General features: G+C 40.0%; 2 protein-coding genes across 2 annotated transcripts in view; both read left to right on the forward strand.

Annotated features, from left to right (window-relative positions):
* Positions 1–17013, forward strand: part of LOC139463869 (uncharacterized) — a 41890-nt gene extending 24877 nt beyond the window's left edge. The window contains exons 25-50 of the mRNA XM_071245265.1: positions 81–197; positions 781–897; positions 1206–1457; positions 2166–2288; positions 2618–2746; positions 3408–3527; positions 3746–3877; positions 4520–4774; positions 5300–5422; positions 5720–5845; positions 6646–6777; positions 7120–7242; positions 7958–8215; positions 8708–8971; positions 9492–9758; positions 10726–10842; positions 11365–11480; positions 11777–11844; positions 12745–12911; positions 13290–13386; positions 13656–13672; positions 13893–14028; positions 14286–14512; positions 14923–15008; positions 15315–15365; positions 15982–17013. Coding sequence (XP_071101366.1) covers positions 81–197; positions 781–897; positions 1206–1457; positions 2166–2288; positions 2618–2746; positions 3408–3527; positions 3746–3877; positions 4520–4774; positions 5300–5422; positions 5720–5845; positions 6646–6777; positions 7120–7242; positions 7958–8215; positions 8708–8971; positions 9492–9758; positions 10726–10842; positions 11365–11480; positions 11777–11844; positions 12745–12911; positions 13290–13386; positions 13656–13672; positions 13893–14028; positions 14286–14512; positions 14923–15008; positions 15315–15365; positions 15982–16011 — 3650 coding nt within the window. The 3' untranslated portion in view covers positions 16012–17013. The remainder of the gene's footprint in view (positions 1–80; positions 198–780; positions 898–1205; positions 1458–2165; positions 2289–2617; positions 2747–3407; positions 3528–3745; positions 3878–4519; positions 4775–5299; positions 5423–5719; positions 5846–6645; positions 6778–7119; positions 7243–7957; positions 8216–8707; positions 8972–9491; positions 9759–10725; positions 10843–11364; positions 11481–11776; positions 11845–12744; positions 12912–13289; positions 13387–13655; positions 13673–13892; positions 14029–14285; positions 14513–14922; positions 15009–15314; positions 15366–15981) is intronic.
* A 20603-nt stretch (positions 17014–37616) lies between these two features.
* Positions 37617–105253, forward strand: LOC139463588 (uncharacterized). Its single transcript, XM_071244860.1, has 49 exons — positions 37617–37620; positions 38536–38814; positions 41116–41195; positions 42163–42221; positions 44074–44255; positions 45624–45722; positions 47411–47547; positions 49076–49250; positions 50840–50982; positions 51612–51825; positions 54941–55191; positions 56852–57071; positions 58499–58762; positions 60548–60682; positions 61607–61801; positions 63158–63409; positions 64035–64239; positions 64526–64698; positions 68188–68355; positions 69641–69763; positions 70676–70824; positions 71194–71313; positions 73320–73476; positions 73878–74129; positions 75574–75677; positions 79889–80039; positions 80753–81049; positions 81485–81733; positions 81941–82189; positions 83318–84073; positions 87245–87499; positions 89276–89398; positions 89571–89630; positions 91451–91576; positions 92309–92428; positions 93131–93253; positions 93787–94044; positions 95320–95583; positions 95894–96013; positions 96415–96530; positions 97634–97698; positions 98217–98383; positions 99141–99240; positions 99653–99669; positions 100336–100468; positions 103173–103402; positions 104057–104133; positions 104571–104621; positions 105212–105253. Exons 1-49 carry the CDS (start codon positions 37617–37619, stop codon positions 105251–105253), a joined length of 8289 nt encoding a protein of 2762 aa, XP_071100961.1.
* Positions 105254–121896: the final 16643 nt, after the last annotated feature.

Consider the following 121896-nt stretch of genomic DNA (forward strand, 5'->3'; position numbering starts at 1 on the left):
GGGCAACAGTTTAACAACAGTTTAACATCACCAGGCGTGACATAATTTGTTATCTGACTTACGACCGCATTTATTTTCAGCGCCACCAAGCTGTTCGGGTCATGGCTGTGCCCACATCTGCACTGAGGTGAACAGTGCCCCCACATGCTTCTGTAGGCCAGGCTACGAACTCGCCGTTGACAACAAGGCCTGTGAAGGTATAATTTGAACATTTCAATTCACAACTGTGTGAGCCGGATCAGCGTAACTTAGAAACTATTTCTCCTGAACACATATACAGAAATCGTAATTACAGCTATTCCCGTTAAGAAAAAAGGCATAATACTATTCTTATATACAACAATAACTAATAGCAGTATAATCATTTTGAAGTTAAACCTTGACAACGGACTTTCTCTTTATTTCTTGTAAGATATTTACAATGCGCTGTCAAGTGTAAATCACTTAAATTGTTAACTGTTTCCAATTTTGAATGGGACTGAAACAATCTCTAAATGTTGATCACAGAAAGAAAAAAACCCGTATATCATTGTTCTTCAACATTAACGTTCCTGTCTGCAAATGTTAGTCATGTGCTTGGCATACATACCTTCTGTTCACATCCGTGAAGATCTAACGGGATCAGGTCGTCAGACTGGCTGACTTGGTTGATGCATGCCATCGTATCCCATTACGAACATCGATGCTCATGATGTCAATCACTGGGTTGTCTAGTCCGCCTCGATAAAACAAACAAAAAACGAAAACTATTGTTCACTTTTATGTTGTGTTGTATTGCAGATATCAACGAGTGCAACCTTAACCTATGCTCTCAGACCTGCGTCAACAGTGATGGTTCCTTCACCTGCTCTTGTGTTGATGGCTTCAGCCTGGACGCCGATAACAGATCTTGCAGCAGTGAGTATACTCAGATCCTTACACAATATACCTTGTCTTACAACAGACATTTTAACAGAAAGGATCTTATGACATATCCTGCAGTAGTACATAGACTTATACCTTTGCACAAAACACCTTGTCTTTTGACAAATCTTGCAGCAGTGAATAGACTCACGCCCTTACGGAAAATAGCGGATCCTGCTACATTAATCGGTTCTTACGGCAAGCACTGGTTTCTGGTAGTCCCCACAGTGCTTGTCGCTTTCATTAACACGGAGAGTCGGACGCTAAAACAATGAGATTCGTTATGCAATGTTCTTTTTCAGAATGTATACCTCCCAAGTGGGGACCCGAGTGCGGAAACACATGCCAATGTCAAGGCCGGGCTTCAGGGTGTGACTCTGTCAAGGGCTGCCAATGTGTGTCCGGATGGAGCGGCGTCAACTGCGTCACCAACGTCAACGAATGTCAAGTAAACCCCAACATCTGTGGCAGCAAGCAAATATGCGTGGACAACCAAGGAAGTTATATGTGCAACTGCCCAACTGGTTATGCCAAGAATGGGACCGACTGCATCGGTACGTACTGTTGAAACGACGGCGTCGTTATGGCAACAGTAAAAGAAATATGTGTTTACTACACACTAAAAACTTAAAAAAGGTATCTTTAACTTCCTTTGAGTAGTATATACTGTGTCTCTTTGGAGTTCTATCGATACACAGTGAAAACTTATCGCTGAAATGAAATTGGATTGCGGATGTACAGTTAACTCTCTTTAACGTGAACATTTCGTTACTATCGAAAAAAAAAGAAGATTTTTCTGTAGTTTCATTTGTTTCGTTTATTATTTAACGCTACACTCAACAACATTTCAGCTATATATGAAGGAGGCTGTAAATAACCGCATCCGGACCAGACAATCTATGATTAACTTTATAAGCAACGATTTCCGCTTGTATATTAGACCATAGTGTGTCGGGACGATATACGTAAATTATTTTAAACGATCAATCCATTTAACAAACATTATTCATCAAGAGTATGATATAAAACATATGATGGTTTCGGGTGTGTTTTTCTTCAATACAGTGAATCCCAATTAACACAAAATCACGGGGACCATAAAAAAATAGAATTACCCACAGCCAGAGAAGCGGATTGTCAATATAAACCAGGAACGATACGGATTGCATCGAGACTATGAGTTGGAGTCGGTAGGGTACACTGTCCACGTTTACTGGCCTCTTTGCAAAGGGAGTAATGTGAAATCGTCTTTATTTATTCAGATATCAATGAGTGCGCGGCGACCGTCAATCCATGCCCCGACAACTCGCAGTGCGTCAATTTAGTGGGATCCTACGTCTGCAACTGTCTCCTGGGATACAATAAAGTTGCTGAAAAATGCGAAGGTAAAGTACACGATTTTATTTTTATGGATACCTACTGGCACGTTTCATTAATATTCATACCCATGTCAGATACCTGTGTTAATAAACATGGCAATGCGCTTGTTTCTCTAATATCCTCTCAGAATAAATATCTACCCTGAGATTAACTGATGTTTTGCGAGTCCACGCTGACAAAAACATCATTGTGATAAAGCAACGCTGCCAAAAACCTTATCTTGAGAAGACAAGCCTGACAAAAGCTTCATTTTGAGGAGATGAAAGTTGGTTAGTGCATACAATATGTCACAATATGTTACCCATGTTAGTGATTAGTATGTTTGATGTTTAAGATATTAACGAGTGCAGCACGGGTCAGGCAGGATGTGATCAGGTGTGCAACAACGCCCCCAGCAGCTACAACTGTGGGTGCAACGACGGATTCGTACTCAACGACGACAGAAAAACCTGCAGAAAATTCGGTAAGAGATACACACATACAACGTACGCCCGAATGACCTTCAAAAAGTAATATCAATAGGTTTGTTCTGATAACATTCAACTGATTGAGCTGAATTGCACGAGGTCGGAATGTTAATTCCCCCTGGGGCGTTTATAAAGCTACCCTACCTCTACGCCAAAATTATATAGGAAATACGATAGCCGAAGAGGAATGATCACTTTGTGGAACGAGGCCCACCATTGCAAGCTTTTAGGGTGGAGAGAATGGACGGTCTTGATTGTCTTGTCATACAGATGGTTACAAGACTCATCTGGTCTGGTCGAGACTCGATTGTTCCAAGCTGGTCATGCAGGACATTACCCAATTCGCGAACACCTGTTGTCATCACTGGTTTTCAGAGATCCATTCATATCATTTTCATCGCTGTTTTGCCTTTAACACGCAAAGAATTCATTTGCTGATAACCGAGACTGATTTTTCTCCGTTGTTGACGTTTCGTCGTGCTACAGAAGCTGAAGCTGGGAAAATTCTTTGTGCCCTCTACCTCCGATATTGTTTAAACTTGAAGGAAAACAAACAGCTCTTCAAATATCAGTGGCATATATCAGCTATATTGCTCTCTCAATCATTGTTGGAGTGTTCCGTCATCTAGAAAAAAACAAACCGTTTTGTTCTTTCAGGATCTGACCCTTGTCTTGGCCAAGGCGGATGCCAAGACTTCTGTGTCATGGAGAACGGCGCCCCATCATGCAGATGTAACCGAGGTTATATTCTAGCCTCTAACAATATGGCGTGTGACGGTAAGATAATTCAGGTGTATGGCGAAAGAATGCGTATTTCTTAAGGTATCTTCAAAATGTCCTCAATGAAGTAAAAAGAGAAGTGTAATTTATATAAACGTCATGCCCATGTTCTCCTCAATTAAAAATGTATTTGCTAAAAGTTATTTAAAATGTCTCAAATGACTTGTTATGTAATTGTCCAAGTTGTTCTATAGTGCTTTATGTCTTGTAACCAGATGTCAACGAATGCGAAATCAACTCAATGAACACGTGCACAGACAAAACCACGTGTAGAAACATTCCCGGAGGATTCAACTGCTCTTGTCCCGCGGGGCAGAAACTTCAAAACGACGAACGGTCATGTATAGGTATGTACAAGCTCCCCGAATCTCTGCTGAGTACAGGGGGCACGGGTGGGCCAGTCGTCTAAGGCGCCGTCATTCGCTGTGCAAAGCCTTGGGGCACGCCAGAAATCTATGATCGTGGGTTCGAATCCTGGTTCGCCCCGATTATGTTTCTAGGTTTGTCAGTACTATACCCGTGCTCGTGGGTTTCACCGAAGTGGTAAACGTCTAGGATCTGCATCACTTCGGACTTTCCCCCCACAGTAAGCTGACACGCCGTACTGTAACTGTGATACTGTTCAAGGCGCCGTAAAATCTTCTAACGTTTTCTAATGTGTCAGTTGAGGGTTCAATATAATTTCGCAGACCATTATGCAACCGACTTCATATAAGCCACCATCCATTGGCACCCATGGACCTGTTGATTCCCGGTTCTCAGTATGACATGATGCTCACAAGAGCAATTAATGAGGCAGCGATTTAGATGCAAACGAGAAGAGAAGGACTCATTACAAATACATAAATACTACCACATGATTCGATTGCTACCGCGTGTGGTCGTCGTACCCGCCAGCGTCGATCGTTGCACATGCCATTAGCGACATATTCTATGGTATGTTGAGGCTGTTGCAATAAACAACATTCACTCATTCGGGTTTTTTTCAGCCTGCGATGACAACCACTGGGGTTTGAACTGCGCCAACGAGTGCGGCTGCGCTCCTCTGGGAACCGCTAGTTGTGACAAGACGAGCGGCTGTGTGTGTCACAGCGGCTGGACCGGGGACAAGTGTGACCAGGACAAGAACGAGTGCTCCACCGTCACCTGCCAGGCCAACTCCGACTGCGAGAACCTTCCAGGATCTTACCAATGTCGGTGCCGATCTGGCTACTCCCTCTCTGCTGACAACACCACCTGCGACAGTGAGTTTATCCTTCAACTGCAGCGTTCTTATTCAGTAGCACATCGCTCCATATATTTCAATAGTAGCTTACTTCAATATCTAGTGATGCTGATTTAGGAATATGTTTAAATCATCTTACCAAAGCATCTTTCTTGAGTCAACAGAAATATTGTCCATAGGTTTGCAGCAGCATCTCTACATGATGTGACCCCGATCTAATTAAGAAAGAAGAAAAGACGACCTCTTTCAGAATGTTAAATGGTTCCATTAACGATTTTTAAACAACTGCTATGTTCTTTTGAAACATACAGTAAACTACAGTTATAACGAACTGACGGATATAACGAACTTACTTTTTGGTCCCTACTATTTGCTGTAGTTATGCTGTAAATATGCTTATAACGAACTACGGTTATAACGAACTAAAATTAGTAGTCCCTTTCAGTTCGTTATAATCGTACTTTACTGTACACCCAACGTGATCATAATGATTATTGTCTCAGCGATCTTTGTGAACTGATTGAACCATATTTGAATCCCCCAGACATCAACGAATGTGCAAACGCTGGTGATAACGTATGTACTCAAGGCTGTACGGATACTGACGGGGATTACACCTGCTCATGTAGAGCTGGCTTCGTGATTGAAGGGAAAGGAAACTGCAACGGTAAGACAAAATTTTAACAAAGTATTAAATTAAATTCAATGGAAAGGAAATTTTAATAAAGTATTACATGACATTGTCTGTGTTTTTTTTATGTTGGACTCCAAAACAACATGCAATATGCATCTCTTCATTAGCAAATTCGATATTATTCTAGGAGTATCTAGGCATCTGGGACTTTCAGAATAATAATTTATATTTCGTTGGTAAAAGAGTCTGATATAAATTGAAAATATTGTCAAATTTTGGTTTAAACAATTTTGAAACAACGTTGAAATGTTTTTCTGTTGTAAATCGCAGATATTGATGAATGTACCCTTGGAACAAGCGACTGCAGTCAGAATTGCAGGAACACAATCGGGAGTGTTTCGTGCGAATGTTTTGAAGGCTACACCATCGATCCAACCAACACGACCCTCTGCATTCGTAAGTACATTTAGTTCATATACTGATTACAAGCGACCATTGTGGACTTTCAGTACCATACAATGTTTTTGCTAAGATACATAACTCGTGTATACGATACATCGTGACGTCGCTATGAAAGCCGAGAGCCATGTTTCAACATTACGACAACAATCACGCGCAGGATAGTGATTGCCGAAGATCCTGGGAACCAAATATATATTTATATCGAGTAATCCGACACAATAGAATGAATGACATCGTCTTAAACTATATACCGAGTCATGCAGAGTCCACCCAAGGAGAATACAGATAAGGAGTTTATTGGGACCATAAGGTTACATTGTCTTAAACGATATATCGAGTTAAACGGAGTTCGACACAAGCAGAATACTGTTGAAGAGTAGGTCTGGACCATAGGGTGACATCGTCTTAAACTATATTCCGAGTCATGCGGAGTCCTCCCAAAGACAATGCAGATGAGGAGTTTGTCGGGACCATAGGGTGACATCGTCTTAAACGTTATATCGAGTTAAACGGAGTTCGACAGAAATAGAATACCTTTGAGGACCAAAGTTCTAGTTATTGTACTGAGAACAAGTGTATCAGTCTGTCTGTGAAGTCTTTTGGAGTTGATGATGATTAAGGAATCACAGCGAATTCGCCATGAAAATTGTTTCAATGTTATCCAACTGTTACAGCGCGTGTTTCGAGGAATGGTAAAGGGTGTATGTACGCTAGTTGATCAATATATACAGCGTGGATTATGCTGGAGTACAAGTTGTGGTGAATGCCTAACACCATTATATTATATTTTTCAGAGGGTGCAGGTGCTATTTGTTCCGCTCCTAAAAACACCACCTGTCAGCAAAACTGTCGCCGTCAGAATGGCACCGACACGTGCTTCTGCAACCCGGGCTATACCCTCAACGCAGACGGCCTGAACTGTGACGGTAGGTTTCTCTCGTCATGAGTAGGAAAAGCTGTATTTGTATTTTCCGGGGCATTTGTTGGAAGATGTTGTATGTATGCTTATAACGAACTATTGGTTCTTATATTTAAGTTATATGTTCCAGCCTTGTCACTCATTAAGCACCGGGGCGGTCGGGTAATCAAATGCCTGCAGTGTACGCTCGTCAGGTTAAGCCCATCTCTGTGTCCCCTATGTGAAATTACTTGAAGAGTGCTAAAAGCGGCATAAAACCATAATCACGCAATCTTTAAGCATCACAAGTAATATAAAATAATTTTTTGGATGAGAATATTTTGGTTTATGTAGTCTCTTTAACTCCCAGATATCAAGGAATGTGACGAAACCCCCCAACGCTGCAGCCAGAACTGTGCCGAACTTCAGGGATCATTCAGCTGCTCTTGTAACGATGGCTACACACTTGCTGCCGACAAATCATCGTGCACTGGTAAGAGGATCTGATTCTACTTGATACAAGGATGTATGGCACACTTGCAAACCAATTTCAAGTGAATGAATGAAGGACAACATACTTAATAACCCAAAGCCGTTCTTGTGACAAACCTGTTTCTATTCTACTGAGAGTTCATGTCACTTACTTAAGTAATACGAATCACTGTATAGAAGCCTACCAAAGTAAATCAATAAAGCAAAGCAGAGAGCAGCCCACATATGGAATATGTACACACTTTAAATAGAAATGGCTTTAAAAACGTTTGTGTCTTGTTTGTAATTTCTGATTATTTCTAATTAAAGTGTGTACATATTTCCATAATTGGGTTGCTCTCTGCTTTGCTTTGCTGGTTTACTTTGATAGGCCTCAAGATAGTGATTCATGTTAATTACTTTTTCTGCTAGTTTTCTTTGATAGACCGGTGTGTAGCACTTTAGCGTGTTTGTGATAACGAGGGGTAGTCAAGTGGTTAAAGCTTTCACACGTCACGCCGACGTGTTGACTATGTTTCTTGGTTGTCAGCACCATACCCTTACTCGTGGGTTTCACCAAAGTGGTATACGTCTGAGACCTGGATCACTCAGGGCTTTCCTCCCACATTAAGTTGATATAACTGAATTACTGTCCAAAGCCGCGTTAAACCCAACTCACTCACTCATAATATGACTAACATAACAGATCATGCTGACAATTGGTCCTTGTGTTTCAGCTTGTGTCGCGGGCACGTATGGCGCCAACTGTGCACAGAACTGCACCTGTGACACCGCCAACTCCATCAGCTGTAACGCAACTGACGGCAGCTGTACTTGTAGGACTGGATGGAAAGGAACGACGTGCACGGATGACGTAGCAGAATGTACCGACACCCCCGCCATTTGCGGCACCAACGGCGTGTGTAACGAGAGGAACGGTTCCTACGCTTGTACCTGCTCTGCTGGCTTCAGCAGGAGCGGTGATACCTGTATCGGTAAGTTTGCTATAGGATGCTATGGCTTGAGCATTACGGTTTCAGTTGGGTAATGTTTGTTCGCGTATGCATAAACCCGAATTAATTAAAATAATTTATCACGAAATGCATGGTGCATCATTGCACGACTACAAACAGAAGAAACTTTACTGCAGGGCAAAAGAAAGTACAATGTATATACTTGACACTTTGATTTGACCAAAACATTACAAACGTTATCAAAACGTTACTAAGCTGAAAGCAGTCGCCGAAAAATGCAAACGTCAGGTCCGAAACACACCCATGAAATCACCATTGACATCTTCCCGAGGCAAGGGAATTAACTGATAATAAAAGTCCAGTTGCATAATATAAATAATCGGGTTGATATTTTTTAAATATTTTAATTTAACACTATATGTTTACTTTAACATCATAATAAACATCTCGGGATAAATTTCACGAGAACAATGTTAAATATCCTCTTCAGTGGTGATCAATTTCTACTTTCAGGATGCGATTCGAAACATTTTGGGGCGGATTGTACCCAAAGTTGTGCATGTGACTTCACCAGGACGACATCATGCGATCCTCAAAATGGCACATGTACGTGCAACCCCGAATGGACAGGCTCCACCTGTACCGATAACGTCAACGAATGCAACAACAGTTCGCCTGTATGTACCGGAAGCAACGAGCAATGTCGAGATACCCAGGGGTCATTTGAGTGCGACTGTACAAGGGGTTACATCAAAGCTTCCAACAATACCTGCGTCCGTGAGTGTCATATTCTTGGAATTTCTACCATCATTAAATAAAATCTTTAATCCGTAAACTTCAGGCCATGTCTTGTGAGCGAGCGTCAGTGGAAAATTGTTTAGAAGCTGTTTGCAACGAAATGTGTGTCCAAGTGTCATCAATACCGAGAAAAAAGGGGGCATATTAATATGAATATATGAATATGTTGCCTGTGACTATATCAGGATCAAACTGTATTTGATTTATAAAAAAATCTTTCGACAAATTTTTTTTGAAATTAAACATGTCGATGTAATGAGATATGACGTATTGAGGCGTGATTGGGGGTATAAATATTACTGATACTGATTACTGATCGAGCTTTTGTATCAAATAAATACACTGTGTATATTTTCATAATAATGTATTGAGGATCAAACAAATTATTTCACACTTGATAAGTAAACAATATTGTAAGTGTTGAAGAAAGTATGAAAATTAAAATTGTCTCGTTCGATATATCAGAAACCTTGACCAAATGGTTGCGTCTTGTTTACAGCGTGTAACGTTGGTTTCTTTGGTGACGAGTGCTCCACCCAGTGTGATTGCGTCGCGGGCCATTTCTCATCGTGTAACAATCTGAATGGGGCGTGCACATGCAGTGCCGGTTGGAACGACACCAGATGCGACAACAACATCAACGAGTGCCTGAACACCGCCACTCCTGTCTGCACAGGTTGGAAGGAAGTGTGTCGAGACACTAACGGAACACATGCGTGCGACTGCGAGACTGGGTATTACAAAGCCCCAAATAGTACCTGTATAGGTGGGTGTTTGTCTTTATATTTCAAATTCAACATTTGTATTTACATGACATTATTTATGCGTAAATCACTACACAAAAACCATTCTTCATATTATTGTTGGTTGGTTGTTTAACGTCACACTCTGCAATAGTCCAGCCATATGACGGCGGTCTGTAAATAATCGAGACAGGACCAGACAATCCAGTGATTGATATCATGACCATCGATCTAAGCATTTGGGATACAATTTCATGCATCAACCAAGTTAGAGAGCCTGATCACCCGATCCCGTTAGTCACCTCTTACGACAAGCATGAGTTGTTGAGGACCAATTCTTACCTGGATCTTTACTGGTTCTTCTCTAAGGCAAAATACATGTAGAAAAGTATTGATAGCTCTCAGTTTAAAATAATAACGATTTATTTACTTAAACCTATTTGTATCTCCAGACAACAGTACACTTTAAATTATCAAAGAAAATGGTATTCGTTATCTGTTATGATGTCACAGTTTGATACAACACAAAGTCCACGACCATCGTTACTTTTGACCTTGTGTATACATCCTGAAGTTGTATTTACATTTACGGCCAAACTTTTCAGTTTGCGATTTGGGAAAATACGGTTACAACTGCTCACTGACCTGTGATTGCGTGGCCAACCTGGTTCGATTACCTGAATGAGTTCAATGTGTAAAACCATACCCACTCACTCGCTTGCATATATATAATACATTGAAATGTTTTATTTAAAATAATATCATTTAAAATATGTACATGTATATAAACCGATAACAATAAAAACAAATCTACTGGATATAAGAATCATTTCGGAACTGTTTACAATAGGTTTAATTATATTTCTACTGGAATGTGGGGTAGTTTAGTGGTTAAGGCGTTCGATCGTCACCCGAATGTCCGGGTTTGATTCCGAACTCACTCGCCACATACGAGAAGGAACGCTGTATATCCTGGGCTTGCATTTTCAGATGTCAACGAATGCAGCAGCAGCAATGGAAACTGTGACTATGAATGCAACAACACCCCCGGAAGTTACTTCTGCTCATGCCCATTGGGTTATAATGGAACCGGAAATGCATGCACAAGTAAGTGTTACAGCCTTTGTGATGGTAGCGGAATCTTTCGAGTAGGTCAAGGCCATATTGTCGATCTAATGAAAGTATTGTATGTGAAAGGATGTGTTAAAATTCCATCTTAACAAGTCAGCATGTATGTCAAATATATGGCATACCTTTCATCCGGATAAAGAATAAATTTATCTTTAATCATTCAACAATGTGTTGATGAAAATCAGAGTTTAAGTATCACTTAACCATTTTCAGTCTCTAGATTATGACACACATATACATTGAGGGTATCGTCTCTCGTCTCTCCTTGAGACCTGTAGACTCGACAGAAAAAAACATCGGTCATAATTACTGAATGGATGATCGTATATATCTACCCTGATTGTGCAAATCAATGGTTCCTCTGACACGTTTATCATCGTTTCGATATAGCTGTAATGTAGCTTAAAATAAAATAACTCTCATTAATTAGAGGAGATATACATTACAAGAAGGGCTTGATTGGTGCATTTATTAATGAACGTATTCTACATTATTTAGAGGTTTCCGAAGCCTTTGGTGCCTACGTACGATTCAATCTTGACCGAAGCGCCGCTATCAACCAGGGGCCAACATCCCAGGCATACAAGGATCTCGTCGTACAGATAGAAGCTGCGGTAGGTTCACTGATCCAGTTGTGTTGCAATACGCCTATCAATATTGATTATTCGTTTGTTTCTCAAAAAACACATGAAGGGTCGCACATGAGCATTATCAACATTGACAAAATATAGAATTTAAAGAGTTACGATGACGGTTACAAAAGCTTAGTATATTTTAGTTTGGCTTAATAAATGTAAATTTTGCATACAAATTCGGGGAATCATAAAGATGTAGGGGATTTTATTAAAGTAAAGACTACGTGTAGCATAATGTTGAGGCAAGTATCTATACCATTTTCTTTCTGTTTCAGATTAATAGCGTGGCCAATGCCACTATCCCTTCAGAGAACTACGTGCCCGCTAAAGTGTACAACTTGACGTGAGTGACATGTTCCTTGGGCCATATCAGTATTCATTCAAAAACTACATCGTCGCGACAATTTTGCTATCTATGGAATAAAAAATAAAAACATAAAAATATCAAGAAAGTAATTAAGGAATAAAAACATTTGCAAGAAGTACAATACATGCATGTGCTTGCCAAATCTTGTGCCACTGTTGGTTCACGCAACAAGCTTAGCGCTTTCAGCCTAAGGTCGGCGATCATATTCGGTTATAGTGCGCATGCGTATTACGAATGGAAATATACATGGAGACATGACTACAGTTTGACAGTTTGTTCATGGCGCTAAAGTTTATAACAAACTACTACGTTTGTGTTATTTTTGGCGAATACAATATTTTTCCCGAAAAGAATTCACGAAACCATTTCTCTCACCGAGGGATAACCTTGTGGGGGGATAGCCCAGTGATTAAAGCATTCGCTCGTCACGCCGAAGACCCGAGTTCGATTGCCCACATGGGTACAATGTGTGAAGCCCATTTCTGGTGTCCCCCGCCGTGATATTGCTGGAATATTGCTGAAAGCGGCGTAAAGTCGTACACACTCATTCTCACCAGTCACATGACTGTTGTTGTAGTTTGTGTGGTTTAGTGAGTGAGTATGGTTTTACGCCGCTTTTAGCAATATTCCAGCAATATCACGGCGGGGGACACCAGAAATGGGCTACACACATTGTACCCATGTCGGGAATCGAACCCGGGTCTTCGGCGTTACGAGCGAACGCTTTTACCACTAGGCTACCCGACCGAACGCTTTTACCACTAGGCTACCCGACCGCCCTTGTGTGGTTTAAATGCCAAGCACAGAGAAACGTGAATACAACTGTGATATCCGAATACGTTATCTATATTCTTGTCAATTTTGTTTTCTTTTCAGTATCGGCAGCGTCATCGCCTACTCCGATCTCAATATCAACCCAACTTCAACAGCCGACACCCAGAGTCTTGCGGCGGCCATTGTCGAAGCCTTGGCCGATGGCCCCACAGTGACAGTTGGATCGACCTCCTTTCCTGTTTCAGGCGTCACATACAAGGGACAAACCAGTAAGTTCTATTAATGTGTAGGTGTGACACATATACTCACATTGAATTTTGAAAAAATATTTTTTTTACATGAAATCATAATATCATTATTCTCTGTTAACTCAGTAGATCGGTAACGACTATGTATTTAACTTGAATCTGAAGAAACCTTACCGGCACTGTAACCCTACAGTAGTATCAACTTGTCTTGACCTATAATAGATCGGTGTATATTCATCGTCCTTAAGACTCTATTTACGCGGTTCAACTGTATTGCTGTTTTGAGATTGTTTATTATACATAAATATATAAATTTACATATCATTTCAATATCTTTGATATTTTTCTAATTTCTGTAACTGTATATTCAGGTATAAGATGATATATTGTCTGTTACAGTCCCCGCCGCTGGAAATGTATGTGATACACTGAAGATATTGAGAACGTTGGCAAGTGATGAATATTGTGAAGTTGAGAACGGATTGCCAGTTGTCAGGTACGACAGTCAGACATTATATCCACACTCAGACGTCCGGGTGGTCCACTCTTATAAGTTTTACAGATTTGCGTCCCTTGGGCGTGCCAGAAACCGGTAATCGTATGTACGAATCCCGGTTCGCAATGATTATGTTTCTTTCGCTCGTTAGATACGTTTTGAAACAACTCGTAAAATAAATTGTATTTTACTGACATCCATGCAGTAATCTCTATGTCATTAAATGAGAATTCTGTGTGTAACATTGTTTTCCCTCTCTCTTTTTCCAGAAAACTACCCGCAGAACGTAAGTAGCTATTTTTCGTTCTGTAATTTTCTTCATTCATTCAGCTTGTTTCGTAACCAGATGACTCGTGACACAATTGTGAAAAGTAGATGAATGTAACAAATCAATAAAACATCAGTTAGAGAGGCCTGAAAATTCTTTAAAATATTTCATTTCTCTATATAAATGAGGTTTTTTTGTGTGTATTGTATCTTTATACAATTAATTCCTTATATTACAGAGTTGAACGTTCCCCTTATTGTCGGTCTGACGGTTCCCATCACTCTCGTCGTCATCATCATCTTGATCATCCTCATATACGTCTGCTGTTGCAAAAACAAGCCCACGCCTGTTCGCCGCTTCCTTGTTGAAGAACGGTATGTTTCTTTGCATCCAGGATCACACCCATTCTACCATTCCTCATCCCATCCGATAATCCCCGAACCAATCCGATCATGTCCGATCTCAGTCGATATTCCCCGAATCAATCCGATCAACCCGATTTAACCCGATCAACACGAACATTTCCGATTCCTATATAACCTTCAAACAACATAAGCATCAAATGCCTCCAAGATAAAATGTTTTCGGTTATGTATACCAAATGTTCATGAGTGTTACATATCTATTCCAGTAACAACCAAGCCTTTAGAAGTGCCTTCACTGGTAATCTACCAACCAAGGGCAACTTCGGTGCTTCTCGTTACATGATGTACTCCCCACACACACTCTCCGAGACTGCGTCCCAGGACAGCGGGGACAACTTCAGATATGGCCGACCAAAGGTTCTGGAAGGACGCTCGGACTTCCAGGATATGCCGGGCCCCGATGACAGATCGTACCCTTACTCCAGCCCAAGAGGTAAGCTACGTAACCATGACAACCATCACACAAAAAGATCAAGGCATGACTTGTCCTTGACAATTTACAAAATGAGTAACTAATTAATTAGACAATAACGCTAAAAAAAATTAAAGGCAAAACAGGAGGAGACAAACGTGAATAATATTTTTACAATAAAAATACTTTATTAATTTAATTAATTAATCAGCTAGATAATCAATAACGCTGAAAGATGGTAATGCAAAATATCGGAGTAGACAAATTTGTATTTTTATCTTATATTTATTTTTTAATTTTATATTTATTGTAAACCTATAATGTTATTTATTATACAAGAAGGAAGACACAAGGATAGGTCCTAGTTTCTTGGTCATTGATTTAGACAGTTATCACAAGGTGAAATGTAAACGATGTATTTGCTGTTACAGACGGAGGCGCTTATCCAGACACAAGCAGATCCAACTTTTCATGGGAAAATATGTTCAATGTATTGGAGCCTACAAGAAATGGGCCGGTAAGTTTGTGTTTTGAATAACTTAAGTAACGAAAATCTCTTCCAACAGAATTCTCAATAAACCATTTTTTCTCAAATAATATAGTTGAATTATTCAATATGTAACCAAGGAGTAAATTCTTGACGTGGGTGTTATCGTTGACGAAACGCAAAAGGGAGTTGATAACACAAGTACTTTCAAGTGATGTGAAACAACATTCATTCAGTAAATAACACATACACAGCAACAGTTGTAACCTGAAAAATATATGTATCTGTAGAATTCAGGAAGGAGAGAGTATATTATGTGAGCGTCAATTGTTTCAGTTTGAGGTACCGAGGCCGAATGTGAACAGTTCACCAAACCGAGTATACAGGGTAAGTACGTAGGAATCATGTTAAAACAGAAGTTATAAAGACATATATTTAAGATATGAAAACGTTATTCCAACTGGTTTATATTCATCACTCATTATTACAATTTGAATGTCGTATAATACAGTTCATATATTTAATACATGAAAACGTAATTACAACTGGTTTATTTTCATCACTCATTATTACAATTTACATATCTTATTTCCAATTCATTTTTATGTTTGTCATCCTCATGTTGGACCCCTCGACTTGTTCCGCTTCATGCATGATAATACCTCGGGCGTAGTGATACATACTTTCACTTAAGCCAAGTGCCGACAGATCCCGCCGCATAAAGTTCAAATAACATGACGGCTGATTTTGAAACTAGATTTTGAATTTAAAAGCAAATTCAATTTGATTTGAAGAATCTGCATATAAAAACACTTTAGGGTCACGACTGTCGCCTTGTTGGGTTCTGAAAGTCACGTGACGAGAAGTAGTTCCAATATGGATTCCCCGCAATGTTGGCCGAGATTAACTTTGGGGGTCAAGGAAAGCCGTAGGGATAGTTATCACGGAAGTAGTGTAGAACGTTATGAAAAATATTCATTTGTGTATTTTGTTTCTGTTTCAGAATGGAGGACACCGCGATTCATTAGCATAGAAGACAGAAGCTTGCCTTATTTATTCCACGGTGGTTAATATATTTCGCATGTGTCCAAGACAACAGGAAAAGGGCATGGAAGCAATATATTTCTTCTTCGGAATACAATTCCAACATCGTTGTTCGACAATCAAAAGGATGATTTCCATGAGAAATCTATTTAAACCCTGTCTGCGGACTGGTGTCGTTTTTCAATTCTGGATGGCTCATTGTTTATCTGGCTACGGGATTGTGGTTTCAAGAGATTCCGGCTCTGGCTACCAGCTAAATGGGATGTGGATCTGGATACCTGCATTGTGGACTGTTGCTTTTGCTTCTGGTGTGATGGCCTCACTCTCAGCATCCGCACTGTGTACTGTTATTCATAGATATATTACACTGGATATATGTCTCTCGACATATATTGGTATCATATTGATCTAGTATGATAATTCGAAGGTTAATCCTGTCAGTGCTATACTTTTAACCATATATAATAGAACACAGAACACATCTTCACATTTTGTGCCAATCACAGTCAATATTTGACTTGTTTATTATCAGGAAAATAATTGAAATAGAACCTTGTTGACTTTGGCAACTTCAAATGTGAAGGTATGTTTTCATTTACCGGATTAGTTTTAATGATATTAACTATTTCTACCAATGATATGAAACAGTTAGTGAATGCCTGTTTTATTGAAAAAATATTGCTTCACGTGTAAACTATCCTATTACAATGTTAAATATAACCTTTATGAAGCAATATTTTAACATGAATGATATATCATATTCATTTCAAGCATAGGTGATCGTCGTTCCATATTTATGTAAAGTGTATATATTATATCATGTATATGATGATTTTGTGACATCTTGTGACGAGATGGCTAATGACTTTATAATCGCTGAAATCCTTATTTTTTGTTATTTACGTTACAATTGTACATATGTATTATAATACTGTGATGTTTATTTTTCTACTTTGAACACTATTTCAACAAAATTTGACATATAGTTCATATTGACACACTATCATGCGATTTTCTTCATTTGACAAATAAAAAAAATAATTTTGTTTTGATTTTGAAGAGAGTTCCATAGAAAGTGCAGATTTTGTTTTTATTGTTTAAATAAACTTTTTAAAAACTTAAAAAATATAAGTGTGTTATCATTTATAAGTTCCGATAGCAATACAAGGACATGAGCATATTACTCCCATTTCTTGAAAAATATCTACACATAATTTCTAAACAGACTGCTCGTCATTCAGAATGGGTTCATAATGTGATTCCTAAATACATGTACATGCTCATGATATAGTCTTTTGAGATAGTGACATTCTAAATTTCGGCGTCAATGTATAGATCCATTTAAAATAAGGAAAGGAAATTGATGAACAATACCCGATGGTATATAATATATTATTTACGTTGTTAATTTGAATGTGGAAAATCACAATGTCTTTTTTCTAATCATGTTCAATAGACATGCAGGTTTAAAACAAGTTACTATATTACTCTTATACCCCGTGAGATTATACTAACACTTATATTACACAACAGCATTGGCCTCAACACAGCACACTGTCGTCAGTTTTATTCACACGTCAACAGTAAAACAACTGATTTACACTTAAAGCAACAAAACAAATTTGTTTTCACTTGTTAAGCATTCTCATAAGGCATATGATCAAGAAAATGAGTTTTTCATCTAAATCATTGTGACATTCGACAACAAACATTTAACAGGGTGTTTGTTTCCTCGCAAAAAACAATAAACTGATGAGATTTCCAAATTGCATGATACTAAAGTGAAGAGTGTTGAGCAGTCCTGGGTAACTTTGTACAAAACAGGCTTAGCGCTACGACTGTCGTAAGTCTATGTTAAGTATGGGAGATACGGTCTCCTTAGAGGTAAGATCGCTTTGTACAACGGCACCCTGGTCGTACAAGGATCCGCAGGTTGTCGGTTCGAATCCAGTGTCTATTGTGATCGTGACTTTTAGCACTATAGTACTTGGTTATAACGAAAGTGGAAAACACCTGCCGCTGACGGAGCTGACACAACTTGATAACGCTTGATTAAATCACTCACTCACTCACTCACTCATAGTCTGTAGTTAATGTCGACGGGATTCCTAAATCGAATATTTTTATTCATTAACAACTGAAAATCAAGATTCTTTGAGGCAATGCAAACCCACCATGCACACACGAAACGCTGGATGCTTAATATGTATTTCTGGTTTGGGTGATGTAAATGCGAATGAAATAATCATTGAAATTATTGTTTTGGAATCGGAAAGTCAGGAACCTTTACCCAAAAATATTATCTTTGTTGTAGATCATTTACAATGACAGTTTGAAACATAATTTCGAAACAAATAAATCTACCATCCAAACTGTTATTGTTTGTTGAAAATGTTCGCCACGACAGAATGATGTATGTAGTTACCTGTGTCAGTGTACCGTCCTTGACAGGTCATCTTCGGTGGCAGCAGTGGAGGACTGGAGGCTTGGGTCTATGCAGGTTTGATTCAAGTCGTTCACAACTCCGTTGTTGGGGTTAGTGAGTGAGTGAGATTGGTTGACCTCGCTTGGAACCATATTTCAATTATATCACGGTCTGTCAGCTTCATGCTGGAGAACAGCCAGAATTGATTCGGGATTTAGACGTTTACTTCTTTGGTGAAACCCACGAGCACGGGTATGGTGCTGAAAAACCCAGAAACATTCTCAAGGTGAATCAGGGTGTTGAGCTCAGCATCACAAGAATTCAGCATGCCCAACTGGTACACAGTGACTTGTGGCGCCGGGGCCGGCTGTATCAGCCTTTGGTTCTCAACACACGATTGTTGAAACAGCTATTGACATCCACGTTATGTCACGTTTTATGCTGTGACGTAACGCCGAATCTGGTATGGTCTTTTTTATAGGGCTTGTGTCGAAGGTGAGGTTTAACGACACGTACAAAATTGCGCTCATACAGCGACATGCAGACAGACAGACAGACAGATTGTGTTTATTTGAGTCTCATCTCACAAACATATTTACATATATACATATAACAGGACATATAAGTGAGCCACCCGTGAGGGCTACGAGAGATTAAAGATATGTCATAGTATATATAAAATATATGTAAAAGGGTATATAAAATATACTACCAGTTACTAAACATATAAAATATTTTTTCTTCTTTGGAGAATTAAAAAGCAGGTTTGGGCTGTACAATATACATGATATTTAGAAGTAAAATAAGTTTATCAGTATTACATAACTCTAGGAATTTGGGATAGCTCAAACTGACCTTTTTTTATAAACTTTCTCGCAAATCATCGTACACAGGGCAATCCAGCAATACATGACATTCATCCTCAATACTTTCCTTACACTGAAAACACACTCTTTCATTCACATTCATATTCGTATATCTGCCTGTTCGCAACTTTAGAGGAACAGTACCTGATCTAAATTTGGAAAAGGCAGAGCGGTAAGAACGAGGCACATACATACTTACATAACTTTCACACCCATACACATCTTTAAACATTCTATACGTATGTTATTTATTACCACCTATTCTTCGCCAGGCTTGCATAACAGTTCATTCCAGTCAGACATTTTCACGCTAACATTCTCAGAAATATTCAGACCCCATTCGTTCAGCTTTGCTCTCACACGGAAATTCCAGTTTTTCACACGTCCACCAGCATACCGTTCAGACCACATAAAGATATACTTATTTAATCTAAGGGACATTTTAGTAAAACGACAATAATGTCTAACAATACACATCCACTGTCTAACTATCGGAGGACTCCATCCCATATTTCCATTAACAGCAACATTTGGAGCGTATTTCCCCAACCCTAAGAAAGCACGATGGTGAACGGCATTTACAGTAGAAATGCCATGATGACCCCAAATAGATGCCCCATAACTCAAGACTGGCCGAACCATCGTATCATACAATTTGGAATAAGTAGTGGATTGCATACCTCCGATTGCCTTATATTTACATATAAGAAGACCTAATACTCTGTTAGCCGATTTAGCTGCTGCTTTTGCCATAGCATTGTAGTCAAGATGTTCCGTGAGCAGGAGGCCTAGATAATTATCAACAATATCTAAAACAGAGTTACCAATGTTTAAAAACTGTACAATCTTGGATTTGTCATTATTAATAAGGATACACACCATGTATTCATAACATGTAATAGACTATTCAAATCATCTGCCGATTCTGCAAGTAAAATAAGATCATCAGCATATGCTTAGGCTGCAATAGTAATATCATCAACACAAATACAAATACCAGTTTCATTTAGCCTGTCAAGCAAATCATTAATAAAAATGTTAAAAAGAATTGTCGAGAGAAGACATCCTTGTTCTAAACCCCGATTAACATTAAACCAGGGTGTAAGCATACCATTTATACTTACACTGCATTTCACATTATCATATAAAGATTGAAGTGCTAGAAACATTTTTCTCTTTCACACCAATGTTAGATAATTTCTCCCACAGCACACCTCTGTTAATGCTATCATACGCTTTATGAAGGTCAATGAAAGCAGAAAAAGTGTCTTTTTGATACATTTTCTTGTGTCAATAAAAGAACAAACAGAGTGAATATGATCCGTAGTTGATCTACGCTTCCGGAACCTATTTATGGCATTATTTAGAGCTCCTGTGCTTTCAGCAGACGGTTATTTAGAATATTACGAATATAATGTGTACATGGAATTGGTGAGAGTCAAACCTTTATACGATAAAGGATCCAAAGGATCTAAAGTTGAAGGCTTTGGTATGGGGTTAATATGTCCTTTAAACACAATGCAGGGATTTTCCCTGAGCAAAAACAGATATTAAAAACATTGTGCATAGCGGAAATAACATTTTGTGATTTATGACTTTCCATCGGAATACCGACAACACCAGGAGCCTTGCCACAGTGGCTTCTATCAACAGCTCTAGTTACTTCAAAGAGAGTAATTTTAGCGTCGAACAACAAATGTGTCTCACCAGTCTCACTGTCACACTTAACTCCTAGTACATCACTCCATTTCTCAGATACATTTCCATCCTCTAAAACCACTCTCATGGGGATCTGTCTTTGTCTCTCCCCAATCTTACCAATCTTCTTCCAGAACTCTCTATCATTATCCTCACACATTTCATCCAACCGTTTACTCTCCTTTCTCGCATACATTCGTTTAGCAATTTTGCACTGCTTTGTCAAAAAAATCGAACAAAACTGTTTCAGAAACATTCTCTCATTACCAGGGCGTTTAAATTTACACCACTTTCTCTCTGCCTCGCACATGTCATTCCACAACACACGCAGATCACCATTCCACCATGGCTTTCTCACACGACACTTTTTTTTGCTCTTTTCACCCAAAACAACATGAGTACGTGGTTTTAACTTTTCATGCACCTCTCTCTGAACTAAGTCTGTGAGAAATCCGCACCTAGCTCTAGGTCATTCTGTGACTCGGTCGACATCTCGAGCTCAAATATGATGACATTCAAGTGTGCTATACATTTATCAGATGCTAAAAAGTCAGAAGGTATATCAGATGTTATAAAGCGTGTTGCATAAACCGTGTCTGCTACCTGACAGCCAATATTAATAGCCTCACATTACACTGACCACTGTAACAGCGAGTGATCAAGCTTACTATGTAAGTCTGTATTTACCTGTTCAACACCAGCGCCATCTATTAACGATGAAGGTCTTAGTACCTGAAAACAACTAAAAACACCGAGATTCCTATGGTATCATGCAATAGTCAACTACAGAGGCACCTCTCGTAGATACATATATGTAGGTAAAGTCATTGGATGCTGTATGTCTTCCATTCAGTATACAGAAATTTGCATCTATCGGAAATTCAATCAGTCTCCGCCCATTGGCGTTAGTCACATAATCTACGACCTGCCTTTCGGGTAGCATGTCCACACCGTCTATAAAATCATTCAGGTCTGAGACCCTGCTATTGAAGTCTCCACATGCATACAGTACTGTACCACATGACTGAAACACTAAAAGTTGCGTCTACATATGCTCCAATACCTCTTTCAGTTTTCTGTCAAAAGAATGCTCTTGATCATACCATCTTCAAAGCTGTCCATACGTGTTGTGAGTGCTCTGGTCAAAAGATTCATAGCTCTCAAGACGTCACTAAGTCGTGCATCGTCACGTAAAAGTAAATCATCACTATTCACTTCGTTCTCACCTTTGTTTTTCTTATTCATGTTGTCCGCCTTGTCATCGCTTTGTTCTTCATAGCGTCGTTTACGGCTATTATCACCATGGTCAATCTCAACACAGATCGCTTGGACCTGGGACGCCATGACCGTAGAGACGAACTCGTCGTCAGAGGTTTGAGCCATCGCTGTCAGAGACTATATACATGCTCAGATGTGCAAATGTTGTACAAACGGTGTAGCTATCTACATGTAACGATAATGCAATATTTACACGTTACGGGATTTACCGTGAGGCAGCTTTCTGCGGGTATATGTTGCACACAAGTGCAAGGCGTCAGCAACAATGACAGACCACATATGTGTGTTTGGCTGTGTGTACTGGTCCGGACTAATGCCGATTTTATAGTGCTAGCCCACTCAGACACCATGCCGCAGTTTAACATGAATACCCCTCTCAGACACAATATACTGACTCCGTGCCGACCAGTCCTTGTTTTAGCTCTTAATGCCGAGTGCCAGACAGGGTAACAACAAGTACCATCTTTTAACGACTTTGGTATGACGTACCCCGGACCTTCCGCTCTCCGGGCGGACGCTCTACCACTAGATCACGGAAGCTGTCGAATGTTAGAAGTCTTGGCCATGCATTATATGTGGAAATATAAGTGTCCAAACCGTTTCTATATTCATAAGCGATATCTGCTTAAAGCTGTGTCGATTGTACGATTTCCACCATGTCATGAGCACGTGTTCATACTTTGAAATAGTGATGATACCAGGTGTTCAAGAAAAGGTGAGCTTGTCCTTCTCCACCAGTTGCCCCCGTCACAAATACACGCTAAGGCAAGTCAGTTGCTCACCTGAAAAGACACGGGAACATATGGTATAAGTCAAAATAGGAAATTGCATCGGACATTGTGTCACTGATGCGTCACATTTGGAAATGTTCTCCACACTATAGACTATAGATTATCGCCGCCAGTAATTAGCTAATTCAAGCCTTTGGTGTCTTTGGACAACCCATAGTCACTGCACGTCCCTCAAGTTTGTCCATTTTCCAAAGAGTTGTCACAGAGACACACTTTGACAAAATGTAAGGACCACAACAAAGAATTTCACAATACGCAATTCCTTTTATGTGTTTGTTTCTTTGTTTATTTGTTGTTTAACGCCACACTCAGCTTTATTCCAGCTATTCCGGCGGTCTGTAAATAATAGTCTAGACCAGACAACCCAGTGATTGACATCATGAGCATCGATCCACGTAATTCAGCGAGCCTGACCACCCGATCCCGTTAGTCGCCTCTTACGACAAGCATATGTCCTTTTATGTGAGGCATAGAATCATACATAGCTCCCGTATTTCATCCGTGAATTTTTACAATCCTACTGCAAGTATCGCTTAGTGAAGATCGGTCCCTGGTACCCAAAACACTTCCACGCAGGCCTTGAAAGTTGACCTGATCTGGTGAATGACAAATGGACAACCTGGCCAGACTAGCTTCTTTGTACCCCATGCTTAAACGACGTGGATCGTTTGCTCATGACGTCAACCTCCGGTTTATGTACATGCCGCCATGATGCTGACATAAAACTACAGTAAACTACGATTATAATGAACACGCTGATAACGAACTGACCGATATAACGAACCTATTTTTTAGTCCCGGCCTTTGTTGTATATACATTGTATGCTGTATAGCTGCCTATAACGAACGACGTTTACAACGAACTAAAATTAGTGATCCCTTTGAGTTCTTTATAACCGTAGTTTATTGTATGTAAAATATCCCTCATTCTCTCAATACTGAACATGACATGATCTATTCGCCTTTTAGCAATCACAAGTTGTTTTAGTCAACCCTACCATTTGGGCTATCACAATAAAATGCAATACATCTAATTAAAATTGATCATGATCAAAACATAAAATAAATTAACATTAATGTAAAGATGAATATAAAAAAGAATTAAGGCAATGAAAAGCGAATATTATCAGGTTCAAATGTAAATTGTGTAATGAATCCTTATAATGTCCATCTTTATGGCCATATTTCGGCCATGCGATTTCCATCACCAAGTGTGCTGCTTGTTCCACGCCCGGCCCAGTAGGGGCTGATATAAGAGGTAGGCGTTATCCGCTGCAGGGGCCACAGACGGCATATATTTCATGTGTTGCTGTGTGAACATCGACAGTAGGGTTGTTCCTGCGTGATGTCCACCTGCCTGCCTCTAGAAGAATGACACTTCCCATGTGTGACCCATCAGTACTTTAAGGAGTCCCCCATGTTGTCTACAGGTCTATAGCCATCACCGTATTGTTCTCTGAGCAGATAAAACTACGGACGCTCGTGATAAAGCTCATGGCCACCAACATAACTCTAATCTCAAGGATCAGAGAAATTGTCTTCTGTTTTGTCTGAGAAAAGATCCGAAGCATGTTCCAAACATGTCCTGAAGTATAATCGGATAGGATGACATTTGAACAACCATTTCGAACAATACAAGATGTCTGTAATCGATAAACTGCAAGTTCTTGTCCTTCATGTTATTCCTTGTTTTAAACCGGAACCAATCATTTATTTGGTTTTTTGTGTGGTTTTCGAAGCGATACTGATTCAAAGTAAGAAAGTAAAAAACTAAATTGTTTCCAGATAAGATCGTCTTCTTTAGTTAGTGTCTATTTTCTCATCCAACAGTATAGGAACACGGGTTTTCTTTCAACAATCACCACAGGGTTTCTCCGCCATGTTAGACAATGAGCAGCTAAAGATTGTTAAATGACCTTCTTCAGAAAATAACCCTCCCCAAACTTATTTTGTTTTTGAAAGTATCATGGGGAGATTCCGAAAAAGTGAAAACGTCTATGTAACGGTCTTCATATCAAAACGATTTAAGGAAGTTATTGAAGCGGTACAATACTTCTAGCTGAACACCAATGACAATTATACTGATATGAACGTTGTTTTTTGTGAGTGAGTGAGTATAGCTATAGTATATATACTTATAGGAGAAAAAGATTATTACCTTAGTGTATTTCTGTATCATAAATATCACTGACTAGGAACATAAATTGTTTTATGTGAGCCTTGGGCCAGCATGATAAATATATTTTGTCCACGGAATCTTTGTCTACGGAATCACTCACAAATTTGGCAACCCCTATCTAAAGCTACGGAGAACACGAATCAATAGTTTAATGAGCAAACAGACACTGCATTGATGTACAGTAAACTACGTTTACAACGAACACGCTTATAACAAACTGACGGATATAACGAACCAAATTAAGTGGTCCCTTTGAGTTCGTTATAACTGTAGTTTACTGTATGTAGCTTGGAAGTAGTTCCTTCTAAACGGCCTCATTTGCATATTTATCGGATTGCGATGCCTAGTTTATCAGATTGCATTCCATCTATCCATGGTATGATATAAAATACATATCATACATATAAACTGGGGGTAAAAGTGGTCATGTCGTTGCGTAACTCAGGCGTGCAAGGATACTTTGATCGTTGGTACGAATTCCAGATTCGCCCTGATTATGTTTGTAAGATTGACAACATCGATGTTTGTGACTTTTACGAACTAATAAACACCTCAGACCTCATGGCGGTATGACTGAAACACTGTTTATGAAGGTATAAAAACCAATTCGACGGAAAAGAACATCAAGAGAAATGTACTTTTCTGACGACTGGGTGTGGCAAGACACACAAATACTTCATAGTTGCCCCCCACCTGGGAAGAAATGTATCTTGTCCAGTATTCCTCGGCATGGGTGACTTGTCCTGTCTTTGTTAGATTGGTTAATTTACAGCACCACATGTCGCGAGGAACTTAACGCTCGCTCACATGCACCCTGTCTTATAGCTTTGGTTGATTAGGAAAGGCTTTTGTTTATGAAGCATCAAAAGAACTCATGAACACGTCAGGACACTAGTGCGAGGTGTCACCGAGCTAATCAGAGCATCCAATGAGATTGCTGCTTCTGATCATTTTGTTTGACCAATGAAATGATAGTTGAGCAAATTCTATTGGGGACAGTTTCAAAATGAATTTTAATAATCATCATTTGCGATTAGATTAACGAAAGAGTGGTAGTCGTCACATGTATGTATTTTCCAGTATTGATTATTATATTTAGATAAAAAAACTTTGATGACAGAAAAAGAAAATAATCACCAAAAGAAGAAAATATCTTTGCGAGTTTATGACATGCTCCCCGATAAAATCCTTCGCCTTAAGGCGACGGCGGTGGTTTTCCAACAGACAGAACAAGGAACGAGGACGACAATTCACTTTTCTAGGTATCTGGACTACTTCGTCGCAGTCGACAGCGTCGTATAAACATGACAGGTACACCTTCATACAGTGAAACTCCGTTAATCCGGAAGATAAAATCGTTTGGGTTAAAGAAACCAAATATGTCGATATATGCGTTGCATATATGTCATTGAACAAAACCTGTTGCAAGATTTCCGTATTAACGGGAGTCTCGATTAACGGGGTTTCGCTGTACATAATATCCCAAACATATCGCTCAAAAAGGAGAAAAATGTAAAAAAGGTATTCCTGGCATAGTTGCTGTGGATGGGTTACCATATTTGCAGTTTTTCTGGACGTGGTTTGTACCCTTGAAAACTCCTTTCTAGATTGAGTCGGTTAACTATTTTTTTTAGAGTGAGTGGGTGAGTTTGGTTTTACATTAGCAATATTCGAGAATTAGGCTTCACACATTGTACCAGTGAGAGTGACGAACGAACGTTTTAACCACAAGGCCACACCACCGCAGTCATTCGTGGTAGAAGAAAGCGGAGTCCGAATTAACAAGTGTGTGACTTATATTAGTACTGAAGTAAAAACAACAAAGGATGTGGGTAGTCAGAGTTTACAAAGTCATTAAAACCATTGAGCATGGGTGCTGACCAGGAAATCAGTTTAGGTCAAGGAATCGAACCACTATGCTGAAAGCTAAGGAGAATACTTCTGCATCCGCAATACCATCGTGGCATCAAGTGACTGTATACGTTTTTTTACCAATTAATTTCAGCATCTTTAAAGGTGTTTTGCGCCGCCTTAATCAGTATTTCAGTTATATTATGGCGGCTTAGTTTAATGAGGAAGGAAAGCCCACAATTACATTTCGGTCTTTCGGTTTGTGTCGATGTCGCCTGCAATGATGAGTTTGAAGGTTAACGGTGCCTGGTAACGTTGAGTTGAGTATTTTAAAGTGGACGACTTGCACCTCACCTGCAGAGTGGTTTCGGGGACTTTATTTGGGACATGTTCAAAATATAGGAGTGTGAATTAATTGCCTGTTTAACAACATCAAAATGATGCGACGATGTGCCACCTTACTGAAGGTGGAACGTGATAAGATTCATTGTTGTTTGGTGAAACGGACTTACCAGGACGCATCTCTGCACACTGAGTTGCTGCGATTTAGACCAAAAGGTCATCTTCATCTCAAGGTCTGTGAGTATTGGGGCAATTTTAACTATTAAAACAGTTTTTCTGTGTATCGTATCGTAAATGGCTGACTTTAAAAAGATGTATTCCCAAGGGACAGGTTGCATTAACTCTGGTTTTAGTCTGATGTCAATTTTTTCTCATGTTCTGAATGCTAACGCAAGTCACATGGATATAAGAATTTTGGTATCGATTTTATATGATCCAATGAACTGATAGTTCAAGGATTCCCAAAACCCCAACTAATCCGTACATTTGCATTTGCATCCATTTCAGTTGTTTTTAGTACAAACTACGAAGTTGTGTTAAACGCCACATTGTATGCGTCAGAGTGTGATTATATTTGAGGGGTCTGGAAATCTGTATATACTCGCTTCTTTTTGTCTATTTTAGTATGAGGTTCATAATATAAGATAGCATAAGATAGCTTTGGATTGCTCCGCACTTGAAGAGGCTTAGATTTTTTTATTTATCTGGTTAGTGACATGCTCATTCGATATTCAAAGACGTTCTGTGGACATTAATTGTCTCTTAAAGTCGTGCATCTTTTGAAGGGTAATAAATGGGGTTGAAAAGATAGGGTTGATGTAGGGTTTGTTATTATAGAGTCGTGTTAATTATATAGATTGCCAAGTTGAACATATCTCTTTAACAGTTTCAGTAAATCCTTTTAAAATGATACAGTTTTCGTGATATTTTTGCGTTAAACTGTTTCTCGTTGCAACGTCAAATCCTTCTTTTCATATAGTGATAAGATCAGGGTCGTTTAGCGTTTGGACTTTCGTTATTCCCAAACAAGAAAGTTTATTCGATGGTGATGTACTGGTACTTGATACAGGTATCATAGTTGTGTTTTGGACGTTATCTTTGCAATGTTTCGGGGACTGTTTTCAACCTAGTAGCGTTTTGATAACGTTTCTAATTCTTTGTCCAATCCAATTTTCAATTGTGCACTTTCTTTTGCCCGACAGTTTAGACTTGGCGATGATCTTAGCGCTGTGATCGCCTCTGAGAATGAATAAGATCATAAATCATTCTTGATCAGACGAATAAGCCGTAATCAGAGTGCGATACGGCCGACTAAAATGGATTCCAGCATGACATTGATGAATACTTGATTATGATTGGTCAAAAAGAGGTTTCCTTTTAGCTACGGAAACCCCTTTCAAATATATTAATCCTTTTCACAAAAAACGTGCGTATGAATACATAGATATCGATTCATAACAAAATGGCTGCAGATCGATCACCCCCATATGAACTGTAAAACAATTCTCTATATTACAGTACGGGCTGGGCGACATCAGTTCTGTTGGAAACATTCCTTATATCCCCAACGTAAAACGACGCGGTTCTCTGGCAATGAGTATTCCGACAGGCTGCGAAAACCTGTTTAATAGTATAATTGTATTTGCGGATCAGCAAAGACCAATTTCAGCGTACATATTTGAACGTGAGATGAGAAGAAATGGGGTTTTACGTCGCGTTCAAGATTATTGCCCTTGTATAGTGCATGCGTGCGTGCGTGACTGCTTGTACCGGGCGCGAGCAGGGTAACCTCTTTTAACGCTTTTGGTGTGATGCTGCCAGGGATCGAACCACAGAACTTCCGCTCTCTGGATAGGTGCTCTAATCCACTAGACCACGGAGGTGGTCGTAAATTATTTGGATGCGCAGGCACATTTTTTAAGCATGACATTGTCTTTTACTCAGCTACAGTACATCCATTCAAGTTTTTTGACGGGATGCTCAACTTCAAGAGAGTAATTTATGTGAGGGTGGTGTGATCAACGCCTGCCCTAAAAAAAGAAAATATTTTCAGTTTCCTTGGCACTTTTTAATCTCAATGCATAATTTCATCAACTTTGTGAACATTGTTTTTCTACACTGAATAGAAATATGACAATGGGCTCGTCGTCGATCCGTTTGTTTGTTTGTTATTTCACGCCTAACTCAGCAATATTCCAGCGGCCTGTAAGTAATCGAGTGTGGGTCGGACAATCCAGTGATCGATATTGTGAGCAACGATATTGTGAGTACGAAAACATGCATTCAACCAAGCAATGAATCCTGAACACAAGATCCAGTTGGTCGACTCTTGCGACCAGCATTGGTTTCTGGGAATCAGTTCTTCCCTGGAATCCTCTCAGAGGCGTGGGAACGTCAGCTCCAGATAAGCCTGTTTTCTCCAAGAACAAATAATATGAACACAGTCATGAACCGTGTGTGGTCTTGGAGCTCGCACATCACAAATAAAGCTGTGTGTATCAAGTAACTGTCATAAATACGGTAATGTTAATTTGACAACGCGAAACTACGCACCTATCTTTCCTGAGACACGTCATTATTACGGTACAGCGACTACCAGTTAGCCACAGGCGTGTCCTGCTGTGGGCGAAGTATCTCGACCGCTGACAACGGGGACATTAATGTTCCGCGGCTGATTTGCTTTCATTTACTTGTTGTCGTGTATACTCGAGAGCTGAGCTTCCTGTGGTGTCCTCCTGTCCCTTTATTGACATTAGGTTATATAAAAATGTAGGTTAATAGTGTGTACAAAGTAAACATGATGGCATTGTGAGGAAGATATTAACTTGTAACAAGAAGGGTTTTGTAAAAAGTAAAATCTGAAAATGACTTTTTACTTGTTTATTTGATGCAAGGGATTTGGATTGATCTTTTAAGAGGGTATTTCTGACTGATATGTACAAAGAAATATAATCGCATTACGAAAAAGATGTTGGCGTCTAACAGGAACGCTTGAGTGAAAACTTAAATGCGACATTGAATTTTTAGTCAAACCTTTTTTAATTAATTTTGTATCATTGTTGCACGAGGTTTGGACTCATCGTTTTAATGGGGACTGCGAGGCGAAGTTCGTTGCCGTGTTTTCTGTATGACAACCATTGCACGATGGGCACACCATGGACACACCATGTTTGGAATAGAACTCGATTCCGTGGGGGGCAAGCTAATGTTAAACCTTTGTCCTCGTGAGGCAGAGGGGTAGCCTCGTGGTTAAAGCGTTAGCTCGTCACGCCGAGGGCTCAGATTCGATTTCCCACAGGGGTACAATGTGTGACGCCCATTTTTGGTGTCCCCCGCCGTGATATTGCTGGAATACTGATGATAGAAGCGTAAAACCCTACTCACTCACTCACTCACTCACTCGTGTTTAAATAGTTTAGCGTTTTGATTAGTGTAGAAATACTTTGTAAATTCTATATCGCTAAAGTGTCATGTCAATTTAATTACATGAATTTGGAGCCAAAATTCAAATTACAAACAACACAATTGCTTAATTTATCAATTAATTGACTGCATGCCTTCGTCTGGAAGCAAAGGTAAGGAAAAATAATCATCTAATGTTCATTGATTGTATTCTATAGATTGTCAATATTTATTAGATTCAATATTTTCGAAGATTATTTCGGGTACACAATTTGAGAGTTAAATGCGGACCATGCACCTAAAATCAAAATACGTCTTTAAAAACGTAATTTAACGTCATTTGCTCAATGATAGCACTTTTCTAAACCTTTCTTACACTCTCTGTGATCATCCTCCCGAGGCAAGGGAGTTAACTGACTTCAAACGTCCAGTTTCCTGCCCTGTCGAACTAGGTTAAAAATTCGGAGTTAAAGTTTGGCTGGACTAACGAGTCTATACATAGTCCAATCAAAATCGCGTAACGAAATCGACATCCGGTTCGCAAATAACTATCGTGCAGATTTCAGTTGATGTAGGATTTGCAAAGTATGTGTACCGTCAACCCGGCCTCGAAAGATATTTTTCAAATCTTTCCATTCGAGATGTAAGACCTGTGTTATTACAGTATAGATCTTGATTGTCGATCAGATCGTCTTGACTGGGCACAGCCATTTTGTTTTAAGTAAATGCAAGTGATATGAGAGGTGGAATATGATTGGTCAATAGGTGGGGATTCATAAGGGACATAATAGCCACTGGTGGCGCTACGATCGAGCCACGAAATTTCAGCCTCGTTCGACAAAGATGGAAACTGGACTTTTATAGTCAGTTTCCCTTGCCTCGGGAAGATGGCCTGTGATTCCAACAAACAAGCATCCCGCCACAACGCGCCAGATTGTCAAAGGTGGGGAGTTAGTCTGGTATTTTCGGTACATCGCCCAATCACGTAGTCTATATAGTTTATATTAGTTAGTTCAATTCTACCGGGTTATACCGAGGTAATGTTGAACTTACAGTACACTCGACTACATTTAAAGGTTTTTCATGAAATCCACCTGAACAAACTGTTTTTAGCTGCAGAATTTCTGCCGACCCATATATTCAAAATTAAAATTTGTAAAAAATGTTTAGCTTTTATTTTATCATTTTTTTAAAATTTGGTACGATTTAGCCCCCAGCTAGTCCACTTTTATTATCTGTAAACAGAGATTTGTGGTTGCTGCGCAAATAAAATATTTACATGTATGACATCATTGTGTACTATAGATTATTTAAAGCGGGCGTAAAATCATTCAACTCTACGCGGTGTTCGGACGTCGTCACTTATTTTTCTGTTTCTCACCTTCTGCCGCCTGCATATTCCCTCCCGCCGCCTGCATATTCCCTCCCACCGAAAGAATAGAATAATATTTTGTTCCTGAATCCATATGTTCTTGTATGCTGCTTCTTTAAAAAAATCTCAAGTTTCACAATGGTTTGAAATCTACGGTCCTACAAATAGATGACAGTATGCGTTCTTAAAGTGAACTATTGCGAAACTTGGAATGGAAGCATTTCTTTGCTACTTTTATTTCTATGTTGCGATATAAGATTCGCCTCCCCTGTAGTTCATATATATCAACAGAGGAGCAATGTTGATGCTTTAGAAAGTGCTTTGCTCAACTGTCTTATTTCAAGAATGTACAAGACATTCTGCTTCATATATTTTGGGGGCAGAAACTTCAGTTTAATCGATGCTTGTAATATTAAATAGTCCTGGAATTTGCTTGACATCTGTTTGATGTATTTTGTTATTAAGTAGACTAGATGTACATAAAAAAATGATAATATATCCATATAAATAGTGTAGGAATTAAAGGTACGAATAATTTTGAGAATAAGAAAAATATATTTTGCATTTATTTGCTATAAATACAAGATCAGGTCCATCTGTCATTCGAATTTAATGCATAAAAAAATATTTAAGAAACTATCTTGAGGTAAACCTATGTAGAAAGTTTTTCCCTTGTTCGTAGATTTACAATATTAAACTTAAAATTAAAGTAAGTTTAGAACTGATTCGAAAATGTGTCTAAAGTTTTATTACTTGAATAGGTTAATGGTAAGAATGTTTCATAATTACAATATGACTTTATGATAATGGTTTCTTTTTTATTTATATGTGATTTCCTCTTTGATAAATCTTTTTCCGCAATGTGTTTCAGTTTCGGTTTTCGAGTTCATCTTGGTCTCAAACGTCGACCAGACATATGTTTAAATTGTCAACTATTTCGTATAGGCCGCATAAGCCTCAATCTCATTAAAATCAGATCATAGTTCTCGCTTCGCCAAAGCCTTGAATAGGTATTCTGATTAAGGAACCTACACTGACGGCCAAAAGAAACTTTAACACTTTAAAAATGAAATTGCTGAAATTTAAAAACACAAGTCAAAACTAAACAAAACAGATCGATGCTCTTTGCAGAAAGTGATAATTGTCCACTGCACGTTTTTTTTATTTAGAAAATGCGCAAAAGTGAATTACTTGGTCAGCCGAAACAACGCGTGAAATAAGGGTACGGCATGTCAGACAACACCAGACATTCTTGACATCGTGCGTATGTCTTTTGCGGTTTTTAGACTAGAGTGATTTTTTTTTTAAACTATAGTAAAGTTTCTATTTGTCATCAGTTTATTTGTTCCCTTTTTTCCTTTTTTTCGGCCGCCCGGGAAAACTGGGAAAACTAAGGAGACGAGAAATACAAAAATAAGTAAAGACCCCCTAGCTGCATGTTTTTTATCAGTAAATCATAAAATATACCTCATGTACTTTGCACATTACTTGCCATTATAAACCATTCATTTTCATCAAAGTTTAAATCTAATGTGATATCTAATATGGGCTTGTTCCAAAAATATTTGTTTGATTGTTGTTTAACGCCGCACTCACCAATATTCAAGCTATATGACGGCGGTCTGTAAATAATCCAGTATGGACCAAACTATCCAGTGATTGACATCATGAGCATCAATCCATGCCTCAACCAAGTCAGCGAGTCTGACCACCCGATCCCGTCAATCTCCTCTTACTACAAGCATAGTCGCCTTTTACGGCAAGCATGGCTTGCTGAAGACCTATTCTACCTATTCACGGGTCTTGTGCAAAAATGTTTTGAGGTAAATCGGTAACTTTGATGAGGCTGCCAATCCCTTTTGGTACGCGGATTTCGGGGGTCTATTTAGAGGGTGTTCGGGACTCAGTAATGTGGTAAACGAGACGCAATTAAATAGTATTCGGTGAATATGATGGTGTTCGTAAATGTTTCCTTTATAACATGTTATTTTTTCGATATTTTGTCAGTAATCTCGTTTCAAATCGCACCCTTTTTTCAATGCTTTTGAGATTTGTGTTAAGTAGTATTCGGGATTCAGGGGAGGGGGTAGGCTCCCTCTATGCTATAAGTGTGCCACAATGCTATTCTGACAGATTGATCATATTTGCAACAAGGCATCAGGCGCTTTGGATAATTAGTGTAGATCTGTTTGTGTGACTTGAGATGCCATCGCATAATCCCCAAGCACACACAAGTAACAATCAAATAAACGAAATTAAAAATTAACACGGAACGGCAAGCCATGCCGCGCCATCGATGCAATGGTCTAAGGGAGATAATCGTGTTATGATATGCTAAAAATAAATATGAGTAAGGTCCTTTTTATGTGCTCCTTACCGTGTGTTAAATTAAACTCCCTACATCGTGTGGCATTTTGCGAGTTCTTTAAGAAAATTTAAGCTCCTTACAACGATAGTCCATTCACGCACTGAGAAAGAGCTTAGAAAAGACAGGTTATCTCCCTTGCTGCAAGGTTGAATGACATCATGGCGTAATTCGGACATGCGCATTGCACACAGATTATTTTCTTATCACAGTTACTTCCCTTTGATATAGTACAACGCAATGTCTGAAGTTTACATATAGACACTGCAACGAGCCTTAGAAGGGACGTACATCCGTTTGGAATTACTAAGTAAACTGGTTCTCCTGTCGGTACGTGCCACAAGTAGTAGACTGGTTTTCCTGCCCTAGAGCTCTTCGTCGGACTTTGTGAAGCCTCTTAGAAGCATAGGACAGGGTACCCGTGTACAAATTTGGCACTTTTAGCCAGACAGGGTCACAGTATGAGTTACTCCCCTTTGACCACAAACTTTACCACGTGGAATAAAAATCGACTGAATTGTCTCCCTTTGACCATGACTTACACTTCTAGCGTGGTTGATTACGTGTCAACGTATCCCAATTGCGTAGATCGATGCACCAGTCTTGAATAATTTACAGACAGCCGTCATATAGCTGGATTATTGCAGTGTTAAACAACAAACAAACAAATTATATTTGATGGACATAGATGCGAACATGCCTATGCCTAAGTTAAACAATAAACAAACAAAAACTTCAAGACAAATTACACATCACTGCTCCAAGTATCTGCGGTCATTGCATTGAAGTATGCTGAGAGTCAGTCAATCTTCATCACCAAATAAAGTTTTAAATGCCCCATGGCCCGACCTTCTTAAACACAAGTAAACGGAGGAGTGTTGCTTGTGTTCCGACCCGTGAAGATCCGGGGAAGAATAGATATTCAGCAACTCATGCTTGCCGCAAAAGGCGACTATGCTTGTAAGATGTGACTAATGGGATCGGGTGGTCAGGATTGCTGACTTGGTTGATGCATGTCATCGACCCCAAGTGCGTGGATCGATGCTCATGATATCAGTCACTGGATTGTCTGGTCCATACTCGATTATTTACAGACCGCCGTCATATAGCTGGAAAACTGCTGAGTGCGGCGTTAAACAACAAACCAAACAAGCTGAGTGTGGCGCAAAAGTTTGTGTTCACTGTGAAGTCTCAAACTCCTCCAGAGATCTGGCTCTCTTGTCCTAATTTGATGCATGTGCGCAATGTACTCTAAAATAACAGCACAAACAGCACATTGAAACTGGAGGCCACACTCATGTGCGTGCGTGTTTCGACTTAAACATATTTGTATAGTCAATGAATATGGATCGGTAAACAATTGATTGTCTGACTTATGTTAATACCGCTGCAGTACAAAGTAACAGAAACAAAATTATATTTATCAAGTAACATTGATACATGTTGGTTTTGTATATGTGTGTTAAAACAGAACAAAAACACGTGATCAACAGTTTGGTGCGGTTGATGGAAAGGCGTCATTAATAAAAGCAAGACTATTTAATACTAAATACGTGTCTTAAAGTATGACTTAAATCTTTAGTAATCACATTAGTGCAAATCTACCAGTACGTTCGATGTACACATGGACCGAATTCAATATATTTAAATTGACAGATTTCAAAAAGCACTTAATTTAAATTTTAACCTGTCAAATAGAAAAACGAATCGTTTTATAAAATATTGTATATAGGGCATGTGACAATATAATACAATTTATCCACTGATACACTCCATAATGGAGACCCGTGAAGATCCGGGGTAGAATTGGTCTTCAGCAACCTATGCTTGCCGTAAAAGGCGACTATGCATGCTTGTCGTAAGAGGCGACTAACGGGATCGGGTGGTCAGGCTCGCATGGGTCGATGCTCATGATATTAATCACTGGATTGTCTGGTCCAGACTCGATTATGCACAGACCGCCGTCATAGAGCTGGAATATTGAGTTCGGCTTTAAACAACAAACAAACAAAACCATAATGGGAATTTCATCATATTCCTGTAGCCTCTTCTCGAGGTTTAGGAATGTTTTCTGTGCCATCGGAACATCTTTCATCTTTCTTCCAGACATCAACCAGTTCCTAATTGCCAGCCTATTTCTGGTGTACCCCGCCGTGATATTGCTGGAATATTGCTAAAAGCGGCGTAAAACCATACTCACTCACTCACTCACTACTATTAGCCAGTTTTAAGCGAGTCGTGTACTGGAAGGCTTTCTCTTACGAACAGTGCTTGAAGAATTATTGATTTGAGTCACGGTGACGCTGCAGATCTATTCACTGTGCGTCACCAAGACCCTGTTTCTCGAGTCTTAGGAATGTTTTCGGTGCCATGGGAGCATCTTTGTCAGTTTTGCAGACATTGCGCAGTACCTGTTTGTCTGACTTAATGCAGACTTGTAGTGGAAGGCTTTACCCTAGGAACAATGCTTGAAGAATTACGGGGGTGGGATGGGGGTAGATAGCACCGCTATGATGATTCACATAACTGATGTGAGTCACGGTGACGCTGCTACATAGATCTTCTTCCTGCCGTGCGTCATCAAGACCCCTTCCTTCACTATTACGTAGGGTTTGATGTGCCCAATGGCGGAATACCTACTTGTTGTTGTAAACGGGACGGGGAGATCCTAATTTAACAGGGGCCACATGCATAAAGTGCTCTCAGCGCTACGACTATCATAAGTGTCTATGTTACTGTATGCTAGTGACGATCGTCGTAGGGCAACGGTCGCTTTGTGCAAGTACATGTCTAAGATCATGCCATGCCATGCCAACATGTCATGCGCTTTTGTTCCCTTGGTGACTGGAGTATAGTCACCCACCCTGCCTTTTCGACATCTCGGATCCGACTGCCTGAATTCCTGTTGTTCTATAATTTCCGTCGATCAGATGTACTTTTATTTGCAGGAACTTCCTGGTTACTGACCTATGTTGTGGTCACTGCTGTCGCGGTGCTGGTAACTACATCTCCTTCAGTGGTCAAGATGGGTCAGTATTATTTTAACGTATTTCCCTACATGTGAAGGTGAGGCGAAATGGGGTTTAATGTCGCGTCCAAGATTACTTGTATAGCGACGTGCATGCACATGTGTGTGGCTGCTTGTACAAGCCCGGACTGATGCCGATTTATAGTGCTAGCTCACTGAGATACCATGCCGCAGTTTAACATGAATACCCCACTCAGACACAGTATTCTGACTCCGAGTCGATCAGTCCTTGTTTTTAGCCCCTTAATTAATGCCGAGCGCCAGAGAGGGTACCATCTTTTAACGTCTTTTTGGTATGACGCAGCACGGGATCGAACCCGGGCGGACGCTCTACCACTAGACCACGGAGGTGGTCCTTCCTCTTAATATACATAGGGGTAAAACATAGAATACTATTTAAATCAAATTCAGTTTAAAACAAAATTCGGCAGTAAAAGGTTTGATAAGGAACCGGTCATTTGTTATACGGGTGAAAAATGACAGGTAAAGATGGGGGCGCGTGACAAAAATGTCAGATCTGTTTTTACGGAAGCCTTTCAGGGCCATCTGCTTTATTTTTCTCTTGAATTTCGCAATACTAAGTATTGTTCGGTCTTTTTCAAATCATATCTTTAAAAACTTGTCAAATTTGACATACATCTCTATAATATATTTCCAGTCCCTAGTCTGACCTTCGGAATACAGAATTTTGCCGTCATCATGTCTTTAATTTCAAGGCTATTTATTTTGGGCCAGTAGGTTGGGGAATACAGTTTCGGAAAACAAATTATAGCCCAGTTTAAGTAAGTCTATGTGACTGTGGTTCAACTATACCTATCTTTGAGGACATCGCGAGAGCTGGGAAAAGCAGATAATGGAATGACCATAAATAATTTAGTTTCCATGGTTTTTTCCAAATTACGTTCTTATTTTTCAGTCAGTGGCCCCCAAAATGAATCTATTGACGATTTACTGGAACAAGAACTTCTATTGCGAGTGTCATCTCCGTTTAACACCACGCGACATAGCCCAAAGGTGCATGCGACAAATAAGGCGCCACCTACTGGTCGTAGTGTTCGTCCAATGAGGAGAACGTTAAAGGAATTCAACTTTGAGGATGATTTGCTAATTCCTATTGGCCGAGAGAGCCTCTCCAGAGAGAGACGACAAGTTGTTGTCGACCCCGACGAAGGATCGGGGACGCCGGCAAATATAGGTTTGTTTCAACTTCACGTAACCTAAATTTTGAAGAGATTCACTAACACATGAAGAGGATATTTCCCCATTTGCTCCTCGATTTTGAAAAGTTGATAACTGCCATATGACGTCATTTCCGGTTCCAGAAGCGTTCCAAATCAGTGAAGCAAGAATACTTGTTTCAGATACCGTATTCGCCGTGATAAGCGCCCAGGGCGCTCTCAAAATTAGAAATAGGGGGCTGTTATCAGAATAGTATTTTGGTGAAAAAAAGAGAGTTGAAAGATAAATTTCGTGGTTTTTGCTGACAGCCTGAAATGTTTATATTGACAGCCTGAAATGTTTATATACGACAGATATATTTTTCCAGAATTTAATTGCACATAATTAAGGGTGCATATAACTCAAGAGTGCGTTTTATACCCGAATAAATAAGTCTTTTGTACATTGATCAATCGGAAGTGGTGCTAACTGGGATTGTTCACTAGCCAATATATTAGCAAATATCGCTGTGGGGGCTTATTAGAGCGGGCACTTATTACGTCGTATACGGTAATAGGATTTATTAATCCGATGTGGCAGCAGGTTATTGTACATGTCAATCATGGTCATTTCTAACAAATTGTAGAATGAGATCACATTAAAACCCCTGTAACGTCACGAACAGTCGATGGCGTCGTCCATGATTAATTAACACGGTGTGATGATATGAGGCCACAGTGCTATCGGTGGTTTTCAGACAATGAACAATGAGAATATTGACCTCAACATGAAAATCAGCACGAAGCAAAACTTTGCCCCTTTGATTGATAAGGTGTTAGAATTACCGAATTTAATCACAATTATAGGATGCTACTGGTGATGGAAAGAGAATGGTGTATATATATATATATATATATATATATATATATGTTTGTCAGTATGTAATTTCAGATTTTCATAATTCACAAATGGCATAGATAAAAATATTCTTTCAAGACGTTTGGGAATCCATTAATATCAATGATATGAGTGCTATATATGCAATATCACTTAAGTCGTTAGTCTTTTGTTATATTTGATGTGGGCTAAAATAAAAAAAGGGAAATTTCGGCATGGGTGTAGGCAATAATAGATTCATATGTGGTGACACATGGTCTTGTGTACAGTGCACAGGTCACAGCCAGGTGAGGCAAAGCAGAGAGTATGTGGGTAGGTGACTGAGGTTTCGGGGCTTCTGTTCTGCCCCACTCTGAAGCACATGTTACATATGGTATCGTCTTAGACAAGTGACTTTGTTCAAAAATATGCCTCTGTTCACCCAGCAGTGAATGGGTACCCGGTAGAATGAGATGGTAATGTGACTTAAAATTCTAGCCAAGCTTGGGTTGTTTAGGTAAAAACACAACAATAAACAGCAGGTTCACAGTTCCACCATTCCAGCAATATTCCAGCTGTATTCCACCTCTATTCGAGCAATATTCCAGCTGTATTAAAGCAATATTCCAGCTGTATTCCATATCTTTTCAAGCAATATTCCAGCTGTATTCAAGCAATATTTCAGCTGTATTCCAGTTATATTCCAGCAAATATTCGGGCTCTATTCCAGCAATATTCCAGCTGTATTCCAGCTCTATTCCAGCTGTATTCCAGCTGTATTCCATCTCTATTCCAGCTGTATTCCAGTAATATTCCAGCTGTATTCCAGCTCTATTCCAGCTATATTCTAGCTGTATTCCAGCTGTATTCCAGCTGTATTCCAGTAATATTCCAGCTGTATTCCAGCTGTATTCCAGTAATATTCCAGCTGTATTCCATCTCTATTCCAGCTGTATTCCAGCTGTATTCCATCTCTATTCCAGCTGTATTCCAGTAATATTCCAGCTCTTTTCCAGTAATTTTCCAGAAATGTTCATTCTATATTCCAGCAATATTTCAGTTATATTCCCGCTCTATTCCAGCAATATTCCAACAATACTCCAACAGTATTCCTGTTATATTCCAACAATATACCAGCAATATTCTAGCTCTATTCCAGCAATATTCCAACAATATTCCAGTTATGTTCCAGCTCTAATCCAGCAATATTCCAGCTCTATCACACCATAAACGTGGATGATCTAGACAAACCAGTTGTTGATAACTTGTTTGATATGTCCCATCAAGCCTCAGAAACCTTTTCTAATTTACTCATTTCTTTCAAGTATTATAGATTGCTGGGGATGTATTCTAACCAGGGTCATGGGAAGTAAATATGATCTTATTGACATGTCTATCTGATGCACCTTCTTTTATTTATCATGACTTAATACGTTGAAAGTGTTAATTGTGTTTATTTCAGTGATGGCGACTGTGACACTGGACCTGCCGTATGACCCTCTAGCCGACTACTCCGCCCTACAGTCAGCTGCTTCCGAAGCGGTGAGCAAACATTTGTGTCCACCCAGTCCTTCAAGGTTCAGACCCATGTCTTCCCCCACAGAATCGGGGAGACTGGGGATAGATGGAACATTGTTTTTACATTTTGAGTGAATAAGCAAAAAAAGACTAGCACTGTTAAGTATTCTGCATGACACAGTTATGGCAGGGACCTACTTTTGCAGTGAATACAAACAGAAACAACGCCTCTTAAATTTTCAATAGCCTAAAACAGTGTTGACATTAGACTGGTCCAGCATACCAATTGGGCAAATTAATGCTTGTCCTGAAAATATAACTACAATAAAAATGAAATGTTTCAAAGCAACAAAATATGAAATTCTAAGTAGCATTCACTGATTTGCTGAAGAGAGCCTATGTGTGTAACTCAATTGTTTCAGATACCGGGGAAGAATAGGTCTTCAGCAACCCATGCTTGCCGTAAAAGGCGACTATGCTTGTTATAAGAGACGACTAACGGGATCGGGTGGTCAGGCTCGCTGACTTGGTTGATGAATGTCATCATGTCCGAATTGCGTAGATTGCATTCCTGATGTCAATCACTTTGTGAAGCCTCTTGGAAGCGAAGGACAGGCTACCCATCTACAAATTTAGCCCTTTTAGCCAGACAGGGTCACAGTTACTCCCCTTTGACCACAAACTTTAACACCTGGAATAAAATTGATTGAATTGTCTACCTTTGAATATGACTTAAACTTTATAGCGTGATTGATTGCGTGTCACAAATTGCGTTGATCGATGCACCAGTCTTGATTATTTACAGACTGCCATCATATAGCTGGAATATTGCTGTGTACGGCTTTAAACAACAAACAAATTATATCTGATTGACATAGATGCGAACAACCTATCCAATATAGGTCATAAACATTAATATTAACAAACAGACACTGCAAGAGAGTCACTCTGATGGCATTATTTTCTTTACCAATCTCCATTTCAATTTCAGCTGTTCCAAAAGTACCTTCAAGCTGATTTGGCAATCAATGGCATATTAGAAACCATAATGTAAGTTTGTTGACTTGTAGAGATGGACAGACTGACTCTAACAAGTTGATTGTTGGGATGTCCAGTCCCTTGACTAAGGTGCACCATTTTGCTTTGCAGTGTTGTGTCCCTTAGTCATGCCAGAATCCGGTGATCGTGAGTTTGAATCCCAACTTTGCCCTGATTATGATTGTTGGTTTGTGCTCAGGGATTTCACTTGGATACTACTAAAAAACAATTAAGGACCATGGCATGTTAGATCAACTATAGTACATGTAATATTAAAGTACTATGAATTATGGGTCCCAAATGGGAATTAAAGCTTTTCCATCTGATGTTAATGTAGTTATAACTTCTGATGGTAATGTTGTTATAACTTCTGCTGTTATTGTAGTTATAACTTCTGATGTTAATGTTGTTATAACTTCTGATGTTAAGGAGTTATAACTTCTGATGTTAATGTTGTTATAACTTCTGATGTTAATGTTGTTATAACTTCTGATGTTAATGTTGTTATAACTTCTGATGTTTATGTTGTTATAACTTCTGATGTTTATGTTGTTATAACTTCTGATGATAATGTTGTGATAACTTCTGATGATAATGTTGTTATAACTTCTGATGTTTATGTTGTTATAACTTCTGATGTTTATGTTGTTATAACTTCTGATGATAATGTTGTGATAACTTCTGATGTTAATGTTGTTATAACTTCTAATGTTTATGTTGTTATAACTTCTGATGTTTATGTTGTTATAACTTCTGATGATAATGTTGTGATAACTTCTGATGTTAATGTTGTTATAACTTCTGATGTTTATGTTGTTATAACTTCTGATGTTTATGTTGTTATAACTTCTGATGATAATGTTGTGATAACGTCAGATGTTAATGTTGTTATAACTTCTGATGTTAATGTTGTTATAACTTCTGATGTTTATGTTGTTATAACTTCTGATGTTAATGTCCTTAAAACTTCTGATGTTAATGTTGTTATTACTTCTGATGTTAATGTAGTTATAACTTCTGATGTTAATGTTGTTATAACTTCTGATGTTAATGTAGTTATAACATCTGATGTTAATGTTATATCTTCTGATGTTAATGGAGTTATAACTTCTGATGTTAATGTAGTTATAACATCTGATGTTAATGTTATATCTTCTGATGTTAATGGAGTTATAACTTCTGATGTTAATGTTGTTATAACTTCTGCTGTTAATGTAGTTATAACTTCTGATGTTAATGTTGTTATAACTTCTGATGTTAATGTTATAACTTCTGATGTTAATGTCGTATAACTTCTGATGTTAATGTTGTTATAACTTCTGATGATAATGTAGTTATAACTTCTGATGTTAATGTTGTTATAACTTCTGATGTTAATGTTGTTATAACTTCTGATGTTAATGCAGCATAAACTTATGTGATGGCTTGGTCAAGATGGCTTATATTTTACAAATAAGGGACCAATAAAGAGAAAATGGTCTAAGTCTTTGAAAGGCATTTAGAAGTGATACACATAAGGAAGAGAATTTATTGATGTCAACTTCTTTATTATGAGGAACACAATGTTTGGAGTATATGCTTACTCCTTCATCATTCACCTGATGGTGTAAGCAAAAACTCTGAAACGTTGTGTCCCTCATAATAAAGAAGTTGACATCCATAAAATCCCTTCACAAAATGGTTTAGTTTTACACTTTTGCATTGAATACCATATGGTAAGATACCTCTGAAATTTAGAAAACAAGAAGTTAAAAAGGTATGCTTTGGAATACAACATTCCTCACACACTATGTGGGGAATCAAACCCAGGCTGTTGGTGTGACGAGTGAACACTTTAACCACTAGGCTATCCCTCTCACTGCAGGGACAACGGAGGCAAGGTGCAGGTGACCCACTCTGTCCTGTTCACTGACCGAGATGACCGGGTGCTGGTGGCCTATGCGTTGAAGAAGTACGTTCTTCAGGAGGGGATGTTGGCAGCGTCAGGACCGGCATCTGCACCAGTCACCACAGACCCCACCGTCTTCAACGCTGCAGGAACGGAAAGTGAGGCTGCAGAATACTAGTTACTTTAAATTTTTGACACATGAATTGTTTGTTGTATTATCAAAACTGCATTATCAATACGATCTACACTGACAGTTTATGAAGGTAATAAAATAAATCTTCTTTGAATCTTTAACATGGTAAATTGATAAATTGATATGTGGTACATGTATTGCATTTTAGGATAATGGTTATGTCTCCCCCCACCAAAGGGAGGGGAGACACATTGTGGTTGGCTTGGTTCCAATTGTCATTGACTTTGGCCCTGGCATAAGCGTCCCGTCCTATCCCGAGGCATAACTTGACAATTGTTAAATGTTTTTCAACACGATTTGGCATGTGCATTGCTCATCAGCTTAACTTGTGCCTTTTGCTATCCTGAATTTTTTCTAAATTTTATTTGTTTATGTTTCCATGGTAACAGTTTTGTTTCCAACCCATACCTTGAAAAACGCTCAACATAGACATGGTTTCAAGGAATGTTGTTGCTCGTAGATGTAGTCAATGCTAGCAACACATGGAACAGATTTATCATTACGTGTACACAAGGAGAGAGACATATTTGGTGAAATACCAATGAGTCTGTGTGATGACAGCTAATCTGCCTTACAACTTTGAGTATGGTTTTACTCCGCTTTTAGCAATATTCTAGCAATATCATGGCAGAGCACACGAGAAATGAGTGCCCATGTGGGGAATCAAACCCAGGCCTTCAGCGTGATGAGTGAATGCTTTAGCCACAAGGCTACCCGATTGCCGCTTCGGTATGGTAACTATGTAACCAGCATGCCATTGTACAAAACAACCTTAGCGCTATGACTGTCGTAAGTCATAATGAATGGGAGTTATTATCACCTTTGCGAGGGGCGGTCGGGTAGCCTAGTGGTTAAAGCGTTCGCTCGTCACGCCGAAGACCCGGGTTCGATTCCCGACATGGATACAATGTGTGAAGCCCATTTCTGGTGCCCCCCGCCGTTACATTGCTGGAATATTGCTAAAAGCGGCGTAAAATCATACTCACTCACTCACTATCACCTTAGCGCTAAGATCGCTTTATTCAATGGCACCCGGGGTTAATTATGTCATCAGAAGCAGATGATGCAGGATTTTAACGACACAGACTCCCAGTTTTGAAGTCAAGTAAAACCGTGTGACATCACATGGAACACAATGACATCATGATGTCTGTACAGGCAGGCTTAGCTGGTTCTCGGCTCCCTGTGTGAGTCGTCGACTTGTGATAGGAGAGACGGGGCCAGCTTACAGGCAAGTCAGCCAACTTCCATGGGTTTCTACAAGCTGGCTAACCAGATGGGTGGACTTATGGGTAATGATAATCTCATTCATGATCCATGAATCTTCAACCAGTTCCCAACACTTGTGTTCTTCTTCAGGGCCAGCCATCTGTTTTTTGTGCCCAGCAACTCGGCCCTGTGCCCTCGGAGTGGACGGACTCTACAGCTGTGGGTGGGTCATCACGTCTTACTTGTTATGCTAGCATTTGGTAAAAAAACAATAGTATCATATCCATTTTTCTTTCAATGCCTGTGACCCAGCCAGTTGTACTATGTCTCTGTTGATGTCTGTGACCCAACCAGTTGTTACCGGTACTTTAGAGTGTGGTAAAAACATGTGTTGGACTATACTTCACTTATCATGTATATACGATTAAGAAAATGGTTCAATTCCTGTTTGTGTAAACTCTAAAAGAGTGTCTGGTTGAGTTTTGTTTTATGTTGCTTGTAGAAATATTTGTAATATAGTAACATGTGTCTGTTTCTCTTACAGATCTTGTGAGTATTCAGTTACATCGCAGAGACAGAAGACACCTACATCGGGAATTACCAACAAAATACTGAACCTACTTGAGGAATTACTTTATTGTAGATAAATAATTTATATATTTTCACCCTTGTTATGAAGGAGGTATGTGTTGCAGAATGATGTTAATGTGTCTGTCCTTGTTATAATAAATTGCTGAAGTAACAAGGTATAGGTTATTAAAAATCCTCATTTTTCATTATTTATTTGTTTGAATAACAGTAAATCAGTTCCGTGGATCCGTAATGCAAAACAAATAATAGGTCTGGCCTTAAACTATTTAACAATATGACTTTCTTTATTTCAGTTTCAACAGCTTCTAGCTCGGGTATGTTCACATGTTGAAGCCAACACAATTCACATGAGACTATTAGGATTCACATTTCAGGTTTCTGGAAGTCAACTAGACTAACATCTAGTCTCTGCAATAAACATATTTTACAGAAAAAAACTGTTGTTAAATTATAGTTATAAAATATAATAAAGAGGAGCCCAGAGACTTTCTTCATTTTCTGCAGTAATCTAGACTTGCCAAACATTATAGACTTGAATGGGCTGTATTGGATATATTTGTTTCAGGGTCTGTATGACAGACTAGAAGTCATCATGTGTGTCAATTGTTATCTGTTGGAGTATAACATTTAATGGGACTTGGCTCCATTCCACAAGGCCATCGTAATGCTGCGGCTTTCGTAAGTCTATATTAAAGTACGGGAGTTACGAACGTCTTGGCGCTACGATCACTTTGTGGAACGGGGCCCTGCTCATTCCCATGACTCAATGACAAATTTTAAATATAAAGTTCATATTTTTAACACTCATCACTTTCCATTGTGTAAATAGCCATATATGAAGCTCCCAGTGATAGAATTGGGCTTCAGCAACCTATGCTTGTCGTAAGCGCCGAATAACGGGATTGGGTGATCTGACTTGGTTCATGTTTTACATCATATCCTAATTGCATAGATTGATGCTCATGATGTCAGTTACTGGATTATCTGGTCCAGACTCAATATATGAACAGACCTCTTCAGATAGGTAAAATATTGCTGAGCGTGACGTTAACAAACAAACAAGCAAACAAAATGCTCAAAACATTTATCAAGACTCCGACTGCAACTTGGGTAAAATCCCTGGCTCTATATGGGAGTCACAGCACTACAATGGCTGTGGATATGATGGCCTGTGGCTGTAACTACATCAGTATTTACTTACTTACTTACATTGGAGATTTTACGTGCGCTTTCCGACTGTAGCGTATTTCGCACATGGTAATGGTATACACTGGTTAGATATACTGTGTAAGTATTTGCATGGGATTGTTTCCTCCACAGAGTTGTTCCCCTGGGGGTTCTCTGTGTGTGATGACAAACTTCCTAAGCTCCTCCCAAACTCATTTGATGTCGTCTCCAGCCTCCTCCCGATTGACACAGGATTTCCTCTTGGGGCAACCACTCAGACAACCTTGGCTGTAAGTTGTTTTGATGTTTCTCAGAAAGGGGACTTAAATGTTAGCTTTTGGAAGCTCACCTTTTCATTGTTTGGAAAGGATAGAGCGGATGGTCGGTGGTTCGATCCCCGGCCTCATCATTCCAAAAGATGTTAAAAAGATGGAACTTGTTGTTACCCTGCCTGGTGCACGGCATGAAGGGCTAAAACAAGGACTGGTTGGCTCAGAGTCAGTATACTGTATCAGTGTGTATGACATAATTGTAGACAATTTTCATGTGAAGAAAACACAATTAATGATCCTGCAATCACTTTTTATTTGTCTGAATGTATCTGTAGGGCTCAGGTCTATGGTAGGACTCTGATCCATGGTGGATTCCCATATCTATGGCAGATTCCACAATAAGGGGGGATATTGGCGTATACTCCGATCCATTGCAGATTTCATATATGGGGTAGATATTGGCGTATACTCATATCTATGGCAGATTTTCATATCATATTAATAATTTGAAATTTCTATTGCACTAAATGTTGTATGGATTCATATATAATGGCAGACTTTCGATGATCAGTGTTGTGATTTCTCTGGATTATTTTTATCATTTCCCCTTTGGAACAGCATGGTCAGTGTAGGGATTGCATATCGGTACTTATCTTATAAAGGTGCCCCGAAGTTTCATTGTAGAAATAATTTTCTAAAACTTTCCGCACCATCCTTTCATTTGCAAGAGTTGATAAAATCCTGACTATTTTCATGCTTGCCAACTTCAAATTCAGAGTCTTTAAAAGAGGGATTTCTTGGATTTTGGAAAAATCATTTAAAAATGATTTGGCATTAGGGTCCTTCGATGCGTGTTTCTTTTTCCGCCGGCATGAATCCCCATAAGAAAACCTTTATTTTCTATAGTGTCTGGCTGCATCGTTTCGACTGATCCCTGTGTCTATCGGTAATGGAGGTTAAATATGCATAACGTCATCACAGGCAAGGAGTCTTGACATCATCTCAAGCATGACGTATAATGATTGAACTGATTGTCCGTTCATGGATAATACATCACATGACAACATAGAACAATGAGTGAGTGAATTGTGTTTAAAGCCACATTTAACAGTATTGCAGTTATATCGCGGCATGTCAGCTGAATGTGGGAGGAAAGCCCAAAGTAATGCAGGTCTCAGACCTTTACCACTTCGGTGAAACCCACGAGCACGGTTATGGTGCTGACAAACCTAGAAACATAATCGGGGCGAACCGGAATTCGAACCCACAATCATATGTTTCTGGCGTGTCCAAGGGACGCAACTTTGCACAGCAAATCGCGGCGCCTTAGACGACTGGGCCACCCGTGCCCCCTCATAGAACAATGAGAATCTGCCATGGATTAGAGTCCCGCCATAATCTCATATTTTCCAAAATGCATTTTTTTTAGATTTTGATAAAACATAAATGCATTAATTATTGAAGTGAATGGTAATATAGTTTAAACACTGGTTGAAGCAGTGTTGAATCAAACACCCTCACTCACCCATATTCATCTTGTATTCAGGTAGGTGACAACGGTGGCGTGAGTTTCGGCACACCCTACAACCCCAACACATTAACGGACATTGTAAATGCCATATCACCCATACTGTGTGCCTACTGCGCTGATGGGGACCTCCGGAACACAGGAAGTTCTGCCAATGTGTTCTACCAGACTTACCCTCTTGGAAAAGCTGAGTGTATGTCTTTTGTCATATCAACTTAATAAGAAAGGGAACCATGTTTTCTTGCCACATATCAACATATCATATGGTTAATGTCTTTTGGAAAATGTCTTTTGTTCAAAGCATTATAATTAAGAAATGACTTCAGGATCAAACTGAATTCATGGAATTGTACAGCTGTAAGGGGTTAAAACTCACTATAATTAAATATTGTCTTTATTGTCATTTTCTTCTTGAGAGAATTGCTTATTAAATACTGTATTTTCTTGTGTATAGTGGGCACTTGAGTGTAATGCACACACACACTCACACTCACACTCACACTCACACACACACACACACACTCACACTCACACTCACACTCACACACACACACACACACTCACTCACTCACTCACTCACTCACTCACTCACTCACTCTTGAGGCCAAGTTGAAGGAACATTTGCTATTTGTTATTGATGTCAGCTACTCTTTTGGCTTCTGAAGCTATTTAAGTTACCATTTGACGAAAGGTACACAAGTGGACATTTGGTCTGAGGTGCTTCAACTTGTTGTGCAGAGTTACATCCCTTAGCATGGGGCATGGATTCGAATCACACCTTGCACTTGATTTTAGAACCCTGGATGACCCTTATGAACCTGGTATAACCAGGGTACCAAGGCATAACCCAATTTAACTTGGGTTGACCAATGTTGGCACATGTAAACTATGTTACATCATACTTTGTTTGACAATAGTTGCTTGTCCCTACTGAGCACTGGGTGTCCCTTACCCTGTTACCAGCTTCCAAGTCGTGTCATTGTTTAAGCTAATCAGTTCCATTGTATTGATTCTGTGATTAATATGTTTATATATGTATTCTGATAAGTGTCAGGGAATTTTGATGATATTGCATCTCTGTGTGATGTTTTGAACTTTCTTGTCATTTTACATACATTAATTTAAAAAGATACAATGGCATTTTGTCAAGAAATCAAATGGCTGTTGTGTTTATCCTTTTCATGGCAGCCATTTGTATTATAGTTACTTTTAATGTATTATATTTTGGGTACTGAACTAAGTTGTGCTTGATAAACACTGGTGAACTCAGGTTAAATCTAGTCAGCCCTGGTTGTCAGAAATGTGTTAACCTCAGAGTCAGAATAATGTGTCTGAGTGGGGTCCCTATGTAAAGTTGCATCATGGTGTGGTTTCGCACTATACAACCAGCATTTAGTCTGGACCAGTACAAGCAGACAAACACTAGGGTGTATGCATGTTGCTGTATTAGTGCAATAATTTTCACCTCACCTCACCTAATAAGCTCACCAAATAGGGCCTGGATCTCTCTTGGCTTTTCTTTATGACAGACTGTGAAAGAACTGAAAGACTATTTGCATTGGTACAAACCCTAACTCACCCACTCATTTTGTATATTTTTGTTACATAGTAACTCTTTTACATATTAAGTAACTTTCTAAAACTAATTTTATTTGAAAGTTTACAATCCACCAAAAGTCTAAATAAAAATCACTCAAGACAGAAAGAGAATGTATTTTGATGTTGGCCTGAGTTGATTAAATTATATGAGTCTATGATGATGAATGTATGCTCTGTTTGTAGCTATACCCATCTTGGAGAGGGCAACGACAGAGGTGCGGACACACACAGCCAACTCGGATTACGTGGCATCATGGGCGGCAGTTGTCACCTGGGACGGCCTCCCAGACTTTGATTCCACTGGCCAGACCATGCCTAATCCAGAGGCAAGCACAGGCTCGTTGATTAGCCTGATGAATGAATGATGTTTTGAATTTTAGCTCACCTGACTGAAGTCAAGTGAGCTTAAATTGTGGGAGGTTATCCGTCATTAACTGACTTGACTCTGAAACTGCAAGACCTATTAAGCAGAAACTTTGTATGTGTGATCCCAGCTGCTGTGTCACAAGAAGTGCTCACAGAATTTGAATCTGATCTTAAACATGGCCACCATGGATAATGCTTCCAGAACAATACTCACAAAACTTGTGACCAACTATGAGAAAAGGGACCTTGTGGACGAAAAATCACAGTTTGACTTTTCATTATATTTTAAAACTACATCATCTTTGGAGCAGAAAAATACTATTCACAAGCTTCAATTCATATTTATTTCAGAGATACATGACATCACACATGGTATCTTCACTGAAGTAAGTTGACATCAAACGTCTTTTTGACATTATAACACAATTGTATCCTTGCTCTCATGAGGTCCCTTTTCTCCTAGTGGGTCACATTTCTGGTTGAATGTTTGAAAAGATCTGGTAGATAACATGGTCTTGCCATGTTAATTAATAAAATGTGTGTTAAAAAATGTTTCTACCTGGACTTACATGGTAGGTTGTGTTGACAGAGGAACACGTTCCAGGCAGTGCTGAGTACCGACGGTGTGGAGTCCTACTGGCAGATCTTCTACGGTGACATGCAGTGGGTAGTGAATGAGAGACAGCTGTCAGTGCTGGGGTTTCAACCCACGACAGGAGTCAACCCCCTCAACGCCTTCTCCCGGACTACAGGATCACTGGCTTCACAGCCCACACAGATGGACATGGTTCTGGGAAACACAGGTAACTGAGGATAAAATGGCCAAATAAGCAAGATCAGATTACAGAGAGCAGAGTTTTTTTGTTCTCCTTGTGCAGGCTGCAGTTAAGAATTGACTGCACAACAGACAAACTGGCTGCACCACATACTTTACTAGAAGATATGATCTCAGACAATGTTAGTTTACTCATCATACGATACAACACAGTTGTAGTGAGTGAGTGAGTATGGTTTAACGCAGCTTTTAACAGTATTGAAGTTATATCGTGGCATGTCAGCTTAATGTGGGAGGAAAGCCCGAAGTTATGCAGGTCTCAGACGTTTACCACTTCGGTGAAGCACGGGTATGGTGCCGACAAACCAAGAAACATAATCGGGGCGAACCAGGATTAATCCACAATCATAGGTTTCTGGCATGCCCAAGGGACGCAACTCTGCTCAGCGAATCCCGGGGCCTTAGACAACTGGGCCACCCATATCTCCTGCCTCAAAGTTGGGCATCTGTTTTGCAAAGGGGACACATTTTCTCCAAAAACTATTTAAGTTAGAGAAATAAAATTTTACACACAAATATAACTGGTCATGATCTTAAATGAATTCGAAAATTGGTGTCTTAAATCTATTTTGTACAGAGTTATGGCCCTTGCTCCATGCTTTTCAACAAAATGCATACTGTGTAAAATGTGGTCAAGTTTTCTAAGACACTACTGAAGTAACATGAATGAAACTTTTGCATGCTTATAAGAGATACTTGTCAAGAATGACTTCGAAAATTGGTGCTGTATTATTTTTTTACAGAGTTATGGCCCTTGCTCCATGCTTTTCAACTATGTGCATAGTGTCTGCAATGGGGGACTAGTTTTCTCAGAAACTACTAAAGTTAGCTTATCTAAGAAATACATGTCAAGACTGAGTTCGAGAATTGGTGCCATAAATTTTTTTTGCCAGATAAGGGGCCTTTTGTGTGTATTAATTTCATATTTAATCATTTTCATTTTTTTCTAATGACATAATGTGACCCTATCTCTTCCCAAGGCAGAAAAGGAGTCTTTTTTTATAGATATATATCCATGCTGTATAAACAAACAAAATTCTAATGTGCCCCATGGGGATAGTGATGGCGCTGTTTTCTTGTTTAATATCACACTAAGCAGTGTCATGTGTGAAGTGAAAGGGCACTCTCAGCACAGGACAAGGCTAAAAATAGATCCATCAAATTATTGTCTTAATGTATTGCCACAAGAACATTTTTTACATTTACAAACAGAAGGCAAATTTTTCATGTTTCCATGGTAACCACACAGTAACTTATACCAACCATTTTAGTTTGAGAGCAGTGATTTTATGAAGTTTAAACAACAGTAAATAATATTCCAGTGTCCTGACTGCCCTTTGCACCAAGCAAACAGCTGAGAGCGTGAGCCCTAACTATAACCATGACGATGATGTTACGCTGTTGTTGCTGCAGTTGATTCCAATACAGGAATTTACTGTCCTTTCAGAACATGCATTTTAATCCAATAAAACTGACGCAGCTATACACTCTATATCATAATATTATTGCGAGCATGAAATTAATGTGAAAAATGGAAATGCCCCCTGCATGCATTAATATAGTGACACATATTTTTCTGGACATATTGGTGTATATTGTCGTGCCAGATTCAATGACATATGGCCGTCAACAATGATATATAACAAAGCTCACAAAAAACAATACAACTGTGTGCCAGATTTCAACAATACTCCTTTTCAAGTTCCGTACAAAGGGGCGTCGGTTTACACAAGTTGAAAAGCGTCTTTGTTCTTGGTAACCTGTGAGATAATCTAATGACTCATGAATTCTTTTTAGAAACTGCCAACCTACTTTGTAAACTTGTCAGATAAAGCAAAAGCAGTCATGAATACGTAACCCTCTTGTCTATAATCAAAGGATCTAAGTCTTATAACAACACATAGGACACCTGTACAATCTTCATCACGGACCCGATCTATCTCAATGGCAGGGCTACTTACAGTAGTTACATCACACATTTTAGACCAGGGGTCGACACTCGATTAGGTTTAATTTCATGATTTACAGCAGGTCATGAAGCAAAATTACAGAGAAATTATGTATCAACTATGACTTGGTTTAAGTCGGAGAAATCCTAGAATTTGTTAAATTGATTCCAGAAGTACAATAAACAAATGCTCACGATTTCTCCATTTCAGACTAAATAAATTGCAAGGGATTCTGTGGCATTTCATTGCCTCACCAAGCAATTCTATTTGTGTTTACGTTTGTATGAGCCTAAAACTAATTAGGCCATGATTTACGAATGGAATGCTGTTTTGGTATTGGCTGATTATGGACTGAGCAAGGTTTGTGTTGTGTTATTGCACAGAATGATGCCAGGACTTTGTAACTTTGTTTAAAGTTATATTTGTGTTAATGAATAGAAGTGTGAAGTTTCTATAGTTGACATATTTATTTATAAGAACTGACTTCAATATATGTTTGTGTTTATGGAGTTATATTGAATGTAGGGATCCAGAAATATATTTTTGCCAATCAGATATTTGCATTTGGCCAGGCCCACCTCATATCTGGATACCTAATGGATACCTAACCTAGAAATACTCTGGTTCCCTCCTCAATTTAAATGTAAAAACCGGTTTGAACATTTTGCATAAATCTGCTACGGGTATTTACACATTATGCATGCCAGTTTTTATGTTTATACCTCCATAAGTGCAAAAATGTTAAAGTTAATATTTATCTCTGTTTTCTATGTTATTATGGGAATTGTGACACAAATTGTTTTGTGGAAGAGACATGTTGATATCAAATGACCCGTGAAGATCCTGGGTAGATTAGGTCTTCAGCAACCCATGCTTGTCATAACTGGCGACTATGCTTGACGTAAGAGGCGACTAAAGGGATCCTGTGGTCAGGCTCGCTAACTTGGTCGATGCATGTCATTGTATGCCAATTACATAAATATTTGCTCATGATGTCAATCACTGGATTTTCTTGCCCCGACTCAAGTTTTACCGACCATCGTCATATAGGTGGAATATTGCTGAGTTTGGCATTAAACAACAAACAAACAAAACAAAATTGGTACGTATCAAATATTCATCATTCATTTCTAGGTCAGAATGGTGTTTGGTTATTCAAGACTGGTATGGTTGCCGAGACAAACCCATCAGCTCGACAGTGCCGGGAATGGTACATCAGAAACTACCCACTGAAGTCAACATTTGTTCAGCGGGCTGCAGTGCTACCTCTGTGTCCCTGTACACTGGATCACATGTTGACGATGGGGATATATTTCCAGATTACGAAAAGCTCTACTTTGTATTGTGCCGAGCTTATCAAAGATGGTGTGAACCAAGACAGCAAGGTATAAAATTCTAATGATAACAGTTGTGTCTTTTTAAGTTTCAAAGTTACTTTAATTTACACCACAATTTCAGGAAACCGAGAGAAGATTTTTTATGTCACTTTTAGCAATGCAATGCCATTACAGGTCAAGTAAGAACAACCTTTCATCCAACCAATCTGAGTGAATGAGATCGTAAAGTGAAAGTCTGAATGTGGTTTCTGATCATGGAACCTCAAAATGGTTAACCCTGGGCTTAATGTACCACTGATTTTGAATGCTAGACATTAGGGCTGGGACGGGTAACTCGGGTACTCGGGTCGGGTGGGTACTGAGAAGGATCCAGGTACCCACAGAACTACCCGGGCCTGTGGTTGGTCATGTGATAGATTGTTTAATGAAAAAAATGATCTTGAACTGTATGGTTACACTACAAGTCACTAACGTTCACATTTCTTTCTGACTTTAATATTGAACCCAAACTTTTATATTATTGAATAAAGATAAAACTTCAGTATACTTCATTGTATGCATGACCAGATCATATCATATGTGTATCTAAATACATTTTGTACAGGGCTACAGTCAAACTATTCCCAATCTGACATTTTGTACCTGTCTCTTGAGACCTACAGCGAGTACCCGGGTAGTAAATTTGGACTTGTCCCAGCCCTAGTAGACATAATCTGTCTCTTGCTACATTTGGATGAGCATTTGAAATGGAAGAGACTTTCCATAACCTGTGAGAAATACTGCCATACAATCTCCACCATCTGTTAAACATTTCAGAATTTTCTTTCCAAAGTTTTTTGAGATATTGAATCAATCATCGTTTTGAAACTACTGCCGTAAAGCTCAAGAAAGCTGCTTTCTGATTGGCTAATGTCGACTTCCTGTTTGTAAGTTAATGGAATGTTTTCAGATCTTTGGTGTAGCGAAAGCAATCACGAATATTTCATTTTGATGAGATTGGAAACTTTGGTAGTCAATTGGCCATTGTCTAGTCCCACGTTGATTATGCATTCCACAAACTTAGCTCTGTATGACTTTAACATAGGTGAGGTGAGGTGAAAACTGGGTTTAACGTTGCGTCCAAGATTATTGCACTTATATTGCAACCTTCATGCACGTGTTTGTGTGTGTGTGGCTTTTACTAGTCTGGACTGATGCCGATTTATAGTGCTAGCCCACAGAGATACCATGCTGCATTTTAACATGAATACCCCTCTCAGACAAAGTATACTGACCCCAAGCCAACCACTCCTTGTTTTATCCCCTTGATGCCGAGCGCCAGGCAGGGTAACAACAAGTACCATCTTTTTACGTCTTTTGGTAAGACGCAGCCGGGGATCAAACCCAGACCTTTCGCTCTCCAGGTGGATGCTCTACCACTAGACCACGGAGGCGGTCTCTTTTACATAGACTTAAACCAACAACAGTGCTGAAAATGTAAGAGTGAATATTATCTTACCCTATTTTTTATCCCATGGATGAAATTCTCTAGTATCAGGATTATTCTCCCTTGTGAATTTGAACCCATACCAGTGTATTTAATCCTATCCTATACTATACTCTAGAATAAAACTTCCCCCAGGATGATATTAATGTAGGATATTATCCTTGCTTACAAAATCACTTGGAACGAGGCCCATCTTTCATGATGCATGATTTCTTCCTTAAGTCATGCTGCTACAACATCGCATCTAGAGGCCTGGGGTCAGATCAGCCCTTCTCAGGCAACTACTACCGCTACGGTTCCTTCTCCAACTACCACGGCCATGTGATGGAGGACCTTCTACCACTCCAGCACTGCTGTATAGACTCCCCCAGTCTGTGTCCCCTGTTCCAGGAGCTTCGCCCCACCATCACCAGTTGTCTGCCACAGCCAGCCCAGAGGAGAAGTCAGTTGTTGTTGGATTTGGATTATTTGTTTCGGTTAATTTTATATTTAGAGGGCTTAATTTAAGCAAGCTCCTCACAGCGATAGTCCGTTTGCAGAGCTCTCTATACTATCGCTGCCACCAGTCAAAAATCCCCACTGTGATAGGTGGCCCCAACCATGCTTGGAGTTGAACTCGCAACCGAATGACAGTTATGTTTACAAACAAGTGACGACTGTCATGACGCCAAATACACTTACCACTGCTAAATTACTTTCTTTGTTTGTCAATTTGAATTTCTATTTCATTAAAACTATCATCTTTAATTGATATAGTAAGAATGTATGGAGAAGTTGGTTGATTTTCCGTTAGTCTGCAATCTCAAACCAATCTGATCATTAAAACAACAAAGTAAATTCATCTGGAAAACATGGTCAGTCGTAAACCTTTTCAAATTGAAATATGTTGACATTCCCAAAGACATAAACAAAAGTATAAACGGTACTACATTTGGGGTTAGAGGGCAAATTTCAAGATTCTTGTAATGGCTCCACCCTAACTGGTGGCAGCGATGTTACCGAGAGTGTAACGAAGGTGTCACACGCTGGGAAGGAGCTTGTAATTTAAGTTTTAAAGGGAAGTAATTCTTTTGTTGTTTGTGTCGCTATGTGCAAGAGACTGTGCTATGAGCGGGGAACCATGGAGGTTATAAAATGGTAAAGAATCCATTAAATACAAAACTTCAGTAACTGAGAAGTAAGACATTATTAAAGTGACCGGTTATTTACATTTTTGTGTCTAATATTAGTATATTTCATAGACGTTTCTGCATTGTATTGCAGTCAATCAAGCTGCCAGCGCTATGTCTATGACATCACATAGGAATGCAATGATGTTATGATACAATTAGGAAATCTTAAATGTTACAATAAACTATGTTTATAACAAAAAACGCTTATAACAAACTAACGGATAGAACACTCTTATTTTTTATTCCCCGCCATTTGCTGTATATATACTTATAACAAACTGACGGATAGAACAAACTTATTTTTTAGTCCCGGACATTTGTTGTATATATGCTTCATATATATGTATATGGTTATAATGAACTAAAATCTAGTGGTCCCTTAGAGTTCGTATCTGTAGTTTACTGTATACTATATCATCCAGTGGTCAGAATGTGCTCGGATCTGAGTTTCAAGATACAAAATTCATTACCAGGCCCAGTGCTGGTCCTTATCCAGAGGGGCCTTGGGATGGTGTATCTTGAGACAGATAACGGAGATCATATTACCAAGCAAAAACCGATGTGTAACAAAGTATGTAGTGTGTTTTCAGTAGATTCGTAGAACACATTTATTTTAACAATGAACAGACTTGCTATTATTTCCTTACCCTCACTAAGACCTGCATTCAGTGAAAATGGAGAGCATGTTTCTTTGCAGTTGGATGTTTTGGTGACCCCCATTTCACAACTTTCGATGGACGGGATTTCTCCTTTAATGGTCTGGGAGAGTACACTCTGTTCACACTGGACTATAAACCTCAGGGGTTTAAGTTTGTTCTCCAGTGCCGGACTGAGGTGGCTGTTCGAGCAGATGCATCAACATCCAAGGCTACTGTTTTCACAGCCTTTGCAGGGAAACAGTTTGGATTTGCTCCTACAGATGGTGGCAGCTTCCACATAGAGATGAACAGCAACAAGACAAGTAGGTTATCATGGCTGACACTTGACCAGCAACAAGACAAGTAGGTTATCATGTCTGACACTTGACCAGCAACAAGACAAGTAGATTATCATGTCTGACACTTGACCAGCAACTTGACAAGTAGGTTATCATGGCTGACACTTGACCAACAGCAAGACAAGTAGGTTATCATGTCCGACACTTGACCAGCAACAAGACAAGTAGGTTATCATGGCTGACACTTGACCAGCAACTTGACAAGTAGGTTATCATGTCTGACACTTGACCAGCAACATGACAAGTAGGTTATCATGTCTGACACTTGACCAACAGCAAGACAAGTGGTTATCAGGGCTGACACTTGACCAGCAAGAAGACAAGTAGGTTATCATGGCTGACACTTGACCAACAACATGACAAGTAGGTTATCATGGCGGACACTTGACCAGCAACATGACAAGTAGGTTATCATGTCTGACACTTGACCAACAGCAAGACAAGTGGTTATCATGGCTGACACTTGACCAGCAAGAAGACAAGTAGGTTATCATGGCTGACACTTGACCAACAACATGACAAGTAGGTTATCATGTCTGACACTTGACCAACAGCAAGACAAGTAGGTAATCATGTCTGACACTTTACCAACACCATGAAAAGTAGGTTATCATGTCTGACACTTGACCAGCAACATGACAAGTAGGTAATCATGGCGGACACTTGACCAGCAGCAAGACAAGTAGGTTATCATGTCTGACACTTGACCAGCAGCAAGATATGTAGGTTGTCATGGCTGACACTTGACCAGCAACAAGACATGTAGGTTATCATGTCCGACACTTGACCAGCAGCATGACAAGTAGGTTATCATGTCTGACACTTGAACAGCAAACAAACAAGTAGGTCATCATGGCTGACACTTGACCAGCAACAAGACAAGTAGGTTATCATGTCTGACACTTGACCAGCAACAAGACAAGTATGTTATCATGTCTGACACTTGACCAGCAAACAAACAAGTAGGTTATCATGGCTGACACTTGACCAGCAACAAGACAAGTAGGTTATCATGTCTGACACTTGACCAGCAACAAGACAAGTAGATTATCATGTCTGACACTTGACCAGCAAACAGACAAGTAGGTTATCATGTCTGACACTTGACCAGCAACAAGACAAGTATGTTATCATGTCCGACACTTGACCCGCAAACAGACAAGTAGGTTATCATGGCTGACACTTGACCAGCAACTTGACAAGTAGGTTATCATGTCTGACACTTGACCAGCAACAAGACAAGTAGGTTATCATGGCTGACAGTTGACCAGCAACAAGACAAGTATGTTATCATGGCTGACACTTGAACAGCAACAAGACAAGTGGGTTATCATGGCTGTCACTTGACCAGCAACAAGACAAGTATGTTATCATGGCTGACAGTTGACCAACAACAAGACAAGTGGGTTAACATGGCTGACGGTTGACCAGCAACAAGACAAGTATGTTATCATGGCTGACAGTTGACCAGCAACAAGACAAGTGGGTTAACATGGCTGACACTTGACCAGCAACAAGACAAGTAGATTACCAGCAACATGACAATTGGATTAACATGAGACAAACACTTGACAAGACAAAGGACAGTTGCATTTGTAACAAAGAAAAAATGAGCTAAAAAAAGCAATTATTTATTTTCGACCTACTTTTATTCCCTATTTGTCAATATGGACAACTAAAATTACTTTTGATCAAAACTCTTTGCAGTATAATTAAACAGTAAAAAAATATTTTCTATTTGTATTTTAGAAATGGTAGTGTACATCAATGGTATTGACAGATCAACCCTGTTTTATGGCGATGCCCATTATGTGGAGTGGACTTCCACCCTTTATGCAACCAGGATCAGTACATCAACCATCCGATTCACTTTTCCTGTGTCAGGTGAGACAAAAACACCTTCAGAATAATAACTTTCTCCCTATGATCACAGACAACTTGTACCAGATATACCAACTGTGAAAGTTTAATTCATTAAAGAATGTATCTGGTACATTAAGGCACACAACCAGCTACAGGTCCTTGCCATCCTCCCTGATGGTTTACTGTACAAGAGTTGTCTTTCTTGATGGTCACCTTTCCAAGAGTTGTCTTCCCCGTTGGCCACCTAGCTAATGGTTGTCTCATCTGATCTCAAGGTCACCTGACCTAGAATGACAACCATCAATAAATATTATCAGGAACATCATGCTCTATTAGCATCTTTTTTTTTAAAGTAATTTGTGTTGTGACTGAAGCATACTCTTCCTGTTGTAAGCATATCCTTTGGTGACAAGTTTCAACAAGAAAATTGTCCTATCATGGGTTTTCAGACATCATACGTTTTCGGACGGCCATGTTTACAGCAATTACTCGTGCTATAACGGGGATATAGCATTACACAGACATTGTAAACTCTCAGACAATGGCTTGTTTTTAAGAGAAAGTTGTCTTTTATAAGTGCAGAAGAAAACTCGAATGTATCTTACACATCTGAAAACCCATAACATGGGATAATAATTAATTTACAAATTTCGGGTTTACTTACATAAATTGTTCCCTAGATTGTTTGCATTAAATTTATATTTAAGATGCAAGAAGTATATTTTCCATATGTTTGTTGAGACAGGAATATTTTGATTTTAATTCAGGTGAAGATTATTTTGTTCAATTAAATATATCACTGTAAATATACTTCAATTGAATAAGAAAGTAAAGGCAGGTAATGGAAAATATTGAAAAAATTATAATTCTATCTCTAAAATGTTATCTCACCTGACTGATTTGCACCATGTTTACATATTTCAATCTCAATAACTCTTTTTTCAGAGGTCAGCATTGACATAACACTCAGTGCCAAGTCCCTGTCTTTTTCTGTTGCGCTGGAAAATAAATTTCAGGGTTTGACAAGTGGCCTTCTTGGGAATTTTGATGGTGACGACACAAATGATTTTAACACATCATCGGGAGATTCTCTCCCTGCAACAGCAACAGAGCGACAGCTGTTCGACATGGGGAAGACATGTAAGTTTGTTTGTTTGTTGTTTAACGCCTCACTCAGCAATATTCCAGCTATATGACGGCAGACTGTAAGTAATCGAGTCTGGACCAGACAATCCAGTGATTGACATCATGAGCATTGATCTATACAATTGGGATACAATGACATGCATCAACCAAATCAGCAAGCTGACCACCCAATCCCATTAGTCTCCTCATATGACAAGCATATTTGTCTCTTAAGTCAAGTATGAGTTGCTGAAGACCTATTCTCTACCCGGATCTTCACGGGGATTACGTAACACATCACTATCTAATGACAACTCTATCACATGGGCAAGACTGGAAAGTAACTCCCAAGATATCATCATTAATTTGAAAATGTATTTCAAGATTTCTTCCATATGGATGTTGAGAATAATCTGTCAAACATTGTTATGTATGTGGCTCAAGCAGGTGATGACATTCCACCATTTTAATATACCTGTAATCAACATCTGTTTTGAGAAATATAAATTCACCTTTAGTTCACCTGGATAAAATATGCTTTGATTGTTTGTCTGTCATTCTTTGAGACGATGAATTATGATCTAGTATGAGGGTACAATAAAGACATTTTTTACATACCAGGGGTACATGCATTATATTTGTGGCGTCATTTTGAATCTATTCATAAAAGACCTTTCACTACACCCTCAGGTAAAACCTCAGATATTTCAACATTGATATAGTTTCTCTGAATATTCAGGAAGCTCGAAGGTTTTGCTGAATATATTTACCAGTGTGTAAACTTTCAGCAACACTGGTGTAAGGTACATGCATCACATGATACAATGCCTACTTTTAGTAGTAGCAGTAGTAGTAGTAGTAGTAGTAGTAGTAGTAGTAGTAGAAGTAGTCCTAGTAGTAACAGTAGTAGTAGTTCATTTAAAATGCGCATGTTTTCAGCCTCTCAAATATTATGCTCAAGCGCAGACAAGATAGGACAGTTCAGTAGAAAGTTTGGTGGAAGAGATAGGCCTTGATTGATGTTCAAAAAGCAGAGTAGGTAGGACATTCTCTGAGATCGGGGTAGATTGTTGCATTCAGTGGCAGTGGCAAAGGAGAAAGTTCTCTGTCCATAACTGAAGAGGTTTACAATAGGAGTGAGCGAGTGTGGTTCCATGACGCTTTTAGCAATATTCCAGCAGGGGACACCAGAAACGGGCTTCACACAATGTACCCAAGGGGAATCGAACCCGGGTCTTCGGCGTAACGAGTGAACACTTTAACCACTAAGCTACCCCAACGCTCCGTTTACAATAGGTACACAGAACAAATGTTTGGATTCAGAAATAATATATATAATAATAATATATAATATCAAATGATTTTTCCAAGGGGCTGTGGCAGACTCTGACAGCATCCTTCGCTACTCTCCTGGCATGATCAGTTCCGACTACTTCAACAACACGTTCGTCCCGCTGTTCATGGATGAAATCGACCCTGTGACACGTGTGGCAGCAGAGGGTGTCTGTGGGTCAGGGGCCAGTGACCAGTGTGTGTTTGACTATGCCGTCACTGGAGACCACGTGCTGGCCATGTCGACAAAGACCATTAAGATCGAAGCTGATGAAACCCAGGCAGTGATGAGTAAGCTCATATTTGAATGTGGAAAATTATGCTACCAAAGTGTTGATATTGTTTTTAGGAAACAAATTTTACCTGGTTGTCATGACTGCAGATGTTTTATTTAAGGTCAAACCAATTGATATTCTTATTATGGGATGGGTCGATCTACCCTTAAGTGTTCAATGATAAATGAAAAAGAACATAAAAAGGCTGTGTTGATCTTTTCAGTTGGTATTTTTTAAAAACTTTAATTTTAAAGTTGTTGTTTTTAAACAATAACGACAATTCATAAACAGCAAGATATATAGAATTTCGGAACTCTATCTAATGTAGACTTGAATACATTTCTGGCCAATTCAGCAGAGGCAAATCAATAATTTGCTGTGCAGAGTTGTGCCCCTTAAGTGTGCCAGGAATCCATGAACCTGTGTTCAAATCACAGATCCCTTGTTTAAGATCCTAGGTTTCTGAGTTCCATTCCCATGTTTGTGGGTTTCACCACAGCAACATGAAACCCAACTCACTCACTAATACAGACAATGTTTTTGTATTTGCATGTTTTCATCATTGATGACTTCAAGACCACTGATAAAACTTGAATATTATCAGCTGCAGTTTAGAAAAACACTCACACACTCTTTCTCAGGTAACAGTGCGCCTAGAGTGAACGGCACGGACACCATCAGCGTGGAGGTGGGTCACTCAGTCAACCTGGAATTTGATGGGTCAGATGCAGAAGGGGACAGCTTCAAGTATGTTCTGCTGAATCAGCCGGAGTCGGGCTTCACCTTTGACCTCGACACGGGGCGAGGGTCATGGACACCAACAGATTCCACACCTGTCAAGATCAGGTCAGTTGAAGGTCGTTATCCCACAGGGTACTATGAAATGTATCCTTGGTATATTTCTGTAATACCGTAATATATCCTGGTTGAAAGTTGTAATACAAAAATGTACCATGGCCAAAATTGTAATACAGAAATGCACCCTACCCGACCACTGCATGGCACTAAGGCAACTGGGCAAATCTATCAAGCAGTTTCACCAAATCAATTTTAGTTTCATTTGTATACAGAAAAGTACTTTTATTATTATTATTTTGTTTTAGTATGACAGATATGTTTCTGTACTTTTTAGTTTAAATGCGGAGGACAGTCGTGGCATGAAGTCCCGCCTGATCAATGTGAAGGTCACTCTCTGTGAGGGATGTGTACACGGCCGCTGTGACTACCTCAGCCCCTATACAGGAGCCCAGGGCAACACGCAACACTTCAAACTGGCCGCATGTGTGTGTGAGACCGGCTGGACAGGTGGCTATTCTCTGTTCAAACAAATTGTGACGTACCGGTACTGTAGCGTTATGTAGACTGGCCACTTGTGTGTGTGTGTGTGAGGTTGGCTGGACTGGTGGCTATTCTCTGTTCAAACAAATTGTGACATACCGGTACTGTAGCGTTATGTAGACTGGGCGCTTGTGTGTGTGTGTGTGTGAGGTTGGCTGGACTGGTGGCTATTCTCTGTTCAAACAAATTGTGACATACCGGTACTGTAGCGTTATGTAGACTGGGCGCTTGTGTGTGTGTGTGTGTGAGGTTGGCTGGACTGGTGGCTATTCTCTGTTCAAACAAATTGTGACATACCGGTACTGTAGCGTTATGTAGACTGGCCGCTTGTGTGTGTGTGTGTGAGGTTGGCTGGACTGGTGGCTATTCTCTGTTCAAACAAATTGTGACATACCGGTACTGTAGCGTTATGTAGACTGGTCGCTTGTGTGTGTGTGTGTGAGGTTGGCTGGACTGGTGGCTATTCTCTGTTCAAACAAATTGTGACATACCGGTACTGTAGCGTTATGTAGACTGGCCGCTTGTGTGTGTGTGTGTGAGGTTGGCTGGACTGGTGGCTATTCTCTGTTCAAACAAATTGTGACATACTGGTACTGTAGCGTTATGTAGACTGGCCGCTTGTGTGTGTGTGTGTGAGGTTGACTGGACTGGTGGCTATTCTCTGTTCAAACAAATTGTGACATACCGGTACTGTAGCGTTATGTAGACTGGCCGCTTGTGTGTGTGTGTGTGTGAGGTTGGCTGGACTGGTGGCTATTCTCTGTTCAAACAAATTGTGACATACCGGTACTGTAGCGTTATGTAGACTGGCTGCTTGTGTGTGTGTGTGTGAGGTTGGCTGGACTGGTGGCTATTCTCTGTTCAAACAAATTGTGACATACCGGTACTGTAGCGTTATGTAGACTGGCCGCTTGTGTGTGTGTGTGTGAGACCGGCTGGACTGGTGGCTATTCTCTGTTCAAACAAATTGTGACATACCGGTACTGTAGCGTTATGTAGACTGGCCGCTTGTGTGTGTGTGTGAGGTTGACTGGACTGGTGGCTATTCTCTGTTCAAACAAATTGTGACATACCGGTACTGTAGCGTTATGTAGACTGGCTGCTTGTGTGTGTGTGTGAGGTTGGCTGGACTGGTGGCTATTCTCTGTTCAAACAAATTGTGACATACCGGTACTGTAGCGTTATGTAGACTGGCCGCTTGTGTGTGTGTGTGTGAGGTTGGCTGGACTGGTGGCTATTCTCTGTTCAAACAAATTGTGACATACCGGTACTGTAGCGTTATGTAGACTGGTCACTTGTGTGTGTGTGTGTGAGGTTGGCTGGACTGGTGGCTATTCTCTGTTCAAACAAATTGTGACATACCGGTACTGTAGCGTTATGTAGACTGGCCGCATGTGTGTGTGTGTGAGGTTGGCTGGACTGGTGGCTATTCTCTGTTCAAACAAATTGTGACATACCGGTACTGTAGCGTTATGTAGACTGGGCGCTTGTGTGTGTGTGTGTGAGGTTGACTGGACTGGTGGCTATTCTCTGTTCAAACAAATTGTGACATACCGGTACTGTAGCGTTATGTAGACTGGCCGCTTGTGTGTGTGTGTGTGAGGTTGGCTGGACTGGTGGCTATTCTCTGTTCAAACAAATTGTGACATACTGGTACTGTAGCGTTATGTAGACTGGCCGCTTGTGTGTGTGTGTGTGAGGTTGACTGGACTGGTGGCTATTCTCTGTTCAAACAAATTGTGACATACCGGTACTGTAGCGTTATGTAGACTGGCCGCTTGTGTGTGTGTGTGTGTGAGGTTGGCTGGACTGGTGGCTATTCTCTGTTCAAACAAATTGTGACATACCGGTACTGTAGCGTTATGTAGACTGGCTGCTTGTGTGTGTGTGTGTGAGGTTGGCTGGACTGGTGGCTATTCTCTGTTCAAACAAATTGTGACATACCGGTACTGTAGCGTTATGTAGACTGGCCGCTTGTGTGTGTGTGTGTGAGACCGGCTGGACTGGTGGCTATTCTCTGTTCAAACAAATTGTGACATACCGGTACTGTAGCGTTATGTAGACTGGCCGCTTGTGTGTGTGTGTGAGGTTGACTGGACTGGTGGCTATTCTCTGTTCAAACAAATTGTGACATACCGGTACTGTAGCGTTATGTAGACTGGCTGCTTGTGTGTGTGTGTGAGGTTGGCTGGACTGGTGGCTATTCTCTGTTCAAACAAATTGTGACATACCGGTACTGTAGCGTTATGTAGACTGGCCGCTTGTGTGTGTGTGTGTGAGGTTGGCTGGACTGGTGGCTATTCTCTGTTCAAACAAATTGTGACATACCGGTACTGTAGCGTTATGTAGACTGGTCACTTGTGTGTGTGTGTGTGAGGTTGGCTGGACTGGTGGCTATTCTCTGTTCAAACAAATTGTGACATACCGGTACTGTAGCGTTATGTAGACTGGCCGCATGTGTGTGTGTGTGAGGTTGGCTGGACTGGTGGCTATTCTCTGTTCAAACAAATTGTGACATACTGGTACTGTAGCGTTATGTAGACTGGCCGCTTGTGTGTGTGTGAGATCGGCTGGACTGGCAGCCATTCTCAAGGGCACTGATCGCATTCATAGGTTATTCTATGTATACCAGTAATATATCAGCATTATTCTTAAGACCAGTGGTTTGACTGGTTCAGACTTGATGACTTACAGGCTATCATTATGCAATTGAATTTTGCTGACTGGGGCATTTTTTGTATGGTATTGTGCTTCTTAAATTGATAAACATGTGCACTACCTCCATGGTCTAGTGGATAGAGCATCTGTCCAGAGAGTGAAAGGTTGGTGGTTTGATCACCGGCTGTGTCAAACGAAAAGACGATAAAAATGGTACTTGTTGTTACCCTGCCTGGCGTGAATGACACAATGCAAGGACTGTCTGGCTTGAAATCAGTATGCATATGTCTGGACTAGTGGACTGCCTCCATGGTCTAGTGGTAGAGCGTCTGCCAGAGAAGCAGAAGGTCCAGGGTTTGATCCGCGACTGCATCATAACAATAGAAGTTAAAAGATTGTACTTGCTGTTACGCTGCCTGGCACTCAACATTAAAGGACTAAAACATTGACTGGTTAGCTCGGAGTCAGTATACTGTGTCTGAGTGGGGTATTTATGTTAAACTGCGTCATGGTATCTCCGTGGCCTAGCACTATTAAATCAGCATCATTCTTGACTAGTACAAACAGCCGCACACATACACACATGTACATGCACGTTGCATTATAAGTGGAATATTTTGGGATGTGACGTTTCACCTCACGTCACCTGGACTAGGACAAGCATCCACACATACACACATGCATTCATGTCAGGATATGAGTTATATAATTTGAATGAAACCACACCTCACCTGATGAACATGATATATTTGGTTGTTATTCAGTATTTGCCTATGAGCTTTGTCAAATGTTGTGCAGGAAGCACCTGTTCAGAAGACTATGATGGGTGTATGAGTGGACCATGTGGGGAGGGGCGGACCTGTACAGACGAGGCTCCAATGGTCCACGCTAACACTGGGCGGGGCTACACATGCTCCTCTTGTCCCATTGGCTACTACAGTGAACCGGGCGATGTTAAATGTCAAGGTCAGTTTTGGTATACAGTACTGAAAAATTATTTTGACTAAATGGAAATCATAGGAGTTTGTTCTTAATAGGCCATTCTATATTTCAGGGCTGGTAGGGTAGCACAGTGGTTAAAGCATTGGCTTGTCACAACAACAAAAAACAGTGTTTAATTCCAAAATGTGTGAAACCTCATGGTGTTACATCCCTAAATTTTGTATTGAATGTAGCTCATGCCAAATTTACAAACAGAAACTCACACTATGAAAATGCAATTTTCATGGTTTTCTGCGTTTTTTTAAGTTAAATTATTTGTTGGAGTCAGAGTGAAAAATGAAGAGTGTGTCAGATGTTAACAATTTCTATTTTACATTAGAGTGGGAGAGTGAGTTTTGTTTAACGTCACTTTAACAGTATTTCAGTGTCACAGCTTGTCGGCTTGATGTGTAGGGCTGGCTATCGATACAGGTCATAGAGATTAATAATCGTTAAGTAAATATTTATCAATTATCAATAAATATCGGAGAAGTAACTTTGAGCAAATATGCAAAAGAGTCTGAAAGAAATCAACTCACTTCATGCCACTTCATGCCACACATTTACCGTTTGTGAAGAACGATAAACTTGGAACTTTAAAAACTTATTATTGGAAGTAGTAACATGCTTAACATTTGTTTAATAATGACAACATTGGTGTATAATAGTAACTTTATTGATAATTTATAACAATAATGGCTCTAGTCGTGGCAACTTCCAAACTTTCGGGAAGTTGTATTCTATCGGACCGTCACTCAGGCGATGTTTCGGACAGATCAGGATCTGAAAGTGTATCCCGTGGATAAGCCGACCCCTTTCTACAGAATCTTTTTTCTGGTCCTCAAAATTCATCTTATATGCGGTCATATACGGTATATGCATGGATTACTTCGTGGACATTTGAGTATTAACAAAAACAGTTGCTTTCCTTCTTTGGCAGTTGGCATGATTGGCAAAATCAAGTTTCGGTTAATTTAGATTATTTCATCACAATTGTTTATGTAAGATATAAACACAATATATGACACAATTTTCATATCAATAATTGTTTTTAGCCAGCCCTATTGATGTGGCAGGAAAGTGATGTAGGTCTTAGATGCTGACCTCTTTGGTGTTTGCTGACAAAGGTGTTTTCTGACAAAGAATATTAAAATGACTGGTGCAAATCTGGGATTCCATCCAGTGATCATAGGTTCCTGGTATGCCTAAGGGACGCAATTTGATGACTTGACCACAGTCATGAAGTAATGCGTCCTGTAATGTGTTCCAGATGTGAACGAGTGCCTGGCTGGAGATGGCTGCCCTGGCAACTCTGTCTGTTACAACACCAAGGGCTCCTTCACATGCGCCTGTCTGAGTGGGTATCGGAAAAACTCCCAGGGAAAGTGTGTTGGTAGGTACCTGCTGAGATCGATGTTGGAAAAACTCGGAAATTGGGTTCGCGGTATTTGCTAAAATCGATGTTGGAAAACTCGGAAATTGGGTTGTATTTGCTGAGATCGATGTTGGAAAACTCGGAAATTGGGTTGGCGTTATTTGTTAAGATCGATGGTGGAAAAACTCAGAAAAAAGGTTTCCGGTATTAATAAGATCGATGGTGGAAAAACTTGGGCCAGCAGTATCTGTTGAGATTGCGTACACTAAAATATAGAAATTTTGTTTATGGCATTTTCAATATAGATGTCACAAAGAGGTGTAAGTCACAGGCAGGCAGCAGTGTTCAAGCTATCTCATGCTCGCATGTGATATTAGAGTCTGGGCCAGACGAACCAGTGGTTTATATAATGAACACACAATGACATGCAATCAACCCAACCAATCCATTTTAGTCAACTTTTGGACTGCCTGTGTGGTCTTCTAGATAGAGTGACTGCCAAGAGGGTGGAAGGTTGGTGGTCTGAACTTCTGGCTACATCATACCAATGAAGGTACTTGATATTGTTAAACCCTTATAACAGGAATAAGTCAGGACTGGTACAAGCAGCTGCACACACATGTGCATGCGCATCGCTATATGAGTTCAGTAATCTTGAACACAATCTTAAACCCAAATTCACCCCACCGAGTTGACTTGATAAACATGAGATGCTCAGGGACCCATGCAAACCCAGCATCCCATGGTCACCCACTCATCCCCCCAGAGTTCCACAAAATGGAGGTCCAACAACTGGTAGTCCAGGTCATGTAATTTGTGTACCCCCCTACATGTGTAATTCATTGTCCTATGTTGTATTAAAGCTCTAGGAACCTACAAGCTTATTCATTTCCTTTGGAAGCTACTGTATCTTGTACTACTTTCCTGCAGACATAGATGAATGTACCGAACATCGATACAACTGCAGCCAAACCTGTGTCAACACAGGCGGAGGGTACCACTGTGACTGCCTCTCAGGGTTTGCGCTGAGCACTGATGGAAAAACCTGCACACAGATGCAAGGTGAGTCTCTCAGCCAGGTAAACGTGCACACAAGTTCAAGAAGGGTTTCTTAGACTAAAAAAATAATTCCCTGCAAGTTGATTTATGTCAAGAAATAACCAAAGTGGCCAAGTTGTCTTCCAGTTAGGAGGGCAGTGGGGTAGCCTAGCGGTTAAAGTATTCTCTCTCCGTGCCAAGGCCCTGGGTTTGATTCCCCACATGGGTACAATGTATGAATCCCATTTCTGGTGTACACTGCCTTGATATTGCTGGAATATTGCTGAAAGTGGTATAAACCATCCTCACTCACCCGATTGAAGTAGGATAAGTAGATTTTGATCATTAACTTGTGATGAACATTCTAATAATGCTGCCATGACTATGACACACATCTGCTTCACTTTCAGTGCCGAGTTCTTGCTTTACATTCGGCTGTGCCCATCTATGTGCTCTCAATGAAGACAACAGCCCCCAGTGTTACTGCCAGGCTGGGTTCAAACTTGGACCTGATGGAAAGACATGCTCAGGTATAATAGTTCAAGACATACAATATGCATGCATGCAAGAGGCACAGCGCGCTTATCATTGAAATGATAAATCTGCCTGAAAGGGACTAACAACCGTCTGCAAAGACCTCATCACATGCCCAAGCCGTGTCCAATGTTTGCATGTGTGCGGTTTTTTTTATGCTGATGGTCAATTTATGGTCAATTGGAGTGATATAACATCAAATTGCTTCAGTGTCAAGATCAATATGTTTTGTCGTCATCCATTGTTCATGACATCGTCAGAGCTATAGGCTGATTCACTGAAGTGTCTGACATTTCATCCGTTTTATTTCATACATTTTCCTTCATTTCCTGTATTCAAATGGCAATGATTATGCAGAGATGCTGATCAGAATACTTTTTTAAGTACAGGCAAATGAATGCCAGCAAGATATAGTTTATGTCCATTTCCTAAGGTCCATGGAAAGTGTGTTGGAAACATAAAATTGTTGCTAAATGTTGTTTCATATTTTCTTTCGGCCATTGGGTTTTTCCCTTCCCATGATGTTTACAATTTCAACCAAACTCTCACCCTCATGTTTTATCCTTTACAAGTATGACCTGCTCAAAACCCAAACTTACAGATTATCTGTCCCTTGCGAATGTGTTGGAGCACTCAGTCGCTTCTACATGAGGTGGTGAAATGGGGTTTAACGTTGCGTCCAAGATTATTGCACTTATATATGTGGCTGCTTGTACTTGCCCGGACTGATGCCAATTTACAGTGCTAGCTCACTGAGATACCATGCCGCAGTTTAACATGAATACCCCACTCAGACACAGTATACTCAGAGCCCACCAGCCTTTGTTTTACCCCCTTCATGCCGAGCGCCAGACAGGGTAACCACAAGTACCATCTTTTAACGTCTTTCGGTATGACACGGTCCGGGTGGGCGCTCTACCACTAGACCACAAAGGTGGTCCCTGTCCATTGTGAATGAATGCAAGGCTCAGTGCTTCCACCCTTACCTCTGCTTGGGTGAGTGAGTGAGTGAGTGAGTTGGTTTAACGCCGCTTTTAACAGTATTCCAGTTATATCACGGCGTGTCAGCTTAATGTGGGAGGAAAGCCCGAAGTGATGCAGGTCTCAGACGTTTACCACTTCGGTGAAACCCACGAGCACGGGTATGGTGCTGACAAACCTAGAAACATAATCGGGGCGAACCGGGATTCGAACCCACAATCATAGGTTTCTGGCGTGCCCAAGGGACGCAACTCTGCACAGCGAATCGCGGCGCCCTAGACGACTGGGCCACCCGTGCCCCCACCTCTGCTTGGGACAGATTGTCCTTTAATTAAGAAATAAACGACTTGTGGTTGTTGTTTATCATACAATAAAACACTGCCGGGAGAATGAACCATTCAGGCGCAAGAGTGATTTATTCTCCCTGCAGTGTTTTTTTGTACGACAAAAAAAATGACCACTACTCATTTGTTTCTTATATGAGATATCAACATTATGTACAGACTCTTTAAGGATGTTGATAAAATGTGCAAGCTTTCAAAATAGTTACCTTAGTTTTGATAATGATGATCCTGAATGGAATCTGACCTTGGAAATGTTGTACAAGTCCATTTTATGAACAGGTTGTTATGTTTGGTATTTCCCGCATATTCTCATAATCCTCACCTCGATTAACTGTACCCTTTGTCATATCTCTCCTATTTTTGGATGTGATAGTTAAGCCACTGCGTTTATCTATGTATCCCAGCTACATCTATGGAGAACAACTCACTAGACACTTCCCTCTAAATAAATAACGTAACATATGACATCATCAAGTTGCGAGCGCATATTCAAATCTCTTGAAATGACGTCATGATAGAACAATGTTTTATTTTTTAAATAAACCATGCTTCGTTCTTCATTGTTCTTTAGGATTTTGTATGAATGCTTTGGCTGTGAATGATCGAGTGAGTGAAATTTTAAATCGTGAAATAAACCATGCTTCGTTCATCATTGCTCTTTGGGATTTATCGCATAGCTTGTTGGTTATTCCCTATTTTCGTCCCTGTGTTTGCTAGACATGAACGAGTGTTGGATGAGTCTGTGTTCCCAGACCTGTCTCAACACTGATGGTGGCTACACCTGCTCCTGCTACCAAGGGTTCTACCTGGATGATGATGGTTATTCTTGTACAGGTAAGTCTAATCATCACCGGAAACTAGAATACTTTATGTGAGAGGTAACAGGTCCTTTCATGAAAACAGAGCACTTAATATGAGGAGAAACATGCCTCTCTGAGAGTTTATTGCAAGGTCTGGTCCTCTCTAGAAGCCAGAGCACTTTATGTGAGGAGAAACAGGCCTCTCTGAGAGTTTTTTGCAAGGTCTGGTCCTCTCAAGAACCAGAGCACTTTATGTGAGGAGAAACAGGTCTCTCTGAGAGTTTCTTGCAAGGTCTGGTCATCTCTTAAACCAGAGCACTTTATACGAGGAGGGGCAAGTTCTGGGATTTTACTTGCTTCTCTGAGAGTTTCTACCAAGGTCTAATACTGCTATACAAACCCATGTCCTAAATACTGGTTCAAAATCTATTTCAGAATGCCCTTTCCCATTTTGGGGTCCATCTTGCAACAATACATGTGAATGTAAAGGGCACGCCACCAACTGTGATCCTGTTCATGGATGTGTGTGTGTCGAGGGGTGGACTGGTGTCAACTGTGCAGTCAACATCAACGAGTGTGGGCTCGACCCCAGCATATGCAGCAGTCAGCAGACATGTGTTGACACCCCAGGGTCCTACCAGTGCAGGTGCCCCGCAGGATTCAGGAAGCAGGGACTGGAGTGTATTGGTATTTAATGCTTAAGATTTTGCATGAATGCCTTTGCCTAGTTTACGGAGATTGTTCGAGCTTTTAAATATCAGTGAGTGAGTGAGTGAGACAGTTTGATTTTACGCTGCTTTTAGCAATATTCCAGCAATATCACGGCGGGGGTCACCAGAAATGGGCTTCACACATTGTACACATTTCGGGAATCGAACCCGGGTCTTCGACGTGGCAATCGAACGCTTTAACCACTAGGCTACCCAACCACCCCTTTTAAGTATCAAAACTAATACTCAGATACTTGAAAGCTCCAAGTCTCCATAAATTAGGCAAAGAAATAGAAATCAGATGGATCCCTGCCCACGTCAGAGTGTTTGGTTGGTAATGAACACGCCGACAAAGCAGCTAAATCGCTACTACAATTAAAAGACGTAAGCTTCAACTTTCCAATATCTAAAAATGAAATTAAACATATCACTTTGGAAAAAATCTTCCCAAAGTGGCAAAACAACTATCAGAAATCAAACTTCAGCTAAAACACCTGCTTCAAAAGCCACTCAAGAAATTTTTTATCCATCATAAAACAAATGAGATCGACAGGGCAATAACCAAATTACAAATTGGCCACACTAAACTAAACTCACACCTACTCTAAATTAAAAACATCAAACGGGTAAATGTCCACTTTGCAACCAAATAGAAACTCCTGAACACGTAATACTACATTGCACACATTACCAACAACACAGAACAACACTCTAATCCATACTGAACTACAACAATCAAATGAAACTAGCAACTCTATAACTTACAAAATAACTTACAAACCTATAAGGCAGTAGGCATTTATCTAATCAAAACAGGCCTATTTCGGGCCGCATTTAAAAGGACACATAAACAAAAACCGACAACAAACAAACTATAAAACATAAATCATAAATCTTTAAAAACACACTACCACACAACATCACAAACTCCTTTAATTCCCCTACCTTTTGAGTGTGGCATATTTCAAAATTCCAAATTTCGCCAAAATTAATTAGGCAACCATAAACCCCCTCCAGGTTGCTTTACCTTTCTTACATGCCCTTCTCGACCACATCAATAAATGGCCTGGTGGGCCTGTGAGGGAAATGCGCATATGTCGGAAAGCGCACGTTAAATCACCAGTAGTAAGTATGTAAAGTTTTGCATCAGGCATATAGCGACAAGAACAAGATTGGGAACCAAAGAACACATCAATGTATTAAAGTAATATATACTGAACAAAAATAGTTAGGGATTATAAATATTTTGGGGTATTAAACAGTTATATTGACGCAAAAGAGTTTTAATAGTATAAAAAAGAAGATGCATCCTTCATGATGAAGCAGTTTTTTTAAGAACCCGGTTAAGAAACCGGTGGCTATGTAAATTTGATCATTGTAAGCTGCCATGACTCAAAGAATGATTCACTCCTTCAATGCAGATATCAATGAATGTGAAGCTATGTCCAGCCCCTGCCAGTCCAACTTCCTGTGCCTGAACACAGCAGGATCCTTCAGCTGTCACTGTCAGGAGGGCTACACAGAGGTTGGGCATCAATGTCATGGTAAGCAGCTGGTGAATGTGTCTAGGTAAGCAGCTGACGAATGTGTCAAGGTAAGCAGCTGGTGAATGTGTCTAGGTAAGCAGCTGACGAATGTGTCAAGGTAAGCAGCTGGTGAATGTGTCTAGGTAAGCAGCTGACAAATGTGTCAAGGTAAGCAGCTGACGAATGTGTCAAGGTAAGCAGCTGGTGAATGTGTCTAGGTAAGCAGCTGATGAATGTGTCTAGGTAAGCAGCTGACGAATGTGTCAAGGTAAGCAGCTGGTGAATATGTCAAGGTAAGCAGCTGGTGAATGTGTCTAGGTAAGCAGCTGACGAATGTGTCTAGGTAAGCAGCTGACAAATGTGTCAAGGTAAGCAGCTGACGAATGTGTCTAGGTAAGCAGCTGATGAATGTGTCTAGGTAAGCAGCTGATGAATGTGTCTAGGTAAGCAGCTGACGAATGTGTCAAGGCAAGCAGCTGGCACGTAATGTCTAGGTAAGCAGTTTATGAATGTGTCAAGGCCAGCAGCTTGCATGAAATGTCTAGGTAAGCAGATGACAGAAAGTGTCTAGGTGGGCAGGTGACTGAAAGTGTCTAGGTTAGCAGGTGTCAGAAAGTGTCTAGGTAAGCAGAAACTGTCTAGGTAAGCAGGTGACAAAATGTCTAGGTAAGCAAGTGACAGAAAGTGTCTAGGTAAGCAGGTGACAGAAAGTGTCCATATAAGCAGGTGACAGAAACTGTCTAGGTAAGCAGGTGACAGAAACTGTCTAGGTAAGCAGGTGTCAGAAAGTGTCTAGGTTAGCAGGTGTCAGAAAGTGTCTTGGTTAGCAGGTGTCAGAAAGTGTCTTGGTTAGCAGGTGTCAGAAAGTGTCCAGGTAAGCAGGTGTCAGAAAGTATCTAGGTAAGCAGGTGACAGAAAGTGTCTAGGTTAGCAGGTGTCAGAAAGTGTCCAGGTAAGTAGGTGACAGAAAGTGTCTAGGTAAGCAGGTGACAGAAGATTATCATTTATTCCATGCAAAACATAAGTCTGGAGCAGAATCATAGCACAGAATTTAGCAGTTTTGGATAAGACCTGCTTAACATGATATCTGAGCTAATAGGCATATATGATTAGTCATGATGAGTGTAATGGTTTGTAACCATGATGTGTACAAGTGAGCACAACACGCGTAGGTAAAACAAGTCCAAAGTCAGCACAGAAACAAGAACAACTGAAACATGTGGATAAATCACACTGTGTCTGAAGGACAGCGATTCATTAGGCCACACACTTTGACTTGCTGTATTTTACAGATGTTTTACTCTGTCAGTAGGTGGGGGGATACAAAGAAGGAAATTTAATTATATTTTTAGTTTTCTCCTCCACTACAGGTCGGGTGGTATAAAAAAATAATAAATGGTTTAATGTGGGAGGAGAGCTGCAACACAGCTGTTACTTTAAGTAATGCAGGGGCAGTCAGGTAGCCTAGTGGTTAAAACGTTCGCTCGTCATACCGAAGACCCGGGTTTGATTCCCGAAATGGGTACAATGTATGAAGCCCATTTCTGGTGTCCCCCACCGTGATATTGCTGGAATATTGCTAAAGGGGCGTTAAACCATACTCACTCATTCAATTACGCAATGCAAACCTGATCAGTCAAGCGTGAATACTATCGTGCATCTGGGCATTCTATCAATTTCTGGAACAACAACTAACTTTATTTTGATTCCCATGTTTAATATTTGTCAACTTCAGTGGGTCCCGGTTTACAAAATATTTTTGGGTGCAATATGCTATCAGCTTATCGGCAGCAAGAAAAAAAAGCTAATTCTGGAGAGAGATTTTCATTTCCACAACATTTACAGTCCGCAGATCCATAAAGCAAGTTAAAAAGTGGGGCCTAAGGATCAATTAACAGGCTGACCACACATTTTGCAGCATTGAAGTCTTTCAGTCTAGATGTTCAGTTTTCTGTCTAGATAAGGGGTGGCCAGTAAGGGTGGCATTGATCTGGGACTGTGACATTGATTTGTATCAGCTGATATACTGCTTGAACGAGGGTCATGAGAAAGCTATGTCAGTCACACTGAACTGGGTCAGTGCAGAACAGTAACCTAATTGGCAAACTAGGTCAGGATGAATCAGTGCTGTCAGAAAGTAATCTGTCCCCAGATTCTCTGTACTCAAAAACAATCCATATTAATAACTGATTTGAAATTCATATTTCATTTGCATTTTTATGAAGAAATAAAGGTGAACAAAATAAAATTCCTATTTCATTTGCATTTTTATGAAGAAATATTGTTATTTCCCCTTGATAAATCCGTAAGGGCACGCCAGTTCAGTAACAAACCACACTACAAAGACAACCATATCAGTAATTTGAACACGATTCAAATATTTAATCACACTTGCTGCTACTGGCATGACGACCCGTGAATATGCTGGTTACAATGAGTCTTCAGCAACCCATGCTCGCCGTAAAAGGCGTCTATGCTTGTCATAAGAGGCAACTAACAGGATCGGGTGGTCAGGCTCACTGACATGGTTGATGTATGTCATCGTATCCCAATTGTGTTGATTGATGCTCATGATGTCAATCACTGGTTTGTCTGGTCCAGACTAGATTATTGACAGACCACCATCATATAGCTTGAATAATGCTGAGTGCAGCGTTAAACAATAAATAAATATACCTGCAAAACTGTCATATTCTTAATAAATATATAAATTTAAAACTTAAAATCTTTTCCACCTCCATTCTGAAAGTCACTTTGATGAGAATGTAATATCTGATTTTGTTTTAGAGTTTTATGAAGAAGATATTCATGTTTGCTATAAGTATATGTACATACAAAATATCACTGATACCGATATCACTTATCCCTGTGACTGTGACGATTGAAAAAAAGGAACAAGGTCTCGGAACCAACTTGGACATGATTTCTACAGTAATATGCCACACGTCAACATTTCGATATTTTATTAGCTTCATCTAAGTGTCCTGACACCCGACAGTACCATTTCTTGACCATGTACACAACACGTGGTGTTGGAGGAGTACAGAGTTGTCCCCTAGTTAAACACTGGAGTCCATCAATCCACTCCTGAGTACTCATGGACCCATCCCAGCCCTACTTCTCTTGTTATTGAGATACCATGTTTATGAAGTTGAAGTAGTCACGGAAATAAACAGCAACAGATTTTGTCCTTTTTTGCCAAAGGGGAGCTCATTCATTATTATGATTTCAATATAACAATAACCATAACTGGGGAAATTACGTTGAAGAAGAAAATATTTTACAGGAGTGGCCCACACTAGATATTAGTGACTCCGATATTTTCTAAGTTCAATGAAAAACGCTATAGTATATGCAACAGCCTCATGTCAATGGAAAATCGCACAATGCACAAAATATCAATGGACACTATGATGTAGTGTATCATAAAACATGACAACAGAAGATATTTGTATGACATGTTTTACACTACGGAAAACATGTGAAGATCCGAGTTAGAATAGGTTTTCAGCAACCAATGCTTGTCGTAAGAGGCGACTAATGGTTTCAGGTGGTCAGGCTCGCTGACTTGGTTGATGCATGTCATTGAATCCCAATTCCGTGGATCGATGCTCATGATGTCAATCACTGGTTGGTCTGGTCTATACTCGATTATTTACAGATCACTGTCATGTAGCTGGAATATTGCTGTGCAGCATTAAACAACAAACAAATAAACAAAACATTACAGACATCATCACATACTCTCTACGCATTTCAAATGAATGGTGACAGACTTTTCAAATTATTTTTTCAAAATTTATTCATTTCTAATATGCATTTATTTATATCAATAAACAAAACTTTAAGGAATTTTACAATCTGTTTGAGCCCTGAGACATTTAATTTTATGGAGGCATACATGACATTTTGTAATACATGTATTAAAGAATAAAATAATTTACAATGATATATAATTTGTATAGCGTTTTCAACATCTTTGTTTATATATATTTGATTAAAACATTCAAAACCAAAAAAACATGTTTCACAAATACTATTGACAACTGTCAAATGCCAACAAGTCAAATGATGCAGATTTGCAGATATATGTCATATCAATACATGATATGTTCTGGGCATCAATATTGTCAATGAATTTTTCTTTTTTTATTGATTCCACCTACTGAACCATTCATCAAAACGATCTGTGTTATATAAAATATATAAGTCATCTGTTGTTTCCTACCTAGATATTGATGAGTGCACAAATGGCCTATCCAGCTGTGAGCAGTTGTGTGTCAACGTACCTGGGACCTACAACTGCATGTGTCACTATGGTTACGAACTGAGCGATGACCGGAAAACGTGTGACAAGTCTGGTATGTCAAAAATTATTGCCTTATTTATTATGACACAAAATGAACAGTGAATAAATGATACTTGAAAGATTATTCTTAAAATTACTATGTGTTTATCAAACATTGATGGTTTGAAGTTTTATAAAACTTTGTTACCTAACATTATTTTGGTCATAAATTAGACCAAGTTCAGAAATTTAATACAACCTCTGCCAACACCAGACCCTTGACTAATCCAGGCCTCGGTCAACACCAAACACTTGACTAATCCAGGTCTCTGTCCACATCCAATCTCTTGACTAATCCAGACTCTGCCAACACCAAACTCTTGACTAATCTAGACTGTGCCAACACCAAACTCTTGACTAATACAGAACCTGTCAACACCAAACTCTTGACTAATCCAGACCCTGTCAACACCAAACTCTTGACTAATCCAGACTGTGTCAACACCAAACTCTTGACTAATCAAGACCCTGTCAACACCAACCCTTGACAAATCCAGTCTCTGTGCACACCAAACTCTTGACTATTCCAGGCTTTGTCAAAACAAAATTCTTGAATAATCTAGATGTACCTCACACTGGGCTGGCTGTTAACTCTTAACATTGTATCTTATTATTCATTTGAAAACTACTATCAATGTGGGACCAGTCATAATATGAATTGCTGTGCAATATTAAGCAATATGCACCCTCCCTAAAGCCATTCCTTTGAAACTCTCACTATTTCAGTAGCAGCGTCATGTGTGGTGGCAGTGGGTGTTGGCTGCAGCCATTACTGTGTGACGGAGCACAACCAGCCCCGGTGTGGATGTAACCGAGGATATTCCTTGGCAACCGATAGGAAGACATGTCTAGGTAATGTAGGATGTAACCGAGGATATTCCCTGGCAACCGATGGAAAGACATGTCTAGGTAATGTAGGATGTAACCGAGGATACGCCCTGGCAGCTGATGGGAAGACATGTCTAGGTAATGTAGGATGTAACCGAGGATACGCCCTGGCAGCTGATAGGAAGACATGTCTAGGTAATGTATGATGTAACCGAGGACATGCCCTGGCAGCTGATAGGAAGACATGTCTAGGTAATGTAGGATGAAACTGAGGACACGCCCTGGCAGCTGATAGGAAGACATGTCGAGGTAATGTAGGATGTAACCGAGGATACGCCCTGGCAGCTGATAGGAAGACATGACTAGGTAATGTAGGATGTTACCGAGGATACGCCCTGGCAGCCGATGGGAAGACATGTCTAGGTAATATAGGATGGAACCGAGGATATGCCCTGGCAGCTGATGGGAAGACATGTCTAGGTAATGTAGGATGTAGCCGAGGATACACCCTGGCAGCCAATGGGACGACATGTCTAGGTAATGTAGGATGTAACCGAGGATACGCCCTGGCAGCTGATAGGAAGACATGTCTAGGTAATGTAGGATGAAACTGAGGACACGCCCTGGCAGCTGATAGGAAGACATGTCGAGGTAATGTAGGATGTAACCGAGGATACGCCCTGGCAGCTGATGGGAAGACATGTCTAGGTAATGTAGGATGTAACCGAGGATACGCCCTGGCAGCTGATAGGAAGACATGTCTAGTTAATGTAGGATGTAACCGAGGATACACCCTGGCAGCCGATGGGAAGACATGTCTAGGTAATATAGGATGTAACCGAGGATACGCCCTGGCAGCTGATGGGAACACATGTCTAGGTAATGTAAGATGTAACCGAGGATACGCCCTGGCAGCTGATAGGAAGACATGTCTAGGTAATGTAGGATGTAACCGAGGATACGCCCTGGCAGCTGATAGGAAGACATGTCTAGGTAATGTAGGATGAAACTGAGGACAAACCCTGGCAGCTGATGGGAAGACATGTCTAGGTAATGTATGATTTAAATGAGGATATGCCCTGGCAGCCGATGGGAAGACATGTCAAGGTAATGCAGGATGGAACCGAGGATATGCCCTGTCAGCCGATGGGAAGACATGTCTAGGTAATGTAGGATGTAACCGAGGATATGCCCTGTCAGCCGATGGGAAGACATGTCTAGGTAATGTAGGATGTAACCGAGGATATGCCCTGGCAGCCGATGGGAAGACATGTCTAGGTAATATAGGATGGAACCGAGGATATGCCCTGGCAGCTGATGGGAAGACATGTCTAGGTAATGTAGGATGTAACCGAGGATATGCCCTAGCAGCCGATGGGAAGACATGTCTAAGTATTGTAGGATGTAAATGAGGATACACCCTAGCAGCCGATGGGAAGACATGTCTAGGTAATGTAGGATGTAACCGAGGATACGCCCTAGCAGCCGATGGGAAGACATGTCTAAGTAATGTAGGATGTAAATGAGGATACACCCTAGCAGCCAATGGGAAGACATGTCTAGGTAATGTAGGATGTAACCGAGGTTATGCCCTGCCAGCGATGGGAAGACATGTCTAGTTAATGTAGGATGTAACCGAGGATACGCCCTGGCAGCCGATGGGAAGACATGTCTAGTTAATGTAGGATGTAACCGAGGATATGCCCTGGCAGCAATCAATCTCATCAAAAATATTTCTTAGTTCTGGGAACATCCATATAGAGGTCACATCTGAACTTTGACCATCCAATAAAATGACCAACAAGAAATCCACATAAGCCGATCAGTAAGCAGCTTTCCTGAGCTATACAGCACTAGTATCAAACTGGTGACTTCCATTCCAGACTTTGCTTTGAAAAATATTTTTAAAAAGTTCTCGATTCAAAATTTGAAAATTCAACAAAAGAACATTTTATTAGATGGCAGTATTTCCCTCCTTTCAAATGTTTATCCCATTGAAGTGAGAGACGATGATATTGACGGATTCAGTCATACAGCCCATAACTGTCATTCAGAACCCTGTGTTTTATTACCTTTTCCAGGTTACATGATTAGAAAACACATTCTGACTGTCACTTTCCAGATCTGGTATGCTCTGTTTGGTTTGTTGAAAGGTCATGACTTGACCCGTAATGGGATATTTGTTTAGCGGCAGCGAGAACTAAGATCTGATTGTAATGTGATTGCTACCTTATGCAAAATTGCGTTCACAAGACATCAAGTTGATTTGGCCACTTTATATGGAATGAAAACTGTGTAACAATTGAAATGAATGAGACAATCTGCTTGAGGCAAAAATTATTATGCTGAATGAGAATTACTCAAAGTGATGCATCTATAGAAATGCATTTATGATCAATACTATTACATAGTCCACCTCCGACACCATCAACCATGTTACATGCAACATTTTTCCTGTTCCAGACATCAACAAGTGCACCTCCAACACCATCAACCATGTTACATGCAACATTTTTCCTGTTCCAGTCATCAACAAGTGCACCTCCAACACCATCAACCATGTTACATGCAACATTTCACCTGTTCCAGACATCAACAAGTGCACCTCCAACACCATCAACCATGTTACATGCAACATTTCACCTGTTCCAGACATCAACGAGTGCATCTCCAACACCATCAACCATGTTACATGCAACATTTCACCTGTTCCAGACATCAACGAGTGCATCTCCAACACCATCAACCATGTTACGTGCAACATTTCACCTGTTCCAGACATCAACAAGTGCACCTCCAACACCATCAACCATGTTACATGCAACATTTCACCTGTTCCAGACATCAACAAGTGCACCTCCAACACCATCAACCATGTTACATGCAACATTTCACCTGTTCCAGACATCAACAAGTGCACCTCCAACACCATCAACCATGTTACATGCAACATTTCACCTGTTCCAGACATCAACGAGTGCACCTCCAACACCATCAACCATGTTACATGTAACATTTCACCTGTTCCAGACATCAACGAGTGCACCTCCAACACCATCAACCATGTTACATGCAACATTTCACCTGTTCCAGACATCAACGAGTGCACCTCCAACTCCAGTAACCAGTGCAGCCATGAGTGTGAGAACATCCCGGGCGCCTACAGATGTTCATGTCCCCCAGGGATGTCGCTGCAGAATGATGAGCGGATATGTGCAGGTACTGCATCAGATGAATTAAGCCATTCCGGGGGATTCCAGGGCAGAATAGGCCCATAGCTCCCATCCTTAGCAGCAGGGAAGATATAGAATGTGACTTTCCTTCTTGACCAAAGCCTGACACTACATTTCTCTCAGTCTAGGGAGATTTAAAGGCAAAAGCCCATGGCAATTCCAAGGCTAATAGTACATGTTCTTTAAGCAAAAGGGATGACTAATTGACAGTGAGATCATGGTCTGTGGTTGTAGCCCCTTGTTTGATGCCTGAGTCTGGTAACATTCCTTTCGGGGGATTCCAAGGCTAATAGTACACATTCTTTAAGCAAAAGGGATGACTACATTGAGATCACGCTCTGAGATTTTAGCCTTTAGTTTGATGCCTAAGTCTAGTAACATTCCTTTCGGTCAAGTAAGATTAAGAGACACAATGCCTTGGGGATTCTGAGACAGAATCAGGTTTATAGTATCAGTTAGAAGGGATGACTACCGTGTCTCAGGATCACAGTCTGTGATTTAGACCCTGAAGCCTGAGTCTAGTAAAAATATTTCTCATAAGATGAGTAGATACTTGTCACAGAACCTATTTGTCACAGACGGGTCCGATCAGATGGTTTATTTTGTGATTACAGTAAATTACATTTATAACGAACTGTTCATATAATGAACTGCTTTTGGTCACGACCATTTGCTGTATATTTTAGTCGAAATGCTTATTATGAAATATGTAACAAACTAATATTCGTGGTCCCTTTGGGTTTTTTATAACTGTAGTTTACTGTAGTTTGATGTGTCATAATATTATTGAGATATCAACTCATTATGTGAACAGTGAAAATGGCAAACAAAGTGGCAAGGTCATATTTAGCACTGTGATAATGGCAGACAAAGTGGCGAGGTCATATTTAGTACTGTGTGATAATGGCAGACAAAGTGGCGTGGCCATATTAAGTACTGTGGTAATGACAAAGTGACAAGGTCATATTTAGTACTGTGATAATGGCAAAGTGGCGAGGTCATATTTAGTACTGTGGTAATGGCAAAGTGACAGGGTCAAATTTAGTACTGTGGTAATGGCAAAGTGACAAGGTCATATTTAGTACTGTGGTAATGGCCGACAAAGTGGCAAGGTCATATTTAGTACTGTGGTAATGGCAAAGTGACAAGGTCATATTTAGTACTGTGGTAATGGCAGACAAAGAGGCAAGGTCATATTTAGTACTGTGGTAATGGCAAAGTGACAAGGTCATATTTAGTACTGTGGTAATAGCAAAGTGACAAGGTCTTATTTAGTACTGTGGTAATGGCAAAGTGACAAGGTCATATTTAGTACTGTGGTAATGGCAGACAAAGTGGCAAGGTCATATTTAGTACTGTGGTAATGACAAAGTGACAAGGTCATATTTAAAACTGTGATGATGGCAAACAAGGTGACAAGGTCATATTTAGTACTGTGGTAATGGCAAAGTGACAAGGTTATATTTAGTACTGTGGTAATGGTTAACAAAGTGACAAGGTCATATTTAGTACTGTGATAATGGCCGACAAAGTGACAAGGTCATATTTAAAACTGTGATGATGGCAAACAAGGTGACAAGGTCATATTTAGTACTGTGGTAATGGCAAAGTGACAAGGTCATATTTAGTACTGTGGTAATGGCAAAGTGATAAGGTCATATTTAGTACTGTGGTAATGGTTAACAAAGTGACAAGGTCATATTTAGTACCGTGGTAATGGTAAACAAAGTGACAAGGTCATATTTAGTACTGTGGTAATGGCAAAGTGACAAGGTCATATTTAGTACTGTGGTAATGGTTAACAAAGTGACAAGGTCATATTTAGTACTGTGGTAATGGTTAACAAAGTGACAAGGTCATATTTAGTACTGTGGTAATGGCCGACAAAGTGACAAGGTCATATTTAGTACTGTGGTAATGGCAGACAAAGTTACAAGGTCATATTTAGTACTGTGGTAATTGCAAAGTGACAAGTTCATATTTAGTACTGTGGTAATGGTTAACAAAGTGACAAGGTCATATTTAGTACTGTGGTAATGGCCGACAAAGTGACAAGGTTATATTTAGTACTGTGGTAATGGCAAAGTGACAAGGTCATATTTAGTACTGTGATAATGGCAAAGTGACAAGGTTATATTTACTACTGTGGTAATGGCAATGTGACAAGGTTATATTTAGTACTGTGGTAATGGCAAAGTGACAAGGTCATATTTAGTACTGTGATAATGGCAAAGTGACAAGGTTATATTTAGTACTGTGGTAATGGCAATGTGACAAGGTTATATTTAGTACTGTGGTAATGGCAAAGTGACAAGGTCATATTTAGTACTGTGGTAATGGCAAAGTGACAAGTTCATATTTAGTACTGTGGTAATGGTTAACAAAGTGACAAGGTCATATTTAGTACTGTGGTAATGGCCGACAAAGTGACAAGGTTATATTTAGTACTGTGGTAATGGCAAAGTGACAAGGTCATATTTAGTACTGTGATAATGGCAAAGTGACAAGGTTATATTTAGTACTGTGGTAATGGCAATATGACAAGGTTATATTTAGTACTGTGGTAATGGCAAAGTGACAAGGTCATATTTAGTACTGTGATAATGGCAAAGTGACAAGGTCATATTTAGTACTGTGGTAATGGCCGACAAAGTGACAAGGTTATATTTAGTACTGTGGTAATGGCAAAGTGACAAGGTCATATTTAGTACTGTGATAATGGCAAAGTGACAAGGTTATATTTAGTACTGTGGTAATGGCAATGTGACAAGGTTATATTTAGTACAGTGGTAATGGCAAAGTGACAAGGTCATATTTAGTACTGTGGTAATGGCAAAGTGACAAGGTTATATTTAGTACTGTGGTAATTGCAAAGTGGCGAGGTCATATTTAGTACTGTGGTAATGGCCGACAAAGTGACAAGGTCATATTTAGTACTGTGGTAATGGCAAAGTGACAAGGTTATATTTAGTACTGTGGTAATGGCAAAGTGACAAGGTCATATTTAGTACTGTGGTAATGGCAGACAAAGTGACAAGGTCATATTTAGTACTGTGGTAATTGCAAAGTGACAAGGTCATATTTAGTACTGTGGTAATGACAATGTTGAAAGTCCTGAGTATTCTTATCCATCTTCTTCCTGTATGTTGTTGCCCAGCTTGTGACAGCCAGCACTGGGGCAGTGACTGCAGCAGCATGTGCAACTGTCACCCCCAGGGCTCCCATGGGTGTGACAAGATGACGGGCTGCATGTGTCACAGCGGCTGGACTGGGGACAAGTGTGACCAGGACAAGAACGAGTGCTCCACCGTCACCTGCCAGGCTAACTCCGACTGCCAGAACCTTCCAGGATCTTACCAGTGTCGGTGCCGATCTGGCTACTCCCTCTCTGCTGACAACACCACTTGTGATGGTAAGTTGAATTAAATGATATAAACAATACCCTTTTGAAACTGTTTCTTTTGTTTGCAAACATGAACAAATTTGACCTCTAAACTGGTTACAGATGCGTTTCCTCACTCTGTTATAAACTACCGGGCAACTCACCGACTTTACTTGACCAAACACCCAAAACAAAGGCATATGTGAGATTTATGATGATTAATTTATAAACAGAAATCATTTTCCATGGATTAGAATGAAAATGCATTGTAATGCCGATATTGCATTCTCCGCAATACACAAAGAAAGAGTCAAGGGGTCCAAATTAAAAATTACACAAATCAGAGTTCATTGAAAAAGTGCATGAAGAGTCCATTAATGACACAGTAGTCAGGTAACGCCATGCACGCCAACACACGCCTCCTCATTGACGTCATCAGTCTGCGGATAACGTCAACAGGAATCCTGTTCCATAAGTTCAATAGAGTCTGTTCAAGTTCCTGTCGGTTCGCTGGAGGTGGTACATGTGGTCTAAACTGATCAAGATGATCCAAGAGATGTTCAATGGGGTTCATGTTGGGAGAACAAGGGCAATACGTTGACGTTAACGTTGTTCAGGTAGTCTTGAACAATTCGGGTGGTGTGAGGCCTTGTGTTGTCTTGTTGCAACACTAATCCTCCTGGCTGATGTTGAATAAAGGGCACCACAACAGGTCTCATCACTTCATCCCTGTATCGCTGAGCATTCAGGTTTCCTCGGATGATAACCAGGTGTAATCTGGCCACAAATGCCACCCCATGTAATTTCGCCTCCACCTCCAAACGGGTGAACTTCTCTAATGCAGTTTGGCGCCAGTCACTCTCCCCTTCGTTGAAAAACTCGAACTCTGCCATCGTTCCTGAACAGACAGAGACGACTTTCATCTGTAAAGAGCGCTCTCGCCCAGTCACGTCGCTGTCACCGACGTACAGTTCGTGATCATTGCAGTCTGCGTTGACGAGGTAGACGGGTCAAGTCCATTCCACGGAAGGCATGCCCTAGTTGCCCTGACGTCGCCATCACACATCTGTTTCGGAGGTGAATCTGCCGGATGTAGCGGTCTTCGGCCGGTGTTGTCACTCTTGGTCTTGAGTCTGTCCTGTCTGTTGGTAGCGGGAGCAGTTGAAGGTTCTGGCTATCTGACATTGAGTAGCCCCCATATTGGCCATACCGATCGCTCCGTCTCATTGCACTTGTGTAAGTCTGGGCATATTCTTGGTGTTTTTTTGCTTACTGAATGCCTGCTCTGTCCAATGTCGGTATTTATGCCACAATCACGCACATGCATTTGGACCAATGTCTCAAAATCACGTTTTGCACGTTTTCAACAATGTCTGATTTGGAAAGCTGCGTTCGTAAATCTGCGTTGTTGTTGTGGTCATTTTGCATTTTGTCAAATGCTTTCTGCAGGGGTTCAAACCTGTACCATCTTTTTTGCTTTTTATACAACTATTTATAAAGTGAAAACTTTCTTTTGTCCGGTAGATTATATCAAATTTAATCTATTTATCTGACAAAAGTGCAGTCTCAAGGGGAACTGTGTCCTATGGTCTTTATTGTAGTGTTTTGTGTGCAACCAAGCCATTTCCCTAGGTAATTGATAACTAAAACATCGAAAGACATAATAAAACTTTGATTTGCAGATAAATTAACTGGGTGCAGAAAATTGAATATCAAGTCTATTCCCCTTAAAAAATGTTCAAGCTACTAATTTTGGATCTGAGTTGCAATATTTTACTGGATTGTTTGAGTACTGATTTTTTTCAGAAATAAATGAGTGCTCAAGTTCAAAAGACAACATGTGTGATCATACCTGCCATGACACTGAAGGAAGCTACTACTGCAGCTGTAACCCTGGCTTTGTTCTTGAAGGGCAGGGCACCTGCAGAGGTAGGTGTATATATACTGTTCTATAGACAAGTGACCACACCTTCATGTCACTGAAGGAAGCTACTACTGCAGCTGTAACCCTGGCTTTGTTCTTGAAGGGCAGTACACCTGCAGAGGTAGGTGTATATATACTGTTCTATAGACAAGTGACCACACCTTCATGTTACTGAAGGAAGCTACTACTGCAGCTGTAACCCTGGCTTTGTTCTTGAAGGGAAGGGCTCCTGCAGAGGTAGGTGTATATATACTGTAGACAACATATACTGTAAATCCTGAAATTAATGCGTCTCCAAACGATTGCGACTGCCGGTCCCGTGCCAAAAATGCATCTCAATATGAATGCGACCCAGCCCCAGTGGAGTTGAGTAGAACACTTCCATAAAAACAATGTATAGTGTTTTCCTAATACAACAGACTCCATTAATAAAGTTCGAAAGAAATAACATTATTGAACTAACTCAAGAACAAAGATACAATGTTGGGTGGGTGGTGTCTGTCTGGACTCAGTGATGCATAGTTTGATGCATGTAAGTAGAACCCTTTTCCATTATTTCCATATATACTGAGTCAAACTAAAAACTTCACATTTTTAAAAGTAATCCCATATATGATAAACAACGGAAAAATGTATCAGAGAAGGTAATTTTTAATCATTAATGTCCAAAGAAGGATTTTAATTAATGGTGGTAACCATCATTTGTTCCAAGGACAAGAATCTGATGGCACCCAAGTTCAGTAGCATGTATGGCCACCGTGTGCGTTGACAACTGCCACACAACGCCTCTGCATGGAGCTTGTGATGCTTGTGAACACATGGTTGGGAATACGACGCCATTGTTGCTGCAAAATGGTGCCAAGATCTGGCAAATTCTGTGGTTGGTTCTGGAGAGTGCACAGACTTCTGCCAAGAGCATTCCAGACGTGTTCGATGGGATTGAGGTCGGGAGACCTTGACGGCCAGTCCATGACGTTGACTCCCGCATTCTGAAGGGAATTCCTTGTCAAAATTGCTGTGTGGGGTCTGGCATCGTCGTGTTGGAAGATCAAACCGGGTCCATGTGCTGCCATAAAAGGCAGAAGTTCTGGTGCCAGTCGCGGTTGACAAGAAGCCTGGAACGTGCATTGCCACAGAAAGCACCCCACACCATGACACTTGCGCCTCAAAATCTGTCAATTTCCTGTACACAACACTGGGCATAACGTTCATGACGGCGCCTCCACACCCTCGCCCTACCATCAGCAAATCGAAGATTAAATCGGGATTCATCACTGAAGAAAACTTGATTCCAATTCCTCTGAGTCTATCATAAGTGTCGCTGTGCCCACAAATGACGTTGACGTGGTCAACCTGGCCGAGGGCGATCAGCGGTGGTACCCATTTGCTGTAGACGCGTCTGTAAATCATAAACAGTCAGTCGACTACAACTCATCGTCCTTGCGACTTCAGCTACGGACGTTCCCGTCTGCAACATGCCAATGGCACGTTCATCGTTACACATTTGAAAAGCGTGGCATGACAAATGTCCGTAAAGACTTTTGTTTTCTTGTGTTTTTCTTTCTTTGTTAATGACTGCTAACAAGTATGGCTGAAAACACATGCGGTATTATGGCCACGTGACCAGTTGCACGTGAAAAACCACTTTTGCCACTATAGTGCTGTGCACATGATTTGGATCGATTCACCTGCACAAAAATGGGTGTTATCTGAAGACAAAACCTGGCCATTACTGTTTAAATACACAATAAGGGCCCACAATGATAACTGGTCAAAATGTTAAAATTTAGGATTATGAAGTTTTTAATTTGGTTCAGTATACTTGTTACAAGTGCTGCTTAACAAAACAGTGATGTGGAATATATATGGTTGTTTGTTTTTATGTCCAAGGTGGTATTTCTGCTATCCAAAATGTGACTTGAGGCCGTCATATTGCCGTCATTTTTAGATATAAATGCAATGTTTATCAGTGCGAGCAAAGACCACTCGCATTTATTGTATTTAATTCATGCTCGCGTTAATTTCAAGATGTACAGTATTTGAGTGGACTGTTTCAGATATTGATGAGTGTCGCCTTGCTACAAGTGGGTGTTCACAGGACTGTTCCAACACCCTTGGGGGATATATATGTGAGTGCTTCGAGGGCTTCACTCTTGACGGAAGTGATGGAAAATCGTGTATACGTAAGTTGCATTGTTACTGATGAAAATTTACAGATACAGTTACTGGTTTCTTAATTAGCTGTGAAATAATACTGGGAACATTCTACCTGTAGCATAAGCTAAGATACCTCAAGGCCAGGATAGGCTGCCATTACTCCATGCATCAGGAATCTCTTTGTTTGACTTAGTTTTGATGGCGTCTGATATGAATTGGAAAATTTGACTTAATTTGTGTATTTCAGAAAAAATATTTTCTGTAAGATTCTGTTTAATGAACATTTTAGGTGAACAAATGTATGTTTTAGTAAACCATTATTTACTAAACATTCTGGGAACCATTGAAATATGTACATTAATTTGCAAATCAAAATCAGAGGTAATATTATTGGTTGTGTTATCAATACAAATTCTCACAGGACTTTGAAGTTAGTATTAAACATTTATCAAGCAATATATAAATATGAAAGAAGTATGATTAAAAGGGGTTTGACCATGCTCAGTGTAAGCTATATATATATTATTGCTGGGATGAGATTTGTAGTGGGATTGCACAATGGTCACAGCATGGCCTCATGGTGACAAAGACCTGGGTTCTATTCTCAACATGGGTACAGTATGTAAAGCTAATTCCTCATTTCCCAGCAGTGATATGAGTGGAATTAATATTGCTAAAAGAGGCTTGAAATCCAACTCACTCACAAAGCAGTGAATATGCAAGTGCTAAGTACATGCCACCATGTGTTTTTCTTGTAGAGACGACTGAGTGCTTCAACAGGACGAGCTGTTCACAAGGGTGTCGGGGCAGTGGTGCTGCAGAGGCTTGTTTCTGTCATCCTGGCTATCAGCTCAACAAAGATGGAGTCACTTGTGATGGTAGGCCAATATTGGAAAATACTTGGAACAAATGAGTCACCAAAGTTGTTTTTGTTTGTTTGTCTGTTTGTTGTTTATCACCACACTCTGCAGTTTTCCAGCTGTATGAAGGTCATAAATAATCATGTCTGGTCCTGACAATCCCGCAATTGACAGCGTGAGTACCAATCTATTCAGTTGGGATACGATAACATTTACGTATTCCAATTGTGTAGATTGATGCTCATGCTGTCAGTCACTTGATTGTCTGGTCCAGTAAGAATAAACTTCAAGATTTTTGCATTTACATGAAAATTGGTGTGCACTATTTGTAATTACAAAAATTTGAAGTCAGTTCTTATAAATAACTGTGTCAACAACAATCATCACAGTTTGCTTATGTAATGATTAACACAAAGTAACGGTACCCTACAATAGGAAATCAGTGACATTGTTCAGCGCAATAATCCAACGCATGTTTCTGGAAACATGATCACACAAAAATTGCCTGGAATCACTTGCAAATTTTTATTGAAGAATTTCCCACACAATAAACAAAACTGAATTTCAGTAACATGTAAATAACAGGATTAAAATAAATACAGGTGGTGACGTCTCTTAAGTAACATGGCAGTGAACAGTCTTGGTATTTATAATAGTTGAATAGAGATGTGATACCCTGGATAGTCGAGGATGAGCACTCATATGACAGATTTGTTCCAGACATCAAGGAGTGTGAATTGTCTCCCCCTCGATGCTCCCAAGGCTGTCTGGAGTCTGTGGGATCCTACACATGTACCTGTGATGCAGGATTTTCCCTGGCAGCTGACAAAACAACTTGTGAAGGTAAATGTCTTATTAACATGCAAACCTTATGAATCAATGCTCATGAATCTTAGGTCTGAACTCACTGATTGAAATATATGTGTTCCTTAGACCGATGGAATACATCAGTCACCAGTAAGTAAGTAAGTCTGGGCCCAACAATCTAGTGATCGACATCATGAGCATTGTTCCATGCAATAGGGATATCATGACATGCATCAACAAAGTCAGCAAATCTGATGATCTGACCTACACACCCCACACCCCAAAAAATATAAACTATCCAAATTATGCTCTTAACTTTCAAAATACTATTGCAATACTTTAATGGCCATGAGGGGCGGTCGGGTAGCCTAGTGGTTAAAGCATTCACTCCTCAGGCCAAAGACCTGGGTTCAATTCCGACATTGGTACAATCTGTGAAGCCCATATTGGTGTCCCCCGCTGGAATATTGCTAAAAGCTGTGTAAAACCATACTCACTGACTCACTAAATGACCATGATTACGATGAAGATAAATTTTGTATGTATTTTACTTGATATGTCCTCCTCAGCATGTTCATACGGCAAGTATGGACCCAACTGTGCACAGACCTGCAGCTGTGATGCCTCAAACACCATCAGCTGTAATGCAACTGATGGCAGCTGTAGCTGTAGGACTGGCTGGAAAGGAACGACATGCACGGAGGACGTACCAGAATGTACCAACACCCCCGCTATTTGTGGCACCAACGGCGTTTGTAATGAGAGGAACGGTTCCTATTCCTGCACCTGTCTACCCGGTCATGTCAGAACTAATAATTCTTGCAGTGGTAAGTACAGAATAAAAATCATTTATCATCCCAAACTAGCTTCCACAGGAAATATCACATCGGGAGATCAAACGATTTCTCCTTACTAAGTAGATATCTCTGTTTTAAAAATCTAGACCAGAAATAAATCCTGAGGGGCACAAGGTAATATTCAATGTACCAAATTCTTGACAAGAAATATAAACGTCCTGTAATGAAAGTACATGTACTTGTCAAATCATGGAGTCAGGCACACTACACCTTTTCATTACTTTATTGGACCCTGATATTAGAACAACACAAGAGAAGGGGGATTAAATGGAGTCATGTATGCAGGTGCTTGTGGGATACTACAATACTAGTTAATGATAACTGAACAGTTACTGTTGCTATGGTAACTACCACTGCCAATTGCAATTAGCAGCTAGCCCATTGCAAAGCATATGTAGCAACATAGCAAACGATCATAGTGCTACGATTGTCGTAAGTCCATGTTGAAGTATAGGAATTACGGTCACCTTAGCACTACAATCACTTTGTTGAATGGATTGACGTTTAGTAGTACTGGTACTACATGAGAATATGGTTTGCATACGAGCTATAAAGTACCCCATGCAGGTAAAAGCATGCTAATGAGGATTACATGATGATAATATATGTGTTTCCTGGTTGATTGTGTGTCATCGCACCCAACTTACATGCAATCGACCACTGGTTCCCTGATGCGCACTTTGTAGGCTTGAACTTTGCTGACAACAGTGCTAAACAACATTAACTTAATCGGGTCATCATTAAATGAACTGTATTAGCTTCCGTCAACTGTTTTTGCCTCTTTTCTTTATATCTGTAGGAGGGTCCTGATCAGTAGGAGATCAGTAAAATAAGGGGCCTTTAGTCATTAGTCATTTATTTTTCAGGTTATTCAAAAAGAACGAGTTGAATCAAAAATGTGTATTCATGTCTATGTGACTGCGAATTGTCAGTCTGTAGGGAAACGTGGTGACAGCTGGTTCTGCTTTCGTTTCTTTGCTGCAATTCATGGTTTGCAATTATCTGACTGGTTTGGTTGTGTCATTAAATCTAGTTTTAAGACTTTTATGAAATTTAAACACAATTACGATAAAGAGTAAAATTATAATTTACACTGGGCATATTTCATGGATATTTTATGTTAATCTTTTGCTTACGATCGATTTTTTAGCCATTTATAAAACATCAGGACAGTCCTCTGTCATTTTTCATTGTTCACAGTAGCATGCAGAAAAATAGGAATATCTGAAAAAGTTGTAATTTCAGTATGCGATGCCAAACACTATGGAGAGAACTGTGCCCGCCAGTGCACCTGTGTCTTTGCCAATACCGAGTCCTGTGACTCGGTGACCGGCAGTTGTACATGTAGACCTCAGTGGAGAGGAAGCTCTTGTGATGAGGATGTGGATGAATGTACAGACTCCGCCCCCATGTGCACAGCAGCCAATCAGAAGTGTCGCAACAAACTGGGATCATTTGAATGTGACTGTGATGCTGGATATGTCAAAGCTGCCAATAATGTGTGTGTTGGTGAGTGAGTCATTGATAGGCAGGGTTTAATGGGTATTCCAAGAATATTGGTCTCCAGCAACCTTTGCTGGTCAAGAGGCAACTAAATGGATTGGGTGGTCAGGCTTGGTAACTTGGTTGATTTCTTGTCATCGCATTTCAATGCGTGTATCGATGCTCATGATATCAATCACTGGATTGTCTTGTCCAGACTTGATTATTAACAGACTGCCGTCATATAGCTGGAATATTGCTGAGTGCGGCGTTAAACAGATGACTCATTATTCCTATTTCCATCAGCTGTCTTGTAATATTTTGATGATATTTTCAGACGAGAACGAGTGTTTGCAGCGCCACCTTCACAGCTGTGAGTATGACTGTGTGAACCTGCTCGGGACTTACGCCTGTGTATGCCCACGGGGGTACTCAGGGGCAGGTAACTACTGTCAAGGTAAGAACACCTCATTACTTTCACAGGTCATGGTATGACAAAATTAATTTATTCCGAGGCAAACTTCATATGTAAGGCCAGGCTTTTTTAAAAACTCGGTTTTCAAATCTGCCAATTTAAAAAAGTGAAAAGTGAAAAAAATATAAATCGAAATGCAATACATACAAGAAATATATATATTTGGGATTGGACTTGGATTTTTTTTAACTACCGTCCTGAATGTTTGGGCCAACTATCGATGAAACAATAAAATGAATGTTTGGCCTGATAAGACCTCATTTTAAGCCACACAGATGTGAACATCATTAGTATGGCTGTGTATAATAACATATGGAGAAGAGAAGCTTAAGAAGTTGTTTTATTGTCTTACTTTTTCTGACATACTGTGTTTCATTCTGCAGCTGCATTCATCAGGTACAACACAACCATCACCTTCAACATGGATCGGCGCATCGTCATCAACGGTACTTCCTCATCTCTTCTGTATGTCAGTCTGCAAGACAGCATCGCTACCGCCGTAAGTCACCATCTAAGTCATACATAGTATGCCCGCGAAGATCTGTGGTAGAATAGGTCTTCAGCAAACCATGCTTGCCGTAAAAGGCAACAAAGGGGATCAGGTGGTCAGGCTCACTGACTTGACTGATGCATGTCGTCGTATCCTAACTGAGTGGATCAATGCTCATGATGTCAATCACTGGACTGTCTGATGAAGACTCAATTATTTACAGACCGCCATCATATGGCTAGAATATTGCTGAGTGGGGCCTTTAACACTAAACAAACAAGTCATACATAGTATCTTGATGTCACGGTTCACCATCTTAGTAATACATAGTGTCCTGATAGTAACACAGTTCAAAATCTTAGTAAAACATAGTGTCCTGATAGTAACACAGTTCACCATCTTAGTAATACATTGTCCTGATAGTAACACAGTTCACCATCTTAGTAATACATAGTGTCCTGATAGTAACACAGTTCACCATCTTAGTAATACAGTGTCCTGATAGTAACACAGTTCACCATCTTAGTAATACAAAGTGTCCTGATAGTAACACAGTTCACCATCTTAGTTATACAAAGTGTCCTGATAGTAACACAGTTCACCATCTTAGTTATACAAAGTGTCCTGATAGTAACACAGTTCACCATCTTAGTAATACAAAGTGTCCTGATAGTAACACAGTTCACCATCTTAGTTATACAAAGTGTCCTGATAGTAACATCGTTCACCATCTTAGTAATACAAAGTGTCCTGATAGTAACACAGTTCACCATCTTAGTGATACATAGTGTTATGATAGTAACACAGTTCACCATCTTAGTTATACATTGTGTCCTGATAGTAACATCATTCACCGTCTTAGTAGTACAGTGTCCTAATAGTAACATCATTCACCATCTTAGTATTACATAGTGTCCTGATAGGGACACAGTTCACCATCTTAGTAATACATAGTGTCCTGATAGTAACATCGTTCACTATCATAGAAACATATTTGGATCTCTTGAAAGGTTTTCTTAACTATGAGGACTTAGAAGACGTTTAGACTTGTTGATTTTGTATTATACAACATAATAGATGATACATCACATGACATAAGCCCTGTTTTCCAGGTGGATTCTGTTGTGGAGACTGTGGCACGAGAAGCTTTTGTGCCGAGCAAGACTGGCTCACTGAGGTGAGTGAGTTCGGTTTGATCCCTCTTTGAATAGTATTTCAGTTTACCATGGTGTGCTGGCTTGAAGTGGAAGGAAAGCCTGAAGTGATACAGTCTAAGATATTCACTGCTTTTGGACTGTTGTACAATACCATCTCCTCTATTGATTCCCCCCTCACATAATGGCTCTTGAGGAATGCATTCACATGGCTCTGCTATGACAGATAAGTATCACAAGGTTTGGAGTGGTTTGTACGTGACATGGGAACATGACAATTTTTTTCTCAAATACAGGCAAGACCAACTTATTTTCTTCTTTTATGGTCCACCCTCAAGTTTTAAAAAATCAGAATGTGTTTATTTGAGACAATGCCTGTTTGATATACTTTCCATTGTCTAAACACTTTTATTTCAAGTGGTCAAGAGTTAACCTAAAAGCCACCCTGACAACAATGTTTTTTGCCTTCTGACTTTTGGCATTTTGACTATAAAGCTAATTATATTGGTTTGGCCCTTTCAAGTTAATTATATCCTTGCAGGAGTGGGAGTGTGGTAGCTGATGTTGAGCTGCGTGTCGATACGAGGAACACAGACATCCCCTGGTCCATTCTGGCCGCCATCTTGCAGAAGCTTGCTGCCACGCCGACTCTTCCTGTCAGTGGACAGACCGTTCCTCTGCAGGCTGTGGCTTATAATGGCACCAAGAGTAGGTAGCTTAATGTGAGCTGGACTAGCCTAGAAATCTGACAGTCATTGAAAATTTGTTTCAAATTGTTTAAACAGGACTTTGGTTGTCTACTAATATGTCATGATGTATACTACTCAAAAGAAGTTAAAGAACACCCAGTTCTTTCATATTACTATAGTTAATCAGTCCCTTTTATCCCCTCTACCAGTAAATGTTTTTCATTCTTGCTAAGGCTAAAAAACTAATAGTCTTGGTTCTCAGGCACCGCCGGCATCATCACAGAGTCTGCCTCATGTTTCGCTTTTATTTCTATTTTTAAAAAAAAAATTAAAAATCTTTAAATATTCCTCATCTTGAACACACTACTACCCCGGCAGTGAAATGCTACAATAATTAAGAACAATATGATTTCGCGAAAGAAGTGTAACAAAACTTGGTTACATACTACCTTGGAAAACCTAATAAAAAAAACCACAATATTTTCAAAAGCCATTGCCTGAGAACCAATTCTTTTATGTTTTTAAGCCTAACTGTATTTTTTTCTTCTGACAGTAATTATTTTTTTCTTCTAAATGTAAATGTTGTTCCTTCTGACACTAAATATTTTTTATTCTAACCATAAATGTTTTTTCTTCTTAAAGTAAATGTTTTTTTCTTCTCACGGTACATGTTTTGTCTTCTAAAAGTAAGTGTTTTTCCTTGTAAAAGTAAGTGTTTTGCCTTCTAAAAGTAAATGTTCTTTCCTTCTCTGAGTAAATGTTTTTCCTTCTGACAGTCCCTAACTCGGCTGACGCCTGTGATGTTCTGAAGATTGTACAGCGTCTGTCCGTGGATGCTGACTGTGTCATTGGCCCTGGGGGAGTACCAGAAACAAGGTGAGCTACGACAATCTTGTGTCACAGAAAACAGTTACATTTGTACAGTGTCAACTCTTTGATAGTCATTGAGGAGCTGGGGTACATAAAGACATAAAATCTTTTTCGAAAAACAACTTCTTTATTATGTGTAGCAACATTTATTGCTGCTTTTTTCCCCTTCATTGTGTGAACAATCTAAAGCAAGGACAAGAAATAGCCCTGAAACTGCATGACAAATAACAGAAAAGTTGTTAACTATAATGACAGGTACTTTAAGAAATTCAGCATCGGTGAATTCTATTTGATGTGTCATAAAAGTTGAACAAAGTAAAAGAAACAAGAACAAGGTGTTCAGAATGCTGACTTTACTGGTTAATAGGGTGATAATATCTTATAACACTTACAGAGACATATTGTGATACACTTTCAGGGATCAGACTGATGAAGGTGAGTATTTATAGGACCAATTTCTTTAACAGCCACATTTTCAATTCAATACATTAAAATTAAAAATAATTTTGATCCAAATGATAAGTTTTAGGACAATATTGCAGTTTGTCAATAAATTCTTACCCTAGAATTCTGCCAAATTTGATCTGACCTTTCAGTATAATAAATGTACATAGTCTATTTTTATTCTATATCATATTTTACTAAGAGGATACAGATTTGCCTTTTTATGGACTGCACAGTGTCCTGCATTTGGCATACATCCATTCGTCATTACTACACATCTAGAATGGACAAGGCAGTTATGTATGTAAGCTAGGATTATATCCTGCCTTAATATTATCCCGGGGTAAGTTTTACTCTAGAGTATAGTATAGGATAGGATTAAACACACTGGAATGGGTTTAAATTCACAAGTGAGAATCATCCTGTCACTAGGGAATTTCATCCCCGGGATAAAAAATAGGGTAGGATAATATTCAATCTTACATGTACAACTATGTAATAAGATATCACAAGGTCTTCTCAATCTTGAATATTTGTTTAGATTTAGATATAATTTTTTTGTACATCTTTTGTCCACCACATGAAAATTCCATATATATGTACTAATTTGTAGCATCACAACATAAATAGTATTGGTTAAACTGGAAATGATTTCAGCTGGTTCTGGTGTGAGGATGCTTGTGGTGGTGGGTGTGACCGTCCCCACCGTTCTGGTACTGGTGGTCTGTCTCACCGTCCTCCTCTACTGCTGCTGCTGGAGACAGAGGAAGGAGACACCAGCTCCACCAGAGTGAGTTTCAGAGCTCTAGATAAGCATTTTGTTATTTGGGTATTGCAATTTGCATTTATCAGTGTGTTTGTTGCACAAGCTTTTCCGAATGTAACTATCGGTAAGTGAATTCGGCAATTGGCTGATACACAATCATGTTATCTAACAGTTGTAATATACGCAATCATTTTATCTAATAGTTGTAATATACGCGCTCATTATATTTCAATAGCGTATTTATAGTTTTTGCTTCGTATTTGATATCCTAGGATTTTATTTGTCCGTGTATTTCTGTTTATTTAATGCTTATTTTACACAAATACACAGCTTATCTCTCGCTCCGAGTTAACTATTTTCATTCATTTGTGTATTCATCATCCTGGTAAAGTCATTCCAGAATTCATTATGGAAGACATTCAGAGGAATATACCAAATATGACACGTTGCTTGTCAACATGATAGGCGATGCTATCCCTGACAATGACCTTTCAGCTAGTTTTCACGCCTCCTTACTGACTGCTAACTGTAATGGATCGGGTGGTCCGGCTTGGTGACAGCTTGGTGTCGTAATGCAATGACTTGGATCATTGCTTATGATACTTATGATACTGTTCACTGGATTGTCTGGTCCAGGTTGTTTGCAGGTTGAAGTTGTATGGCAGGAGTATTGCTGGGTGCGGTGTTAGGCAACAAACAATCATTTACCTTTTTATCCCCCTGACATATAATGACGGGGGGGATATAGCCATCAGTATGTCTGTCTGTCCGTCCATCTGTCTGTAAAATCATTGTTTGTCTGGAGCATATTTCCTAAACTGTACAACCTAGTTTCACAAAGCTTGGTACACTTACCAATCAGGCTCAGTAGTAGTGCCTTTTGCTATGTAGAGATTTGTAAAAAAAATTATTTTTGTCATTTCCATTGAAATATAATGAACTTAGGAAATTTGAGGATAGTGCTCTTGTCCGGAGCATATTTCCTAAACCATAAACCTAGCTTCCCAAAACTTGGTACACTTAACAATCAGGCTCAGTAGAAGTGCCTTTTGCTATTTAAACATTTTTAGAATTTTATATTTTTGTCGTTTCCATGGAAATATTATGAACTTAGGAAATTTGAGGGTAGTGCTCTTGTCCGGACCACATCTCCTGAACCATACAACTTAGCTTCTCAAAAGTTTTTACACCTATCAAGCAGGTAATGTAGTAGTGCCTTTGCTATTTACTGATTTTTTCTTTTTTTTCTTTTTTCAATTTAAATTGAAAATTGATGAACTTAGGGTAATGTCCTCGTCTGGAGCATATCTTCTAAACCATGCGACAGAGATTCACCAAACTTTATGCACATATCAATCATGTTCACTAGTAGTGCAGTTTGTTTTTTATAGATTTTAATCTTTTTAATTTGTAGCCCCTGTTATTTGAGATCATCAGAAAGTGAGCTACATGAACCAATATTTAAAATGACCTTCATTATAATTCTGGTTTTGGCATCAAGGAAAAAGATTTCCTTGCCAATCAAAATACATTTGAAGGTACACACAGTTTACCGACATGCCACGTCAGGGGGATATGTCGTCTTCGGATGACTCTTGTTTAAAATGTCAGGTGTTACCAGTGAGGCAGGACATGCTTACCCCTGTCACGAACACCTGATGTCATCACTGACTTCCAGTGATCTGTTCGTATCGTTGTCATCACTCTTCTGCCTTTTGTGCTAAATGTCTTCTGGTTGGGCAGATAATTGAGACTGATTATTCTTAACGTTTTATGTTGGTTTCTCATTAGTTCCTTCCATCCATCCATTTCACGAATAATTCTTACTCACCAGACTATATACTTGTTGTAAGAGGCAACTAAATGGACAGATGGTTGATTAATATGTCATTGTACCCCAGTGCTGTGGAGTGTTGTTCACAATATCAATCACTGGTTTGTCTTGTCCAGACTTCATTATTTGCAGGCTGTCATTGTCTAGCTGGAATATTGAATAGTGCAGCAAGATCTTGCACACTAATAACACAATTCATTACCCTTTCCTTATATCATGGGCACTTATATGAAAATTATGTTGGCTCACATCATAATGGTATATTTAATTATCTCTCGTTTAACTTATTGCAGTGATTTCTGATAAAATTACCAGCATCTCTTATTTTGAGTGAGCGAGTAAGTTGTGTTTAATGACACTTTGAACAGTATTCCAGTTATATCATGGCGTGTCAGCTTAATGTGGGAGGAAAGGCCGAAGTGATGCAGGTCTCAGATGTTTACCACCTTGGTGAAACCAGGAGCACGTGCTGAATCACCTAGAAATCTGGGAGAAACGGGATTTGAACCCACGATCACAGGGTATTCTTCTGCATGCCCAAGGGACAGAACTCTGCACAGCAAATTGCAGTGCCTTAAATAATGATGCTTGGCCTTGTCTGTCTATCAGTCCTTGAACCTCATTATTTTCCTTCTGCCCAGCGCTTACATAAATGCTACAACCCTAAATGAAGCAAGTCTAGATTTTATACAGGTCTGAATATCCCATTTCACTGGGGCTCCTTTTCAATTTAAATGGAGTTTTTTTGTTTCTATCCCAATTACCGGTATATATTTTCAGAGACTTAGCATTAGTCTTTTCATCCATATTATGTTGGATTGGGAGACCAATGTCAACAAGAAACATTCCCTATTGTGCAAAAGTTGAGACATTCATTGATGTTATCTGTTTTAGTGACAACCAAGCCTTTAGAAGTGCCTTCACTGGTAATCTACCAACCAAGGGAAACTTTGGTGCTTCTCGCTACATGATGTACTCCCCACACACACTCTCCGAGGCCGGGTCCCAGGACAGCGGGGAGAGTAGTATCCGACACAAGTCATGGCGTAATGTTCCTCCAAGACAAGATGTTCCAGATTCATGTTCCCGTGAGGGTAATGCGTTCCCCTCCCACCCCATCACAGGTATGTGTACAAACCAGTTATACAGTAAAGAATTTTGTGGTAATTTGTGAAATATTCATCTGTTGATTGTCACAAACTTTTACAATTTTTACATCATATTTGACAAGATATGGTAAATGATGCTGAAATTTTGCTTGCATGTTCAGATAAAGGAGGTCCCCACTGTTATAAAGTGTAACTGTCCAGATGAAGCATGTTGCATTGTATATGATGCTTTACAGGTCAACGTTTCGTAGTGTAACTGTCCAGATAAAGGAGGTCCCACTGTATATCACCTTATTCAGATCAATGTTTTGTTGTGTACCTGTCCAGAAAAAGGAGGTTCCACTGTATATCACCTTATTCAGACCAATGTTTTGTTGTGTCACTGTCCAGATAAAGGAGGTTCCACTGTATATCACCTCATTCAGACCAATGTTTTGTTGTGTAACTGTCCAGATAAAGGAGGTTCCACTGTATATCACCTTATTCAGATCAATGTTTTTTTTGTGTAACTGTCCAGAAAAAGGAGGTTCCCCTTTATATCACCTTATTCAGACCAATGTTTTGTTGTGTAACTGTCCAGTTAAAGGAGGTTCTACTGTATGTCATCTTGTACAGAAAACTGTTATGTAACTCCCAGATAAAAGAGCTTTGGCTGTAACCCTTTTTCAGCAGGACAGGGAAATGAGCGATCCAACTTTTCTTGGGAGAATATGTTCAACAAGATGGACCCCTTCGGGAAAGGCCAGGTGAGGATCTCCATGCATAGACAATACATGGTAAAAAACAACTGAAGAACTGTACTGTATGCTGTGATTTATACAGTGGCCTTTCATGTGTATGAGCAGATAAACATTAAGGATGGTCATGTTTGAAGACTAACATATCAAGTTCACAAATCATATAAAATTATCAATTATCAAGCCTAATACGGTTAGAGTGAATCACAAACACAGTCTACACAAAATGACAAAAGTATTTGAGTCAACAAATCTAAACCTGTCCGTTGTCTTAATTTCAGTTAAAAAAATTTTCTCTTTTGCATCAAGTATTTGATGAACCATTCAGAACACATTCTTTTTATTAGAGTCTGGCTAGGCCTGGCTTTGGATTAGCTGAGAAATCTTGAACTGACAATATACCAGTACTGCAATCTGACTTACAGTGTATATTGCCTTATTTCCAGTTTGCAGTGCCAAGACCATTATACCAGAAACCACCAGAAAGAAGATTGAAGGTAAATGCATTTATATTTCGGAAGAAGATGATTACTGATGGTGGTTAGGGATCTCATATTACAACATTAAGCTAAATGGGAGTGAGTGAGTGTGTTGGGTTTAACGCCGCTTTTGACAGTATTCCAGTTATATCGCAGCATGTCAGCTTAATTTGGGAGGAAAGCCTGAAGTGATGCAGGTCTCAGACATTTACCACTTCGGTGAAACCAACGAGCACGGGTATGGTGCTGACAAACCTTGAAACATAATTGGTGCGAACCGGGATTCGAACCTACAATCATATGTTTCTGGCGTGCCCAAGGGACGTAAGCTAAAAGGGCTACATGAGACACTCAGCACAGGTGGGAAATTTAACATAGGCGAAATTGATCATGAAAAGATTCCTTCATTACATCATTTAAGATGTCAGAGCACAAGGCATGCCATGAGCCAGTCTATATGAGGATTCCAAAAGGAAGTCTAGAAGGGGATTAGTGAGTGAATGTTGTTTTATGCCACACTCAGTTGTATCTGCTATATCACAGCAGCCTTTAAATAATCAAGTCTGGACCACACAAACTAGTGGTTGATGTAATGTTCAATGTCCCAGGTTGTCATGGCAGTCAACAAAATCACCAAGTCTGACCCCTGATCAATTTAAGTTACCTTTTATGACAAGCATAGGTTATTTTGAACCAGTTCTACTCCAGAATCTTAAAGTGGGGTAGCAGATAAGAAATTGAGCTTAAGATGTATAATTGTTTATAAAGGTGACGTAAACACTTTGAATAATAATCAGAGCCAGTCTGGGTTTTGAACCATCACCAGCAGATCCTGGCATGACTAAGGAAGGCCACTTTACAAAGTGACTTGCAGCTCTTTCTCAGACCACTGGGCCACCTGTGCCCTACAACCAACAAAACAATATATTATTATTTATTAATACTCAACGACAACACATTCGCCAGCCAAACATCAAATAAAGCCAGGAAAAATGAAAAAAAGGTTGTTAACCTTTTGTAAACATTTTTGGAATATCATAAAAGTCAGATATCTGATGCTGGCAGAAAACAATCTACTCTGACCAGCTGTTATGATATATTTCATACACAGAGTAACGGAACAGAAAAATTGTATTACAATGTATTGTGAACACTGCAATGCATTATGACAGTCTGAAATATGACATATATTATTTCAATATTTAATATGGGAGATGATCATGTTACACTTTTCACAATAAATAATGAAATTTTGACGTTTTGCTTTTATTGCAATTCTTTTACTTCATTTCAGCATGGTCGCCGTCAAACCAATTCTGCTGCCTAGAAACAGCCTTCTGTTGAAACTGTTTGGGTGAATATATGCCCAGTGTCTTGTTCTGTTGGGATAAAACAGTAGTATCAGCATCAAAGGTGTACATTATCTACATGCACCAGAGGACTCATTGGATATATATAAACACTTATTCATATACTGCAGATTAACCAAAGCACATTGTATACAATTATTCAATCTTATACACCCCCACCATGGAAACAGTCATAATCTCGTTTCCGATTCTCTAGAATAACATGCACAAAGTTGTCACAGTGCATCCCACATGTGTAAGGCGACTAATGGGATCGGGCCATCAGGCTCGCTGACATGGTTGATACATGTCATCGATCCCAATTGCGTGGATTGATGCTCGTGATGTCAATCACTGGATTGTCTGGTCCACACTCAATTATTTACAGACCACTGTCATACAGCTGGAGTGTGGTGTTAAACAACAAACAAAAACAAAGAGAGAAACTGTGAGCTTACTACTGACGTAATAAGCGCCCACGGCGATATTTGCTAATATATTGGCTCGTGAACAATCCCAATTAGCACCCTTTCTGATTGATCAATGTACACAATACTTATTTATTCGCGTATAATACACACTCATGTGTTAAATGCACCCTTAATCATGGGCAATTAAATTCTGGAAAAATATATCTTGTATATAAACATTTCAGGCTGTCAGCATAAACCACGGAATTTATCTTTCAACTCTATTTTTTTCGACAAAATAATATTCTAATAAGAGCCCCCTATTTCAAAGTTTCAGAGCGCCCCGGCACTTATTACGTCGAAGACAGTAATGCAGTATAGAGATTCAGCAGTAAGCCAATGCATCAGAATTCAGTAGTGAACAAAGAGATGGCTTGTAGTTATAACCTTTTTTAATTCATTCTTTTACTCCAGTACGATATCTATGCTTGAAGATGTCCCAAGCCCTCCATGGGAGTTTTTTTCGGGTGAACTTTTTAACCTGCCAACACATTAACATTAACTATATTGTCTTACTTCACGAAGTGCATCAGATCAGGTGAGCACCTTGATGAAAAACATGAAAATATTTGGGAAATATCTGTTGATGCTGAGTTAGCGGTACACATGCTTTGCAAATCTTTGCAAATCTTGCAAATCTTGCTCTCTTGTTAATTTTGTTATACAATTTTGATTGGATTTTGCATAGAGTCGTTAGTCCAGTCAAAACCCAACTACATAATTCCAGCCTGGTTCGGCAGGGTGGAAAATGGATTTTTATAGTCAGTTAACTCCCTTGCCTCAGGAAGATGACCTGCCAGTTAATGGTGAGAATTCATAATTATCGATTAAAGCAAGAAAAGCTTTCCGAGAGGCACATTTGAAAGCAAGGGCAGTTCCGAGTGAATAATAATAATGGTGTTCCCTGGCATTTACAACCAAAAGGGAGTACAATCACAGGAATATTTGTGTTCTGTGTTGGTTTTCTTCTGGTATTTAAAGATTGAAATTTCAGAATCGAGGTGGTAAAGAAATTAAGCCAAATTGTTTTAAAAAGCTGACATCTGATAGGTTCAAGAACCCACACACCTCCTTTTAGATTGGCATGTCAAAGGTCATTCAGGGTTCACCTGACAGGACCTTCAATGGAGGTGTCCTTAGATCTTTTAATTGAGAGGTTTTGTACATCCGAGTAAACATTGATTTTGATGAAATTGAAGCTACTGGCTCTCTAGTGATGGATATTGATTTTTTTCACCTTGTTGACTGGCTCAGCAATCTAAATCAAGGCGAGGCTCATTTAAACTATATTTGCAGCAAATATATAGTATGAACAAGGAAATCTGATTCACTTGGTATTTATATACAAAAAAGTTCTTGGAACACTTATATTTGGCGAAATGCAAAGAAATGTCAAACATCATCGTGACGGGTAACAAACACTAGTTGACATCGCTAGAGGAACCTGAAAGTGATCCAGCCAGGAATAAATGTGAGATCTTCTACCCTGTGTATAGGGCAACCCCCTACATACCACACTAGTTGTAGGTACGAAACACTCGCCTTTTGATGGTGATATACTGTATACTATGTACTTTTATTAGATTTTCTGAAGTAGAGAGGTATGTTTTCTTCTACAGATGAGCCTCCCCTATATCTTACCAAAGTGTTGAAATAAATTAATATTTGCTCAAAACTGTACAAAGCATGGATGTAAAAGGTCATAGTGTCGGAAACCAATGCTGAATAGTGCCCCATTCCATAAAATGATCAGAGCACTAAGTCGTAAGTCTTTGTTAAAGCAAGGGAGTTGCGATCATCTTAGCACTAAGATAATTTGTGGAACCGGCTCAGGTCACAAAACACATTTCTATCCTTCTCTGTACATTAAAACATCTGTTCGATTTTTCCATACATTCAGTCAAATATCACTCAAAATGACGTTCTTTTGCCTTTCAATATGCCCTATTCTGTTTGGCTTCTTGGTAAATGGTGTAGAGGTTCACATATACAAATGTTATTGTACTTGGATTTGTATGTACTTGGTTGGATTGTATGTTGTGTTGTGGTTGTCTTGACATATCATACAATTGCATATATTGCTCCACTTTGCCACACCAGGATCTGCTGATCAGACAAGATCTTTTACTCTGTTACGATACTTCTCTGCATGAAGATCTGAGGACGCTTGTGAAGAAGGTAGCGTCAGGTGAACTTTTCCATTAAAAAATGAAGCCTATAGAATGAGCGAAGCATTCAAACCATCATATCTGATTTGTGTATCTCGAAAATAAACTTAATCAACCTGTTCTGAATGTAAATGATAAAGGCCATGTCGTTATACTGTTACGGATATTTTACGCAACCTGTCCTTTCTAAGCACCAGCGCATCTACACACTAAAGAATACTTGTGAAGATCCAGGTTAGAATAGATGTTCAGCAACCCATGGTTACCGTAAGAGTTGACTTTGCTTTTTGTAAGAGAGGACTAACGGGATTGGGTGATCAGGCTTGCTGACTTGGTTGATGCATGTCATTGTGTCCAAATTGCATAGATCAATGGTCATGATGTCAATCACTGGATTGTCTGGTCCAGACTCAGTTATTTACAGACCGCCTTCGTATAGCTGGAATATTGCTGAGTGCTGTGTTAAACAACAGATAAACAAAACACCCTGAGGAATAACCTGTTGTGGAGACTGAGCACACAAGTTCATAAAAATGTCCCAATAAATATTCATTACCATTTTCAGTACATCGACTTCTGAGAAGACTTTGTTCTCTTGTAAGCCGATTTCCTTGAATTAATTATTATTAAAAAGTTCACTGTTATTTTAATATCTGTTAGTTTTTTGGTATATATTTGTTATCTAATCCACATGTCGATGTGGTACTTCATGAGCAAATGTATACCAGTATACTCAGTTACTAATTTTCAATGTGAAGCAATTTTCATGATGACAAAGTGTTACTGCTGTGATAGCACACAAAGAGGTTACAGTCAGTCAGGGACAGCCTCCGTGGTCTAGTGGTAGAGCATCCACCCGGAGAGCGGAAGGTCCGGGGTTCGATCCCTGGTCGCGTAATTCAAAAATATCAAAAGATTGTACTTGTTGGTACCCTGTCTGGCGCTCGGCATTAAGGGGCTAAAACAAGTACTGGTCGGCTCGGAGTCAGTATACTGTGTCTGAGTGGGGTATTCATGTTAAACTGCGGCATGGTATCTCAGTGAGCTAGTACTATAAATTGGCATCAGTCCGTACTAGTACAAGCAGCCACACACACACACATACACGTGCATGCACATCGCTATATAAGTACAATAATCTTGGACGCGACGTTAAAGCGAATTTCACCTCACCTACAGTCAGTCAAGCAGTTATTTTGCATAATAACAGTATTCTCGTTTCCATGTAAGGAAAAGACTGTAAGTGAGTATGGTTTTAAGCCGCTTTAAGCAATATTCCAGCACTATATGTCTGGAGACACCAGAAATGGGCTTCATACATTTTTCCCATGTGACCACTAGGCTACCCACAACCCCATCGCCCCAGCCTAGAGTGACACAGATGTTGACCATTTAGTGAAACCCATGAGGACATATGGTACTGACAAACAAAGGATCTTAATCAGGGATTTGAACCCTTGATCTGCAGATCCTTGCACAACCAAGGGATACAACTCTGCATAGGGAATGAGCCATCCCTGGGAGAGAAGTGAATTCACTGATTGGAATAAATGTTTATGCAGCTTGCATTCACGTTGACCAAAAGCAATAAATGACAAGTCGGATATTGGGAATTATTTTCCTAGTGTAGTAATATCATTTGCAAGAGCGGATCCAGCATTTTTAAAAGGGAGGGGTCCAAAATATATGCCTACTACATACTACATTTGGTTTTCAAAAGGTGTGTGCAGGGGGGTGGGGGTGGGGGGTGGGGGAGATTCTCCAAATCATCTAATATTGACTTAAGATTGACTTAATGACTCCATGATAAGAAGACTAAAATAATAAATTATTATTCTTTAATCTCAGGTAAGGCATACTACAACCAAGCAACCTATTTATATTTTGCATCTCACTGCTTATCAAACTGGGTTGGACAACAGCCTTGTTTTATTAGTCGCGTCTCTAGGTTTGTAAGAGAAGGAAAAATGAAATGTGAGGACATTCAGTTCACCGGCTACATTTAACATAGAGTTGTGGCACATGAACACATGTATGGCACAGATGTCACAGACCAGGTGAAGTTAAGCAACCTTGGGGCAGATTAGTTGGATGGGCGACCCCAGTTGGCAGCTTGGCTCCTGAGAGTTTCTAGGTCTTAGGTCCTGCCCCACACTGAAGGAGATGTAGCACATGTGGTGTCTCCTTGGGCAAGTGACTTTGTTGAAATGTGCCTCTGTACCCCAAAGACAGGAAGGATGAGGAACAAAACTCTCGTCATGGGCAGATACAGAGGGGGTCCATGGGGTCTCTCTCCCCTTCCTTCCCCCCCACTTTTGAAAGCCAAATGTAGTCAAGGCCATAGTTACTTTTTTTGACAGGGGGTCCAAATAAGATTATTCATTTCTTTTTCAAGTTAACTTTCACAAGGAAAAATGTTTTCTATAAAAAATCCAAGGGGGCAACTGCCCACCCTGCCCCCCGGCTGACTACGGCACTGGTAGTGTGTTGTACCTCTCTTTTCCCCCTTGCCCCCATCACTGAGGGAGGATTTAGATATTTTGGAATCCTCCCTTGCTGAGTCAGAACAGAGACCATATGATAGATGGTCTCTGGTCAGAAGTTGTTTAGCTGTGTGACCTGACTAGATTGTGTGCACCTAGATTTTGAATGAGTGGGTGATCTGTATTCCAAGACAGTATTTCGGTCATATTGTAACTATGAATGGGCAGAGGGCGTGAGTATGTGTTGTGAATTGTCTGCCACTAATTGACACAGGGTCTCTGGTATGACGTGTTCAGATTAAGGTTGAAGCCCCAGATGACAAGAAGTCTGTGTACACTTTAGTGAAACCCACATGCACAGGGATGAAATGTTAAGCCAAGGGGCGTGAGTATGTGTTGTGAATTGTCTGCCACTAATTGACACAGGTTCTCTGGTATGACGTGTTCAGATTAAGGTTGAAGCCCCAGATGACAAGAAGTCTGTGTACACTTTAGTGAAACCCACATGCACAGGGATGAAATGTTAAGCCAAGGGGCGTGAGTATGTGTTGTGAATTGTCTGCCACTAATTGACACAGGGTATATGGTCTCTGGTATGACGTGTTCAGATTAAGGTTGAAGCCCCAGATGACAAGAAGTCTGTGTACACTTTAGTGAAACCCACATGCACAGGGATGAAATGTTAAGCCAAAGTTTTAAGTGAGGTGAATCTAGGATTCAAACCCAAAACTAGCAAATCCTGTCAGCTAATGGACACAACTCTGCTTATAACCTTTTCGTGTTAACACAGCTGTGTGCCCAAGCTTTAATTCATTTGTAAGACCAAGGTTTTACAGTTACATTTTTAAAACTGGCCTCTTGATCTGAATCTATTATGTTGATTTTTGATTGGTTAAAAGTCACAATTTTTGTCACATGGAAATTCCATGATGTGAATAAACCTGCAATGTCACATATCATGTTCAGTTATGTAACCCACTGAGCCACCAGGGCAGGTGATGAAAAGGTGTTCAATCTTAAATGTCAGGACTTCAGTTGTGTGCATGCTGCACATGGTCTTTCGCGCGCTTTTTTTTTATACCATGATGCACTGTATCATTTCACTATTAAGGTATGACCCATGAAGATCCGAGGTAGAATAAGGTCTTCAGTAACCCATGCTTGCCACAAAAGGCGACTATGCTTGTCATAAGAGGCTACTAACAGGATAGGGTGGTCAGGATCGCTGACTTGGTTGATGCATGTCATCTGTCCCAATTGTGTGGATCGATGCTTATGATGTCAATCACTGGACTGTATGGTCCAGACTCGATTATTTACAGACCGCCATCATATAGCTGATATATTGCTGAGTGCTATTAAGGTATCCTGATATCTTTCTGGTATTTTTTGCATTTAGACAGTTTATAAGTTGGATAAAACCTACTGACAGAGAATGCAAGCCAGGGGGCATAGGGATATTGGAGAGGACCGAATTCTCACGTTTCCCAGGCAAAGGCATTAACTGACTATAAAAGGCCAGTTTCCACTTTTGTTGTCAGTGAACGCCATTGCCTCAGGAAGATGAATTCTGAAGCCTTTGGGACTTGACCTGTGACCAAATTTTTAAGTTTGTCATTATTCTCTACCACTACTACTACTACTACTACTACTACTACTACATTATATTTGAAAATGCGTTCATGTAACGGAAATAATCATGTCATCAAACAAAAAAATAATTAATTAATTATTATTTCTTCTCAATGTGAGCAGATACCATATGGTCTCTGATGTGAGGTTTTGTATGAAGGATCTTTAAAAGCTAATAAAAACTAATGAAGACGTCTCAAATAAAACTGGACTGTAAAGTAACCTGGTTGGCTGGACACACCATGGACCAGGGTTGCAGTCCCTACATAGACACAACCTGTGAAGACCTTTCTGATGTCCCCTGCTATGATATTACTGGAATATAGCTTGCTCCCTCCTTCACTCTCCCTCACTCACTGCTTGCTATCTCTCAGGGGCACGGGTGGCCCAGTCGTCTAAGGCGCCACGATTCACTGTGCAGAGTTGCTCGCTTGGGCACGCCAGAAACCTATGATTGTGGGTTCGAATCCCGGTTGACCCCCATTATGTTTCTAGGTTTGTCAGCACCATACCCGTGCTCGTGGGTTTCATCGAAGTGGTAAACGTCTGAGACCTGCATCACTTCGGGCTTTCCTCCCACATTAAGCTGACACGCCGTGATATAACTGGAATACTTTTAAAAGCAGCGTTAAACCCCTCACTCACTCTTGCTATCTCTCACTCACAAGTCGCCCGTCTGGCCGAGTGATTTCCACTACAGACTGTACAAGACGACTCAATACAATATTGGATCCTTTCTTCCAATGGTGTTATAAATACATGTGCACGTTGCTTTTGTTCAGGAATGACCTGCGACCGAGTCCCTTTTGACACTATAAGCTTTTGTATTTTAGAGAAAGCTGGATTTAGATATGTATCACTAAGTACGAAAGGCCACGTGTTTGCCCGCCTTCGTGTAGGAAAAACACGGGGATATTTGTCATTCATCTTGGCAGGATCGGCTGCGACGTCAGTTACGTAAATTAACCTTGCTAAGATAATTATATCTCTACCGTCGACATTAGTACAAGTGTTTACAGCAGACTTGGATCCAGGATTTTGAAAATGGCGGGAGCACATTTTTTCTCAAGGCACAAGGTGACTTGTCCGAGAGCTCAGTTACCATGTAAGGTGTCTTAAAGGAGATGCGTACGCACGCGCTCAAACACACACCGCCAATGTATAGAATACCGTCTGTGTACAATAGTGAAATTGTACCAGCCCTTTTGAAAAATGTGATTAACGATTGACAATATAAATATATCGAAGCTCTCGTAAAAGAATCATCAGAAGTGCGCGTGGCATCGTGTCTAGTGCACTCGGTCCTGCACGTTGGGCTTACACGCGGCTGTGCATGTGAGCGGACGGGATCTATAGGGTAGCATAACGGTAGTCGACACAGCGTGATCATTTGTAATCTTGGGATAGGTTTAGTGCGTGGGTGGTAATGACATCACAATACACAGAGTGTGACGTTTGTTTCCGCCACGTGCAGAATAAACTGTCGGAAAACCCCGTTTTAGAATTTATGGTGTGAAACAACCGCAAATGTAAACGTGACGTGCTGAAAGAGTGTGAAGTTGTGGTTGTGCTGATTCTTGGAAACAACACAAGATTTCGTGGCTGCACATAAAATATATTTATGTCCTGTATCCTAAGAGGCCGACGGCATAATTGGGTCATAAAATATCGTATATTTGTTTATGTGTAGCTACGTTTTCTGTAAACAAATTAACCTTTCAGAACAATTGGTATTTGTACGTAATTTAAATCTATTAAAGAGGGCGCTCTATAGGTTTAACGCTTCATTGCTTATTTTTCTTTGTGTGGACGTTGAAATTGGTGCAATTTCGGATCAAGTTGGCGGTGCATCATTGAATGAGCTCGATCATTAATGTGAGTGAATGTTGTTTAAAGCCATAATATTCAAGTATTGATTGAACGACCAGGTTCAAAGCTCTAAGACCGTTTCTGTATCTCAACAAACAAAATTAACTACCTCAGATGTTTAGCTGAGTGTTGTTTACAGTTGGCATTATTCCAATTTGTTACGGTGGTCCGTTCAGGACCAGACGCACCAGTGAGTGAAAGCAGGACAACAAATCTGTTCGGTGACACGGTCAGGTTTCCCTTAAAACACGGCCCCGTGAAGATTTCGGACAAGAATTGATATTCTGCAAATTAACCAATGCTTTTCGTAAGAGGCGACTAACGGATGGGGTGGTCAGGCACATGACCCAGTTGCTCATGATCTCAATCACTGGGTTGTCTAGAGCAGGTCGACTATTTACAGATCGCCGTCATTTTGCTGGAATGTTACTGAATGCGGCGTTAAACATGACTTACATACTCTCATAAAACCGATGCCGTTTACCCATGTGGAACCATGCATGTTATTTGCAAATGTGAGTGAGTTTGGTTTAACGCCGCTTTTAACACTGTTCCAGTTATATCACAGCGTGTCAGCTTAATGTGGGAGGAAGGCCCGAAGTGATGCAGGTCTCAGACGTTTACCACTTCGGTAAAACCCACGAACACGGGTATGGTGCTGACAAACCTAGAAACATAATCGGGGAGAACCGGGATTCGAACCGACAATCACAGGTTTCTGGCGTGCCCAAGGGACGCAACTCTGCACAGCGAATGGCGGTGTCCTAGACGAGTAGGCCACCCTTGCCCCCTTTGGAAATGTCTTCAGATAAGATCGTGGGTTCAAATTCCAAATTGGTCATTATTATGTTTCTAGGTTTGTCAGCACCAAACCCTGCTCGTGGTTAATAAACGTCCTACAACGCAGGCTTTCCTCCCCTGCCACACTGACGTTAAAGCGGCTTAAACCCAACTCACTCCTCCACTCGCAGTAATCATTAAACTTTCTGACATTACAGAAACACGACAGTTAAACTTTTCAGCTTTGCTGCATGCACGGAGAAGATCATGTTAACTTTAGTCGTATCTAAGGCGCCGTGATTCGCAGAGTTGCGTCCCTCAGGCACGCCAGAAACCAATGATTGTGGGTTCGAATCCCGGTTCGCCCCGATTATGTTTCTAGGTTTGTCAGCACCATACCCGTGCTCGTGGGTTTCGCCGAAGTGGTAAACGTCTGAGACCTGCATCACTTCGGGCTTTCCTCCCACATTAAGCTGGCACGCCGATTTAACTGGAATACTGTTAAAAGCGGCGCTAAACCCAACTCACTCTCTGAAACTGATATTATCGTCTTTACTGCGATGTAATGACACGGACGTCCAGAGTTATCTGCCGCTGTCGCTGCACGCCGAATCAGTTGATCTGGGCAAATCTCAATCGCTTAGTTAATTTATTGTATGTTCCTGCCCCTTATGTGGCCTTCCCCTGTTATGACGAAACAGTTATAGGGAACAAGTGTTACGTGAATACATTCTCAATATAAATCATGGCTGTATTTCCAATCCATGATATATATTTGTATATGTACGCATAGGACAATTCCGTTTGTTTTCCAATACTGTTAAGGGGCGGTGGGGTAGCCTGTAGTGATTAAAGCGTTCGCTCATCACGCCGAAAACCCGGGTTCGATGTGTGATACCCATTTCTGGTGTCCCCCGTAGTGATATTGCTGGAATATTGCTAAAAGCGGCGTAAAACCATACTCATTCCAATACTGTTTGGACTGAGTGAGTGAGTTGGGATGGCCCGGACTATATAGTACAAGCTCTCACACACGCACGCACGCACGCGCGTGCGTGCACGTCGCTGTATAATTGCAATAATCTTGAACGCTAATGTTAAAGTTAACTCCCATTTCCACTCACTGATGGAGCCTGCTGTCATCTAGCAATGAGTTAGTAGGGTTTTACGCTGCATTTTTCCATATCCCAACAATATTACGGTGGGGGACACCCGAAATGACCTTCACTCGGTAAATGCATGTGAAGATTCGAACCCGACACGTATTACGGAGACCAGCAAACACTTAAACCACATCCACCAGCCCTACAGACACATGGTTCACAGACGCGCCATGAAGGCAGAAAGATATTTTGAACGGTGTATTTTAATTTTCTCAAGTTCTTTTATAACTTATTTATACAAATAAATTCAAGGTCATCCCAACACGTTAGTTTTTTTGTCGATCGTGAAATCGACACTTATTCCGTGAGTGATTTAGAAATTAGAATCCGCTTTTCATAATTTATAGGTTAAATAATGAACAGCCTGTCTGAGAGCCAGATTGACATTTCATAATAAACGTTGGTATTAGTTTCCTGACTCCGTGCGAGTCGGAACATGTGGCCACTGTTGCAAACATGTTCAACACCACGTATGCATGATAATCACGCGAACCTATAGATTTATTAGGTTCGTGTGAAAATCAATACTGAATCAGAAACGAAATCAGTCAGACAATACATGTGAAATGCGTATTGTGTAGACATATTTTCGCTATACTATAAGATGATAAATACAGTACAGAAAGACAATTCACCATAAATGCGTAAGAAAAAAGGTCAAGTCGGCTGACAGCATTACGAGGACATGTATAATTGTTTGCACGTATGCATATATGCATGCATTCCTTTTGAATGAGGTTTGGGGATATCTACGAGCCTTCTTTGCCTTCCACACGGTTTCACGAATCGAAGTAGAGTCATCCTTTGCATTGGAGTTCGAGGATTTCTTGATTTTTTCTATTCAGAGAGGCTTCCCTGAGAGTGAGTGAATTTTGTTTTACGCCGCAAGAACAGTATTTCAGTTATGTCAGGGCGTGTCCGCTTGATGTGGGAGGAAAGCCCGAACTGATGCTGGTCTTGGAAGTTTATAACTTTGGTGAAACTCGCGAGCACGAGCATGGTGCTGTCAACCTCATGATCATTATCGCCGCGAATCTGTGATTCAAACCACAATAATTGGATCCGCCGAATGGACGCAAAACTGCACAGCGAAATATGGCGCTGTAGACCCACCACCCAGCCCTCTCGGGTTCTCAGGTACGGTGAATTGTTTATTCGGGTGTTAAACTCTGGATTTTCTGGTCCACTCTCTAATATATACAGACCGTCGCCTTATAGCTGGGATATTGCTGAGTGCGGCTTTAAACAAAACGCATGCACACACCACCACACGCGCACACAGGGACACACATCGCAACACAACTATCGGTAGCATTGTAAACATTTAAATCCCTCTCTCTCTCTCTCACACACACACACACACACACAGACACACAAAACAACGCCAAGTTTCAACAAGTTTAGTAATTTACGATGAGTTCGATAAGCAGAATGCACTGCGTGTATTCAATTATTAATTGGCGTGTAATATGATCGGTTTGTTTAGACTGGTTGCAGTGGTATACTCCGTACACGCACAGCTAATGCAGCGTCCCTTGAATCGATCTAGATGTCTAATGAAATCATCAATAGATAATGACTTTGCTGGGATACCTCATCCACGAACAGGTCTGATTTTTTCAACCATATGTCTTGGCTTCTGAAAGAAATGCCGGTTGTTGGCCTCTGGGCGCGCCCGCGTTCATTAGCAGTCGAGGATTGCTATCGGAAAACACATTTCTGTACTTTGATGTTGGAAGAGCTTTCAGTTTCCTTCATGAGGTATTATGCAATTGGCCCTCTTTGATATTTTTTTCTATAAATGTTAACTGACTCTTTTAACTGTCGTTGCCATAATATAAGAAACGGGTTTTTCATGCGGTTTACTCTTTGTCCTGTGTGTATCTATGCATGGTTATTTTGAGAACGTGAAAGCAAGTATAAAGAATAAATTTGTATTTTCTTGTCTTAAAGCAGACCGAAAGTATAAAGTGTTATTTCTGTTGGGGGTACGGGTATCCCTGTCATCCAAGGCGCCGCAATTCGCTCTGCAGAGTTGTGTCTCTTGGGCCCACCTGGAACCTATGATCGTGGGTTCAAATACCGGTTTGCCCCCATTATGTTCTAGGTTTGTCAGCACCACACCCGTGCTCATGGGTTTGACCAAAGTGGTAAACGTCTGAGACCTGCATCACTTCGGGCTTTCCTCCCACATTAAGCTGACAGGCCGTTATTAACTGGAATACTGTTAAAAGCAGCGATAAACCAAGCTCACTCACTCACTATTCCATTCGAGTGAGGTATCGATTTTATATGTACAGATACATACAGGATCTCATCACCAAAAACACAATTGGCAATTACAAATTCACTTCTTGTGGGTCTTGAACATAATGGTTAGACCACAACATCCGTGAAAATCCGGGTTAGAATTTAGCAACCCATTCTTGTCTTAAGAGGTTTAACGGGATCGTCTGGCCAGGCTCACTGACTTAGTTGATTCATGTCGTCGTATCCCAATTGCGTAGATCAATGCTCATGATGTCAATAACTGGATGTCTGGTCCAAAATGGCTTAGACCGCAGCTATAACCCTCGCTGTCACAATGTTAATATCCTAAATAGATGAGTGAGGTTTTAAGTGGTTTTGCCCTGTGTGTCGGATTGTCACTACGGAGACGAATTTCTGTTTTAGAAACTTTACAGAATCCATTCTTGCAATTTAAGGCGTCATTAATAATCGAGGATGTCATATCATATTGTTCTCAACAATGGAGCATGTGACGTCATATTAAGTCAACTGACCAATCATCAATGAATGTCTATATCACTCTATAGAAAAGTGAGTTCAATACACTATCAAAAAGTGCTTCTACACTCATTCGTTTAATACACTATCAAAAAGTGCTTCTACACTCATTCGTTCAATACACTCTATCAGAAAGTACTGCTACACTCATTCGTTCAATACACTATCAAAAAGTGCTTCTACACTCATTCGATCAATCCACTTTATCAGAAAGTACTGCTACTCCCAATTGTTCAATCCACTCTATCAGAAAGTGCTTCTACACTCATTCGATCAATCCACTTTATCAGAAAGTATTGCTACTCCCAATTGTTCAATCCACTCTATCAGAAAGTACTGCTACACTCATTCGATCAATCCACTTTATCAGAAAGTACTGCTACTCCCAATTGTTCAATCCACTCTATCAGAAAGTATTGCTACACTCATTCGTTCAATAGACTCTATTAGAATGTACCTACACTCATTCGTTCAATCCCCTCTATCAAAAAGTACTGCTACACTCATTCGTTCAATCCCCTCTATCAGAAAGTACTTCTACACTCATTCGTTCAATACACTCTATCAGAAAGTACTTCTACACTCATTCGTTCAATACACTCTATCAGAAAGTACTTCTACACTCATTCGTTCAATACACTCTATCAGAAAGTACTGCTACTCTCATTCGTTCAATACACTCTATCAGAATGTACTGCTACACATTCGTTCAATACACTCTATGAAATAGTGCTTCTACACTCATTCGTTCAATACACTCTATCAGAAAGTACTTCTACACTCATTCGTTCAATACACTATCAGAAAGTACTTCTACACTCATTCGTTCAATACACTCTATCAGAAAGTACTGCTACTCTCATTCGTTCAATACACTCTATCAGAAAGTACTGCTACTCCCATTCGTTCAATCCACTCTATGAAATAGTGCTTCTACCCTCATTCGTTCAATACACTCTATCAGAAAGTACTGCTACACTCATTCGTTCAATACACTATCAAAAAGTGCTTCTACACTCATTCGATCAATCCACTTTATCAGAAAGTACTGCTACTCCCATTCGTTCAATCCACTTTATCAGAAAGTACTGCTACTCCCATTCGTTCAATCCACTCTATCAGAAAGTACTGCTACACTCATTCGTTCAATAGACTCTATTAGAATGTACTGCTACACATTCGTTCAATACACTCTATGAAATAGTGCTTCTACACTCATTCGTTCAATACACTCTATCAAAAAGTACTGCTACACTCATTCGTTCAATACACTCTATGAAATAGTGCTTCTACCCTCATTCGTTCAATCCACTCTATTAGAAAGTACTGCTACACTCATTCGATCAATACACTTTATCGGAAAGTACTGCTACTCCCATTGGTTCAATCCACTCTATCAGAATGTACCTACACTGATTCGTTCAATCCACTCCATCAGAAAGTACTCCCTGCACTCATTCGTACAATCCCCTCTATCAAAAAGTACTGCAACACTCATTCGTACAATCCACTCTATGAAAAAGTACCTACACTCATTCGTCACACAAAGTTAACATCAGGTATATATCGCTTCAAGTGTCACACAGAGTTAACATCACGGTATATATCGCTTCAAGTGTCACACAGAGTTAACATCACGGTATATATCGCTTCAAGTATCACACAGAGTTAACATCACGGTATATATCGCTCCAGGGGTCACACAGAGTTGACATCAGGTATATATCACTTCAGGTGCCACCCAGAGTTAACATCACGGTATATATCACTTCAGGTGTCACACAAAGTTAACATCAGGTATATATCACTTCAGGTGTCACACAGAGTTGACATCGGGTATATATCACTTCAGGTGTCACACAAAGTTAACATCAGGTATATATCACTTCAGGTGTCACACAAAGTTAACATCACGGTATATATCGCCTCAAGTGTCACACAGTTAACATCAGGTATATATCACTTCAGGTGTCACACAGTGTTGGCATCACGTATATTTCACTTCAGGTGTCACACAGAGTCAACATCAGGTATATATCACTTCAGGTGCCACCCAGAGTTAACATCACGGTATATATCACTTCAGGTGTCACACAAAGTTAACATCAGGTATATATCACTTCAGGTGTCACACAGAGTTGACATCGGGTATATATCACTTCAGGTGTCACACAGTGTTGACATCAGGTATATTTCGCTTTAGGTGTCAGATCGAGTTAACGTCAGGTATATATCGCTGCAGAGTTAACATCACGGTATATATCGCTTCAGGTGTCACACGGAGTTAACATCAGGTATTTATCGCTTCAGATGTTAGATCGAGTTGACATCAGGTATATATCGCTTCAGGTGTCACACAGAGTTATTATCACGGTATATATCGCTTTAGGTGTCACGCGGAGTTAACATCCCGGTATATGTCGCTTTAGGTGTCACACAGAGTTAACATCAGGTATATATCGCTTTAGGTGTCACACAGAGTTAATATCAGGTATATATCGCTTTAGGTGTCACACAGAGTTAACATCACGGTATATATCGCTCCAGGTGTCACACAGAGTTAACGTCAGGTATATATCGCTTCAGGCGGCT

This window comes from Haliotis cracherodii, unplaced genomic scaffold (genome assembly GCF_022045235.1).
Source record: "Haliotis cracherodii isolate W230 unplaced genomic scaffold, xgHalCrac1.p SCAF_16, whole genome shotgun sequence".
Classification (NCBI taxonomy): domain Eukaryota; kingdom Metazoa; phylum Mollusca; class Gastropoda; order Lepetellida; family Haliotidae; genus Haliotis; species Haliotis cracherodii.

What these genes read in the sequence shown, in the direction of transcription:
- LOC139463588 (XM_071244860.1), top strand. An exon ending in TGATGGGAAGACATGTCTAG is followed by an intron (nt 82,190 to 83,317) that starts GTAATGTAGGAT and finishes TTCCTGTTCCAG; the next exon opens with ACATCAACAAGTGCACCTCC. An exon ending in AAGACAGCATCGCTACCGCC is followed by an intron (nt 96,531 to 97,633) that starts GTAAGTCACCAT and finishes CCTGTTTTCCAG; the next exon opens with GTGGATTCTGTTGTGGAGAC.